The sequence below is a fragment of the Pseudoliparis swirei genome, chromosome 22 (genome assembly GCF_029220125.1).
Source record: "Pseudoliparis swirei isolate HS2019 ecotype Mariana Trench chromosome 22, NWPU_hadal_v1, whole genome shotgun sequence".
In the NCBI taxonomy this organism is placed as follows: Eukaryota; Metazoa; Chordata; class Actinopteri; order Perciformes; family Liparidae; genus Pseudoliparis; species Pseudoliparis swirei.
In genome coordinates, this window is record NC_079409.1 from 1766878 (window position 1) to 1894256 (window position 127379).

At 43.4% G+C, this 127379-nt stretch overlaps 12 protein-coding genes, 1 long non-coding RNA gene and 1 other non-coding gene across 23 annotated transcripts in view; 12 read left to right on the forward strand and 2 right to left on the reverse strand.

Moving 5' to 3' along the window:
* The window catches only part of zgc:113232 (uncharacterized protein LOC541546 homolog), a 13584-nt gene extending 5389 nt beyond the window's left edge, over positions 1-8195 (forward strand). Inside the window, exons 9-24 of the mRNA XM_056444655.1 lie at positions 1-52; positions 433-486; positions 892-945; positions 1297-1341; positions 3233-3286; positions 3373-3426; positions 3625-3678; positions 3927-3998; positions 4090-4125; positions 4599-4643; positions 4731-4763; positions 5340-5486; positions 6067-6243; positions 6336-6426; positions 6728-6805; positions 7371-8195. The exon at positions 1-52 is cut by the window's left edge and continues 2 nt beyond it. Of these exons, the coding sequence (XP_056300630.1) occupies positions 1-52; positions 433-486; positions 892-945; positions 1297-1341; positions 3233-3286; positions 3373-3426; positions 3625-3678; positions 3927-3998; positions 4090-4125; positions 4599-4643; positions 4731-4763; positions 5340-5486; positions 6067-6243; positions 6336-6426; positions 6728-6805; positions 7371-7576 (1252 nt within the window). The 3' untranslated portion in view covers positions 7577-8195. The remainder of the gene's footprint in view (positions 53-432; positions 487-891; positions 946-1296; positions 1342-3232; positions 3287-3372; positions 3427-3624; positions 3679-3926; positions 3999-4089; positions 4126-4598; positions 4644-4730; positions 4764-5339; positions 5487-6066; positions 6244-6335; positions 6427-6727; positions 6806-7370) is intronic.
* Positions 8196-17579: 9384 nt separating this feature from the next.
* On the forward strand, positions 17580-24034 carry cd83 (CD83 molecule). The gene is made up of 5 exons (XM_056405998.1): positions 17580-18213; positions 18407-18531; positions 19736-19958; positions 20235-20338; positions 20856-24034. Exons 1-5 carry the CDS (start codon positions 18174-18176, stop codon positions 20994-20996), a joined length of 633 nt encoding a protein of 210 aa, XP_056261973.1. The 5' UTR covers positions 17580-18173; the 3' UTR covers positions 20997-24034.
* Positions 24035-25394: 1360 nt separating this feature from the next.
* On the forward strand, positions 25395-25476 carry trnas-aga (transfer RNA serine (anticodon AGA)). Its single transcript has one exon. It is a non-coding gene; the product is annotated as a tRNA-Ser (tRNA).
* A 964-nt stretch (positions 25477-26440) lies between these two features.
* On the forward strand, positions 26441-29490 carry cfap418 (cilia and flagella associated protein 418). 2 transcript variants are annotated; one of them, XM_056406003.1, is made up of 6 exons: positions 26441-26562; positions 27409-27505; positions 27669-27727; positions 28053-28118; positions 28183-28278; positions 29222-29490. In XM_056406003.1, exons 1-6 carry the CDS (start codon positions 26441-26443, stop codon positions 29379-29381), a joined length of 600 nt encoding a protein of 199 aa, XP_056261978.1. In that variant the 3' UTR covers positions 29382-29490. The 2 variants fall into 2 exon arrangements, with proteins under 2 accessions (XP_056261978.1, XP_056261980.1); XM_056406005.1 differs by having other exon boundaries at positions 27675-27727.
* A 1486-nt stretch (positions 29491-30976) lies between these two features.
* On the forward strand, positions 30977-34486 carry wdr73 (WD repeat domain 73; the record flags this gene model as incomplete). The annotated part of the gene is made up of 8 exons (XM_056444656.1): positions 30977-31050; positions 31745-31812; positions 31942-32027; positions 32102-32190; positions 32810-32877; positions 33330-33506; positions 33725-34075; positions 34177-34486. Coding segments are annotated over 8 exons (1140 nt in total), but the record flags the coding sequence as incomplete, so codon positions are not given.
* Positions 34487-34858: 372 nt separating this feature from the next.
* plekhf2 (pleckstrin homology domain containing, family F (with FYVE domain) member 2) lies at positions 34859-42574 on the reverse strand. The gene is made up of 2 exons (XM_056405987.1): positions 42415-42574; positions 34859-37671 (listed from the first exon to the last, which is right to left on the reverse strand). The coding sequence occupies exon 2, from the start codon at positions 37663-37665 to the stop codon at positions 36913-36915; it is 753 nt and encodes a 250-aa protein (XP_056261962.1). The 5' UTR covers positions 37666-37671; positions 42415-42574; the 3' UTR covers positions 34859-36912.
* A 2640-nt stretch (positions 42575-45214) lies between these two features.
* ndufaf6 (NADH:ubiquinone oxidoreductase complex assembly factor 6) lies at positions 45215-56293 on the reverse strand. 6 transcript variants are annotated; one of them, XM_056405960.1, is made up of 9 exons: positions 55053-56127; positions 54318-54417; positions 54090-54212; positions 53928-53984; positions 53653-53755; positions 51911-52044; positions 45908-46009; positions 45618-45674; positions 45215-45506 (listed from the first exon to the last, which is right to left on the reverse strand). In XM_056405960.1, the coding sequence occupies exons 1-9, from the start codon at positions 55211-55213 to the stop codon at positions 45378-45380; spliced, it is 966 nt and encodes a 321-aa protein (XP_056261935.1). In that variant the 5' UTR covers positions 55214-56127; the 3' UTR covers positions 45215-45377. The 6 variants fall into 6 exon arrangements, with proteins under 6 accessions (XP_056261935.1, XP_056261940.1, XP_056261937.1 ...); XM_056405965.1 differs by lacking the exon at positions 55053-56127 and adding an exon at positions 56208-56293 and having other exon boundaries at positions 45237-45506; positions 54314-54417; XM_056405962.1 differs by lacking the exon at positions 55053-56127 and adding an exon at positions 56208-56293 and having other exon boundaries at positions 45249-45506.
* Positions 56266-61667, forward strand: LOC130187957 (N-acetylglucosamine-1-phosphodiester alpha-N-acetylglucosaminidase-like). Of its 2 annotated transcripts, XM_056405968.1 has the most exons (6): positions 56266-56454; positions 58941-59143; positions 59214-59481; positions 60449-60585; positions 60776-60884; positions 61355-61667. In XM_056405968.1, the coding sequence occupies exons 1-6, from the start codon at positions 56366-56368 to the stop codon at positions 61485-61487; spliced, it is 939 nt and encodes a 312-aa protein (XP_056261943.1). In that variant the 5' UTR covers positions 56266-56365; the 3' UTR covers positions 61488-61667. The 2 variants fall into 2 exon arrangements, with proteins under 2 accessions (XP_056261943.1, XP_056261942.1); XM_056405967.1 differs by having other exon boundaries at positions 60776-61443.
* LOC130213192 (N-acetylglucosamine-1-phosphodiester alpha-N-acetylglucosaminidase-like) lies at positions 61572-65140 on the forward strand (the record flags this gene model as incomplete). The annotated part of the gene is made up of 4 exons (XM_056444657.1): positions 61572-61857; positions 62579-62774; positions 62919-64167; positions 65050-65140. Coding segments are annotated over 3 exons (663 nt in total), but the record flags the coding sequence as incomplete, so codon positions are not given.
* Positions 64285-73386, forward strand: LOC130187924 (N-acetylglucosamine-1-phosphodiester alpha-N-acetylglucosaminidase-like). 3 transcript variants are annotated; one of them, XM_056405899.1, is made up of 10 exons: positions 64285-65258; positions 65755-66019; positions 67736-67875; positions 67943-68051; positions 69367-69495; positions 69570-69775; positions 70445-70492; positions 70637-70768; positions 71321-71402; positions 72203-73386. In XM_056405899.1, exons 1-10 carry the CDS (start codon positions 64715-64717, stop codon positions 72450-72452), a joined length of 1905 nt encoding a protein of 634 aa, XP_056261874.1. In that variant the 5' UTR covers positions 64285-64714; the 3' UTR covers positions 72453-73386. The 3 variants fall into 3 exon arrangements, with proteins under 3 accessions (XP_056261874.1, XP_056261873.1, XP_056261875.1); XM_056405898.1 differs by having other exon boundaries at positions 64287-65258; positions 67736-68032; XM_056405900.1 differs by lacking the exon at positions 64285-65258 and having other exon boundaries at positions 65707-66019; positions 67736-68032.
* Positions 73387-81571: 8185 nt separating this feature from the next.
* Positions 81572-97220, forward strand: tp53inp1 (tumor protein p53 inducible nuclear protein 1). The gene is given in 5 exon segments (XM_056405973.1): positions 81572-81768; positions 90331-90522; positions 90525-90708; positions 92914-93385; positions 94104-97220. Coding segments are annotated over 4 exon segments (939 nt in total). The 5' UTR covers positions 81572-81768; positions 90331-90465; the 3' UTR covers positions 94330-97220.
* A 4662-nt stretch (positions 97221-101882) lies between these two features.
* On the forward strand, positions 101883-110935 carry ccne2 (cyclin E2). Its single transcript, XM_056405938.1, has 12 exons — positions 101883-102036; positions 103367-103402; positions 103554-103635; positions 103733-103786; positions 104346-104488; positions 105407-105542; positions 105617-105763; positions 105873-105968; positions 106046-106180; positions 106255-106366; positions 108907-109064; positions 109946-110935. The coding sequence occupies exons 2-12, from the start codon at positions 103386-103388 to the stop codon at positions 110054-110056; spliced, it is 1191 nt and encodes a 396-aa protein (XP_056261913.1). The 5' UTR covers positions 101883-102036; positions 103367-103385; the 3' UTR covers positions 110057-110935.
* Positions 110936-112570: 1635 nt separating this feature from the next.
* On the forward strand, positions 112571-113589 carry LOC130187991 (uncharacterized). The gene is made up of 2 exons (XR_008830538.1): positions 112571-112618; positions 113492-113589. It is a non-coding gene; the product is annotated as an uncharacterized LOC130187991 (long non-coding RNA).
* A 12947-nt stretch (positions 113590-126536) lies between these two features.
* The window catches only part of isg20l2 (interferon stimulated exonuclease gene 20-like 2), a 1944-nt gene continuing 1101 nt past the window's right edge, over positions 126537-127379 (forward strand). Inside the window, exon 1 of the mRNA XM_056444658.1 lies at positions 126537-126920. Within this exon, the coding sequence (XP_056300633.1) occupies positions 126537-126920 (384 nt within the window). The remainder of the gene's footprint in view (positions 126921-127379) is intronic.

The window sequence follows — 127379 nt, forward strand, 5'->3', positions numbered from 1 at the left end:
TCCTCGTGGGGACGATGGGCCTCCAGGACCAGCAGGAGGTTCAGGTATCAAGGTAAAGAAGATTATTTTATTTTATAATTTAAACTGCTCGTACAAAAGGAATTATTAATGCTCTTGATTAGATTTTATTTTTCTTAAAAGTGTTAAAGGTATTTAAGTTTTATTTGAAACATATATTTTTTTCTTGATATATTGAAGCATGAAGACTAAATGTATTTTATATATATTAAGTAATATATTTTATTTTACACATATTTGACTCTTTCTTCTTGAAATATTAAAATCTTAAATTTGGCAGAATCATTTTATAATATTATATTTTATTGAGTTGACAGTGAAAATATTATTTAGATTTTTCTTCCTATTTCCAAAAGAGACATTTGTTTGTTTATTTGTTGTGATCGTTCCCTGATTGCCTTGTTTTCTCTTCAGGGGTCCCTGGGGGCCAAAGGTCATGAGGGTCCTCAGGGACGAGATGGCCTGAAGGTACTTTTGCCTTTAAATGTTCGAAAAATAATATAAAAAAATAATTATTTAATTGATTAAATTTGAAAAAATTGTTATTCATCCCAAAAAATATGTTTTAATGTATTTTCTATTTTTTTTAAACATTATTTATTTTCAGATTTATGGATTTATTTCTCCAAAACTTATTTATTCATGTATAATTTGTTGTCATTTAAAGTATGTTTTACCTAATAATTAATTCCAAACTATTGATTTTAATATATTACAGTGAATATTAATTAAATAATAGTGACAACTCTCACTCACAATATTAAATATTGACCTTGAAGACAATGAATCCATTGTTTCTACCGGCTGCACTTCCGGCTGCTCGCCACCAGAGGGCGCTGGAGTTCATAGTGACGTAGAGTGTTTACCCCACAGGGGCAGACCGGCGCTCCGGGGTTTCCCGGTGACCATGGCGACAGCGGATACACCGTAAGTATTCACGGATGACTATAATTATCTTTTATGGAAAATAATAATAATTATACTATAATTATCTTTAAAACCTTCCTACAAAAGTTATTTGTTTTAAAGACTTTTATATTTTAAAGGACAGCAAAACATTTTGAATCAGAAGGTTTTTGTGTTATATTTATTTTATATTATTTGTGTATTATGGGATGTTTTTAAGAGTCGTTGCATGTTACGTTTTTATTCTGCTCGAGAAATTATTATCATCTATTTATTGTTTTTAATAAATCATCATTACTCTATAAGTGACTAATAGTAATAATAATACATTATTATTGTTATTATTTATTTGTTGACATTTGTCGTCCTCAGGGTTACCGTGGGCAACCGGGATCCATGGGCCCGAACGGCCCGAAGGTACCTCACGTTTATTAAACTTTATGAAGTTTATCATTCAATGTCACTGAGAGGGGACTGTGTGTGTGTGTGTGTAGGTGTGTGTGTGTCTAGGTGTGTGTGTGTGTAGGTGTGTGTGTGATGAGCATCATTCTCTGTTTCTCACACTCTTCGTTTCCTTCTGTCCTGTAACAATGAAACTTTGTATCAAAGCGTAACAATGAGCTGAGTTGTTGTCACATGACTCAATGATGACATCATAGTTTCACTGAGGAGCTCAGAATGTAATAATCTGTTTTGAGTAAACAACATTTCAAATGAGATGCGTAGAGTTATGACCCAGAGGGTTGAACCCAACAGGGTGCATGCTGGGTAAAAGAGTGTCTCACTGCGTTGACACATTCCTGCTCATTCCTAAAATAATTAAAAGCAGAAGTGAACATTTTAACTTCAGCTCAGAATAGAATCCCAGCGTCCTGGTTTCACCTCCTCTCATTGGTCGGTGTCGCCTCATTAAAATATAAACAAATAAAAGACTGGAAGCAAAATTGAAGAAAAAGTAAACAAGATGAAAAGTAAAAGTAAAGGTTCCTCATGTGCAGGACACACTGTTAAATATTTATTCGCTTATAAATATATATATGTATATTTATTAGGGCTGTCAGCGTTAACGCGTTAATCTATGCGATTAATTTGGCCGCGTTAACGCACTAAAATATTTTCACGCAATTAACGCAACTTTGTTTACTTCCGGTGTCGTTGAAGTTTTTACACTCAAACCGAGTGTCAAACCGCGGCAGTACGGTTTAACACTGTTTCCGTTTTTAAAACAATTATTTCTCCGCGAAAATAAGGATCATAAATGAGTTTAACTCGTGGATGAATCAGTCGGGTTTCCTCCTGCTCCTCCTTCCTCCCGTCTCCCCCTCTGATACACAGAGGAACGGAGGGGCGACGTGTCGGGTGACGCCGCGCGGAAAGAACGCGACACATGAAACCTTCAACGTGATTGGTCAATCCGTTTGTCTGTCAACATTTTGGGGAAAAAACAACCAATGAACACTCAGTAAATCACAAAGGACCTCCCACCTCACAGGTCAGGCTCATTAGCAGCCTGTCAGTCAGAGAGCAGAGAACACGGCACCAGGACAACTGAGCCTCATTGAATAGAGCTGAGATTGTTCTGGAATGTTTGATGTAGAACACGTGGGGGTGTGTCACATGCAAACGCCTTTAAAAGGTGAATTTAATTTTTTTTGTAAAATGTATAAAATGCCCCCAGCCTCCAGAGGGTGAACAGGACATATGTGAATGTCAGTCGGTTACCAAGGCCACTGGTTCTGCTGCTCAGTGGTAAAGATGACAGGACCAATGGGGTCTCAATATACTTCTTTTTTTTTACTAATCTGATGTTTCACTGAAGAAACAATTCATCATCCACAATATTAAATACCTCGCTGGCACTTTATAGGTAGGAGCCTCTTTGAAAACACAGCTCTGTGTGAAGTTTGGTCTTTAAATAGAATGAACTTTTAACTTTTAATCGCGGTTAATCGCGATTAATTAATCGCAATTTCAAAATGTGCGATTAATTAGTTAATTTTTTTTAATCGATTGACAGCCCTAATATTTATATATAAATATATATTCATATAGATATATACATATTTATATGTATAGTTATTTATATATATATGAATATATGTATATATATAAATATTCATATATATATTTTTATATTTCTATATATAAATAAATATATATTTCTATATATATACACATATATATATATATATATATACAAATATAACTCAATCAAAACCTGTCATCTTATCCACATGTGATTAAATAATAAAATCCAGCCTCCTGATTGGCCCATTTGGACTCAAGTGTTCTTCTTCTTCTTCTTCAGGGCGGTGAAGGTTTCGGCGGCGTGTCGGGAAGCGACGGCGATGCCGGAGAAGACGTGAGTAGAGTCGAGCTCTGTCGGCCATCTTTACCCCCCCCCCCCCCCCCTACCTGAGTTCACTTCCTGGTGCTGGTTCTCCCTAGGGTCCCATGGGAGTCCCGGGTCTGATGGGAGAGCCGGGTCAGTTTGGATTTAAGGTAACGTTATTAAGTTTATTCTGTAGTTATTTAGTTCAAATCATTATTTGCATAGAAACATGAATAAAGTTATTCACATATATTTTTGTTGGTCTTTTTTATTTCCAGTATTCACACGTTTTGAGAAAAGAGCAAAACACGTTAAATATTGACATTAAATGTGTGATTAAACATGAACGATGTAACGTCTCCCCGCAGGGCGGCGAGGGGGACGCAGGCGTGAGGGGCCCCCGAGGCAGAGCGGGGGCCACGGTGAGTCGGCTCTAAGGTCATACATATATATATATATATATATATCTTTATTTATATTTATTTATATATATTTGTATATTTATATATATATATATACATTTATATGTATATATATTTACATAATGTGATCCTGCAGAGAAAGATGAACCATATCAGATCAATTTTATCTCAAAAAGCTCAATAAACGTAATTTGTATTGATCGTATTGACCCCTTTGACTGAGTATTGATCAACAACAACAACAACAGGGCGCCGGAGGGGAGCGAGGAGACGCCGGAGTGCCGGGGATGCTGGGCTCAACGGGCCTGCAAGGTCAAACCGTGGGTTCAAAACACACACTGACATATTGATCTGTTATTGATCTGTTATTGGATATCAGACCGTCTGATAACGCACCTGAATGTCTTCCAGGGGTCCAAAGGTGAGACGGGACCCGACGGAGCCGGGGTGAGTCACAAGCCCAAATGAACCCGTTAGAACCAGACCCAGAACCAGAACCAGAACCAGACCCAAACCCAGAACCAGAATCAGACCCAGACCCAGATCCAGAATCAGAACCAGAATCAGACCCAGACCCAGAATCAGAACCAGAACCAGACCCAGAACCAGAACCAGCTTTATGGGCGTGCAGGATGTCATTTTATTTTATTATTTTAATGGTTTACTTACTTATATAATAATAATAATATAATTTTAGTTTTATTGTAATTTCTAGCCTTGCGTGTTTATTTTATGAAACATTTTTATTTATTTTTATTTTACAGGTTTATTTTAATTTCTTACCCTGCAGATATTTATTTATTTATTATCTGTGTTTGTGTGATAGAGCGTGAAGCTCGTCGTTCATCTAAATCATAATTCCTATAAAACAAAGTTTGACCACGACATGTTGTTGTTTGTTGTTGTTGTTTACTCTGCAGGGTGCAGCGGGAAAGAAGGGCATTAAAGCTGCTAAAGGTCAAAAGGTCAGACGCTGAAACTTGTGATCTCACTTCCTGTTTCCTCACTTCCTGTTTCCCCTCTGATGAGCTTGTTCCTTCTTCTTCTTTCAGGGAAGAGTGGGAGACGGGGGAGATAAAGGACAGGTGTGTACTTCAATTACACACACACACACACACAGAGGAAGAGTTTCCAACACTATGAATAAAATAATCTAGAATACAGAAGAAGACGGCAGGCGGCATGTTTTTTGAACTTTTGCTTAATATATTTAATATATATAAATATATATTTAATATATGTTTAATATATATTTTAAAGGTATTTTTTAATTAATGGAATTTTTGAATTTTTTCCTTTTTGGCAAATGAACCTTTCATATGTAAAATAATACAAACAAATACCCAATGTGATAAAAAATAAAAGTCCCTGGGCTTTAATTAAAGAATATACTTTACGAGAATGATATATTAGTATATTATATAACATTTATAAATGAACGTACAGATGAATAATAGTGACAGAAAACATATATATATATTTATAATAATAATAATAATACATGTCATTAGTACAGCGCTTCAAAGGCACTTTATGTGGTAGAAACAAACAATAGAAGCAACAACAATACAAACAAGAGAGATGACATTATCAAAAAAAGAAACAAAACAATAAACACAACCTAATTAACCTTTGACCTTCTGACCTTCTCTTTCCGGCAGCGTGGACCAAAAGGCGGCGCCGGTGACGGCGGTGTCTCCGGCCCCGTGGGCCCGCCCGGCGTCCCCGGCACCAGAGGGGAGCGCGGCGCCCTCGGTGACCTCGGGGGCAGAGGTCAAGCGGGACCCAAAGGAGTCCCGGGGCCCTCGGTGAGCCACCGTTAAAATATATTAAAATAATACAGATTTCTTTTAATTGAATATTTAGTAATAATAAAAAAAGGTAAAAGCATTAAAAAAAAATGTTTATGTTGTTATCACTTTATATCTGTTCATTAAGTGCAATTAAAATATTGTTGTTGTTGTTGGATTAACAAAGCTCTTTTTCATTTGTCCTGGAGGTTCACATTACGCAATTTAAACATAATTATTTACAAATGTCTAAACATTTATATATATCTATAAATATATTTATTTATATAAATATATATATTTATGAATATTTTTACATTTATATATGTATATTAATATACATATATAAATACCTATATACATTTGTATATTTAAATAAATGAATAAATATACATATTTAAATCTATATTTATATTGGTATATACATTTATATATATATATACTTACCACTTTAAATAATAGAAATAAAGCAGCATGTACAATATGGAATAAAATAAATAATAATGATCTCCCATTTGTTTGCATATTTTGAACTTCCTTTTTAAACCCTGGTCCTGAGCCTGAGGGCCGCTAAGCGAAGTGGTCTCTGTGCCTGCAGGGTCCCGGTCTGACGGACCAGCAGGTCCTGCAGCTCTGCAGGGCCGTGGCCGCGGCCCAGATCTCCCAGTACGCCGCCTCCATCCGGGCCAAGTGCTTCCAGGGGTGCCCCGTCAACAACCGGACCCTCATCGGACCACCGGGGGCGCCGGGGGGGGCGGGCTCGCCGGGGAAGGCCGTGAGTCCCTCCGCTGGTTACGACGTCCAATGATCAAAGTATTTAAGTAACTTTAAGGACTTTAATTGAAGCGTCTCTGCCTCCACCAACAGGGCAAAGCGGGAAAGGCCGGCGTGAGAGGCTCCAGGGGGGCTCAGGGGGACCGAGGCCTGGAGGGGCAGCAAGGGGCGGCGGGCGCCGGCGGTAACGCTCACATTACATCATCACATGTTTAGGCTCAGTCATGCCTTTTAATGCTGAATCGTGGGTTTTCAGATGATGTAAATGACATAATTTACTCCATTTGTTTCTTTGATCTGATCCCGGAACGTTCTGTCTTTAAATACGTCTGTTGGGGCTCGTAAACACAGATCATCGTGATTCAAGTTTGAACAAATAAATCAGGAGTACAACCTCCAGGTTTAGGGAGCAGAAGAAGACATTTGAACACATTCTGTTCAATGGAAAGAAGTTTATTCTGAATGTGGTTCTCTTGGGTCCACAGGTCAAAAGGGACCTAAAGGCGGCTCAGGAGATGCCGGTACAGGTCTGGCGGGACCCGACGGACCACAAGGCCTTACAGGTGTGACGCTCGTTCACCTCCACTCGACCTCTACTCACACTTTAAGAGATCTAGATCACCTTATAATGATTAAAATCTTACATTTACGAGGAAAAGACATGCAAATCATTTATTTGTATTTTTATATTAATTGTTTAATATAAAATCAAACTTTATAATTTTTAGAGATTATACAATAATCTAATTTAGCTTGTTTATCTGTTTTCTAAGATTGATTTAAAAATAAATGATGTTCTTGATGCTCTACGTGTTCTATCACTTTGCATTTTAATGTCCTTCTCAATAAAGGGCCGTCTTTCTACTCGTCGACGTAAAAGGCTTATATACATATTTATGTTTATTTATAATTATATTTATATATGTATTTATATGTATTTATTTATATTTACATATCTGTATCTATTCGTATGTATTTTTATATATATGTATTTTGTTATATTTGTATTTATTTATATATCTTATTTATATTTATATTCATATATATTTTTTCTATTTATATTTCTAAATATTTTTCTATTTCTAAATATTTTTTTCTATTAATATTAATTTATTTTCCTCTCCGCAGGTTTGCCGGGTCACCCAGCAGAACCCCAAAACGGCGTGGAGGGCCCCCGAGGCCCGCGCGGCTTCCCCGGTCCGGTGGGCCAGTCCGGCGCCCTCGGGGTCGCCGGCGTGCCGGGTTTCTGCGAGGCGCGGGACTGCAGCATTCACGCACCGGTGGCCCGCAAAGAGCAGGGCCTGGTGAAAGGACCGGTCAGCGCTAACATCTGACCGGCCGAGACTTCCAGGTTCCTCTCGTTGAGTTCCAGCTGACGTGATTTAGATTTGAGAAACTCATTTGTTTAAAAGAAAGATGTGAAAGATTCAACCCTGCGTTGTAAATGTGAGAGGACCCAGGTTGGAGCCCTGGGGGACTCCTCCGGAACAGAAGGGAACGAGAGGAGACTTTTACAGGTTTGACCGGGAACAATGAAATGTCTAATTATTCCCTCATTGGATCCTTCCTTCAGGTTACCTTTGACTTTCTCTGTTTGCCCAAAAGTCACAAAGTAAGATAAACAAAAACTAAAAAAGTGCGATGTAAATATTTTGTAAAGTATCTCAACATGTTCGGAGCTCTGAAATATGTTTCAGATAAACTGCCTGGAGGTGGTTTTCTTCTTCAGTTTGAAGAGTTTGTGTTTTTAATTCTGAAAAATAATATTCCAGAAAAGTTAAGTCACATAAATATTTCGGTTGCAGACTTCAAAGTAAAGCAGTAATCTGGTTGTTGTGTGTAAGAGTTTCAAAGTGACGGCATCATTCAGACTTCTTAACTATTTGTTTTTTAACTGTTGAAAGTATGAATATTTGTTTTGAGCACCTGAGAAAATAAACTCGTTTAAATTAATTTAACTCAGTTTGTACCCATAACAATACACATTATGCTAATGAGCAACGTTCTGAATTTGAATGAGCAAAGTTCTGAATTTTAATTGTCCTTCACGTCCCACTGAGATCAGATGTTTACAATTTTGAATTCTTTGAGCGATTTGTTCCTCGACTTTTTTTACTGACCTTCAAGTCGCCTTCAACGGACAGCGGAGAGCAAAACCTCCGTCCGACTAAACATACATATATACAGGACTGTCTCAAAAAATTAGAATATTGTGATGAAGTTCTTTATTTTCTGTAATGCAATTAAAAAAACAAAAATGTCATGCATTCTAGATTCATTACAAATCAACTGAAATATTGCAAGCCCTTTATTCTTTTAATATTGCTGATTATGGCTTACAGCTTAAGAAAACTCTAAAATCCTATCTCATAAAATTAGAATATTTCCTCAGACCAAGTAAAAAAAAAAATTTATAACAGCAAAACAAAATCAAACATTTGAAAATGTCCATTAATGCACTCAGTACTTGGTTGGGAATCCTTTTGCACGGATTACTGCACTGGACAGTTGCAGAGTGGTCCAAAGTCCTCTTTTCAGACGAAAGCAAGTGTTGTATTTCATTTGGAAGTCAAGGCGCCAGAGTCTGGAGAAAGGCTGGAGCGCAAAATCCAAGTTGCTTGAAATCCAGTGTGAAGTTCCCACAGTCAGTGATGGTTTGGGAGCCATGTCAGCTGCTGGTGTTGGTCCACTGTGTTTCATCAAGTCCAGAGTAAATGCAGCTGTGTACCAAGAGATTTTAGAGCACTACATGCTTCCGTCTGCTGAAAAGCTCTATGGAGATGAGGATTTCATTTTCCAGCATGATCTGGCACCTGCCCACAGTGCCAAAACCACCAGTAACTGGTGTACTGACCATGGCATTACTGTCCTCGATTGGCCTGCCAATTCCCTGACCTGAACCCCATAGAGAATTTGTGGGGTATTATGAAGAAGAAGCTGAAAGACACCAGACCCAACAATGCAAATGAGCTAAAGGCCGCTATTGAAGCATCCTGGGCATCCATAAACCCTCAGCAATGCCACAGGCTGATTGCCTCCATGCCACGCCGCATTGATGCAGTAATCCATGCAAAAGGATTCCCAACCAAGTACTGAGTGCATTAATGGACATTTTCAAATGTTTGATTTTGTTTTGCTGTTATAATTTTTTTTTTTCACTTGGTCTGAGGAAATATTCTAATTTTATGAGATAGGATTTTAGAGTTTTCTTAAGCTGTAAGCCATAATCAGCAATATTAAAAGAATAAAAGGCTTGCAATATTTCAGTTGATTTGTAATGAATCCAGAATGCATGACATTTTTGTTTTTTTAATTGCATTACAGAAAATAAAGAACTTTATCACAATATTCTAATTTTCTGAGACAGTCCTGTATATATATATAGTACTGTAGGAGCCATTTCTATACGTTATTTTAATGTTTGTATTTATTTATATTTTCTGAGAATTTGTGCCCTCTACAGGTTGAAAGGCCAATAAATAGGAGCGTGACCTGGGGGAGGTGCGGCCGACTGGGAGCACACAGCTGTTGACCTTGCTGTCTGATTATGTTGCTGGAGGAAAGGCCTCCCTGCTGTTTTGTGCTCTAAACCTTTATTTGTTGTTTTATTTTCTACCCACAAGTTGTAACATCCATTTTGGTAATAAACCCACCACTTGGAACTTTACTTGGACCGCTTTGGATTTCCTTTATTTCACAACACAAGCGTCAAAGAACCCCCAGTCCCCGACAACAAACGTGACAAACAAATGGACACTCAGGATAAATGGTCACTATATTAGTCAAAAGCTCGCTATTGGATCTGGATAACCCCGTGGATTACAAGGATTGGAACTCGAAAACCACGCCAGGAACGGCCGTAAAGGAAAAAAGGAAAGCCGACAAACAAAACCCGAAAATGCGGTAGGCCTCTATACTTTAAAAAGTTAAAGTTGTGCTTGGACAAAGAGCTCAAGGAGCCGAAGCTTGTATTTATTCGTTAGATAATATTTTTGTTCAAATTATGGATTGTCTTTGAATCAAGTTTGATCAGACTTTAAGTGGCTAGAAGAAAGTTTAAAAGCTGCTTGTTAGTTGATGCGCACGCGCCTTGCTGGATTAGCTTGACGCCGACGGAGCGTTGATATATTGTGGAAAGGATACTTTGATTTTTGCGAGGATTCTTCCCTTTTTGTTCCACAATGGCTGATGAAAGCAGTAAGCCCGAAGGCACAAATGTGCAAACCGAGTTGGATGAAAATGAAATCGCAAAGGATTTGCGTAAATCCAGGAAGATTAAACTCGGAATGCTTACCCGCAAGATGAATATTATTAAAGAGCTGATGACTGTCCCGTCAAATATAAAACAAGTGATGGAAAGTCTAGCACGATATGATGACTTATTGGGTGAATTTAAATCGAGTCATAAGGAGTATCAGCATGTATTATCGGAAAAGGAACGCGAATCTGATGATGCAGTGTGGTATGAACCTAAAAGAAAGATAAATGAATCGTTCATGTGGGAAGCGAATGCATGGCTAACTGAACACGAAAGGCGTGATGATGGTGATGATGGAGAAGACATAAGTCCAGAGGACAGTGTTTCTGCAACTTATGCAAGGAAAGCAGACGACGGGGGATCAAAGGTCTCTTCAACCTCCTCCACGTGGAGCCGCGCAGCAGCGGAGAAGGCTGCGCTACAAGTTAAACTGGCGGCTCTTAAAGAAAAGCACGCCATAGAAAGTGAGGAAGCAGATTTGGCTCAAAGACAAGCAGAGTTGGCTCAAAGACAAGCAGATGTGGCTCAAATACAAGAAAAGCTGAGAAAACAAAAGGAAACGTTAGCGGTCCAAAGCGAATTAGATGCAGCTAATGCCAAACTCGATATATTAAGTGATAGAAAAAGTGGTGTTTCACAGAGAGATGGAATGAATGAGTATTTTGAGAAAACACTCAAATTACAAGAGACAAAGGAATTTATTGGAAAGGAATATGATGAACCAAAAGTGGAAAGGGGGCATGGCAAAGGAATGCAAGATGTGAGTGTTAGACTTAAATCACATGCCCTCCCCCCTCAACCAATGCAACTTCAGGCCAGTAAAGAGCCGTATTTCCTTCCATCTGCGCAGTCCCCCCTGTGGCCAGATCCATCTCTGTACAGATCCTCTGCCCAGCCAAGTCAGCCACAGCCCCGCAGCCATCCTCAGGAGCCTTCACGCCTTAGTAGGTCCTCTCCTCAAGCACAGCCCTCTCAAACCACTCTGCACCCCCAGGGTCCATCACAGCCCCACTCAGGGCGACGGGCCCAAGGTGAGGCACCTCGGGCCTCTCCTGGAGAACAAGACACTGTTCATCTCTATGACATTCTGCAGAGGCAAAACGACATCACAGCATCTTTGATGAGGCAACAGGACAAATCATCTTTGCCACGAAAGGAGATGAAGGTATTTTCTAATGATCCAATTGATTACAGATCATTTATTAGTTCATTTGAACATATGATAGAGAGCAAAATTGAGCATGCAAAGGACAAATTGTACTATCTGGAGCAATATACATGTGGTCAAGCCAGAGAGCTGGTGAAGACATGTCTCTTCTTAGATGCCGATATAGGCTTTGCAAGGGCCAAAGAATTGCTCAAAGAGCACTTTGGAAATGAGTATCAAGTCTCCAATGCATACATTAAAAAGGCATTAACATGGCCCTCCATTCGATCTGAGGATTCCCAAACCCTGAAATCATATGCTCTGTACCTCAGAGGTTGCTTGAATGGTATGAATGAAATTGCCTACATGGATGAATTAAATCTGGCTTCTAATTTGAAATTATTAGTCAGCAAATTGCCCTACACATTGAGAGGAGGATGGAGAGTGGAAGTATGCAAGTTTCAAGAAACTACAAACCGCAGAGCCACATTCGGAACCTTAGTTGAGTTTATCGAAAGACAAGTCAAAATCTTGACAGACCCTGTCTTTGGTGCTATACAAGATCCCTCACCAAAAGCACAAGGTCTAAGGCCCATACACTCAAGTTCCGTGAAATCCAAATACAGTGACAAGGGCTTCACAACCAACGCAGCAACCATTGATGTTATCCCCACTTATCCCAAACAGAGGAATAGCGCGTCATCACCAGTCCAACATAGACCATTCTGTCTGTTTTGCTCAGGAGAACATCTACTGGCAAGCTGCGCTTGGTTTAAAAAGAAACGTCACATTGACAAGATGACATTATTGAAAGAAAGAGGTATCTGTTTTGCATGTCTCTTAACAGGTCATATGAGCAAGGACTGCAACCAGCGCCGGTCATGCACCATTTGCAAGAGGGCGCATCCTACTGTACTGCACATAGGACAAGTGGAGCAGAACAAAGGAGCAGAACAACAGGAAACAAGTAAGGAGACAGCCAAGGAACCCAAGAGGGTGAAGAACACAGGCCTTGTGTCCCTCCAAACATGCAGCCAAACTGGGGCCGGTGAAGAGTGTCTGATGTCCATCGTACCCGTAAAGGTCAAATCAAACAAGGGCAGCACAGTTATACAAGCTTATGCGTTTCTTGACCCCGGCAGCTCTGCCACCTTTTGTACTGATAGATTAATGCGCCAACTAAATGTACAAGGGAAAAGAACAAGCATCATGCTGCGCACAATGGGCCAGGAGAAAACTATGTCGACTAATGTCATCACTGGACTGGAAGTGAGTGGACTTCATGACAACGGGTTCATAACTCTGCCAGAGACATACACACAAGCAAAGATTCCTCTAACAAAGAGTAACATACCCAACCAGAAGTCTCTATCAAAGTGGCCTTATCTTAAAGATGTCAACATTTACACTATTGATGCAGGCATTGACTTGCTGATAGGCACAAATGCACCCAAAGCAATAGAGCCCTGGCAAGTCATAAACAGTGAAGGAGACGGCCCATATGCAATGAGAACACGTCTTGGATGGGTAGTGAACGGCCCAGTAGGGACAGGATCTAACAATGAAATTCAGTCTCATACAGTTAACCGAATTTCAGTCCATAACCTGCAGGAGATGCTGATTGCTCAGTACAATACTGACTTCAGTGAGAATTTGTGCGAAGAGGAGAAGGAAATGTCCATTGAAGACAAACAGTTTCTTAAAATCGCAGATGAGTCTGCCAAAGTTGTAGATGGACACTACAGCCTCAAGTTACCATTTAGAAAGGAACATGCTACGTTGCCTAATAACCGTAGCCTTGCAGAGCAACGGCTCCAAAGCCTGAAACAGAAATTCAATAGGCACCAGTCGTTCCAAGCAGAATACACCTCATTCATGACTGACACGATCAGCAAAGGATATGCAGAAGTTGTGCCAGAGGGGCAGCTGACTAGAATGGATAGAAAGGTGTGGTACCTGCCCCACCATGGAGTGTACCACCCAAAGAAAGGGAAATTAAGAGTTGTGTTTGATTGTGGAGCATCCTTCTGTGGAAAAGCATTGAATGCAGAATTACTCAAAGGCCCCGACTTAACTAACAGTCTTATAGATGTGCTCAACAGATTCCGTCAGGAGCCAATAGGACTGATGGCGGATATCACTGCCATGTTCCATCAAGTGAAAGTCTCAGACAGTGATGCTGACTTCCTCAGGTTTCTGTGGTGGCCAGACGGAGACGTATCCCAACCTCCTGTGGAACACAGAATGACTGTCCACCTCTTTGGGGCAACATCTTCCCCCAGCTGTGCAAGCTATGCACTCAGGAGAACAGCTAAGGACAACAGAGAGCACTTCAGGCCCGAGGTAACAGATACAGTTCTGCAAAACTTTTATGTTGATGATCTGTTGAAATCAGTGCCCACAGCCTGGGAGGCAATGCAACTCATCACCGACATCACAGCCCTCTGCCGAAGAGGAGGCTTTCACCTTTCGAAGTGGGCTACAAATAACAGGGAGGTGTTGTCTTTAATTCACGTGGAGGATAGGGCCAAAGAGATGATGGATCTCGACCTTGACAACGACAAACTTCCAACTGAAAGGGCCTTAGGTCTGCAATGGTGTATCGAGAGTGACAACTTTACTTTCAACGTTCAGCCAAAACAACAGCCACTCACCAGAAGAGGAATGTTGTCAATGGTCTGTTCAATCTACGACCCCCTTGGCTTCCTAACCCCCTTTACACTAACAGCCGAATTCCTGCTACAGGAGCTCTGTAAGATGAATCTAGGTTGGGATGCAGAAGTACCCCTCGGCATCCGTCAGCAGTGGTCGAAATGGGCAGCCGACGTGACTAGAATGTCAGACTTCAAGGTGCCACGATGCTTTAAACCTGAAGGATTTGGATCAATAAAAAATGCACAGTTACATCACTTTGCAGATGCAAGCGACCAGGGCTATGGAACTGTAAGTTATATAAGGCTTGTGAATGACCATAACATCGTCCATGTCACCTTTGTCATGGGAAAAGGACGCGTTACTCCTCTCAAAGGAATGACGATCCCCAGGTTGGAGCTTGCTGCAGCAGTTTTAGCTGTAAAAGTGGACAGGCTGCTGAGATCTAGTTTGCAGCTGCATCTAGACCATTCCATGTTCTGGACAGACAGCCAATCTGTACTAAAGTACATAGCAAACGAACACTCCAGATACAAAACATTTGTGGCCAATCGAGTTGCAGCAATAAGAGATGCAACAGAGTTATCACAGTGGAAATACATTGAGTCAAAATCCAACCCCGCTGATGATGCAACAAGAGGCCAAAATGCAGATAAACTTACGAACAACAAAAGATGGCTTCATGGTCCAGACATTTTATGGAAAGAGAAACAGGAGCAACAGCATAGGCCTGTCGGCTTCAAAGAGACCAGTTCACTTGCACTGGATGACCCAGAGCTAAAAAGAACACACACAGTGAATGCAATCTGTGCAAAGGAAGAAAATGCAACACAAAGACTGATGACACACTTTTCTGACTGGACAAAACTTCAGCTTGCAGTTGCATGGTATCTGAAGCTAAAGGAAACCTTAAAAGGACTGGTGCAAAAAAGAAAACTGGGTGAGAACAAAGTGATTACCAGGAGTAAGACAAAGGACATGCCTGCTTACCCACTAAGTGGCCAGTGGATGAGTCTTGAGGATTTAAAGAAAGCTGAAATTGCCATTGTTCAATTTACCCAATCTCAGTTCTTTCCAAGGGAAATAGAAATGCTTACCACAAAGACTCCTGAAATAAAGAGGAAAAGTGTACTATACAAACTTGACCCATACGTGAAGGATGGAGTACTAAGAGTGGGAGGCAGGTTGAACAAAATAACCACAGGACAAGAAAGAAACTGTCCTGCCATAATCCCAAAAAACTCACACGTATCCAAACTGATTTTACAGTACATGCATAAGATAACAGGACATGGTGGAAGAAATCATATGCTGTCTGAACTGCGGAGAAAATATTGGATTGTCAATGCAAATTCAGCAGCCAGAAAGATTCTGACTCGGTGCGTGATGTGCAGACGGCACAGAGCTCGAGTTGGAGAACAAAAAATGTCTGACTTGCCAAAGGAAAGACTTCAGCCTGATTTACCTCCGTTTACCAACACCGGAGTGGACTATTTCGGTCCTTTCGAAGTAAAAAGAGGGAGAACACTGGTGAAGAGATATGGGGTGTTATTCACTTGCATGACCAGCAGGGCAGTTCACATTGAAGTGGCCAGCTCCTTAGATACAAATGCCTGTATCAATGCTCTGAGACGTTTCATTTGTAGGAGGGGCCAAGTGAAACGCATACGCTCAGACAATGGAACCAACTTTGTTGGTGCAAAGAAAGAACTGCAGAGAGCATTGACCACAGCAAACCAGGACAAGATACAAAAAACACTCAGAGAGCAAGGCATAGAGTGGACATTCAACCCACCAGGAGCATCCCATCATGGAGGCATATGGGAAAGGCTGATACGATCAATCAGACAAGTCCTCTGTTCTGTTCTTAAACAGCAGAGCATCGATGAGGAGGGACTCCAGACCGTATTGTGTGAAGTGGAAGCAATCTTGAACAGTCGGCCCCTCACAACAGTCACCACTGACACTCAAGACTTGCAGCCCCTCTCACCAAATGATCTCTTACTGCTCAAGGCAGAGCCAACTCTCCCACCAGGTACCTTTGATAAGACTGACCTTTACACCAGACGGCGCTGGAGGCAGATTCAATACTTGGCCAACCTCTTCTGGAGACGTTGGACACTAGAATATTTACCACTACTCCAAGAGCGCCAAAAGTGGAACACCAAAAGAAGGAACTTCCAGTGTGGAGATGTTGCTTTAGTGGTGGATCCAACGGCACCAAGAGGCTCCTGGATTGTAGGAAGAATAATTGAAGTTTTCCCTGACCAGAAAGGACTTGTGCGAACCGTGAGCATCAAGACCCAAAGCAGCATCCTAAAAAGACCCATCACAAAGCTCTGTTTGATTCTAGAGGGTGATGAAGACGAAGCTTGACAACTCAAGAAGACAATGGTCTAGTACACTCTATTTTGTCTTAAATACATTTGGATACATAGAAAAGTAACGATTTCAAGGCTCCCATTTGTATTTAATTTCGTAATTGTTTTGCTTGCCAAATAACAATTAGGGGCCGGTAATGTAGGAGCCATTTCTATACGTTATTTTAATGTTTGTATTTATTTATATTTTCTGAGAATTTGTGCCCTCTACAGGTTGAAAGGCCAATAAATAGGAGCGTGACCTGGGGGAGGTGCGGCCGACTGGGAGCACACAGCTTTTGACCTTGCTGTCTGATTATGTTGCTGGAGGAAAGGCCTCCCTGCTTTTTTGTGCTCTAAACCTTTATTTGTTGTTTTATTTTCTACCCACAAGTTGTAACATCCATTTTGGTAATAAACCCACCACTTGGAACTTTACTTGGACCGCTTTGGATTTCCTTTATTTCACAACACAAGCGTCAAAGAACCCCCAGTCCCCGACAACAAACGTGACAAACAAATGGACACTCAGGATAAATGGTCACTATAAGTACTATACTATAAAATACATTTAAAAAAATAATAATATTATTATTAATAATATATTATTATATTTATATATAATTTATAATTAGAATTTTATATTTAAAAAATAGATTCATATGTATATATATATAAATAGAATAATACATATTTGTAATTATTTATTATTCATATAGTTTTCTTTTATTTATATAATAAATAAAAATATATAATAAATCATTTTTAGATGGTTTTATCTTTTAATTTTCTAATAACTTAAACCCCTCAAATTAATATTCAAAAATAATTATAGTGCACAGAAAAGAGATCTGACATGCCTGACGTATCAAATGTTTCCAGAATGAAACCATTTCCTGGAATCTCCCGGTTTACAGGAAACCACCGGAAGTTCCTCTTTCACTTTCCCTCGAGCTGTGACGTGAAGTGAAACTCATGATGTCTAACTTATGATAACGTTAATTAACATCTATAAGCTTAATGCGAACATGTGGCAGTGACGTCATACACGGGCGACGAGCGTCTCCTTCTGAACAACAGTCTATATATCTATATGATATGATTATATATATATAGATAATCAATAAGCAAACTGAACATGAATACAAACTTTTTTTCTATTTTTACGCTTCAACAACAACAAAAACGAAGTAAAATTCAATAAAAAGAAGTAAATAAATAAACACTTCTTTTTTTTAGCACCACGTGATCACGTCTCCGGAATCATCGCGATAACTTCTGCGACCCGGCTCACTTTAAACTGCATTATGTATTGATCATCATACACAGAGACATAAACTGTTGATCAATAATCACGGGGCTGGAAAGTTCACATTCCACCTCGGGCTGGGGATGGGAGGCGCGTGCTCCTCCTCCTCCTCCTCCTCCTCCTCCTCCTGCTCGATGTATAAAAGCGAGTCTGTGAGAGACGGACTCGTCTCATCCTCCTCCTCCTCCTCTTGCTCATCTTCATCATGCTGTCTCCGCTGACCCTGGCTCTGCTGCTGACCCTCCGTGAGTCGCGTCATCAACATTATTTATGGTTTAATCATTTGCATTCTAATTGTTCTAAACGCTCCTGCACACGTCATGACGTCATGACCGTGTCTGTTCGTCGCGGTGCATTTCAGTCTCAACGTCTTCATGACGGCTCATAGGTTACATGAGGTTATTATGGGATGTTTGATGAGCGCGAGACTCTCCCCAGGTGCGGCTCTGCAGGAGGTCCAGGCTCTGCAGGAGGTCCGGGCCGTGTGCGGGGCGGGCCGGGTCCTCCCGTGCACCGCGGAGGAGAAGCCCGGTGTCCGGTACCGAGCCGTGAGGTGGTACAAGGTAACAACAACAACCCACTTGGCGTGCACGTCATTGTGCGCGCGCACGCGGCTCAAACAGGCCGGTCCGGTCCGGGCTGCTCGAGGCTTCCTCATAGCTCAGCTTGTTGTTCTGTTCACGTCCAGGAAGTTAAAGTTGTTACCGGAAACGCCTCAAAACAGGAATCCAGAACAGGTTCGAGGCTTTTAATCTGCAGCCAAAGTAAAACATATCCACTCCGTTATGTAGATATGAAAGTGTTTATAGCACTAATACTGTGAATGTTCTTCAATGCAAACCGGATTCGAGATACTTTTAAAAATACTTTCAAGTTTTTGTTTTTTCATGAAAGCCCAAAAGTTCCATTCAAAAAGAAAATAATGATCAAAACGAGACTTAAAACCAACGGCACATCTATATTCATGAGCAGCTTTTGAAATATATAAATTAAGTAAATATTATTCAGAGAAGGAAAATTTACAATTTTTTTATACTTTTGATTTTACTTTCATTTTGGACTTTAATTTGTGTTGGAGTATTCTTAGAAGTAGAATATCAGTCGTATTTGGTATATTTTGCTTATTCAGTGCTGAGAAGAAGTATTCAGATAAGAAAATAAATGTAGAAATATCATGAAATAAAAGAAAGAACACTTTATTTACTTATTTGTTCCTCCCAATATTTTCCCATTTTTAGAATATTTTTTTAATCCATCTTTATATTTTCTAATGTTTTTATTTACATATTCAACCTTTTATTTATTCCTCTTTATATAAACAATTGATACATATTTATGTTTTTATTCAATAAAAAAAACGTATTTATTATTTGTTCTCTTTATATTTCCCATTTTTATTTACTTTATTAATTCCTCTAAAGAAATTCTAGGGATATTTTATTAAAAAATATATATTGACCTATTTATTTATTTTCCACATTTATTGTCCAATTATTTTCTTATTTTTTTCCTCTTTATAATTTTTATTTACTTTATTAATTCCTCCATTTATTCACATTTTAAGATATTTTTACATACATATTTATTCTTCTAATTATTTGATAAAACAATTTACTTGTATACTATTTTAATTACTTTCCACATTTATTGTCCCGTTCTTTTTCCAGTGATTTCTGACGTATAGGAGATACATGAAGTACCAGTGAAAGTACTCTGTAGTGTTGGATGTGTTAGTAACCGCGTGATGATGTCATGATGATGTCACAGGAAGGAGCGGCGCCAGCACCCCGCCTCCAAGGCCTCCTGACTAAAGACCTCCCCGACGGCAGGATGCGGCGCTACAGCGGCGCGCGGCACGCGGAGCTGAACGCGTCACGTGACCTCCGGCTGGACAACCTCACGTGTGCCGACTGCGGCGTGTACTCGTGTCAGCTGGCGGCGCCGGTGGGCGAGCAGAACCGGGAGGGCCGGGTGGTCCTCGCCATGAAAGGTGAGCGCCTCTAACCCTGTGCTCTGATTGGCCGATGCACCTGTCACTCACACAGGCATTTCTTTCCATGCGAACGCCACGTTTACGATTTTTTTTTTAATTAACAAATTAATCCTGTCATTTAATCATAACGCGTTATTTTTCACAGCACTAATATATATATATATATAATTTAGAATTATTCTAGTTTTTTCTTTGTTTTTTTCTTTGTTTTTTAATTTTGTTTTCCTTTTTTATGTTTTTAATCCTTCAATAAGTTGTTATTCTTATTTCCAGAGTGTCGAGAGGAACCTCCAAGAAACCATCTGACGGACGCTCAGCTGCTGCTGCTTGCCTCCCTGGTTCTGACCTTCTCCCTGCTGCTCTTCATCACCGCCTACGTGAGTCCTGCAGCTCTACAACATGCTCTACAACATGCTCTACAACATGCTCTACAACATGCTCTACAACATGCTCTACAACATGCTCTACAACACGCTCTACAACACGCTCTACAACACGCTCTACAACATGCTCTACATGCTCTACAACATGCTCTACATGCTCTACAACATGCTCTACAACATGCTCTACAACACGCTCTACAACATGCTCTACAACATGCTCTACAACACGCTCTACAACATGCTCTACAACATGCTCTACAACACGCTCTACAACATGCTCTACATGCTCTACAACATGCTCTACAACACGCTCTACAACACGCTCTACAACACGCTCTACAACATGCTCTACATGCTCTACAACATGCTCTACAACATGCTCTACATGCTCTACAACATGCTCTACAACATGCTCTACAACGTGCTCTACAAGAACGCTCTACTACATGCTCGACAACGTGCTCTACAACATGCTCTACATACTCTAAAGTATTTAGTCCCTCCTCCTCAGGTCAGTCTGATGAAGCTCCTCAGAGACCGGAACCGGGCGCTGACCAAAGCGACGCTGCTGGACGAGAAGCAGCTGCTGTCCGTCTCCACGCCGGGTCCTAGAGCGCCGCACGGCCGCTCCATGAAGCACATCTGCGTCTAGAGCAGGGGTCCCCAAACTTTTTCCTGAGAGGGCCACATCACGGGAAGCGCTTGCAGACAGCATTTAGCGGATCGGAGCAGCGCGTGCGCTCTGATCGCTCTTTTAATGAAGTATCGATACAAAAAAAATGCTAAATCACATCGTTTTTAACGTACGGGTACTTTGTTAGTATCGCTACACCGTGCAGCGTGACAGCAGCAGATGTAGCGGCTAACATTCAAGCTAACCTAACTTCCCAAACGCTGAAGACATCTGGACTCGACACGTCCCATCAAAGATGTTTTATTGCGAAGAGCACCACTTCACATTTTCTCCACGTCTCACTGCAATCTCAATGGCAGCGGGCCAGGTGAAAAAAATTATAAATCGGAACGCGTCTCTGGTATTGTTCAGACCAAATGTGGAGGTGGGCCGGATCCGGCCCACGGGCCGTAGTTTGAAGACCACTGGTCTCGAGGCTTCCTGTCCACGTCGAGCAGCTGGTCGGGTTCAAGTCGCTCGGTCTTGTCAGGGTTGATTTTCAGGTGGTGTGCAGACGTCCACTGAGAGATGTCAGACAGGCAGAGATTCATGCCGCCACCCGTGTTTCAGATCGGGGAAACGAGAGGATCAGTTGGTGTCATCAGCATTGTTATGGTAGGAGAAGCCATGTGAGCGAATGACAGAGCCGAGAGAATTAGTGTCCAGAGAGGAGAGGAGGGCCTTGAGGGACCCCAGTAGTGAGAGGAAGAGGAGGGGACCCAGGACAGAGCCTTGAGGGACCCCAGTAGTGAGAGGAAGAGGAGGGGACCCAGGACAGAGCCTTGAGGGACCCCAGTAGTGAGAGGAAGAGGAGGAGACCCAGTACAGAGCCTTGAGGGACTCCAGTAGCGAGAGGAAGAGGAGGGGACCCAGTACAGAGCCTTGAGGGACTCCAGTAGCGAGAGGAAGAGGAGGGGACCCAGGACGGAGCCTTGAGGGACCCCAGTAGTGAGAGGAAGAGGAGGGGACCCAGGACAGAGCCTTGAGGGACCCCAGTAGTGAGAGAAGAGGAGGGGACCCAGGACAGAGCCTTGAGGGACCCCAGTAGTGAGAGGAAGAGGAGGGGACCCAGGACAGAGCCTTGAGGGACCCCATAGTGAGAGAAGAGGAGGCGACCCAGGACAGAGCCTTGAGGGACTCCAGTAGTGAGAGGAAGAGGAGGGGACCCAGGACGGAGCCTTGAGGGACTCCAGTAGTGAGAGGAAGAGGGGACCCAGGACAGAGCCTTGAGGGACCCCAGTAGTGAGAGGAAGAGGGGACCCAGGACAGAGCCTTGAGGGACCCCAGTAGTGAGAGGAAGAGGGGACCCAGGACAGAGCCTTGAGGGACCCCAGTAGTGAGAGAAGAGGAGGGGACCCAGGACAGAGCCTTGAGGGACTCCAGTAGTGAGAGGAAGAGGGGACCCAGGACAGAGCCTTGAGGGACCCCAGTAGTGAGAGGAAGAGGAGGGGACCCAGGACAGAGCCTTGAGGGACTCCAGTAGTGAGAGGAAGAGGGGACCCAGGACAGAGCCTTGAGGGACCCCAGTAGTGAGAGGAAGAGGAGGGGACCCAGTACAGAGCATTGAGGGACCCCAGTAGTGAGAGGAAGAGGAGGGGACCCAGGACGGAGCCTTGAGGGACTCCAGTAGCGAGAGGAAGAGGAGGGGACCCAGTACAGAGCCTTGAGGGACCCCAGTAGTGAGAGGAAGAGGAGGGGACCCAGGACAGAGCCTTGAGGGACCCCAGTAGTGAGAGGAAGAGGAGGGACCCCAGTAGTGAGAGGAAGAGGAGGGGACCCAGGACAGAGCCTTGAGCGACCCCAGTAGTGAGAGGAAGAGGAGGGGACCCAGTACAGAGCATTGAGGGACTCAAGAAGTGAGAGGAAGAGGAGGGGACCCAGGACTCTAAACGTCGGTTGGCAAACTCGCTGGGGAAATCCTGTCTGCTCGGCGTGCGCCGCCCCTTTAAGAGATCTTTATAACGGATGTTTACATCTCAACAACTGCTTCTGCCGTCCTTTAGGTTCAGTCTGAGGCTCGATGACAGAAGTTTGAACATTAAAATATATATTATTATTATTATAAATATATATTAGGGCTGTCAGCGTTAACGCGTTAATCTATGCGATTAATTTGGCCGCGATTAACGCACTAAAATATTTTAACGCAACTTTGTTCACTACACAGTCCTCTAACGGACAAAGGAGCATCTTCAGTGGCCGACTCCTGTCACTGTCATGCTCATCGGACAGGCTGAGGAAGTCCTTTGTCCCCAGGGCAATACGACTGTACAACGCCACGCAGAGGGGGAGGGGGAGGGGGATGGACTTCTCTGCATGAGTCCACCTCGGTCTCCCCTCCTCTTCTCAGCTCTTAATTTTTCCATCACACTGTCCATCTTTTAATCTTTTTACTGGCTATACTAGCCCATTGCACAGACTGTAATATCTGTATACACCCTGTGAACATGTTCTCCATATGTGTATTGTTTTTTTCTACTGTGTGTATGTATGTTTGTGAGTTAAGTTAAGTGTATAAGCTACTGGATGACCTAAATTTCCCTCTGAATCAATAAAGTATCCATCTATCTATAAGAAAACAGAAAATCACAGCTATGCTGGAAAAAGACTTTGAACAAAGTACAAAACAAAATCACAACTATGTTGGAAAAGCAAACCAGGACAAAAACGATCATGACGAGACAAGAGACAAGACGATCTGACACAAGACACAGGTAGACACCGGCTTAAATACCTGAGGAAACGGGCAACAGGTGGACACAATCAGGGGTGGAGCAGACAATCACACTAACGAGGAAACACCGGGGCAGGAAATAAAGTTTCTGAAACAAGAGAGGACAGTTACTACAAAATAAAAGCGGACATGGAAAACATAACTAAAACTTAACATAAACGACGAGACATTACAATTAAATCCCTCGCTGGCACTTTATAGGTAGGAGCCTCTTTGAAAACACAGCTCTGTGTGAAGTTTTGTCTTGAAAAAATAATACAATTAAACAAGTGTCTAAAATACACGCTGTCTGAAGGGATTACTCGTTCATTTACAAGATTTAGTCTTTAGAAGAAAGAAACAACTTTTAATCGCGATTAATGAATTTCAAAATGTGAGATTAATTAGTTAAATTTTTTTAATCGATTGACAGCCCTAATATATCCACTACCGTTCAAAAGTTTGGTGTCATCCAGACAATTTTGTGTCTTCCATGAAAACTCACTTTTATTTATCAAATGAATTGAACATTTCATAGAACATATAGTCAAGACATTGACAAGGTTAGAAATAATGATTAATATTTGAAGTATTAATTTTGTTCTTCAAACTTCAAGCTCAAAGGAAGGCCAGTTGTATAGTTTATATCACCAGCATAACTGTTTTCAGCTGTGCTAACATAATTGCACAAGGGTTTTCTAATCAGACATTAGTCTTCTAAGGCGATAACACAATGTACCATCAGAACACTGGAGTGATCGTTGATGGAAATGGGCCTCTATACACCTCTGGAGATATTTCATTAGAAACCAGACGTTTCACCTAGAATAGTCATTTACCACATTAACAATGTATAGAGGGTATTTATGATTAATGTTATCTTTATTGAAAAAACAGTGCTTTACTTTGAAGAATAAAGACATTTCTAAGTGACCCCAAACTTTTGAATGGTAGTGTATATATATATATATATATATATATAATATTAAAATTGTTCGAGGGGGGAACTCCATCTGAATTTCAATTTTACAATAATTGAAACGAGAAGTCCGTTTGACTAATAGTTTTGAGTCATAACTTCGAGATACAGAAGTGCTGTGTGCCCGTCATGAGGACGACATGTCTGTTTGTGATTGGTTCATTGAATAAAAACTGTAAATAAAAGGTGTTGACATTCCTGACCATTAGAGCTGTGACTGATGTTTATCTTTTATTTAAGAGGGCAACATTGAAGCAGAAGAGGCAGATTATACCCTCCGTAAACACTGGACACTACATATTCCAGAATGCAACTCGACACCTTGTGTTTCACATGCTACAGCGGTTGACTAAATAAAACATGTGATTGTGCTTAAAAAGTCACAATAATAATAAAAAGAAGAATATTCTCCTCGACTCGCATGTGTCGTTGTTTTCTCTTCTCGGGGAAAATGAAGTTACCCGGATGTTCGGTACCACACAACACGTGACCATTTCTAAATAATCACTTCCTGTAACGTAGAGAACTTTATATGACGACATCTCTGTTTATCTTTCCACTGAATTACGTTTATTGATCGTGATCCAGAGCACCGCGGGCTGGGGGCCGCGGGCTGTAGCCGCTCCCCGGCGGTCGGGCTGTCTCCCGGCGGTCGGGCTGTCTCCCGGCTCCTTTCCGCCAGCTGGTTGTCGTGGCCGAGTGGTTAAGGCGATGGACTAGAAATCCATTGGGGTCTCCCCGCGCAGGTTCAAATCCTGCCGACAACGTGACCTTTTTTTTTTTTCTTCGAAAAAACCCCCACGTATTATTATTGTTATGCTTGGTTAGTTTATTCATTTATTACATGCAGAAAACCAATATATCAGTTATTAATGTTTTCCTGCATCTTGTCCTGATGTCTGAATGTAAACGTTTCAACCCAAGATTAAAAACTCTTATTCTAGAACTTAAAATGTGTTCTGGTTTGAGGTGACGTCACATAAATAAACATATTACATACATATTTGTTTGGCAACACAATGAAGCCAAACAAACAAACAAACAGTATACAACAGCAAACAACATAAACTAAAATAAAACAATAATGAGAATGGTTTAGTTTGCTTTGTTAATTAATTTTATTTAAAATCATTCTCTTTAATTTGTGTGAGATAATGTTCATTTGTTCGTATTATTCTATTATATGTTTTGTATGTAATGTGATTTTTTAATTATTATTCAATTAAAAAAATGTATTGTGCATTTTTCTTCTTATTCTATTCTATTTGCTTTATACATTGTGCTTTTTTCTTATTTTTCTATTCTATTTTCTGTATATATTGAGAATTTTTTCTTATTATATTATATTATTTGTATGTATTGTGCACTTTTTCTTATTACATTATATTTTTTTATGTTGTGTATTTTTCTTATTATTTTCAATTTCTTTATATAAATTGTGCTTTTTTCTTATTAAATTCTATTTGATGTATATATTCTGACTTTTTTCTTATTTTGTATTCTATTTCCTTGCATTGTGCCTGATATATATTGTTGTAGTTGTTTTGCTTATAAACTATCTGTATAAATGATGCCTTATTGCGGGATTAATATCTATCTATCTGAATACTGCGACATTTATTTTGAAGGAGGCGTCGCTCCAATTCCGCTTTTTTCCCTTGTTACTTAGCGACATGGAGCGTGCTCAGACTGCGCGCGCATCCGGTTATTATGTCCCCCCCCACAAACAACATGGAGGACGAGGACCTGGACGAGCTGCTGGACGACGTGGAACGGAGGTTCTGCCGCGGCGGTTCCGACGCGACGTCGACCGGAAGCAGCGCGCGAGGCACCGCGGGACACGTGACACGCAGGTCGATGCATCAGCCGCTCATAACGTTGATTATTGACGTCAATAAAGCGGCAAACTAGTCCTCTAAACTCTTAGTTTAACCCTTTTACATCGTAATTATTATGTTTAATTACTATTTAGAACAGTCTGTGATCTAATTATCACGAGAAGCACTTTAAATATATATATATTTAATAAATATAAATAAACAATGTCTTCTTGTTAAAGGAAACAGATGTATCTGTCCATCATAACACTTATTTAATGATATGTTCTTCAGTCTATGACATAATTATCTATTCTTAAGCCTGCTTGGAGTTTAATCTTATCATTTGTTATTTTTGTTTGTTTGTTTATTTATTTCTGTTTTTGTGTGTGACATTGTTGGCACACTTTGTGTTAATGATGGGGTTAGGAGGATCGTTCCTAATAATGAATTCCCTATATGTTGTTTATTTTTAATATCTTAAGAGACATAGTAAATACAAAATACTCAGTTTGATGCATCTATTCTGTGAGAGGTAATATATTTGTAAAATCAGGAATGAGTTGAAATATTTTCTGAAAGCAAAACGAGTTTAAAGGGATATTTAGTTTGTTATTTTACAAAACCGGACGTTTTACCCACATAACTTACTATGTACACAAATATTTAAACTCAAATACAAAAATATATATAATATTACAAAAGAGAAAGCTCCATATTGAATATATAATTTCTTTTAATTTATTTAATGTATTTCTGAAATACTAAGAAGCAAACACTGTTTATAAATACTGGAAACGGACGATAATAAATATGTTGTGTAAAGTTTAAATGGATGAAACCTTAAATATTAAACATTAAATACCTTGTTTCCTCATTTAGAGCTGTGAAGCCCGAGCAGCCAATCAGCAGCGACCTCGCCGACCTCGACGCTCTGCTGGAAGACTTCCTGGACGAGTCCGGAGGTTCCTCTCTGAAGGTGAACGTGCACTTTAACTAGAAATGAACCCATTTATTATAATATATTAATGAAGGTTGATATTCACGAGTTTGATGATGATTCAAAGCAACAGGAACGTTGAGACAAACACGGTTTAAATTAATGAGATTTTTAAAAAAGAAATTAAATTAAATTATTTCAGACGCAGGCGTTTCCTGAGCGAGGAGAAAAGAAGCCGTCGTCTCAGTCGGGAGGAAGAAAGTAAGTTAAATAAACATAATAACAATAATTACAGCTGCTTATTGGGATATAATTATAATAAACATTCATATTGAATTTTTTATTGACAATTCATTCATTCTTACTAATAATTATTATATTAAAAGTTAGTTATTGTATCAAAAGTCTATGTAAAATAATATAATCAATTATAATGTCATTCATTTTTGCATATTTTTCTGAACAATTTCTAATATTTGTTAATGATAAAAAAAAAATTGTAACCAATGATACTTATACAAAGTAATAAATATCCCGTTATAACGTAAATAATATGAATAATAACATTGATGATGTCATCGTGCAGGTGCTGCCCCGTGTTCGTGGGCGGCAGCTCGGTGCCGAGCGGCGTCGGCACGGCGACGTCCAAGAGGTGAGAACACACGAGTCCACTTCCTGGTTCCTAACGACTCATTAACGATGGTTACCGCCCACAGGTCATGTGACCAGCTGAGGTGCACGTCATGTGACTTCAGGGTGCTGACGTTCGACGACTGCGAGTGGGACGCGTCCTGTGACTACCTGTTCCTCAGGTGAGCCCCCTTCTATACAACCAGAGGAGCCCCCTGGTGGGCAGGAGAGAGAATGCAGCTTTAACACATGAAGCATAGACTTCTATACAACCAGAGGAGTCGCCCCCTGGTGGTCAGGAGAGAGAATGCAGCTTTAACACATGAAGCATAGACTTCTATACAACCAGAGGAGTCGCCCCCTGGTGGTCAGTAGAGAGAATGCAGCTTTAACACATGAAGCATAGACTTCTATACAACCAGAGGAGCCCCCTGGTGGTCAGGAGAGAGAATGCAGCTTTAACACATGAAGCATAGACTTCTATACAACCAGAGGAGCCCCCTGGTGGTCAGGAGAGAGAATGCAGCTTTAACACATGAAGCATAGACTTCTATACAACCAGAGGAGTCGCCCCTTGGTGGTCAGGAGAGAGAATGCAGCTTTAACACATGAAGCATAGACTTCTATACAACCAGAGGAGCCCCCTGGTGGTCAGGAGAGAGAATGCAGCTTTAATACATGAAGCATAGACTTCTATACAACCAGAGGAGTCGCCCCTTGGTGGTCAGGAGAGAGAATGCAGCTTTAACACATGAAGCATAGACTTCTATACAACCAGAGGAGCCCCCTGGTGGTCAGGAGAGAGAATGCAGCTTTAACACATGAAGCATAGACTTCTATACAACTAGAGGAGCCCCCTGGTGGTCAGGAGAGAGAATGCAGCTTTAACACATGAAGCATAGACTTCTATACAACCAGAGGAGTCGCCCCCTGGTGGTCAGGAGAGAGAATGCAGCTTTAACACATGAAGCATAGACTTCTATACAACTAGAGGAGCCCCCTGGTGGTCAGGAGAGAATGCAGCTTTAACACATGAAGCATAGACTTCTATACAACCAGAGGAGTCGCCCCCTGGTGGTCAGGAGAGAGAATGCAGCTTCCGTGTTTCTTCTTCGTGTGTCTCAGGAACAACGTACCGGACCGCCTGAAGCTCGCCGCCCGGCTGAAGAAGAGGAGCGGCTCGCGGGCCTTCGCCTGCCAGTGCAGCTGGTTCACGGCCACCGAGCCGACGGACCTCCGAGGCCGAGCCGGACTCCGCTGGGTCTGCGGGAGACACCGGGACTGAAGAGGACCTGGTTTTATATAGAGACCGTATAAGAGTCAATTCTTTAAATAAGGTGTATTAATAGGTTTTTTACCTTTGACCTGATGTTAAATAAAAATGATGTCATTTTCTTGATGGAGTTTTATGTGAAGGTAAAAATCCTAAAGTTTGAAGAACATTCTGAATTAATCTGGGCAAAAATTACAGAAAGGGATTTATATATAACATCCTCAGAGAGGAGGAGGGAGGAGGAGGAGGAGGAGTCAGTGGCTTGTCGTAGTCACTTTAACCACAAATCACGATGAAACTCACATAGAAAAATCTATAATTCAAGATATCTTGTTCACCTCATTTGAACTCAACATGTTGGACTATTTTTTTACATTTTATCGTAAATTATTCTAAAATATATATTTTTTACATTACTTTTTAATGGTTTGAATTAAGACAAAATACATTATTAAATAATTATTAAATAATAATGTGCATTCACGTGTCAAGAATATTGACAATGTTATTCTACATAATAAATAACCTCGGTACTTGAAGTATATCTGGACTCTTGGTTTTTTAACTCAGTGAATGTTTCTACACTGTGATATTGCTACTTTTAATTATATATATATTAGGGCTGTCAGCGTTAACGCGTTAATCTATGCGATTAATTTGGCCGCGTTAACGCACTAAAATATTTTAACGCAACTTTGTTCACTACACAGTCCTCTAACGGACAGAGGAGCATCTTTTTTTTTTTTTAACCGCGGCAGTACGGTTTGACACTGTTTCCGTTTTTAAAACAATTATTTCTCCGCGAAAATAAGGATCATAAATGAGTTTAACTCGTGGATGAATCAGTCGGGTTTCCTCCTGCTCCTCCTTCCTCCCGTCACGCGGCGCGGAAAGAACTCGACACACGAAACCTTCAACGTGATTTGTCAATCCGTTTCGGTAAAAACAACCAATGAACACTCAGTAAATCACAAAGGACCTCCCACCTCACAGGTGAGGCTCATTAGCAGCCTGTCAGTCAGAGAACCAGAGAACACGGCGCGAGGACAATGAGCCTCATTTCAGAGCTGAGATTGTTCTGGAATGTTTGATGTAGAACACGTGGGGGTGTGTCACATGCAAAAGACTTTAAAAGGTGAATTTAATTTATTTTGTAAAATGTATAAAATGCCCCCAGCCTCCAGAGGGTTAATGTGACATATGTGAATGTCAGTCAGTTACCAAGGCCACTGGTTCTGCTGTTCAGTGGTAAAGATGACAGGACCAATGGGGTCTCAATATACTTTAAAAAGAAGGAAAACACTTTTAAGCGCGATTAATCGCGATTAATTGCGATTAATCGCAATTTCAAAATGTGCGATTAATTAGTTAATTTTTTTTAATCGATTGACAGCCCTAATATATATATATATAAATGTATATTTATTTGTGTTTCCTGTCCTCTATATTATAGTTCAATTTGTCTGTAGAATATTGTGAGTATAAAACAAGGTCCAAATTGCCTCTTAAATAAATCTGTAACTCCGGTCCAGCAGGGGGCGCTGTGTCCTTTACTCTCGGGAGACGAACCGGAAGTAAACAACTGACTCAAACATGAACGGTCACGTGGTGCGACGGCCGAGATGGAGGAAGCAGACTTTCACGATGTTTTGGACGACTGGTTCCTCGAGTCCCTGAAGACGTGAGGAGTGTTTATATGTTATATGTTTAACGTTCGTGCTTCAAGAAGCTTTAATTACATTCATTTTAATTCATAATAAAACCGAACTGCGCTTAAAAACCTTTGAAGTTTAGTTTCCTCTCGCTCTCCCGTCGGTTATCAATAATAATATGAATAATTATATTAATAATAAGACGATTCCTGCGTCTAATTCTGACATGTTTTGATTCATTTAGCTTTAACTAAACTTTGCAGTCACATATTTGACTAAAGTCAAAGTTCAGTTGTGAAAAAAACAACTTTAATCTGTTTGTGAAACTTATTTATAAGTGGACTAAGTTAATTATAGAAATGCAGAATTAAAGAGTTCATTCCATGAATTAGGAAAAATAAAACTTATTTTAAAGATGAATTTGTGCTCAGCCCTGAAATGTGAAAGTATAGATTTTACATTGTTCTCAAGTAAATTGATTGTTCAAAATTGTTCAAAAGTGAAATTACTGCACGTTTAAAAAGTGGTAATATATATGAAAACATTATTTAATGTAGGAATGTTATTTAAATTGAAATTATAGAGTGAAAAAAGCATATTTATTTAGTTCTGAATCCATTCATAGAACTTCTTTTCTGCAGCTCCTTTGCTGTTTATAGCTTATAAATAAAATAATAAAAATAATATTAATACATAGTTCGTCTTCACTTCCTGTTGCTGCAGGTACAAAGACCTCCACGTGTACCAGCTGGAGCATCCCACCCAGGTCCTGGAGTGGACGTCAGCGAAGAGTGAGCTCACGGCTCACTTCCACTACACTCATTATCATCTGGAATTATTCCATTCACATATTACGTTTTTACTTGTGCACAAATTAATAATGATAAAGTCAAATTAGATGTTTGTCTTGGTGTTTGCAGCCGTGTGTGTGGCCGGACACGCTTCTTCTAAAAATGAAATCCTGGAGCTGCTTTTACCGCTGAAGCTTTTCGCCGATGAGAATAAAGTGAGACTCAGTCTGAACTTTAGTTTTTATATATTTAAATCTGGATTCTTTATTTATATGTGTGTTGTGTTCAGGGTCTCTGTGCAGAACGGGACTTCAAAGTGGTCCACGGTGGGTTCACGGAGGGTCCGGTCCGCTGCCTCACACACGTCCCGGGCTCACGGTGCGTTTGAGGCACGTCGACGTGCGAATGTCGTGTTTATCTTATTTTGCTTCCTGTTGTACTTTGCAAATAATTTTTTGTAAATCTTCATTTTAAATGCAAAATATATTCGAACAAAATATGTGTTAAAGGAAAAGTGTAAAATATGGCTCATATATATATTTATATATTATTTATATATATTATTATATTTAGTTCACATTTAGAATTTATATATTTACATATTATTTATATATATTATAATATTGCATTTAGTTAACATTTAGAATATATATATTATATTTAGTTAACCTTGAATGTATATTTATTTATATATATATATTCAAATTTTATGGGAGTAAAAATATAAATAAAACCTATATTTAAAAAAAGACAATTGTGAAAAGTTTGGAGCAATTAATTAAATATCTGCCTTTCATAAATACCAGAAATAAGGGTTTCTAATACATAAACATTAAAGAAATGTAAGCCGGCAGCAGCTCGTTCTACAAATACATGTTTACTGACTTCATGTAAATCAAACTGAACTCTTATCAATAAGTCAAACTACAGTAAAATAATAAATGTCATGAATAACTCCACTCACCTCCTGTTGTTGTTGTTGTTGTTGTTGTTGCAGGTGTGTCGTCACCAACGACGGGCTGAGCTCTGACCTGCAGGTGTGGAGCGTCGGAGGAGACGACAGCGGTGAGTTCAGGTCGCCTGGAGAAAAGACGACGTTTATCATTTTATTAATGTTTCCAGAACTTTGTGTTTATAAAAGAATGTTTTATAAACGTCGTGTTTTATAAACGTCGTGTTTTATGAACGTGTTTTATAAACGTCGTGTTTTATAAATGTCGTGTTTTATAAACGTTGTGTTTTATAAATGTCGTGTTTTATAAACGTTGTGTTTAATAAATGTTGAGTTTTATAAATGTCGAGTTTTATAAATGTCGTGTTTTATAAACGTCGTGTTTTATAAATGTGTTTTATAAACGTCGTGTTTTATAAATGTCGTGTTTTATAAACGTCGTGTTTTATAAACGTCGTGTTTTATAAATGTTGTGTTTTATAAACGTCGTGTTTTATAAATGTTGTGTTTTATAAACGTCGTGTTTTCTCACGACGCGATTGGTCGTCTCGTCGTCCAATGACAGACGTGATCCGGCTGACGGGCCGCGTGGAGGGGAGGAAGAGGAGGAAGACCACGAAGAGTGTTTCCGGAGGAGGCTCGAGGATCGCAGCTCGAGTCTCGTCTCAAGTCCTTCACGGCGCTCACAGCGGCGACGTGCAGCTGACTCAGCTGACCTCGGGTCAGATCCTGTACGCGCTCGGTGAGTCCGACACGTCCACCAATCAGAGAGAGAGGGCAGAGTGGTGAACGCGATCGAAGTACCTGGAATCAGACGAGCGAATGTTACGATGTTTGTCCATTCAGTTGCATGATGATGCGTTCAGGCTCTGCTCAGTGAACATGAGTACTGGCTGTAGGTAAATGATAACGTTCTCATGGTGCGTTCAGGCTCCAGATGTTTTGGTTCTGTCCCCACAGAGACGACCTCCAACGACCCTCTGAGCTCGCTACAGTTCCTGAGCGACGCCGTTTTCCTCGCCGGCGCCGCCAGCGGGAACGTCTACGTGGCCGACACGCGGACGGCCGCCGCCCCTCAGCTCCACCCGGCGCCGCCGCCGGCTTCTCCGGGCGCCGCCGCCCTCTGGTGGACGGCCGCGTCCCCCCGCGGCGTCCTCAGGCTCTCCTCGTCCGGCCAGGCGGAGGTCTCGGACCTGAGGAGCCCCGGCGCCGCCGTGAGTCGGGCGCAGCTCAACGTCCAATCGGGTCGCAGCGACCCGGCGGTCGGCGTGTCGTGGGCGCCGGCGCTGGACGGCCGTGTGGCGGTGTCGGGTGAGTTCACGGGCTAGTTAGCTTAGCATAGTGACTGGAAACGAGGGGAAAGTGTTAGCCGAGTGGCGTTGCGGGTTATTTACGGTGCTCTCCGTCTGCAGGTTTCGATGGCGGCGTTCAGATCTACGACACGGCGCTCTGGACGGCGGCGCCGCGGGACGTGGAGCCGCTGTTCGAGCACCGCGGCCACGCCGTCTCCTCGCCGCCCGGCGTCTTCGTCGCCGCCCACGCGTGGCACCCCGAGCGGCCTCGGACGCTGCTGTCCGCGGCCTCGGACGGCTCCGTCCACGTGTGGGACTGGGTCGACCAATCGGCTGCCGGCTGCTGACGGGGGGCGGGGCCATGTTGTTGTAATACTGTAAGCGTTATGTAGAACATTTAAATATCATTTTATAAAAACTGTCAGACTTCCTGAAGCCTTCGTCCTCTACGGCAACGTGACGACAATTAAATACAAAATAATCTCATGGTCAGACTCACCAAAATTAATTAAATATAAAATAAACCAAACTATATAAACAATTAAATAAAAATCAAGTGTTCTTGAGAATTGATACAGTATAAAATATATATTTATATAACTATTTATATGAATACATTTTATAAAAATTGTATAAAAATAATTATATACAAATATATTTAAATAAAATATATATACAAAATATGTATTTACATATAAATATAAAAATATTTAAATATATTAATATGTATTTTTATATAATTTATAAATATAAACAAAGACAATAAACCCAAAACTAATTCTGTACAAAAAACGAAGCATAAAAGGATTAAAAGATGAAGCTTTATTTTGAAAGTCGTCATGGATCAGATCAAAAGTCATGTGCTCACATTAATCCAGAGCTGAGCCCTGAGGCCCCTCCCACATCACCATCACCCAGAGTATGAAGAACAGCTGTGATCATGTTTTGCTTTCATCAACATTATTAAATCTGTAAAACTAAAGAATCTTTTTTAATTAATTAAAACAATTCCCTCTTTCTTCAGAGTTCAGACGAGGCGTTCGCTTGCACCTCGGAAAAAATGGACAAACCAAGATCTCCACCAGTTGCTCTTATTCTAGTCTTAGTTTATTTGTTATCATTATTAACTCACTTATTCTCCTCTAGAAACAAAGCACCAGATATTAATTATCAGGAACGAAAGAAGCCTGGAATGGAAACGGATACGTTTTAAAAACGTTAAACAAAACAAACGACATTAAAAAAAGGTCATTTTACCCTAAAATGAACTAAATATTCTCCGTGTGACATAGTTTTCATCGGCGCTCTGGAGGGAAACGCCTTCTCTAGAATATAGAGATATATAATATATAATATAACGGGATGTGGAGCATCAAAGTAAGTATTAAATGCGTTATATTCTACAATATTATTAAATGTAAGAGGAAAACAATGTTGACCGCTGGTTGAAAGAGAAAAATAAAATCATTCAGCGCGAATAAAAAAAAAGAAAACCCGCGAACATCGAGCGTTCCTCCCGGAAACAGGAAGTCAGCGGTAAGGCCCGCCTCCCGCTCGATCTGATTGGCTGACGTGGCCAAAGCTTGACGTTGACGAGCGGCGAGACACCACCAGCTGATACAGTTACACTTTTTAAAAACCGTTTAGCAGGCTACACGTTTTATTCAGTCAATTAGACGTTTTATAATATTTAATTTAATTCTGAATTAATGACAAATAAACACGAGTTTAAAGCGCTGCAAAAAAAAAAAGAAACCCGAGCTTCTCAACAGGAGTAAAAGCCCGCCTCCCGCTCGATTTGATTGGCTGCCTGGGCCAAAGTTTAGGTTGTCGTTTTCTAAAGTCAATTATAAGTTTTATAATATTTAATTTCATGCGGAAGTAATTTTAATGACGATAAACACGAGATTTTAAAGCTGTGCAAAAAAATGAACCAACCCGTTAGTTAAACTAACATTTATTTAGAGAATCTTTTAGGGATTTTGATGCTGAATATATGTTCCAGGAAACTTATCAGCACATTTCTGTTCGAAAAAAGAAAATGTTTGACGTGAAAATATATCAAGAAAGAAATGAAAAAAATAATAATTTCCTTATTAATTTCAAAGATTTGGGCGGAACAAAGGAATGAAGCTCAAGTAGCTCACAGCCCTCCTGACACACACACACACACACACACACACACACACACACACACACACACACACACACACACACACACACACACACACACACACACACACACACACACACACACACACACACACACACACACACACACACACACACACACAGCGTGAAGCAAAGGCAACCGGTAGAGTTAGTTTGGGGGGAACCCCTGAAACAAGCTTCAGCTGATTTGTCTGAAGCAAGAAGAAGAGCTCTGCGTTTAGCATATAATCGACTTTTTGTTTTGATAAAATAAAAATGAACATTTAGCTGCAGACGAATTTACAAAACCGAAGAAAACCACCTGAAGGAGCGAGAAGGTCAAACTTTAAGCTTTTCTCTGCAGAAATAACAAGATATCCCCGTGAGGAGGAAGAGGTGTTTTCTCATTAGCACCGTTATGTCCTGTGGTGACGAATCGCAGCCCAATGGAGTCGAGAAGAAGAACGAGAAGGAGAGGATGAGAAGAAGAAGGAAGATGAGAAGAAGAAGGATGAGGAGGAAGAGAGGATGAGAAGAAGAAGCAGAAGAAAGCTCGTCAGACAGTTATTTCCACATTTCAATCACTGCGTTGAGGAGAATATTGATCTTGATCCCTTTTGGTTTGAAGAGTTAGTGAATGAATCCTCCGTGACTCGACCATCAGGGAGGAGGAAGAGGAGGGCGAGGAGGAAGGAGACGGTCGTCTCAGTCGCTGCTGTCGTCCTCGTCGTCATCGTCCGACAGGTTGTGGAACTTTGACCCCGTCCGGCCGTAGGAGTCCGAGGAGCGCCGCGGCGCCGCCGGCCCGCCGCCGCCCGCCGCCGTCAGCTGCAGGAAGCAGGACTCGCAGACGCGCACGGGCTTGGACGACTGGCTGGGCAGCAGGTGCTTCTTCTCGGAGCACGGCCCGCACACCACGAAGCCGCACTTCCTGCAGTGGTGGCGCCGGCTGACGGGCGTGAACCTCACCTTCTGGCAGCGCATGCACACCGTGGCCTCCGAGTCGGGCACCCACACCGCGGCGTGCTCGCCCGGCGCCGCCTTGCCGCTCTTCTGCAGCAGGTCCTCCACGCACTTCCCGATGTGGTTCATCCACTCGGACTTCTCCGTGGCGGTGGCGGCGTACACGGCGAAGGACTTGGTGGGCGTCTTGATGAGCCAGCCGTTGCGCAGGTCGCCCTCGTCCGGCACCGTGTCGATGGTCACGCCCTCCAGCGGGATGATGTGCTGCTTGTTGTACTTCTTCTTCTGGATCACGATGTTGCCGTACACCAGGATGTCGTTGAAGAGGAAGAACTGCCGCGCTTTGGGCTTCTTGCGGCACAGCTTGGTGAGCACGCCCTCGCCGATCAGCACGCGGCCGGGGATGACGAGCGGCTGGCCGGCGGCGCCGAAGCAGCCCTCCACCACGCCGATGCGCTTGGAGTTGGCCTCGCTGTTCGCGAGCCGGTCCACCATCTTCACCTGGAGGGAACATTGAGAACCAGAGGTCAGACAGAGGTCAACCAGAGGTCAAACTGTTTTACTTTTATAAAAAAGAAAAGCAGGAGAGCGAGTCATGTGATCCGTGTCGTGCCCGTTAGTGTGTCTCACACTCACACACACACACACACACACAGTGTTACTTATGGCATGTATATTCATATCATAATAAAATACTTCATCAGGCACAGAGTCACTCAACTGGTCCTGAGGAGTTGAGTGACTCCTCCAGACTTCCCCTGCAGCTCATTTCCGGAATGTTATGACAGAAGGAAAAGATAAATGTTTTCAGGCTGTAGCGTGTGTGTGTGTATTTCCTCGACCTTGTCTTGCCTAAAAGAACATCTTAGCTTAACCAAATACGTATTTCCCTGAAATTCCCTTCAGATAACAATAGAGTAGATCACACAACTGGCATGAGCTCATTAATATTTTTGCATGTCGAGGTGTCCTTGAGCAAGGCACTGAACCCTCAGTTTCTCATGTAAAAATGATGTAATATGACCAATAAAAGCGCAATGTATTAACAATACAGGAAATCAAAGAATTACCCAGAACCAGCAAAATAAAGCTTCAACCTAATTACTACATTTATTGTTTGATTATTTAGTTACATGTTATTTTATTTAAAACTTTATTATGGTATTAAAATATATATATTTTATTACATTACGATATTTTTATATTTTGTTATGTTGTTTTATTAAATATATATTTTGTTATGTTATTATTAGGGCTGTCAGCGTTAACGCGTTAATCTATGCGATTAATTTGGCCGCGTTAACGCACTAAAATATTTTACCGCAATTAACGCAAGTTTTTTTTTTTTTTTTTTTTAAACCGCGGCAGTACGGTTTGACACTGTTTCCGTTTTTAAAACAATCATTTCTCCGCGAAAATAAGGAGCATAAATGAGTTTAACTGGTGGATGAATCAGTCGGGTTTCCTCCTGCTCCTCCTTCCTCCCGTCTCCCCCTCTGACACACAGAGGAACGGAGGCGCGACGTGTCGGGTGACGCGGCGCGGAAAGAACGCGACACACGAAACCTTCAACGTGATTGGTCAATCCGTTTGTCTGTCAACATTTCGGGGGGAAAAAAACCAATGAACACTCAGTAAATCACAAAGGACCTCCCACCTCACAGGTTAGGCTCATTTAGCAGCCTGTCAGTCAGACAACCAGAGGACACGGCGCGAGGACAATGAGGCTCATTTCAGAGCTGAGATTGTTCTGGAATGTTTGATGTAGAACACGTGGGGGTGTGTCACATGCAAAAGACTTTAAACGGTGAATTTAATTTATTTTGTAAAATGTATAACGTGACATATGTGAATGTCAGTCAGTCACCAAGGCCACTGGTTCTGCTGTTCAGTGTTAAAGATGACAGGACCAATGGGGTCTCAATATACTTCTTTTTTTTTACTAATCTGATGTTTCACTGAAGAAACAATTTATCATCCACGATATTAAATACCTCGCTGGCACTGTATATGTAGGAGCCTCTTTGAAAACACAGCTCTGTGTGAAGTTTTGTCTTTAAAAAGAAGGGAAACACTTTTAACCCTTGTGTTGCCTTCGGGTCATTTTGACCCGATTAAATATTTAACCCTCCTGTTACCTTTATATTTACTAACATATTTTACCCTTTGGGTTCAATTTGACGCCAGCAATTAAAACCTCCAGAAAATTATTAGAATTAATATTGTTTTCCAAGTTTAAGTGTGAGGCACTTTATGTTTGTTTGTTGACTACCGAAAGAACACCGACATTAAACATTGAATGGGGTCAAATTAACCCGAAGGCGGCAGGAGGGTGTAATATTGATTCAGGTCAAAATGACCCGAAGGCAACACAAGGGTTAAACGGTGAATTTTTTTTTTTGTGTAAAATGTATAAAATGAGCCCAGCCTCCAGAGGTTTAACGTGACATATTTGAATGTCAGTCAGTTATCAAGGCCACTGGTTCTGCTGTTCAGTGGTAAAGATGACAGGACCAATGGGGTCTCAATATATATATTTTTTTTACTAATCTGATGTTTCACTGAAGAAACAATTTATCATCCATGATATTAAATACCTCGCTGCACTTTATAGGTAGGAGCCTCTTTGAAAACACAGCTCTGTGTGCAGTTTGGTCTTTAAAAAGAATGAACTTTTAACTTTTAATTGCGATTAATCGCAATTAATCGCGATTAATTAATCGCAATTTCAAAATGTGCGATTAATTAGTTAAATTTTTTTTAATCGATTGACAGCCCTAGTTATTATATTATATATATTTTATTAAGTTACTATATTTTACTATGTTATCAAAATAAATGTATAATGTTATTTCATTAAATTGTTATATTTTATTAAGTTATTATATGTTGATATTTCATAATTATTATATTATTTTAACATGTTATTAAAATAAATCAATGTTATTTTATTAAATCACTATATTTTGATATTTTACTGTTATTAAAATAAATTGTTGTTGTTTTAATAACAGTGAAGTGAAGCTTTCCTCCCTCAGAGAGAAACATAAATACTTTAAAAGGTATTTAAACACAAGTGATCATCAGAGTAATAGCAGCTCAGACGTCACGAGGCACAATAATCCCACTTTGTTCTTCACGAAAGTCGATTAAAAACTACTTATACAAACGTTTAACTTCCATATTCAGGAGACTTTTATTTATGAATAAATGGATATTTTGTGTGTGTTTTTATGCTAAAATCTCACTGTTTTACAGTTTAGTACGCCGATGATTTATCTCTCGCTCAGACCTGAACTCACTTTAGTTTTCATCCTCAGGTTCAAACACATCCGTGAGTCCAGCTAAACGATGAGTCAGCTACACGTTTAAACACGCAGAACAAGAACAAGATTCCCAGATTTAGTCGGTCAACAAATGTGTTGACAGACGCACAATTCAGTCTCACAACCGACTAATATTAGATAATAAAAGTGGTTCTGTTCTGTTCCTCACAGGATGAAGAGGCAGAAAGAAAGAAACCCGACGGAGGCCCTAATCCATAATCAATAAGACACCAATAGCAACCCCTACTCACACACACACACACACACACACCACCTCCAATGCATCGAATCAAGCGCTCCCCGTTTTGTTGGTCTACCTGTGAACGACCTGACAGGAAGTAACCGGTTACTCTGACGCGTCTAATCCAAGTCCAGATTTAAACAGAGACATTTTGGATTATGTGTGTGTGTGTGTGTGTGTGTGTGTGTGTCTTCCCTCGACCTTGACCCATTTAGCCCTGGCTGAACTGGTTCTACGACACAAAGAGAATGAAGACACCTCCTGGAGACGGAGGAATCTGATTGGTCGAGGCGATCAGCTGACCTCCTGGACTCTGTTTAATCTGACCCTGGAGGAAAGTGGCCTTCAGGACCCCGGAGGAGGTTTCTCTGTGTTTACATGCAGGCCGAGTTTCTTTCTGTCCTCTGAGGAGTGTTTCTATTTTTAAGTCCAGTTTATTTTAGCATTAAACATTAGTTTTGTACAAAATAAGACATTCAAAAATACCGTTTCTGTATTTTCTGATGCTTAACGGCTAAAGAACCAATAAATTAGTTGGAATTTTGTTTTAAAGAGACGGATGTTAATCTGAAAACTTTCCTTAAACTTAAAAACGTAAGATAGTGGATGTAAATGGTTACCAGCAGGAAGGACTACACGTGAATGACCTTTGACCTCACTGCCAGTCACGAGAGAAGAAGTCAAGTGAAAAACACAAGAGTGACTCAGACAGACTTCCTTTATTTAAAGGGTGAAGATCACTTCCACCAGAGAGGAGGTCACCTGTGAGGCAGCTGCAGTCAGAAAAGCGTACGCTACTTCCAAAAGTACTTTTGGTGGATAAATATTCCGACCTGAAATGCCATGAATATATATATATATTCTAAATATTTACACAAATAAATATTTATAATATAGAATCATAAAACACGGGACGAGATGTTAAAACTGTCCATTGTGCCAATAGATGGTATGCACTCACATGAGAATATATATATATTATAAATATCAATAATGCATATTTATAACGCATATTTACATGAATAAATATATATAATGTATATATATATTATAACAAATATTTATACAAATAAATATTCATTATATATAAATATAATAAATATGTATAACGCATATTAACACAAATAAATATTAATAGTATAAATATATATATTATAAATATGTATGTGTAAATATATATATATATATATATATAGTATACATATTCATGATATTCATATATAATATAAATATATTATATATATATAATATATATATTATATATTTATTATATACGATATGTACACGTTTGATATACACGTATACGTTATATATACATGTATTAAACATATTTACATGTATATATAGGTATTTAAAGTTTCCATGGTGACTTTCAGACTAGTCGCACTAACTTCAGTTAGCATGTAGCATGTAGCATCTTTAGCTCAGACGATTAGCTCCAGACTAACTCGCTCCCGACTTCCGGTTCCCTTTCGTTACCGACGTCGGCTCACCTGCGCGGGCTCGCGCTACGACGCCGCACACCTGCGCGTGTCTTCGCGTCAAAGTTCACACCTTTTAAACCTTTTTAAAAGAGTGAAAAGTAGAAGAAGCTAGCTAACTAGCCGTTAGCTTTAAGCTGCTTCAGGGACAGAGACAACAACTTTTAAACTAATTTAAAAGTTATAAAGTACGAACCCGGCGGCTCCGCTCGCGCTCCGGTTCGTTAGTTGGCGGCCCGAAGCCCGGTTGTGGTCCAGGTGAGGTCCGTAAAGCGACACCTGCTAGTCCGTGAGTCCGCCGACACGAGACCGAAGCTGGAAACTCCGAGAGACAACAACATGGCAGCGGGACGCCGCATTCAGGGCCCGCTGTGAGAGTTGGGAAACTAGATTACTCGATAGATAGAGAGATAGATAGATAGATAGATAGTTATTGCATTTAAAATGGAATTGAAATTATGAAAACGTTCTTATTATTTCATGACTTTATATTATCTTGTAATTATGACAAATTACAAACGCACCAACCAACATAATGTACTTCTTCACATGTAAACAAACAGATCTGTAATTATATGATATAAATAAATAAAGCTGTGGAGTAAATGATGATCAGCATCTTGTCAGTGACTAATAAAAACAAGAAGAAACTCTCTGGAGCTGTCGGTGGGTTTTCTGGAAAAAACTCATCTTTTGCATTGAGTCCATATTACGACAGAGCTCGTGGGTATTAAATGTGTTACTCACACCAGTGCGCATGTGCAAAGGGCTCAACGTCTTCCTGACGCCCTCAGACGCGTTTCAACAAGTGACCTGAAGTCTCTTGGAGTGGATATTCCCACGTTCAGTGAAGGCAGCACGCTGGGAGGAGACCGTGATCCTGGATCAGTCTCAAACAGGAGCGAACACGCTGGGGGCTTAACACGAACTCAGGTTGTCATGGAAACCAAACACGACTAAACACAAACTCTTGAAGCTTGAAGGAGACTTTTAAAAACTCATCTCCAGGTCCACTTAGTTTAAAAAGTGTTTTTATCTTTCAACCGAATCACAAGTTCATCGGAACTGAGACCGACTGTGACATCAGTGGTTCATCAGTAATCACACACACACACACACACACACAGACACACTCACACACACACACACACACACACACACACACACACACACACACACACACACACACACATTGAATAGTGTTCAATGCAGTGGCTCAGACTTGAGGGTGACTCTCCAAAGAAGCACCGTGACCTTTTAAACATTTATACATATATATTTGTTCACATATACAGGACTGTCTCAGAAAATTAGAATATTGTGATAAAGTTCTTTATTTTCTGTAATGCAATTAAAAAAACAAAAATGTCATGCATTCTGGATTCATTACAAATCAACTGAAATATTGCAAGCCTTTTATTCTTTTAATATTGCTGATTATGGCTTACAGCTTAAGAAAACTCAAATATCCTATCTCTAAATATTAGAATATCATGAAAAAGTATACTAGTAGGGTATTAAACAAATCACTTGAATCGTCTAATTAACTCGAAACACCTGGAAACACATTTTCAAATGTTTGATTTTGTTTTGCTGTTATAAATCTTTTTTTTTACTTGGTCTGAGGAAATATTCAAATTTTATGAGATAGGATTTTAGAGTTTTCTTAAGCTGTAAGCCATAATCAGCAATATTAAAAGAATAAAAGGCTTGCAATATTTCAGTTGATTTGTAATGAATCCAGAATGCATGACATTTTTGTTTTTTTAATTGCATTACAGAAAATAAAGAACTTTATCACAATATTCTAATTTTCTGAGACAGTCCTGTATATATATATATATATTTAAAAAAACATTTATATATATTCTTTTTTAAACCCTAACCCTACATATATATTTTTTAACATTCATACATATATATTTTTTTACATATATATATATATTTTTAAAACATATATATTTAAAAATGTATATTAATAAATATATATTTAAATATATCTATGCACTAACAAATTAAATATATATTTTTGTATACAGATATTTTAGGGGGGCTCATCTTTTAACCGTCTCTCCGGAGAGGAGCAGCGCAGTGGTTTCTATTTATTTATTCTGGTTCGGACTCTTTATTCTACATTTTGAGGACTGCGGGATGTTTTTAACTGGAGGAGCTCAGAGGAGCATCAGAGGAGATCAGAGGAGCATCAGAGGAGATCAGAGGAGCATCAGAGGAGCATCAGAGGAGCATAGAGGAAATCAGAGGAGCATCAGAGGAGCATCAGAGGAGATCAGAGGAGCATCAGAGGAGCTCAGAGGAGATCAGAGGAGCATCAGAGGAGATCAGAGGAGCATCAGAGGAGCATCAGAGGAGCTCAGAGGAGCATCAGAGGAGATCAGAGGAGCATCACAGGAGATCAGAGGAGCATCAGAGGAGCTCAGAGGAGCATCAGAGGAGATCAGAGGAGATCAGAGGAGCATCACAGGAGATCAGAGGAGCATCAGAGGAGATCAGATATGTTGTCTCCAATTTATCCTGTTATTTGTAGATTTGCAAATTACATGTATGTTTAACAAGAGGCCAATAAAACCATGAGGTCAAACACCATGTACATGGCCAATAAAGCGGACTTCTATACAACCAGAGGAGTCGCCCCCTGGTGGTCAGGAGAGAGAATGCAGCTTCAACACATGGAGTACAGACTTCTATACAACCAGAGGAGTCGCCCCCTGGTGGTCAGGAGAGAGAATGCAGCTTCAACACATGGAGCACAGACTTCTATACAACCAAGTTTATTTTGTATAGCACAAAATCACAAATTATCCTCGAAGGGTTTTACAATCTGTACACATATGACACATACATACATATATTTATATGAATAAAATATATATATTTATATATATGAATAATAAATATATATGAATACAAATATATAATTATATATATATATATATATTATTTATGTATATATATTATATATATCAATAATTTATATATATATATTAATATATATATATATATTATTATTTATGTTTTTATATATATATATATATATATATAATATATTTTTAAAATGTCTCTGTGGACCTCCGGAAGTCTCCGGCTTCAGTCCTGCAGATCTGCTGGTACCACTGCAGGAGGAGGAGGAGCAGGCCGATGTCAGTAGGTCTTCCTCCAGGACTGGAGGTACATCTGGAAGGCCACGAGAGGGTTTCTATTCTTCAGACTCGGGTGGAAGACGTCAAAGTCGGCCCTCCTCACCCGCTGCAGGTAGTCCTCCAGCACCACCTGCACACCACCGAAGAAGAAGAGACCGCGTTACCAGCCATTTGGTTAAAACCAGCACATTTAAAATGATAAGATATGAGCCGGCCTCTCTTCATAGACCGGAGGACTCACCGTCTGGAGGAAGGCCACGTTGGCAGCGGCTGGGACGCTGCTGCTGAACGACCGCGCCTGAAGGCCACACACAGATCCACACTGAGCTGCTGCATGTAAACAACATGGACAACAACAAGCAGGAAAACAACAACAACAAGGTGCATCTGAAGGCCTTGTATCTAGAGATCTCAGAAACACTGGAACAGCAGAAGGAAGAAGAAGAAGAAGAAGAACAAGAAGAAGGAGAAGAAGAACAAGAAGGAGGGGAAGAAGAACAAGGAGGAGAACAAGAACAAGAAGATCCGTACGTGGTGCAGGTGGACGTGAGCCTGGCTGGCGATGTCGTACACCACGTCTCTGACCTTCTGCTCACGGCTGCCTCGGATGAAGTCCTCTTGAGAAGCTCCGTGCTGCAGGAGACACACAAAATGCTTCAAACAACAACAACCTCTCCTTTTTACTTTGTGGACACTTTACTGTTCCTGAAAAGCTTCCCCGTCTTGTATTTTAATATATTCTTCAAGCCATCCAGGCCATTTAAAAGGTACGCTGCTGCCTCTGTCCACCAGGGGGCGCCAGAACCAACACAACGAACGACTAATGGAGCTTTAAATCATGCTGGATCTATTTTAAGAGTTCATCTATATTTATGAAAGTAACTGATAAACAATTGTAAACATGGCAAAATTAATCAAATTCATGCGACCATTACTGATTGTATTATCAATATTATTCTGCTATTACTGGTGAGACGGTTGCCATTACAACTCTCATTATATGTATGATAAGCGGGGTGTGAACAGCGCCCCCTTCAGGCAGCGGAGGGGAGGTCGTGCTCAGCCTCCTCATCCTCAGGCTGAAGATCTTAAGAGCAGAGACTTCAACCTAAATACACCTGCACGGAGTCCTGAGAACACAGATGCGTTGTTTGTTTATACCTGTGTGTGTGTGTCCATGTGTGTGTGTGTTTTCATGTGTGTGTGTGTGTGTGTGTGTGTTTGTGTCATCTTTGGGAACGACTGCTGGATGTTTACACTTCTGACTAAACCAGTTATTTAACCCTCACAACAGGAGCTGTTCACATGACACATGAATAATATTGTGTTCATCCCAATTTCACACAGAGAACATATTATATATATATATATGGATATATTATATTTACAATATATATATATATATTATATTTATATGTATAAAATATCCATATATATATAATTTATAATATATATATTTACAATATAAAATATATATAATATGTATATATACACTACCGTTCAAAAGTTTGGGATCACTTAGAAATGTCCTTATTTTTCAAAGAAAAGCATTGTTTTTTTTCAATGAAGATAACATTAAATCAATCATAAATACACTCTACATTGTTAATGTGGTAAATGACTATTCTAGGTGGAAATGTCTGGTTTCTAATGAAATATCTCCAGAGGTGTATAGAGGCCCATTTCCATCAACTATCACTCCAGTGTTCTAATGGTACATTGTGTTTGCTCATCGCCTTAGAAGACTAATGGATGATTAGAAAACCCTTGTGCAATTATGTTAGCACAGCTGAAAACTGTTTTGCTGATGAGAGAATCTATAAAACTGGCCTTCCTTTGAGCTAGTTGATTATCTGGAGCATCACATTTGTGGGTTCGATAAGACTCTCAAAATGGCCAGAAAAAAAGAAGTTTCCTGTGAAACTCGCCAGTCTATTCTTGTTCTTAGAAATGAAGGCTATTCCATGCGAGAAATTGCAAAGAAACTGAAAATGTCCTCCAGCGGTGTGTACTACTCCCTTCAGAGAACAGCACAAACGGGCTCTAACCAGAGCAGAAAGAGAAGTGGGAGGCGCCGGTGCACAACTCAGCAAGAAGACAAGTACATTAGAGTCTCTAGTTTGAGAAATAGACGCCTCACAGGTCCTCAACTGGCAGCTTCTTTAAATGGTACCCAAAACGCCAGTGTCAACGTCGACAGTGAAGAGGCGGCTCCGGGATGCTGGCCTTCTAGGCAGAGTGGCAAAGAAAAGCCATATCTGAGACTGGCCAATGAAAAGAAAAGATTGGTATGGGCAAAAGAACACAGGCATTGGACAGAGGAAGATTGGAAAAAGGTGTTCTGGACAGATGAATCCAAGTTTGAGGTGTTTGGATCACACAGAAGAACATTTGTGACACGCAGAACAGGTGAAAAGATGCTGGAAGAGTGCCTGACACCATCTGTCAAGCATGGTGGAGGTCATGTGATGGTCTGGGGCTGCTTTGGTGCTGGGAAAGTGAGAGATTTGTACCAGGTCAAAGGGATTTTAAATAAGGAAGGCTATCACTCCATTTTGCGACGCCATGCCATACCCTGTGGGCAGCGCTTGATTGGAGCCAATGTCCTCCTCCAACAGGACAATGACCCAAAGCACACCTCCACATTGTGCAAGAACTCTTGAGGGAAGAAGCAGGCAGCTGCTGTCTGTAATGGAGTGGCCAGTCACCAGATCTCAACCATTGAGCTGTTGTGGGAGCAGCTTGACCGTATGGTCCTCAAGAAGTGCCCATCAAGCCAATCCAACTTGTGGCGGTGCTTCAGGAAGCGTGGGGTGACATTTCAACAGATTACCTCAACAAATTAACAGCTAGAATGACAAAGGTCTGCAATGCTGTCATTGCTGCAAAAGGAGCATTCTTTGACGAAAGCAAAGTTTGAAGAAAAAAATTAATACTTCAAATACAAATCATTATTTCTAACCTTGTCAATGTCTTGACTATATTTTCTATACATTTTGCAACTCATTTGATAAATAAAAGTGTGAGTTTTCATGGAAAACACGAAATTGTCTGGGTGATCCCAAACTTTTGAACGGTAGTGTATATAAATAGAAAATATATATAATATGTATATTATATTTATATAATATATATAAATAAATAGAAATTATATTTATATATATATTATATTTCCATCCATCCATTATCAATACCACTTATCCTCATTAGGGTCGCTGGAGCCGATCCCAGCTGACATAGGGCGAAGGCAGGGGACACCCTGGACAGGCCGCCAGTCCATCGAGGTATATTATATTTATATATATAAATTAGGGCTGTGAAACGATTACAATTTTTAATCAGGTTAATCACAGGTTTCTGTGGATTAATCATGATTAATCCCATATATACATTCAGGGTTTTTCTTGGGTCAAAATGGGTCTTCGGTGCTCCCACCGTCTGTTCATTGAGTGAGTGATCAGCAGCTGGCCGCTCACAGTTGCGTATTGATCAGACAAGAAGACACGCTTATCAACTCCAGTGTTTCCCCTCCTATTATAACAGGGGAAATCTCCACCCGTCACCCTGTAATTTTCGTCTACCCCCCCCCCGTCAACAATTCTCGGCTCGCGCGACAGAGCGATGCGCGCGCCGGCATCGAAGCTCTGCAGCGCGAGCCGAGAGAAGAGTTGTTGACGGGGGGTGAGGGGGGTGCAAGTGACTTTTTTTTTTCTCGATGTGCGCGCACACGCCGGCATCCGAGCTCTGCGGCGCACGAGACGGAGATTGGAGTCGTGTTAACGTGACACTAGAGACAGAACGACACGCTGCTGGAGAGACGACCAACAACAGACGGATTGAAGCTCATTCTGCGCATGCGTTAAATGCGTTTAAAAAAAAAAACTAGTTAAACCTGTAATTTAATTAACGCGTTATTTTTCACAGCACTAATATAAATATATATATATAAACTGCATCCTGTCAATCGCCGTGACAAACTTCTTTTAATTCTATCGTTTGCTTCAATTTTTTTTGCAGTGTCATAACAGATTTTATTAATACTAAATAAATCACATCATTGTGTTTTTATATCACCAGCAGAACATGCACGTTGCTTTTTAAGGTTTAATTAAACAGCAAGACGACAAAACCCTTTTTCTATGATTGTGTTTTATTCATAAAAATGTGTTTCAGGGTTGAACTGAAGTAAATTAAATTACACTTTTAATAAGTTGTTGCATGTTCTTCTGTTTATGGACTAAAGCTGGGTGACACGTTTATTATTATTAATTATGCACAGGTCCATGGGCAGGTAGACCTTATGGACTCACCTGCATACACAGGTCCATGGGCAGGTAGACCTTATGGACTCACCTGCATACACAGGTCCATGAGCAGGTAGACCTTATGGACTCACCTGCATACACAGGTCCATGAGCAGGTAGACCTTATGGACTCACCTGCATACACAGGTCCATGGGCAGGTAGACCTTATGGACTCACCTGCATACACAGGTCCATGGCAGGTAGACCTTATGGACTCACCTGCATACACAGGTCCATGAGCAGGTAGACCTTATGGACTCACCTGCATACACAGGTCCATGGGCAGGTAGACCTGATGGACTCACCTGCATACACAGGTCCATGGGCAGATAGACCTTATGGACTCACCTGCATACACAGGTCCATGAGCAGGTAGACCTTATGGACTCACCTGCATACACAGGTCCATGGCAGGTAGACCTTATGGACTCACCTGCATACACAGGTCCATGGCAGGTAGACCTTATGGACTCACCTGCATACACAGGTCCATGAGCAGGTAGACCTTATGGACTCACCTGCATACACAGGTCCATGGGCAGATAGACCTTATGGACTCACCTGCATACACAGGTCCATGGGCAGGTAGACCTTATGGACTCACCTGCATACACAGGTCCATGGCAGGTAGACCTTATGGACTCACCTGCATACACAGGTCCATGGGCAGGTAGACCTTATGGACTCACCTGCATACACAGGTCCATGGGCAGGTAGACCTTATGGACTCACCTGCATACACAGGTCCATGAGCAGGTAGACCTTATGGACTCACCTGCATACACAGGTCCATGAGCAGGTAGACCTTATGGACTCACCTGCATACACAGGTCCATGGGCAGGTAGACCTTATGGACTCACCTGCATACACAGGTCCATGGGCAGGTAGACCTTATGGACTCACCTGCATACACAGGTCCATGGGCAGGTAGACCTTATGGACTCACCTGCATACACAGGTCCATGAGCAGGTAGACCTTATGGACTCACCTGCATACACAGGTCCATGGGCAGGTAGACCTTATGGACTCACCTGCATACACAGGTCCATGGGCAGGTAGACCTTATGGACTCACCTGCATACACAGGTCCATGGGCAGGTAGACCTTATGGACTCACCTGCATACACAGGTCCATGGGCAGGTAGACCTTATGGACTCACCTGCATACACAGGTCCATGGGCAGGTAGACCTTATGGACTCACCTGCATACACAGGTCCATGGGCAGGTAGACCTTATGGACTCACCTGCATACACAGGTCCATGGGCAGGTAGACCTTATGGACTCACCTGCATACACAGGTCCATGGGCAGGTAGACCTTATGGACTCACCTGCATACACAGGTCCATGGAGCAGGTAGACCTTATGGACTCACCTGCATACACAGGTCCATGAGCAGGTAGACCTTATGGACTCACCTGCATACACAGGTCCATGGGCAGGTAGACCTTATGGACTCACCTGCATACACAGGTCCATGGGCAGGTAGACCTTATGGACTCACCTGCATACACAGGTCCATGGCAGGTAGACCTTATGGACTCACCTGCATACACAGGTCCATGGGCAGGTAGACCTTATGGACTCACCTGCATACACAGGTCCATGAGCAGGTAGACCTTATGGACTCACCTGCATACACAGGTCCATGGCAGGTAGACCTTATGGACTCACCTGCATACACAGGTCCATGGCAGGTAGACCTTATGGACTCACCTGCATACACAGGTCCATGGGCAGGTAGACCTGATGGACTCACCTGCATACACAGGTCCATGGCAGGTAGACCTTATGGACTCACCTGCATACACAGGTCCATGAGCAGGTAGACCTTATGGACTCACCTGCATACACAGGTCCATGGGCAGGTAGACCTTATGGACTCACCTGCATACACAGGTCCATGGCAGGTAGACCTTATGGACTCACCTGCATACACAGGTCCATGGCAGGTAGACCTTATGGACTCACCTGCATACACAGGTCCATGGCAGGTAGACCTTATGGACTCACCTGCATACACAGGTCCATGGGCAGGTAGACCTGATGGACTCACCTGCATACACAGGTCCATGGCAGGTAGACCTTATGGACTCACCTGCATACACAGGTCCATGAGCAGGTAGACCTTATGGACTCACCTGCATACACAGGTCCATGGGCAGGTAGACCTTATGGACTCACCTGCATACACAGGTCCATGGCAGGTAGACCTTATGGACTCACCTGCATACACAGGTCCATGGGCAGGTAGACCTTCCTGCGGCCGCTGTGGTACGGCGTGGCCCTCAGACACGTCACGATGCCCTGAGCTTTACCCACGTGGCTCGCTGCGTGGTCGGCGTGGACGTTCCTCACACCTGAAGACAAGAAGACATGTTGGTTCATCTTCTGCTTGGTTTGATATTATTACCATTGACATATAACAACCATTGAAGTGTATATATATATATAATATTCATATATATATTATTATATAAGAGTATATTTATTATTATAATGTATATAATGTAATAATTAGTGCTGTGAAAAATAACGCGTTAACTCAGTTAATTCAATTACAGGTTTAACTAGTTATTTATTTTTAACGCATGCGCAGAATGAGCTTCCAATCCGTCTGTTGTTGGTCGTCGGGACAAAAAAAAAGTCACTTGCAAAATGAGCTTCCAATCCACCACTTCAATCTGAACTCTGTCCGCTCTCATGCAGACGGTCTGTTCATCGGAAATGATCCTTCCGCAGGTTCACCTCCGGAAACCTTGTTACGACTTCTACTTCCTGTAGATCAGGGTCTCAACACGTCGATCGCGACCTGCCAGTCGATCGCGGCGTAGTGTTGGTAGATCGCATGACATTAAAGAGATTGGCCCGCCCCCTGACATGTTCTCTAGAGCACGTCTTTGTTCTTTTATTAAACTAAACATCTGTTGTTGATCGTATCTCCACAGCAGAATGTCATCTCTGTCTCTACGCGTTGCGTTAACACTTATCGATCTCCGTCTGGCGCGCCACAGAGCTCCGTGCGCGCGCATCGGGACCGAGCAAACAAAAGTCACTTGTCAATCTGTCCACCTTTAGATTGTATCATGGTGGAGTTAATGGTTGACAAACAAGAGAAAAATGCTATGTTTAACCCTCCTGTTACCTTTACATTTACGAACATATTTTACCCTCTGGGTCAATTTGACCCCAGCAATTAAAACCTCCAGAAAATTATTAGAATTAATATTGCTTCCCAAGTTTAAGTGTGAGGTACTTTATGTTTGTTTGTTGACTACCTAAATAGCCCTTTGAATAAATAAAAAAGTTGATATTTCTTATATGTTTGACACAGTGAAAAACAGCCTGGGGTCAAATTGACCCCAAAGAACACCGACATTAAACATTGAATGGGGTCAAATTGACCCGAAAGGCAACAGGAGGGTTAAACATTCTGTTTAGGATGAAGATGTATTAATGTTCCATATGGAAGAAAACTGCTAAATAACTGCTGAGTTGCAGCACCATTGTATAGAAGAATGTATAAATGTATATATCCGTCTTTTGTCATAAATCTCTATGTTCTCACAAAATATACCGAGAATATCGGTAATATGTGATTAATCCACAAAAACCTGTGATTAATCCGATTAAAATTTGTAATCGTTTCACAGCCCTAATAATAATATAGATTTGTATTATAATAATATTCATTTATATTATAAAATATATTATTATTATATATATATATTAAAATAAAAAATTTATAATATATATTATAATAATATATATAAATTATTATAATATATATAAATAAATATATAATAATTGCAGTAACTAAAAGTCTACAAAGAAGAATAGATCTTTGCAGGAGACTTGAGAACAAATTAAATGTGTCATTCAATTAAAATGTATTCATTTGAAGTGAGACTGGTTTCCAGCAGCCGGGAGCACCAATCAGGAGGAAGGAGTCGGGACGGAGGACTCACCTAAACACTCCAGCAGCAGGTAGATCAGCGAGGACTGAGTGTTCTCAGAGTATGACTCCAGCTCCTGGAGGTTCCTGTAGGCCCGGTCCTCCAGACCCTTCTCCTGGACACACACACACCACACACCACACACACACAGTCAATCACCTGGAGCCCCGCCCACTCGAGAGAGTGCAGCTTTAACACATGAATCATAGACTTCTATACAACCAGAGGAGTCGCCCCCTGGTGGTCAGGAGAGAGAATGCAGCTTTAACACATGAAGTGCGTCTTACTCTCTCTGTGATGATTCTCAGCAGCCATCTCTTGGTCAGCTGATGTTTCCTCACCGCCTGCAAAACACCAAACAGACTGTTAAAGAGAAGTAACTAAAGTAACTAAAGTAGCCAAACTAACTAAAGTAGCACATCTAATCTCCGGTACCCGTCAGTATTTACCCTCCACAGCTCGGTGCTGACCGGCTGGTTCGGAGGCTCGTCTCTGTAGACCTCCTCGATGGCCGTCTTCCAGAACTGCATCCGCATCAACCCGATGGTCTTCTGGGACACGGAGTCCTTCACCTTGTGGACAAACAACAACAACAAAAAGGAAATAAATTCCTTCGACCAGCTGAGAATAATAACGACCTGGAGGCTCGGGGAGCGTCTCTCCGTGGGACTACCTGCCTGGGCCAGCTCCACGTTGAAGGCCCTCAGAGCCAGAGAGGAGCGCCGGGCCTCCTCTGGGAGGAGGAGGGAGGACACGTAGCCGTCATAGTCTCTGGACCTGTGGAGGAAGAGGAGGAGGAGGAGGAGGAGATGCTATTGATGTCATTCTTTATTTTCAAATAGTTATTAAAACTGTAAAATCTGTAATTACTTTTTAAAAGTCAAAAAGTCAAAAAATAGAATAAGAATGAAATCACAATATTACAAAATAGAATAGAAGAAAAGTCAAAAAATCACAATATATATATATTCTCTAAATAAAATAAAATAAGAGAAAAATCACAATATTTTGTAAAAATAAAATAAGAAAACATCTCAATATTTAAACAAAATAGAATAAAAGAAAAAATCACAATATATATATATATATATATATATTTTAAAGAATAAAATACGATAAATTCACAATACATACAAAAATAGACTAAGAAACATTCACAATAAATTTTAAAAATAGAATAGAATAATAAGAAAAAAATCACAATATATAAAAGAAAATAGATTGAGAAAAAATAACAATATATATATATATATATATAAAGACTATATTAAAATATATATAATAGAATAATATTAAATTAACAAGTAAATACAAACATGAACCCTTTTAAGGATACAAGTACTTCTTGGATCACTGCATGGTCACATAAATCTACAGACACACCGGATGTCCCGATGGAGTCGTGGACCCACCGGACCAGCTCCATGCAGACCTTCTGGTGGTCCGCCGCCGCCGCGTTGCTCGCCGCCCGCCGGAGGCGAACCCCGCCGGATACGAGCTCCCCGAGGAGGACGCGACACAGCGACGTGTTACTGCTCAGAGCTCCACGTTTAGCCCCGAAACTCGCTGCCATGTTCCCCTTAAAATGTTCACCCCTGGTGTCACCATCAAAACATTCCCCCCGAAAACAACCGACAGCGAACGGGATGTGACCTCCGCTTCTCTTTTTTTGTTTAGTCACTACAAATACATACCGGTGAGTTGTGAAGCATTAATTTACATACATGTGATTAAAAAATATTTAACATAGAAGAATAACAACCGTAAATGCGTTGTAATTGTGTTTAGGAAAAACGGGAAGTAGACGGTGTCGGACTTGATCCACATCCGCCACAATACCGGAAGTTGACTATCCTACCGCCAAAATAAGAGGAGCACATATTCTACTCGCGACTTACACGGCTCTGTATCGTTAGAACAATAATTATGAATCGTTTCTTCTGTATTTTCTACTTTATTCCATTCAAATATCTTGTAGAACATGAAGATACGACGGACTAGTTGTCACAGTAACTTAATATCTGGCTTCTGTCTTTATTTTGAAAATACTACTTGAAAGCGCTGCTGTGTTTTAATTTCAAATGTATAACATTTAAAAATCAATCTGCAGTTGAAGTAAGGATGTGTGTGATGACATTTATTCATGTCAGTTTTATTATTTGGGCATGTATTTTGAAGTCTTAACATAAAGAAAATCTGTTATGACGGTATACACCCTGTTTCGATTGTTGTCTATGTTTCACACCAGATCCTCTCTAAGGTGGGTTTGAATGTCAGTAGATAATGTTTTATTTGACTATAATCTAAATATGTGTACATTATGTGTTGTATGTAATATGCCTAAAGGGGCTGCAACTTTCTTTTGCCAAGAAAAAGGTTTTGTTTGCTATTGTGTCTTTAAAATAAATGATAATATAACTGTATATTTGTTTATTTCAGGAGCTACTGAAGCCCATTTCAGTCACTGTGAGAAAACAAATACAAAGAGACATACGTCACCATTAGACCTGCAGGATGCTCATGTGGAGGATCCTGTGGGTCGGACTCGTCAACTTCTCGTCGGATACCTGGGACCTTGTGGGCGTGTCCCGGTTCACCTGGAGGCTCCGCCCAGGAATCCGGATCACAACGACTCGACCGCGGCCCCAACAAGTCCTCCCGACGGGATCCAGGTCACCGGCCCGGAACCAGCAGGGGGGACAGGACGGCCGACGTGTGACCCCGGATGGCGACGTGCGCGGCGGCGCACCAATGCGCGCGACTGGTGCTGCTGGTGTGTCTCAGGATGCTGCTGGTGGGGAGCGAGGGAACGAGGTGAGACACCTTAGGGTGCTTAGGGAACGAGGTGAGACACCTTAGGGTGCTTAAAGGGGACGAGGTGAGACAGCTTAGGGTGCTTAAAGGGGAGGAGGTGAGACACCTTAGGGTGCTTAAAGGGGAGGAGGTGAGACAGCTTCGGGTGCTTAAAGGGGACGAGGTGAGACACCTTAGGGTGCTTAAAGGGGACGAGGTGAGACACCTTAGGGTGCTTAAAGGGGAGGAGGTGAGACAGCTTAGGGTGCTTAAAGGGGAGGAGGTGAGACACCTTAGGGTGCTTAAAGGGGACGAGGTGAGACACCTTAGGGTGCTTAAAGGGGAGGAGGTGAGACAGCTTAGGGTGCTTAAAGGGGACGAGGTGAGACACCTTAGGGTGCTTAAAGGGGAGGAGGTGAGACAGCTTAGGGTGCTTAAAGGGGAGGAGGTGAGACACCTTAGGGTGCTTAAAGGGGAGGAGGTGAGATAGCTTAGGGTGCTTAAAGGGGACGAGGTGAGACACCTTAGGGTGCTTAAAGGGGACGAGGTGAGACACCTTAGGGTGCTTAAAGGGGACGAGGTGAGACACCTTAGGGTGCTTAAAGGGGAGGAGGTGAGACAGCTTAGGGTGCTTAAAGGGGAGGAGGTGAGACACCTTAGGGTGCTTAAAGGGGACGAGGTGAGACACCTTAGGGTGCTTAAAGGGAACGAGGTGAGACACCTTAGGGTGCTTAAAGGGGACGAGGTGAGACACCTTAGGGTGCTTAAAGGGGAGGAGGTGAGACACCTTAGGGTGCTTAGGGAACGAGGTGAGACACCTTAGGGTGCTTAAAGGGGAGGAGGTGAGACACCTTAGGGTGCTTAAAGGGGACGAGGTGAGACACCTTAGGGTGCTTAAAGGGGACGAGGTGAGACACCTTAGGGTGCTTAAAGGGGAGGAGGTGAGACACCTTAGGGTGCTTAAAGGGGACGAGGTGAGACACCTTAGGGTGCTTAGGGAACGAGGTGAGACACCTTAGGGTGCTTAAAGGGGAGGAGGTGAGACAGCTTAGGGTGCTTAAAGGGGAGGAGGTGAGACACCTTAGGGTGCTTAAAGGGGATGAGGTGAGACAGCTTAGGGTGCTTAAAGGGGATGAGGTGAGACAGCTTAGGGTGCTTAAAGGGGACGAGGTGAGACACCTTAGGGTGCTTAAAGGGGACGAGGTGAGACACCTTAGGGTGCTTAAAGGGGACGAGGTGAGACACCTTAGGGTGCTTAAAGGGGATGAGGTGAGACACCTTAGGGTGCTTAAAGGGGATGAGGTGAGACAGCTTAGGGTGCTTAAAGGGGACGAGGTGAGACACCTTAGGGTGCTTAAAGGGAACGAGGTGAGACACCTTAGGGTGCTTAAAGGGGAGGAGGTGAGATAGCTTAGGGTGCTTAAAGGGGACGAGGTGAGACAGCTTAGGGTGCTTAAAGGGGACGAGGTGTGACACCTTAGGGTGCTTAAAGGGGACGAGGTGAGATAGCTTAGGGTGCTTAAAGGGGACGAGGTGAGACAGCTTAGGGTGCTTAAAGGGGACGAGGTGAGACACCTTAGGGTGCTTAAAGGGGATGAGGTGAGACAGCTTAGGGTGCTTAAAGGGGACGAGGTGAGACACCTTAGGGTGCTTAGGGAACGAGGTGAGACTCGAGTTATACAACTTATTTAAGTTTTATTTCATACTTGAGGAAAAAAATGTGAAAGCAGTTGATGTGTTACTATAGTTACGAGGTTATTTATGGCAGCAGCAGTGTGGTGCTGCCAGAAAGGTTCACATGTGTTTCTGCTGGTATTAGCAAATCAAACGAGTTATTATTCATATTTAAGTTAAAGCTGTAACACATTTATTATTATTTACATTAAAAACCCAAAATTAATGTTGGAACTCTATTCTCCTCATCCTGCTCAGTGTATCCTAAACGTCCATAAGGAAAGAGGAGAGAGGAGAGGAGAGAGGAGAGGAGCTCAGTGTATCCTAAACGTCCATAAGGAGAGAGGAGAGAGGAGAGAGGAGCTCAGTGTATCCTAAACGTCCATAAGGAGAGAGGAGAGGAGAGGAGAGAGGAGAGAGGAGAGAGGAGCTCAGTGTATCCTAAACGTCCATAAGGAGAGAGGAGAGAGGAGAGGAGAGAGAGGAGAGAGGAGAGAGAGGAGAGAGGAGAGAGAGGAGAGAGGAGAGGAGAGAGGAGAGAGGAGAGGAGGAGAGGAGAGAGGAGAGAGAGAGGAGAGGAGAGAGGAGAGGAGAGAGAGAGAGGAGAGGAGAGGAGAGGGAGAGGAGAGGAGAGAGGAGGAGGAGAGGAGGAGAGGAGAGGAGGAGGAGAGGAGAGAGGAGAGAGGAGAGGAGAGAGAGGAGAGAGAGGAGAGGAGAGGAGAGAGGAGAGAGGAGAGGAGAGGAGAGAGGAGAGAGGAGAGGAGAGGAGAGAGGAGAGAGGAGAGAGGTGGCAGCATCAGTCGTTGAAGTTGATCTGTGAATAATTCCTGCAGTGTTTCTGAGGATGACGTCATCCCGCCGCTCGCCGAGGGCCGTGGCCCCGCCCACTCCCACCACCAGACCCAGTTGGAGCCCCGCGGCAGCCGGACGTACGAGACGTGGCCCTCCAGCCGGCGCCGGGTGCTCCCCGAGGCCGAGTCCACCGTCTTCATGACGGACACGCCGCTCGACGGCGGCGCGTCCCGCCCGCTCTACGGTCGGTGGCGGCGGGCCGCTCGACGAGCTCTCGAAAACATGGTCTTCATCTTCGTCTTCGTCGCCCGCAGGTCACGTGACGGTGGTCCGAGACCCGCTGAGGACGCTGTCCGTGGTGGAGCCCGGCGGCCCCGGCGGCTGCGAGGCGAGCCCCCGGGTGACGGTGGAGGAGACGGCGTTGAAGGCCGGCTGCCTGTACGCCCAGAACGCCGGCTTCTTCAACACCACCGACGACCGTTGCCTCGGCAACGTGGTGAGCGACGGCCGACTGGTGAGGGACAGCGGGGGGGTCCCGAACGCCCAGTTCGGCATCCGGAGGGACGGCAGCCTGGTGTTCGGGTGAGGAGACACGGGGAGATAGATGAACATTTATGAAATGAAATAAAAAGATACAACAAAATAAAATAAATACAATAAAATAAAATATTTAAATATAATATTAAAATGAAATATTACATGTTAAAATGTAGTGAAATTAAATATTTAAATATTGTATTAAAAATGTAATGTTAAAATATAAAAAAAATGAAACATGAAAATATAATAAATACATATTACATGTTAAAATATAAAAAATATATTAAAATATAGTATTAACATTTTATATTAAATGTTAAAATATATAAAAAAACGAAATATAAAAATATAATGAATAAAATCTGAAAATATAATAAACAAAATATTAAATGTTAAAATATTATTTTAAAAAAATTTAAAATTAAATATTACATTTTAAAATATAATAAAATATTAAAATGTGGGTGAGGAAACACAGTAATAAATATTTAAACCAAATAAATGTTTAAATAAAATAAATGTTTAAATAAAATAAATGTTTAAATTGAATAGTGGGGCTGTAACACCCTGTTCTGTTTCTCCTGTGTTCCGTGTCTCCTGTCTCTCCTCTGTGTCTTCTCTGTCTTAATTGTTTAATTCCCTGCACCTGCCCTCAGCCACTCTTGTCTCGTTACTGTCTGATGTCGTACACCTGTGTTCCCCCCTATATATTGTGTCAGTCTTTCCTTTGTCTCCTGTCGGATTGTCGTCTCTAGTTCCGTGTCCTTTTCCCGTCGTCCTGGCCGTGTTCCTGGTTCTGCCTTTTGACCCTGCATGCCCCTTTTGGACCTTGTTGTTTTGTAAACTGTTTTGCCTCATTAAAGAGTGCTTTTTTGTTATTCATATTGTGTCCAGCCTGTCTCTCTGCGCCTGAGCCTCACCCTGTCACAAGAACTTGACAGGGGCTTCCTGTGAAGGAGCTTTATTCACAGAGGACATGAGCTGTGAGATGGTCCCCTCCCCCCTCCAGATACCTGTCCCAGCAGGATGTCCTGGACCAGTCCAACCCGTTCCTGCAGCTGGTCAGCGGTGTGGTCTGGCTGCTGAGGAACGGAGAGCTCTACATCAACCAGAGCCTGGAGGCCGAGTGCAACATACTGGACAACGGTACACACGGGAACGTGCACGCTGGCTGGAGTTATAAATAAAATGTTATCTATGTATTCCAAAAAGTGAGCGTGCCATGATGAAAATATTAAAACATATTTTAGGAATGTTTGTGGAAAACTTTCTGTTATAGTATTGAACCCTCAGAATAACCATGATGATAATAGTAATAATCTTAATGTTCTCGCAGACGTGTTCCGTGAGTTCGTGGACGTGCTGTCGGCGAGGACGGTGGTGGGTCACGATGCCGAGGGCAACGTAGTCCTGTTCCACGTGGACGGGCAGACCCTGAAGAGAGGGTGGGTCCTCGTTCATGTCCATCCGACTCGTGATCACTTGGTCTACAGATCCGGCGGTTTGGCGGCTTCGTGCCGCGGCCCTCGTCATTCTGCATTCTTTGGTTCTGTTCGCGACGGGGTGCAGCTGTCACCGGCCTTTGAAGCTTAAATCTGAGCCTCGTTAGACGGGTGTGCAGGTTTTACGCAACAAGGCGAAAAACAGGAATTTAATGGGTTTTTTAAACGGCGGCAATAAAACGGTTCTCTTAGTCGTGTGTACGCTAAAAGCTCGTTGAAAGCTCATAAAAACTTTGTGCGTCACCTGTGGGCAGTTTGAGTGTAACGTCTTACTGTGTGTCAGAAGCCAGGAGCATGCTGGGTAGTGGCGTGGCCTCAGGCTGAGCTCAGGCCTCCAGCTCTCAGGTGTGTTCTGCCCTTAGCCAACAGTCATAATTAGATGAGTGTATTCAACGTGTGTGTTCACATGACAGGATGAACCTCTGGGAGGTGGCAGAGTTCCTGAGGAGCCACGGCGTGATCAACGCCATCAACCTGGATGGGGGCGGGTCCTCCAGCTTCGTGGTCAACGGCACGCTGACCAGCTACCCGCCCGACGTCTGGTGAACCGGGGGAAGCTTATTCATCTATAAGTGCAACAGAAGGAATATATTCATTAGGAATCAGCGGCCTGTTCAGTCCGACCTTTGACCTCCGCTCACTGGTCAGATTCCTGCCTTGTGGATTCTTCATTTAAATCGTCATTGTGTTACACCGATCTCTGCCCCCAGTAAACCAGACAGCAGGTGGCGCTGTGCTCGGACCGTCTCCACCGTCTTGTGCGTCCACCCGCGGCGCTGCGAGCCGGCGGATTGCGGCGGCCACGGAGACTGCAAAGATGGCCGCTGCCGGTGCCGGCCGGGCTGGCGGGGCGCCGCCTGCGACGCTGCGGCCTGTCGGCCCGCGGCCTGCGGGCCTTACGGGGTCTGCACCGCCGGTAAGTGTAGGAGGAGGAGCCGATACCTGGACCAACAAAGGGGGCGCCACCTAGTGGCCGAAAGAGAGCACGATGGCCACTGACTGGCCAACTGTGCTGTGACTTAAACTTTAATATCATAATTAATCATTGCATTAAAAAAAGGGGGTAACAAAAAAGAAATATTTATAATAAATACAATTTAAGAAATTATATTTTATGATTAAATGAAAAAAATTGTAATGTCAAATTTAAAAAATACAAATTGCACATGAAATAAAATAAAAAAGACATTAAATAAAAAATGTAATCAAATGTAAAATAATTAAATTGACAAATACATTTAAATAAGAACATATTTTAAAAAAATGTAAACTTAAATTCCATACATTTTAATTTAAATTATAAATTAATATTTATTTCTGCATTTATTTATTTATTTTTAAATGATTTTAATTAATGATTTTATTTTTATTTGAATCGTTTAAAAATATTTGAATTTGTTAAAATTAATTAAATGTTTTTCATTTTGGTTATTTTTTGTGCAAATTTTTTATACATTAATTTTATATTATTATATTAACTTTTTCATTATCATAAAATATAATTTTTATGAATGTTAGTTATTGTAAATATTAATTTTTTAATGGACCCCAAACCTTGTTTCCTTCCTCTGGAGTGAATCTGCTGTCATGTATTTATATTCTTCCTCTCTCTCGGTTGAACTCCTCTTGGTTTGCAGACGGCTGTGTCTGTGCTGCCGGTCGGAGAGGAAAGCTCTGCAGAGAAGGTAAGCAGGAGGAGCTTCACCTTTACATCAATGAACTGAGCATCATCATCTTCCTCCTCTCCTCTACAGCCGGTCTCCGATTGGCCAGGAGGACGTTTACGTTGAGGAGACGCGAGGAGACGTGCTCAGGAAACACGTATCTCACAGAGTAAGGGTCAAAGGTCAAACGTCAGGTCAGAGGACTGCTGGATGACGTCACACATTTATATTTAAGCTGCGTTCATGTGTAATGATGTGGAGTTAGTTCCTGTGCTTTTCAAAATAAAAGAGGTGACCTCCAGTCTCTCCACAGAGGGACGTGGCTGTTGATCTCCGGGGGTCTGGCCTCGCTGCTGCTGCTGCACCAGCTGCAAGTCCTCCTGCGGGCCGGGGGCCGCTGGGTCCGCCTGGATTCCATGTGGACCCGCCTCCCGCTGAGCGGCGTCCGGGACGAGCAGCTTCCCCTTCGCCGGAGGACGACCGCCAGTTGCTGACATTTTACTTTTGGGGGGGGCGGGGACCCCTGAAGATACAGAGACGAGTGGATCTGAGGTCACATGACCTGAAGACGGATTACGAGGCACCAGAACCACCAACAGAGGCCCGAGATGCACATGTTGCTTCACATTCATAAACTCTGGTTGGGATTATTATGAAACAAATGGGATCAGGACTCCTCCCCTTTTCAGGTGAAAGTAAAAAGAAATGCTTTTATTGATCATGTTTTGGGGGATAATAAGTTGAAGATATTGAGGAGCTTTAAACTAAAGATGGCGACGATATGTAACGTAAGTACATTTACTCCAGTACTTCAAACACTGTCATATTAAAATATTGGTATTAATTGTGAGTTTTTATTTCTTTATTTAATATAAACTATTATTTAACCAGGTGAGTCACATTGAGATAAAAAAATCTATTTTTCTAAGTTGAAGAAACTAAAAGTCAAGAGACAGTCAATAATGTGCTGTTGAAGGGGTTGTTGTTGTGACGCGTGTAGTTGATATTATGATGTTATTATTTTAATTTTATAATTGTCTTGTACAAACAAAGGCTGTTCTCTCTGACCCGTATGTTTCCGGAGGCGCGGGACGGCTGACGCGTGTCACGTGGAGATGACGTCACGGCGTGATGGCGGTCAGGTGACCGCGCTGGGTCAAGTTATTTGGTTGAGTCAACAATACCGGAAACGGCTGAATATCACTTTTAAAACAAAAGGCTCAAACTTCTTTAAAAAATGTTTGCCTTTCATTAAAAATGTAAACTGTCAAACTAACATCTATTGACAATAGAAGCTAAAAGAAGTGAAGTGGGCTGACATCACAAACACACACACACACGACGCGCTTCTATTAAAAATACTTTTAGAAAAAAAGTCTATATATATAAAATAAACCGGTCTTTTATTTTGGTCAAACAAACCGGAAGACGTGTGACGTCGTCCCGCTGGGTTAAGTGGGGACCAGCGCGCGGCTCTTCAATTCCCCCCTTATGGCTGCAGCGGCGCTCGCGTGGCTGCTCCTGTGGCTCTGCGTCCGGCGGCTCGAGACCACGAACGACCGGTAAGACTTCCGGTTACCGGTTTATACTTATCCGGATATAAATGTCTTCTTTCCGTCATTAGCAGGTAACGCTCCTAAAACTGACTGTTGTGCAACAGCGTCCAAAGGTGAAGCTCTTACGTTGTTATCGGAGTTGTTGAGCTACTTTACAAAGTTTACTAATTTACCGACCGACCCCGAACGCAACATAACGGTCAGTTCTGGTTTCAAATAAGTTGTAAGTCTGAATAAAGTGAACAAACCTCTGGTTGTGTCACATTAAAAACATTCCGTGCTTTAACATGTGATGTTTAAAGACGGATATTTAATATGTGCAGCAAACTAAATTAAGTCTGTCTGTTTTTAGCAGGTTTTGGTTTAATTCCTTGAGGAAACTGATAGTTTCTCTGTTTCTGTGGCTGCCATTGGACACTTTGGCCACTAGGTGGAGACGCTGAGTCACAGCGGAGGAAACATTTTCATTTATTCAGGAGTTGAGCTTCAGTAGAAAGAGAATAAATACAACTTCAAATAAAACTTTAAATGTATCAGTCAGATGTCGTAACAAATGTACACGCGGACACACACACACACGCTCACACACACACGCTCACACGCACTCACACACACACGCTCACACACACAGAAGCTCTCACATGTTCAACCACGCTCACACGCTCACCCACGCTCTCACACACATGCTCACACACGCTCTCACACACGCACGCGCTCACACACACGCACGCGCTCACACACACACGCTCACACACACACGCGCTCACACACACACAAGCTCACACACACACGCTCTCACACACACACGCTCACACACTCTCACACGCTCTCACACACAGACACACTAGTGTGCGTCCTCCCGTCTTGTTTAATAGAAGTCTCTCGTAGGGTTTCTCTGGGCGACGACGTCCTGCGGCCGTACGCCGTCGGTCATGGCCCCGCCCACTCCCACCGCCACGTCAGGGACTGCCAGCCCGCCGTTCACGGGAACGCCACCCACGAGACCCGGCCCGCCTCCACCGGCGTGGGCGGGGCGCCGCCGATGGAGTCCATGGTGTTCGTGTCTGACGTCCCGGGGAGCTCCAGACAGGTCTACGGTCAGTGAGACGAGCTTTATTGATCCGGTGAACAGATCAACAGCTTGACGGCATCGACACTCTTAAAGTGACACGACACTTTTATTAAAAAAATTCACACTTGTTTTAAAGTTCTGTTATCTGCTTGTAATTTACCATTCTTATATATTTCTGCACAAATGTCATTGTTTTTATTCTATTTGTATTGTTTTAATATTTTTTTATTTGTATTTATTGTTATCTATTTTAATTTTTTCTGTCTGTTTTTATTATATTTGTATATGTTTATTGTATTTTTCTAGGTCTGTTTATGTTTTTTAAATTATATTTGTTTTTTCAAGGTATGTTTATTGTTTTTATTATATTTGTATAGGTATATATTTATTGTTTTTATTCTACCTTTTGTTCTTTGTCTGTGTTTTTATTATATATATATTTTTTTAATTCTGTCTTATTATGCAGCGGTCACCTTTATAACGTGTGTAATGACCCTCCTGGTGTTGCGTCACTCCTCCAGGTCACATGACGGTGGTCCGTGATCCCCTCAGGACGCTGTCGGTGTTGGAGCCCGGCGGCCCCGGTGGCTGCGAGAGGAACCGCGGCGCCACGGTGGAAGAGACGGCGAGCGGCGGATGTCTGTTCGCCCAGAACGCCGGATTCTTCCACCCTGAAAAACACTGTTGCCTTGGCAACGTGGTGAGCGACGGCCGGCTGGTGAGGGACAGCGGGGGGGTCCAGAACGCCCAGTTCGGCATCCGGAGGGACGGCAGCCTGGTGGTCGGGTGAGGAGACAATAATAATACTTATTTATATGATTGAATCATTGCATTCAGAAACACAGACATCAATTTATTATTTTAATTTAAAATTATTTTATTTAATTTTTTAAATATAATTTGTAATTTTTGGATTTAAATTTTTTTATATCATTTTTACTTTTTACATTTTTTATCTCATGTTCATAAACTACTTAATTACCTTTAAACAAACCCTGTAAAGAAATGAACATTTTATAACATTATATATAAAAAATATAATAACATATTATTATAATAATAATAGCTTTCATGAAACCCAAGGACGCAAAACAAAGACGTAAATAAACACAACACAGGTAACAGGAGCTCGGGCCGTGGTCAGAGGGGGGTTTGAGGAGTCTTTTGAAGGTGTCCAGAGATGCTGCGTTGAGCTCTATGTATCTATATACAAATATAATTTAATTAAATGTGTTCTAACTAGGGCTTTCAGCGTTAACGCGTTAATCTATGCGATTAATTTGGCCGCGTTAACGCACAAAAATATTTTAACGCAATTAACGCAACTTTGTTTACTTCCGGTGTTCGTTGAAGTTTTTACACTGTTTCCGTTTTTCAAACAATTATTTCTCCGCGAAAATAAGGAGCATAAATCAGTTTAACTCGTGGATGAATCAGTCGTGTTTCCTCCTGCTCCTCCTTCCTCCCGTCTCCCCCTCTGACACACAGAGGAACGGAGGGGCGACGTGTCGGGGGACGCGGCGCGGAAAGAACTCGTCACACGAAACCTTCACCGTGATTGGTCAATCCGTTTGTCTGTCAACATTTCGGGAAAAAAACAACCAATGAACACTCAGTAAATCACAAAGGACCTCCCACCTCACGGGTGAGGCTCATTTAGCAGCCTGTCAGTCAGAGAGCAGAGAACACGGCACCAGGACAACTGAGCCTCATTGAATAGAGCTGAGATTGTTCTGGAATGTTTGATGTAGAACACGTGGGTATGTGTCATATGAAAACGCCTTTAAAAGGTGAATTTAAATTTTTTTGTAGAATGGAGACATGCCCCCAGCCTCCAGAGGGTTAACGTGACATATGTGAATGTCAGTCAGTTCCCAAGGCCACTGGTTCTGCTGTTCAGTGGTAAAGATGACAGGACCAATGGGGTCTCAATATACTTCTTTTTTTTACTAATCTGATGTTTCACTGAAGAAACAATTTATCATCCACAATATTAAATACCTCGCTGGCACTTTATAGGTAGGAGCCTCTTTGAAAACACAGCTCTGTGTGAAGTTTGGTCTTTAAAAAGAAGGAAAAAACTTTTAATCGCGATTAATGAATTTCAAAATGTGCGATTAATTAGTTACATTTTTTTAATCGATTGACAGCCCTAGTTCTAACACGTGTTTGTTTGTGTTTATTTGATCAGGAGCAACAACCAAACGATTTTCAAATGTGTTTTTATTTCACCGCCTTCAACCAGAAGAGTCAATGATTATTTAACATTTCAGTTTCTTCTCGTGTTTGTGTGTTTGTGTGGTTTGAGTTGACCTTGTAGTTATGAATATAAAATACGCTGCAAATGTATACATAGGGTGAGGTTAATAATGATTTTATATATATATATATATAATAATAATACAAAATAAAAGATGAAATCTGATAATAATGCCCTTTTAAATATATATATATTTTTTACAGCTAGTGGCTATTGTGTAATAATACCCCTCCCCCCTCCAGGTACCTGTCCCAGCAGGACGTCCTGGACCAGTCCAACCCGTTCCTGCAGCTGGTCAGCGGTGTGGTCTGGCTGCTGAGGAACGGAGAGCTCTACATCAACCAGAGCCTGGAGGCCGAGTGTGACGCCACGCAGAGGACTGGTACACACACACACACACACACGACTGGTACACACACACACTGTATAAGGTCTCTGTTGCCCCTCAGGGCGGTTCCTCACCTTTGTGGACGTGGTGTCGGCGAGGACGGCGGTGGGCCACGACGGCGAGGGCAACGTGGTCCTGTTCCACATCGACGGTCAGACCGGAGCGAGGGGGTAACTGGGGGGGGGGGTTGGTGTCTCTTTGTAGTTGTTTGGTGTCTCTTTGTAGTTGTTTACTGTCTCTTTGTAGTTGTTCTGTGTCTCTTTGTAGTTGTGTCTCTTTGTAGTTGTTCTGTCTTTTTGTAGTTGTTTGGTGTCTTTTCGTAGTTGTTTGGTGTCTCTTTGTAGTTCTGAGTTTCTTTGTAGTTGTTCTGTGTCTCTTTGTAGTTGTTCTGTGTCTCTTTGTAGTTGTTTGTTGTCTCTTTGTAGTTGTTCTGAGTCTCTTTGTAGTTGTTTGTTGGCTCTTTGTAGTTGTTTGTTGTTTATTGTCTCTTTGTAGTTGTTCTGAGTCTCTTTGTAGTTTGTTGTCTCTTTGTAGTTGTTTATTGTCTCTTTGTAGTTGTTCTGAGTCTCTTTGTAGTTGTTCTGTGTCTCTTTGTAGTTTTCCTGCGTGTGAGTCTCTTCGTGGCCTTCACGTCTCGCTCGGTGACGTTTTGTCTCCTGCAGAGATCAATGAGTAAATCTATTGAGTCGAGTCCCGAGTGATCTGGTGGTAAACGTGATGAGGCAGTCACACGTCCGTTGACCGCTGACCCCTGACGGGTGATTAGTGAGATGAACTCGTGCACCGATCGATTGTATTGATCTGCTCTCCTGCTGCCCTCTGGACCTCCAGACTCAATGACCCCACACACACATACGCCTCACACACACACTTTAATAACATGTATATGTTATTCAAACCACAGAAACACTTTGAGAAGAACATGTTTTATCTGCTGTACAATTTTAAATAATTCTACTCAACTTTTATTTGTGTAGAATATACAGATAGCAGCTCTTCTAGGTCCTTAGAATAATAAATTCATTATCATTATTATCTATGAACTCAGAACATTGAATGTTTAATAAATATACAAGTGCATATATACAAAAAAATTCTCATTTTTTTGATGATTAAAGTGTTTGTGGGACTAAATGTCCTGATCGATCCACACTGACCTCAGATCAGCGTTATTGACTCGAGTCGTCCTCACTGCCACCAGATGGGTCCAAATAAAGTTTATGTAAACATTTAAAATGTCTAATTTTAATCTCTTTTAATTTGTATTTATTATTAAATATAATTAATATTTTTTATTTTTGTTTATTTATTTATTTGTGTATATATGTGTTTTTTTATTCACAAAAAAATTATTTTAAAAAACATATTATACAACCCAATATCACAAATGTGTTGATGCGAACTTTAAAACATGCAACTCGAGTATCTTCAACCCATCTGACAGAAATCTATTATTAATATCTATATGTTGTTGTTGTTGCCCAGGATGAACCTCTGGGAGGTGGCTGAGTCCCTGAGGGGCTACGGCGTCATCAACGCCATCAACCTGGACGGAGGCGGGTCCTCCACCTACGTGGCCAATGGCTCCCTGGCCAGCTACCCCTCCGACCACTGGTGAGCCGTTAGCCCTCGTCCAATCAAACCACCTCCGCCGCCAGGTGTTACACCGATCTCTGTCCCCCCCCCAGTAAACCAGACAGCAGGTGGCGCTGTGCTCGGACCGTCTCCACCGTCTTGTGCGTCCACCCGCGGCGCTGCGAGCCGGCGGACTGCGGCGGCCACGGAGACTGCGTGGACGGCCGCTGCCGGTGCCGGCCGGGCTGGCGGGGCGCCGCCTGCGACGCTGCGGTCTGTCGGCCCGCCGCCTGCGGGCCTCATGGGGTCTGCACCGCCGGTAAGTGGAGGAGGAGGAGCCGATAACTGGTTAATCTGCTCTCCCCTAGTGGCAGAAAGAGAGCACTACAGGATGGAGAGTTCATTTTATCATATTTATTGTTTGTGCACTGACTTTGGCCAACTATGCTGTGTGTTAATGACTTAAACTTTAATATTATAATTAATAATTGCATTAAAAAAATACATAGTTAAGATTTATTTTCTTTATTTTCTTTATTTTTATTTGTTAATTTTAATTTTAATCGAGCATTTTGTTTATCTGTATTTATTGACTTTACATTTCTCGTGACAAACTGATTTTTTTTTGTCTTATCAATTTAGAGATTGTTGTCCTATTTATAAAAACATTATTCTCAGTATTCTCTGAAACAAATTAACTTTTAAATCTAATGGGTCAACAACAGGAAATAAGACTTTATGTAATGTTCACTCTTATGAATAATACAAAATGATTGGCTCATGTTTTATAAGATAATGCCTCATTTTACATGTTAAATATATCCCAAAAAATGGTTATACTAGTTATAGAAGAAAATAATAAAATATATAAGAAATGATAATAATATATTTAATAATAATAAATTGTCTCAATGTCACTAATGAACCGGAGGAAAAGTCTTGATGACGTCTGTTAGGTAGAGATTTGATCTCCTTGTTTGTGTTGCAGAGGGTTGTGGCTGTGAAGCTGGATGGAGAGGAAAGAACTGCAGCCAAGGTGACACACACACACACACACACACACACACATTAGCCCATAACCTAAACCCAAAGACTCACGCCAGCATTTAAAATATCATTTTTTCCCCCGTCAATTAATTTCAATGGAATTCGCTGAAACGTTGTTTTGTGTGTGTCTCAGTGTGTCCTCTGGGGTTCTTCGGCCCGTCCTGCGCTGAGGAGTGTGTCTGTGAGGACGAGTGTCCATGTGACCCGCAGTCAGGAAGCTGCAACGCCACCCTGCGAGGAGAGGCCAACTACACGTTACACAGAGGTAACACACACACATACACACACACATTCACATCCTTTTGTTTTATAGAGGTAAAGGAAGGAATGACTTAAAACACGTATAAGTTATATAATAACTCGTCTTCATAGCTGTTTTGAAGCTTCAAGTTCTGTTTTTTGGCCGTCGCCATTTTGGATTTTTGCAACCAGTAAACAGGAAGTGACCACATTGGGGCCCGAGGACGCCGTGGCAGAGACGCTGTGTGTAGATAAACGTCTGAACTAAGGTTCATCTCAATCAATCCAATATGTGTGAACCTCAGTCTGAAGCCAACGGGGGAAAAAAGTCTGGTTGCAAAAACACAAAAACAAGATGGCGACGACCAAAACGCTGAATTCTCGGCTTCAAAGTGAGGTCGAACCGACGAGAGGCGTCGGCTCACGGCACGCTCCTTCAGTTAGGCCTAAGAAGTTACAAACGACTTATTATGGAACGTTTGTGAGCATAGGGGCAATTATCATGCTATATTTGGGTTAATAACTGATTAGTTCTTCTTCTCTTTCTTCTTCACTTTCTTCTTCTCTTCCTCCACAGCTGGACGATGTTTGGCCAAACGGATGTTTACACTTTGGAGACGAGACGAAGAAGCTCGGAGAGAACGGCCTCGTCTGACAGAGTAAGAGTCAAAGGTCGAGTCACGTGACCTCCCATGAACCCAGGAGTCGCCCCCTGGTGGTGAGAGAGAATGCAGCTTCAACACATGAAGCATAGACTTCTATACAACCGGAGGAGTCGCCCCCTGGTGGTGAGGAGAGAGAATGCAGCTTCAACACATGAAGCATAGACTTCTATACAACCGGAGGAGTCGCCCCCTGGTGGTGAGGAGAGAGAATGCAGCTTCAACACATGAAGCATAGACTTCTATACAACCGGAGGAGTCGCCCCCTGGTGGTCAGAAGGGAGAATGCAGCTTTAACACATGAAGCATAGAATTCTATACAACCAGAGGAGCCCCCTGGTGGTCAGGAGAGAGAATGCAGCTTCAACACATGAATCATAGACTTCTATACAACCAGAGGAGTCGCCCCCTGGTGGTCAGGAGAGAGAATGCAGCTCTAACACATGAAGCATATACTTCTATACAACCGGAGGAGTCGCCCCCTGGTGGTCAGGAGAGGGAATGCAGCTTTAACACATGAAGCGTAGACTTCTATACAACCAGAGGAGTCGCCCCCTGGTGGTCAGGAGAGAGAATGCAGCTTTAACACATGAAGCATAGACTTCTATACAACCAGAGGAGTCTCCCCCTGGTGGCCAGGAGGGAGAATGCAGCTTTAACACATGAAGCACAGACTAATATAAGATTGATTTAATGATTTATTGATTTCTAAAGTTCACGACATGTTTTTATGGAACATGATATCCTGCTTCACGCCACATGTTGTTGTTGTTTACATTCTGACCGTCTCTCCCTAGGAGCGCCTGGCTGGCCCTCAGCTCCTCTCTGGCCGCTCTGCTGCTCCTCAGTCTGCTGCTTCACCTCCTCCGGGCGTGGCGAGGCTCGGTGGCGCCGTGCGCCGCCCCCGCCATCGAGCGCCCGGAGTACTCCTACGTCCCGCTGAGCCGCGTCAACGGAGCGGCCGGCGCCGGGAAGTCCTGCTCGCTGTTGGAGGACTCGGACTCTCAGGACGAGATCTGGTCCCCGTCGGAGGAGGGGGGGTCGTAGCCCGGTGGGGGGGAGCGGCGCCGAGTGAAGACGCCACGAGAAACGTCTGAAACACTTAAACTTCCAATCCTGCTGGAAGGAAAAGGAAGGAAAGGACCAAAGGAAAGGAAGAGAAGGAAGGAAATGGGGAAGGAAGAGAAAGGAAAGGGAAACTGGAAGGGAAGGAAGGAAAAGAAGAATCGAAGGAAGGAAAGAAAGGGAGGGAAAAGGAAGGGAATGTAGAAGGAATAGCAAGGAGGGAGGGAGGGAGGGAAGGAATGGAAGAATTAGGATGGATGGGGAAGGAAAAGTAAGGCATGGGAAGCAAGGAAGGAAATGGAGAAAGGAAGGGGATGGAAAAGGGAGGAAGGAAAGGGAGGGAGAAGGAAAAGATAGGAAGTAAAGAGAAGGAAGGAAGTAGAAGCTCCAGGACTCCTCTTCCTCCTCGTGGACAGGAAGTAGCGATGAAGACCAACAGCGACATTACAATCAATACTTTGATGTCCAGGATCAGAAAGGTCAAAGGTCGCCACTCGAGCGGCCGGGCTAACGACCTCTGCTGATGTGTTTTGTGACTTTTACAGATATTATAAACGCGTTCAGTCGACTAAATTACAAAAGAAATGTCGACAAAATATCCATGAAAATGAGTATGTTTATTTAATATTCTAAACATGGTGGCGTCTTCTTCTTCAGGGGTCTAAAAACAACTCCTTTTTTATTTAGTTCCTCTTATTTAATTACTGATGACATCACAGTTTAATCTTGTGTTGAATTACAGAAACCAGGATCCTGGGTTGAACTGACGATGACCTTTGACCTCGAAACGTTACTGAGTTTTATTTTAGTTTTCTTATCGACAATTTTATTTAATTTGTTTTTATGTATTTGTCAAACATCCCTGAACTCCTGAATGTAACGACGGCGTTAAAGAATAAATCATCCAGACCGCCAACGTTTCTGCTCCTGTCGTTTTGTAAATGTCCCTCGTGGTGAAGTCAGAGGGCATTCTGGGTACCTAGACCAGGACCAGAGGGTACCTAGACCAGGACCAGAGGGTACCTAGACCAGGACCAGAGGGTACCTAGACCAGGACCAGAGGGTACCTAGACCAGACCAGAGGGTATCTAGACCAGGACCAGAGGACCAGAGTCCTCTTCATGCGGTGTGTATTTATGTGGATCGAGGGTTTTGTGAGTCATCAGGTTTTTGTTTGGACGTTCCAGGTCAGCGGAGGCCGAGGCTTCACCTGCAGGTCACTGCACCCTTTGGGGGGCTTTGAGTTTACGCGACCTCTGACCTCCACGTGACCTCTGACCTCCGCAAGCCAACATGATAACCAGACGTTCTAGTTTCCCGAGTGTCTTCTTCTTGATAAATGATTACTTATATATATTACTTCATTTTCAGTTTGTTTTGCCCCACACACACACACACACACATGAAGAAGACCCGCCCTCCTCTGCCTCTGATTGGTCAAAGCTTGTTGCCTTCTGTTAATTAGATGCAGCTCTGTTGTAGATGTTCCCATGCCGTGTCATAACTCAACTCCACGTTAACCCCAATGTTGATGTGTTTAGTAAAAATGGAATCTAAGAATTTAACCTGCAAAAAATGTGTCGCTAAAAGCATAAAAAGCCTTTTCTCTTAAACTCCTCTTTGAGAAATATAAACTCAATTTATTTTATAGAAAGTCAAACTTCTCCTGAAGACGTTTGAATCAAAGAAGAGTGAACACGCTCCGCCGTGCGCTGAAGTTTGTTTCTCATTTGATAATATGACAACATGTGAATGATGTTGTGTTTAGGAGGTGGATGCAGAGGCTCCTCCCCTCAGGGAGGAGTGAGGAAACACTGTTATTCACGGGGAGGGTGAGAACCAATGGGCTGCCGGCGCTCTGCCCGTTGTCCCGCCTCCTGACTGATGCAACGCAGCAGGAGGATGTCACTCAGGAACGTCTGCTTTCATCAGTTTATGGTAAATTTCTTTGTGGTTGTAGTGTGTCTCTTTGTGGTTGTTTTGTGTCTCTTTGTGGTTGTTTTGTGTCTCTTTGTGGTTGTTTATTGTCTCTTTGTGGTTGTTTTGTGTCTCTTTGTAGTTGTGTGTCTCTTTGTGGTTGTTTTGTGTCTTTGTAGTTGTGTGTCTCTTTGTAGTTGTTTATTGTCTCTGTGGTTGTTGTGTGTCTCTTTGTAGTTGTGTTGTGACTCTTTGTAGTTGTTTATTGTCTCTTTGTGGTTGTTTTGTGTCTCTTTGTAGTTGTTTGTTTATTGGTGGTTGTTTTGAGTGTCTACGTAGTATGACAACTGAAGTCGTGTATTTTGAAGTATATTTTAGAGGAATGCAAACAGCAGCTGAATCAACACTTCAAATAATTGTGAATTCACTTTTAAATCTCTTGTTGTGACCCACACAGTGTACAGTGTGTGTGTGTGTTTTACTCTTAATATCCTGCAGTTTACTTTTATTTTATTAAATGTAACATTCATTTCTATTTATTTATATTATTTTGCGCTGGTGCAAGTATTACTTTATGTTGTTTACATACGTTTCTATCTTTTACTTTTTTAAGTAGTTTTTCCTTTTGATGTAATGTGTTTGTTCTTTGGGATCAATAAAGTTATTTTCTTCTCTTATTCTGAAATCGTGAATACTTCTACTTTGGGCCTTTTAAGTATTTATTGATGCCGGTACTTTTGTACCGCAGGACGCTCTACATGACTCACGAAGGGTTCGTTGGCAACAACACGAGGTCGTTGACCCCGACTGTGCTCACATTGTGCAACACACACACACACATGCACACACACACACAGTAAACATTAGCCAGACTGTAAAGGCGGGAGCAGGCTGTGCATTGTTGTGACGAATGAAAGTGACACGCTACCGTGATCACTTATTATGTCGGCAAACAGGACATTTTGTCCAGGGGACACACACACACACTCACACACACACCCTGAACACCTTGTGTGCTTTTTTTACTCCCATAGTAAAAACGTATTGTTGTTAATTATTTGTGTCTCTTTGTGTTGTGTTGTGTGTCTTTGTGTTGTGTTGATTGTCTACGTAGTTTTTGTGTCTGTTTTGTATCTTTGTGTTTATTTGAAGCCTTGTTGTGGCTCTTCATCTTTGAAGTTCATGTTTCTTTGTCGTCGTTTGAGTCTCTGTGAATCTCTGAGTGACATGTTCCTAGAACACGTACCAGCCGGCTGCCTTATCTTCTCAAAACTAATCAACGAAAAGTGGTAAATCATCCCCGTGACCCGGTAAGTGGTTCTTCCCACGAACCGGAGCACATTGGTCGGGGACTACTTTCAGCGGCGGATGAATCTTCAATTAGCCGACTGAGAAGCAGAGAGCTGGTGTCCAGGGTTGTTTGTGTGGAGTTCCAGGTGAGAGTGATGCAACACGAGGAACAGGAAGTGAGCGTTTCTTATCGGCGTTGTGATGTCGGAGCGGCACACGCGTGACCTTGTTGTGTGGGAATGGAAAATAATGTCGAGCGACATGTTATCCATGTGGGTTTTTCCCCACGTTGAATTTATTTACTTTATTTTTATTTCTGTTTCTGATCTGGAATGATTCACACACACACACACACACACACACACACTCTGCCGGGCTTCTGGGCTCAGTCCCCATCGTTTCCCAGAAGGTGGAGAAGTTAAAACAAACATTAAGAAGCTCAACAGTCACTTTTCTTATAGCATATATTTTATGTCACATTAAAGTTTGAGTTTTGTATTAAAAGCAAAGTCTGTTCATTTATTTGTTTTCCTCTTTTTGCATCATGTCGAATGGTAAATAATATACTTTTTACTGTAATTTAGAGGTACAATGTACTTTTTACTGTACTACAGAGGTACATGTAGCACTGATGATATTCTTCATCACACTAGAGACACTTTTTTCTTTGTATTTCCTCGATTAGTCCATAAAAAGGTCTTTGAACATATTTTTAAACTTGTTTTTATGACCAAGAATGCAGAAAATCGTGTGATTTGTAAACATCGTCACAGGTTTAGGTTTCTGAGGCAGCCTCCATGTTATAGAGGCCCTGTGTGAAGATATCAGCCTTTGAATGGAGGGCAGTGGGGGGTAGCATGAGGCAGTGGGGGTAGCATGAGGCAGAGGGGTAGCATGAGGCAGTGGGGGTGGCATGAGGCAGTGGGGGTAGCATGAGGCAGAGGGGGGTAGCATGAGGCAGTGGGGGGTAGCATGAGGCAGTGGGGGTAGCATGAGGCAGAGGGGTAGCATGAGGCAGAGGGGGTAGCATGAGGCAGTGGGGGTAGCATGAGGCAGAGGGGGGTAGCATGAGGCAGTGGGGTAGCATGAGGCAGAGGGGTAGCATGAGGCAGTGGGGGGTAGCATGAGGCAGTGGGGGTAGCATGAGGCAGAGGGGGTAGCATGAGGCAGTGGGGGTAGCATGAGGCAGTGGGGGTAGCATGAGGCAGTGGGGGTAGCATGAGGCAGTGGGGGGTAGCATGAGGCAGTGGGTGTAGCATGAGGCAGTGGGTAGCATGAGGCAGTGGGGGTAGCATGAGGCAGAGGGGTAGCATGAGGCAGTGGGGTAGCATGAGGCAGTGGTAGCATGGGGGTAAGAGGGGTAGCATGAGGCAGTGGGGGTAGCATGAGGCAGTGGGGGTAGCATGAGGCAGTGGGTGGGTAGCATGAGGCAGTGGGGTAGCATGAGCGGGGGGGTAGCATGAGGCAGTGGGTAGCATGAGGCAGAGTGGGGTAGCATGAGGCAGTGGGGGTAGCATGAGGCAGTGGGGGTAGCATGAGGCAGTGGGGGTAGCATGAGGCAGTCTGTGTTGGGGGGGGTAGCATGAGGCAGTGGGGGGTAGCATGAGTGGGTAGCATGAGGCAGTGGGGGGTAGCATGAGGCAGTGGGGGGTATGAGGCAGTGGGGCAGCATGAGGCAGTGGGGTAGCATGAGGCAGTCGGGGGTAGCATGAGGCAGTGGGGGCAGCATGAGGCAGAGGGGGTAGCATGAGGCAGTGGGGGGTAGCATGAGGCAGTGGGGGTAGCATGAGGCAGTGGGGGGTAGCATGAGGCAGAGGGGTAGCATGAGGCAGTGGGGGGTAGCATGAGGCAGTGGGGGTAGCATGAGGCAGAGGGGGTAGCATGAGGCAGTGGGGGGGAGGATGAGGGAGAGGGGGGAGCATGAGGCAGTGGGGGTAGCATGAGGCAGAGGGGGGTAGCATGAGGCAGTGGGGGGTAGCATGAGGCAGTGGGGGGTAGCATGAGGCAGTGGGGGTAGCATGAGGCAGTGGGGGTAGCATGAGGCAGTGGGGGGTAGCATGAGGCAGGGGGGGTAGCATGAGGCAGTGGGGTAGCATGAGGCAGTGGAGGTAGCATGAGGCAGTGTGGGTAGCATGAGGCAGTGGGGTTAGCATGAGGCAGAGGGGTAGCATGAGGCAGTGGGGGTAGCATGAGGCAGTGGGGGTAGCATGAGGCAGAGGGGGGTAGCATGAGGCAGTGGGGTAGCATGAGGCAGAGGGGGTTGGGGGTAGCATGAGGCAGTGGGGTAGCATGATGCAGAGGGGGTAGCATGAGGCAGAGGGGGTAGCATGAGGCAGTGGGGGTAGCATGAGGCAGTGGGGGTAGCATGAGGCAGTGGGGGTAGCATGAGGCAGTGGGGGTAGCATGAGGCAGAGGGGGGTAGCATGAGGCAGTGGGGGTAGCATGAGGCAGTGGGGGTAGCATGAGGCAGTGGGTGAGGCAGGGGGGCATGAGGCAGTGGGGTAGCATGAGGCAGTGGGGGTAGCATGAGGCAGTGGGGTAGCATGAGGCAGTGGGGGTAGCATGAGGCAGAGGGGGTAGCATGAGGCAGTGGGGGTAGCATGAGGCAGTGGGGGTAGCATGAGGCAGAGGGGTAGCATGAGGCAGTGGGGGTAGCATGAGGCAGTGGGGTAGCATGAGGCAGTGGGGGTAACATGAGGCAGTGGGGATAGAATGAGGCAGTGGGGGTAGCATGAGGCAGTGGGGTGGCATGAGGCAGTGGGGTAGCATGAGGCATGAGGCAGTGGGGGTAGCATGAGGCAGTGGGCGGTAGCATGAGGCAGAGGGGGTAGCATGAGGCAGTGGGGTAGCATGAGGCAGTGGGGTAGCATGAGGCAGTGGGGGTAGCATGAGGCAGTGGGGGTGGCATGAGGGAGTGGGGTAGCATGAGGCAGTGGGGGTAGCATGAGGCAGTGGGGGTAGCATGAGGCAGTGGGGGGTAGCATGAGGCAGTGGGGGTAGCATGAGGCAGTGGGGGTAGCATGAGGCAGTGGGGGCAGCATGAGGCAGGGGGTAGCATGAGGCAGTGGGGGTAGCATGAGGCAGAGGGGTAGCATGAGGCAGTGGGGGTAGCATGAGGCAGGGGGTAGCATGAGGCAGTGGGGGTAGCATGAGGCAGAGGGGGTAGCATGAGGCAGAGGGGTAGCATGAGGCAGTGGGGGTAGCATGAGGCAGAGGGGGTAGCATGAGGCAGAGGGTAGCATGAGGCAGTGGGGGTAGTGAGGCAGGGGTAGCATGAGGCAGAGGGGTAGCATGAGGCAGAGGGGCAGCATGAGGCAGAGGGGTAGCATGAGGCAGTGGGGGGTAGCATGAGGCAGAGGGGTAGCATGAGGCAGTGGGTGTGGGGGTAGCATGAGGCAGGGGGGTAGCATGAGGCAGTGGGGGTAGCATGAGGCAGAGGGGGTAGCATGAGGCAGTGGGGTAGCATGAGGCAGTGGGGTAGCATGAGGCAGTGGGGGTAGCATGAGGCAGTGGGTGTTGGGGGGGGGTAGCATGAGGCAGTGGGGGTAGCATGAGGCAGAGGGGGTAGCATGAGGCAGTGGGCGTAGCATGAGGCAGTGGGGGTAGCATGAGGCAGTGGGGTGGCAGGGGTAGCATGAGGCAGTGGGGGTAGCATGAGGCAGAGGGGTTAGCATGAGGCAGTGGGTGTTGGGGGAGGGGGGTAGCATGAGGCAGAGGGGGTAGCATGAGGCAGTGGGGGTAGCATGAGGCAGTGGGTGTTGGGGGGGGGTAGCATGAGGCAGAGGGGTAGCATGAGGCAGTGGGGGGTAGCATGAGGCAGAGGGGTAGCATGAGGCAGTGGGGGTAGCATGAGGCAGAGTGGGGTAGCATGAGGCAGTGGGTGTTGGGGGGGGTAGCATGAGGCAGTGGGGGTAGCATGAGGCAGAGGGGGTAGCATGAGGCAGTGGGGGTAGCATGAGGCAGTGGGGGTAGCATGAGGCAGAGGGGTAGCATGAGGCAGTGGGGGTAGCATGAGCCAGTGGGGGTAGCATGAGGCAGAGGGGGTAGCATGGGGCAGTGGGGGTAGCATGAGGCAGTGGGGTAGCATGAGGCAGAGGGGTAGGATGAGGCAGTGGGGGTAGCATGAGGCAGAGGGGTAGCATGAGGCAGTGGGGGGAAGCATGAGGCAGAGGGGGGTAGCATGAGGCAGTGGGTGTAGCATGAGGCAGTGGGGTAGCATGAGGCAGTGGGGGTAGCATGAGGCAGTGGGGGTAGCATGAGGCAGAGGGGTAGCATGAGGCAGTGGGGTAGCATGAGGCAGTGGGTGTAGCATGAGGCAGTGGGGTAGCATGAGGCAGAGGGGGTAGCATGAGGCAGAGGGGGTAGCATGAGGCAGTGGGGGTAGCATGAGGCAGTGGGGTAGCATGAGGCAGTGGGTGTAGCATGAGGCAGTGGGGGTAGCATGAGGCAGTGGGGTAGCATGAGGCAGTGGGGTAGCATGAGGCAGTGGGGGTAGCATGAGGCAGTGGGGGGTAGCATGAGGCAGTGGGGTAGCATGAGGCAGTGGGGGGTAGCATGAGGCAGTGGGTGTAGCATGAGGCAGAGGGGTAGCATGAGGCAGAGGGGGTAGCATGAGGCAGTGGGGGTAGCATGAGGCAGTGGGGGTAGCATGAGGCAGAGGGGGGTAGCATGAGGCAGTGGGGGTAGCATGAGGCAGAGGGGGTAGCATGAGGCAGTGGAGGTAGCATGAGGCAGTGGGTGTTGGGGGGGGGTAGCATGAGGCAGTGGGGGTAGCATGAGGCAGTGGGGGTAGCATGAGGCAGTGGGGGGTAGCATGAGGCAGAGGGGGTAGCATGAGGCAGAGGGGGTAGCATGAGGCAGTGGGGGTAGCATGAGGCAGAGGGGGTAGCATGAGGCAGTGGGGTAGCATGACGCACTGGGGGTAGCATGGGGCAGAGGGGGTAGCATGAGGCAGTGGGGTAGCATGAGGCAGTGGGGGTAGCATGAGGCAGTGGGGGTAGCATGAGGCAGTGGGGGTAGCATGAGGCAGAGGGGGGTAGCATGAGGCAGTGGGGGTAGCATGAGGCAGAGGGGTAGCATGAGGCAGAGGGGGTAGCATGAGGCAGTGGGGGGTATCATGAGGCAGTGGGTGTTGGGGGAGGGGGGGTTGAACCACTGACCCCCATTATCTGCTTTTAGCTTCATCCTCCACAAACAGGAAGTTCCTCCACTTTGTGCCCTTTTTTACCTTAAGTGCTTTCATATGGAAAACGATCCAACACACTTATGATGGAGAGAATAATTATTAAAAAACACGAGACTAGATAATACTTATAATAATAATAATACATAACATTTCTATAGCGCTTTTCATCGTACTCAAAGACGCTTATATGTATTATATTTAGGAAACGTTTTGAATGGACTTTAACTGTTTATCTCAAGCTTCGATGACGTCAACACCGTTGCACCATCTTGTCTTTTCTTCACACGGTGTGACGACCCAACGTGTCTGAATGATGAACAGTGGAAAACAACCGGAAGTCTGGACGAAGTTCTTTTTAAAGGCTTGTTTTTTGTCTTTTTTGCTTTATTTTAAAGCTAATTTTTATAAACTGTTTTAGAAAACATGAAACCCGGATGTTCCTCTTCTGTAAAATGTGTTTTTGTATTTTTTCAATGCAGGTAAACCTCAGATATCTTGGATCTGCTCCTCCCAAAGCAGGAGCGGTTTGCCCAGACATGAAAAGTGGGCGGAGCCGGCACGGGGGTCACGTGTGTTGGTGACAGGCCGTTACGCCGCGTGCGATTGGCCGAGCCGCTCCGAGGGCCCGTACCCTCCTCTGATAGGCTGCTGCCGCGGGATGACGTCACGCCGATCAGCTGTTGGAGCTCCACACAACAACAACAAAAGAAAGGGAGCAGTCGGTCGGGAGGAGAACGGGACTGGAACACAAAAGACCTCCCGATGGACGGTCCGTAAAGCAACAGCTTCTTTTGTATCTATATACACTTTATTTCTTCCGCGAAGAAACCTACACATTTTTCTATTTTTCGGAAAGTCAACGCGTCTACCTCAGTTTTACGGATTGTTTCTTCTTCTCCGCTGCAGGTGAGTTCTTTGTGTTCTCCTCGGTGGCCGTTAACAGCCCCGGTTCCTCTTTACCGAGACGTTCATGACCTTTAACCTCCACGCAGCCGCAGATGCACCTCGACGTGGAAGAAACGGACGGATATTAAAAATATACGATGCGTTTTTTTTTTACGTTTAAACGATTTTTTCTCCTTTCTTCCCCCGCTAGTTTAAGCTAGCTAGGCTATTAGCAGGCTCCTCCCCTTTATTCTTTCCGCTGTACCCAGATTGTTGTTGGGCCTCTTCCGGTCCCCGGACTGGGACCCGGACTGGTCCGGGATCTGGATTCTTGATGAAATAAGTGAGCCGATTAGTCCGTGTTGATGGCGGATCGATCCGCTTTTTAATAATCGATCATTTATCCTTTAAAAAAAAATCCAACTCGTTGTTTTGGCTTTTTTTAAAGGGGATGATTCGCTCCTCCTCCAAAAAACACATTTGAAAGACATTTTAAGAGAAACCTTTCGACTCTATGATTATGGTTCACTATCTATATAGTTTAATAACAACTAATAAGGAAATTAAATATAAAACATGAGAATTTGCGGCAATCTTTCTGCAAATTTCTCACTTTGTTTTCACATATTCGAGACTGTACTTGTTGAATGTCGCTGTATGTTTACTGACAATGTATTAACTTTATACATTAATTAAAGAACCGATCGTGCAAATAAGACCAAACTAACCTGTTCACCACAGCCTCTTAATGTTAATAGCTTATGAATAATGACGTAATGGATGCCTTCATTGCCTCAGTGACCCTATTAACGACATTAATCTATTATAAACACGCCCAGAGGAGCTTTCCTCTGTGCGCGGTGATTATTATTATTACGATAATCTGAGTACACATTTAGTGGTTTATTTAACCCGAGGAGGAGGAGCAGATGATCAGCTTCAGTCCTCCTGGTGTTTACAGAGGCCGAGCTTCGGCTTGTCCCTTTCTTTGTTTTGTGCAATGAATGAGAACAGGCGGAGAAATACGAGCTGGCACGCGAGCGTTTGAACGCATCACAGCTCGAGGAATACGCGTTCAGGTGCTGCTGGGAAAAACCTAAACGCAATCTGTGTTTCCCTGTAATTGTTCACTTCAAGCTAGTGACAAAGAAAACTGTTGAAATCGGCTAGTTAACAAATTAAATGTTCAAAAGTCACTGTTTCATCGGTTCACAGGCTTCTGGGGCACATTGAATAAAACACAACGACACAAATACACATTTTAATGTTTGTTTTTTAACAACTTATTTTGATCAAAGTGCATTTCAGTTTCCCCTCCCGTCAGGTTTTGTTATTCAAAGATATTTAAAATACCTTTCAGTAGAATATTACTATGTGTTCTTCCCACCTGTTAATCTTTCAGTCACATGACCGTGTTCCTGCGCGCTGATTGGTGGAGAGCACGTAATAAGACCTATTTAATGTATAACAGGTTATATATTACAAACAACATAAAAGATGAAAGAAAACAATTCGGCAATATGAGAAAAATACACACGAGACAATAAAATGAGAAACTACTAAAATTACAAACTAAATTCTAGATTAATTAAAGTAAATACAATAATAATATGTAAATGTGCCTTGCAGGCAAAACGCAGGGCAGAGCGACCTCACAGGAACACTGGCTGCTTGGCTCCGGGAATCATGAGCCAGAGGAAACAAACACACACACACACACTCTCTCTTATACACACACACTCTCTCTTACACACACACACACACACACACACACACTCTCTCTTATACACACATACACTCCCTCCCCCTTCGTGCAGCAGCTGCGACGCTGATCACTTCTTATTCTGTCCACTAATACTTTCCTCTCCCTGAAACACGCTTTATTAGGGTCCGAGCGACAGACGAAGTCTGACCGAGAGGAACCTATTGAAATTGTTAGAATTCTTATTATTAGGGTCCGAGCGACAGACGAAGTCTGACCGAGAGGAACCTATTGAAATTGTTAGAATTCTTATTATTCTTATTCCACTTTTTTATTTTTGAACATTGGGCGCATATTGGGGGTACGCATCATATCCCAAGACGCACCAAATTTGGCAAGCTTGTCAGGATTGGTGAAACTAGACGATGGACACTGACCTCGAAATTCGGCTTTCAAAAATTGCTCTCTAGCGCCACCTGGAATTTTGACCGGCGACGCCTCACCCAGTATGGTCAAATGACTAGCTTTTATTTTTCCCAAGTCCACTTGGACCTGCTCTACAAAAAAGCCTCTCAGGACCCTAAGCTCCGCCTACTTAAATTTTCCGCCATATTTTTTTTGGTGAAAAACACATCAGAGGCGTTTGCTCGGACAGACGGTGTCCAATTCATACCAAACCTATTGGAGATAATGATCATGGAAGCTATATCATCTAAGATCTATCATCTTTTTTCAAATATATTATTGTGGTAAGCATCTATGGCCGAACGAACATTTTAGGGGCGTGTCCTGTTTTGTAATGCTCATAACTTCAACACTATTGGGTGAAAAAAATAACAGACTATCAGGATATGTGCAGAAGGGAGCCTGAAACATTCACAGCAAATTTCGTGCAATTTGAACTGTAGGGGGCGCTACAATAATTCACCAAAGTTGGCCGTTTTTTGCGTTTTTGGCCGTTTTTCGCTTGATTTGGCCAGTTTCCACTTTTTCCCCTTCGATTATTTCTCCCACAAATCGCCAACAGAATCGGCTAAAAATCAGTTTTATAGAATCTCAAGACTTGAATAATGAACACTGAAAAAAAACGGACTTTTCGTCGGTAGAAAATTTACGTCCTTTTACTGCCAATAATTTTGTACTTTCTGTGATTTCTTTATGTTAAAAACTATTGCTTAATCTCATCCAATACTTCCCCAAAAAATCATGTGTGATGCCAGTCAAGGCCTGAACACATTCAAACGAAGAAACAAGCACATTTCTTGGAGGAACACCTATTGATCACCTATTGATAAGTAAAATAACCACATTTTTCTGCCCAAAATAATGTGAGCTCCTACGGCTGCCTGTAAACCAGCTGGCTCATAGCACACCATCATAAGTGTTTGTCTGGACACCTGGAGATGCGTGTTCGATTCCAAGACAAGGTAGCTTTTTTTCATCACTTTTTTTTTAAATATTGAATTTACATGACGTGATCTCTACTTCACGTAGGGACACACGACGCATGAATATGTTCATGTAGTTAAAGCGCCACCTAGTGGCTCAACTGGACTTCCTTCAGTCCGCCCCAAATTTGTTTGACTAGCCCGTTATTTAGAATGGAATAAGAACTCTCTCTCTCTCTCTCTCTCTCTCTTTTTCTCTCTCCTCTCTCTCTCTTTTTCCTTCTCTTCTCTCTCTTTTTCTCTCTCTCTGTCTCCTCTCTCTTCTCTCTCCTCTCTCCTCTCTCTCCCTCTCTCTACTGCCCTCCTCGCTGGTCTGATACGGATCCGTATTGCCCTCTTACGTCATTTTCAAAATGAGCTATAATGATAGATAGCCAAGAGCAGTGGTCCTCAAACTAAGGCCCGCCTCCACATTTGGCCCGGCCCTCTGAACAATACCAGAGAGGCATTATGATTTTTTTTCAGTCTGGCCACGCAAATCCTAGACAAGCCCGTTATTTAGAATGGAATAAGAACTCTCTCTCTCTCTCTCTTTTTCTCTCTCTCTCTCTCTTCTCTCTCTCTCCTCTCTCTCTCTCTCCTCTCCTCTCTCTCTTCCATGACGTGGTCTATACTTCATAGGGACACATGATGCATGAATATGTTAACGTAGTTAAAGCGCCACCTAGTGGCTGAACTGGACTTTTGTCGAATCCGCCCCAAACTTGTCGCTCGTTACAAGTCACGGCCCGAGTCGAGTCCGACCGGCGCCCGGTCTCGGCGCCGCTCCCCGACCGCGCGGTGAGCGAGGACCGTTCGACGCTGCTTGCAGCTTTAATTATTCCGCTTTTGAACATTTATCCCAAAACTCACCAAATTTGGCAAGCTTGTCAGGCTTGGTGAAAATAGCGGATGACACCGTCTAGCGCCACCTGTAAGTTTGACCGGCGACGCCCCTCACCCAGTATGTTCAAATGACTAGCTTTTATTTTTCCCAAGTCCACTTGGACCTGCTCTACAAAAAAGCCTCTCAGGACCCTAAGCTCCGCCTACTTAAATTATCGGCCATATCTTTTTTGGTGAAAAACACATCAGAGGCGTTTGCTCCGACATATGGGGTCCAATTCAAACCAAACCTATTGGAGATAATGATCATGGAAGCTATATCATCTAAGATCTATCATCCTTTTTCAAATATATTATTGTGGTAAGGATCTATGGCCCAACGAACATTTTAGGGGCGTGTCCTGTTTTGTAATGCTCATAACATCAACACTATTGGTAGAAAAAAATAACAGACTGTCAGGATATGTGCAGAAGGGAGCCTGAAACATTCACAGCAAATTTCGTGCAATTTGAACCGTAGGGGCGCTACAATAATTCACCAAAGTTGGCCGTTTTTGTCGTTTATTGTCGTTTTTCGCTTGATTTGGCCAGTTTCCACCTTTTCCCTTCGATTATTTCTCCGACAACACGCCAACAGAATCGGCTAAAAATCAGTTTTATAGAATCTCAAGACTTGAATAATGAACACTGTGAAAAAAAGCGGACTTTTCGTCGGTAGATAATTTACGTTTTTTTACTGCCAATAATTTTGTACTTTCTGTGATTTCTTTTTGTTAAAAACTATTGCTTAAACTCATCCGATACTTCCCCAAAAAATCATGTGTGATGCCAGTCAAGGCCTGAACACATTCACACGAAGAAACAAGCACATTTCTTGGAGGAACACCTATTGATCACCTATTGAGAAGTAAAATAACCAAATTTTTCTGCCCAAAATAATGTGAGCTCCTACGGCTGCCTGTAAACTAGCTGGCTCATAGCTCACCATGATAAGTGTTGGTCTGGACACCTGGAGATGTGTGTTCGATTCCAAGACAAGGCAGCTTTTTTTCATCACTTTTTTTTTTTACATTGAATTTACATGACGTGATCTCTACTTCACGTAGGGACACACAACGCATGAATATGTTCACGTAGTTAAAGCGCCACCTAGTGGCTCAACGACTTCCTTCAGTCCGCCCCAAATTTGTTTGACTAGCCCGTTATTTAGAATGGAATAAGAACTCTCTCTCTCTCTTTTTCTCTCCTCTCTCTCTCTTCTCTCTCTTTCCTCTCTCTGTCTCCTCTCTTCTCTCTCCTCTCTCTCCCTCTCTCTACTGCCCTCCTCGCTGGTCTGATACGGATCCGTATTGCCCTCTTACGTCATTTTCAAAATGAGCTATATTGATAGACAGCCAAGAGCAGTGGTCCTCAAACAAAGGCCTGCCTCCACATTTGGCCCGGCCCTCTGAACAATACCAGAGAGGCATTATGATTTTTTTTCAGTCTGGCCACGCAAATCCTAGACTAGCCCGTTATTTAGAATGGAATAAGAACTCTCTCTCTCTCTCTCCTCTCTCTCTCTCTCTCCTCTCTCTCTCCTCTCTCTACTCTAACATAACTAACGTCAGTAAACAGCTGGACGAGGCTTTTAAATCACGGATTTCGTGAATTTTTGTTTATAGGGACACATGATGCATGAATATGTTCACGTAGTTAAAGCACCACCTAGTGGCGAAACTGGACTTTGGCGAATCCGCTCCAAACTTGTCGCTCGTTACAAGTCGCGCCCGAGTCGAGTCCGACGCGCCTGTCCTCGGCGGGCGGCATCCCGCGTTCCCCGACCGCGTGGGTGAGCGAGGACCGTTCGACGCTGCTTGCAGCTTTAATTCTTCTTCTGGATTTTATTTTAGAACATTGGGGCATATTGGGGTATGTATCATATCCCAAAACTCACCAAATTTGGCAAGCTTGTCAGGCTTGGTGAAAATAGACGGATGACACCGACTTCGAAATTCGGCTTTCAAAAATTGCTCTCTAGCGCCACCTGGAAGTTTGACCGGCGACGCCCCTCACCCAGTTTGTTCAAATGACGAGATTTTATTTTTCCCAAGTCCACTTGGACCTGCTCTACAAAAAAGCCTCTCAGGACCCTAAGCTCCGCCTACTTAAATTTTCCGCCATATTTTTTTTGGTGAAAAACACATCAGAGGCGTTTGCTCCGACAGACGGTGTCCAATTCATACCAAACCTATTGGAGATAATGATCATGGAAGCTATATCATCTAAGATCTATCATCTTTTTTCAAATATATTATTGTGGTAAGCATCTATGGCCGAACGAACATTTTAGGGGCGTGTCCTGTTTTGTAATGCTCATAACTTCAACACTATTGGGAGAAAAAAATAACAGACTGTCAGGATATGTGCAGAAGGGAGCCTGAAACATTCACAGCAAATTTCGTGCAATTTGAACCGTAGGAGGCGCTACAATAATTCACCAAAGTTGGCCGTTTTTGGCGTTTTTGGCCGTTTTTCGCTTGATTTGGCCAGTTTCCACTTTTTCCCCTTCGATTATTTCTCCCACAAAACGCCAACAGAATCGGCAAAAAATTAGTTTGATAGAATCTCAAGACTTGAATAATGAACATTGTGAAAAAAAACGGACTTTTCGTCGGTAGAAGATTTACGTTTTTTTACTGCCAATAATTTTGTACTTTCTGTGATTTCTTTATGTTAAAAACTATTGCTTAAACTCATCCAATACTTCCCCAAAAAATCATGTGTGATGCCAGTCAAGGCCTGAACACATTCACACGAAGAAACAAGCACATTTCTTGGAGGAACACCTATTGATCACCTATTGAGAAGTAAAATAACCAAATTTTTCTGCCCAAAATAATGTGAGCTCCTACGGCTGCCTGTAAACCAGCTGGCTCATAGCTCACCATGTTAAGTGTTGGTCTGGACACCTGGAGATGTGTGTTCGATTCCAAGACAAGGCAGCTTTTTTTCATCACTTTGAATTTACATGAGGTGATCTATACTTCACGTAGGGACACACGAACACGACGCATGAATATGTTCACGTAGTCAAAGCGCCACCTAGTGGCTCAACTGGACTTCCTTCAGTCCGCCCCAAATTTGTTTGACTAGCCCGTTATTTAGAATGGAATAAGAACTCTCTCTCTCTCTTTTTCTCTCTTCTCTCTCTCTTTTTCTCTCTCTTCTCTCTGTCTCCTCTCTCTGTCTCCTCTCTCTCCCTCTCTCTACTGCCCTCCTCGCTGGTCTGATACGGATCCGTATTGCCCTCTTACGTCATTTTCAAAATGAGCTATATTGATAGACAGCCAAGAGCAGTGGTCCTCAAACTAAGGCCCGCCTCCACATTTGGCCCGGCCCTCTGAACAATACCAGAGAGGCATTATGATTTTTTTTCAGTCTGGCCACGCAAATCCTAGACAAGCCCGTTATTTAGAATGGAATAAGAACTCTCTCTCTCTCTTTCTCTCTTCTCTCTCTCCTCTCTCTCTCTCTCTTTTTCTCTCTCTCTCTCTCTCTCCTCTCTCTCTTTTTCTCTCTCTTCTCTCTGTCTCCTCTCTCTCTCTCCTTTTCTCTCCTCTCTCTTTTCTCTCTCCTCTCTCTCTCTCTCCTCTCTCTCTCTCCTCTCTCTTCTCTCTCTCCTCTCTCTTCCATGACGTGGTCTATACTTCACGTAGGGACACATGACGCATGAATATGTTCACGTAGTTAAAGCGCCACCTAGTGGCTGAACTGGACTTTGTCGAATCCGCCCCAAACTTGTCGCGCTCGTTACAAGTCACGGCCCGAGTCGAGTCCGACCGGCGCGCCCGGGTCCTCGGCGCCGGCTCCCCCGACCGGCGCGGGTGAGCGAGGACCCGTTCGACGCTGCTTGCAGCTTTAATTTATTTAGGCCTTTTAATAGAGGACGACGGTTAAAATAAAGATGTTTGTTTACATCTAAACGACGGTCTGAGTCTGTTTACAGGTATCGCACATTGAGTCTATATTAAGTATTAAATAGTGTTTTTAATGTTACGGTATTACTTATTCAAGTATTTTATGAGGACGTAAAAGCCAGTTGTCTTCTTGTTATCAGACAATGATTTATAAATGTCACATTATTGGATCGTTGGATGGGATAATTAATATATATATATATATAGTATTTATATATTTACACACAAGTACCTTTTCTAGTTCTTTCGTAAGACAACACAACACCGTCAACCACTTCTACTCTTTTTTATTTGTTAACCCTTTACATTCAACCGTCCGACCTATATTGTATTTCAGAGCTTTGAGACTCCGCCCCTAAATAAGGCCGTACCGCGTGTTAGCGGTGTCGGGTCCAGGCGGTTTGAGACCAGCCGGTGGCGGAGGAGACCAAACACGGAGCAGAAAGACACAAACGTCCGTAATGTGCTGCCCCCTAGTGGCCAAATATGTTATTTAGATCCCACACAGTCATGAAGACGAGGACTCGAGGATAAACTAACGTGACGCTCCACTTGGGGATGATGTATTTATTTCTGTGTTTCTGAATGTCAACAGAAAGCTGTCTGCAGAACGCTTCATCATGATTGGTTATTTAACTCTCCCCCCCAGGGCTCGTTTTGTACCTTTGGACTCTCGACCAATCGACGGTGAGCGATGTCCAGTCTGTCGGCCTGCAGCTGATCCTCGACCTTTGATGCACTTTAGCACCTTTCTGGATCCCAGAGCCCAGAAACCCTGCAGCTGATGACCAAAGAGAGCGCCGTCACGCCTCCCCGCCGTCGCCCAGAGCCACGCGCCTCCTCCTCCTCACACAGCACCTCCCTGTGCCTCCTGCCCCCGCAGGACGTCCTGAGATGTTTCAGATGTTCGCCAGCGCTCTGTTCGGGGACGAAGAAGAAGAAGAAGAGCTGAGTCTACGCACCCGGAATGGAGACGGCAAAGAGGAAGAGGACGATGAAGAAGACTGGATCCTGGTCAACTACCTGGGTAAGAAACCACTGCATTCTCTCTCCTGACCACCAGGGGGCGACTCCTCTGGTTGTATAGAAGTATATGCTTCATGTGTTAAAGCTGCATTCTCTCTCCTGACCACCAGGGGGAGACTCCTCTGGTTGTATAGAAGTCTATGCTTCATGTGTTAAAGCTGCATTCTCTCTCCTGACCACCAGGGGGCTCCTCTGGTTGTATAGAAGTATATGCTTCATGTGTTAAAGCTGCATTCTCTCTCCTGACCACCAGGGGGAGACTCCTCTGGTTGTATAGAAGTCTATGCTTCATGTGTTAAAGCTGCATTCTCTCTCCTGACCACCAGGGGGCTCCTCTGGTTGTATAGAAGTCTCTGCTTCATGTATTAGAGCTGCATTCTGTTGTGTTTGAATATGCTAATGAGGTTTAATGTAGCGGTGACAGAAATACAGATGCAGTTTAACTTTAGACACACACAGATTTGTCCTGCCGTTCACCCCCGTGCCGGTCTTGGTCTCACTTGACCCGTCTCCGATTCCACCGGTGTGTGAATACTTCAGGGGGGGGGGGGGTCTGGTTCTTTGGGGGGTTAGCAGATGCCGACTCATCAAACGGAAGCTGGGGGTAAAAATAGCTGCAGGTCCAGAGACTTGTACGGGCACCGAGTCCAGCAGAGTCCAGCTCAGGGTCTAACTAACGGTCTTCGGGCTTGTTGAAGGTTTTTAATAGATCTGAGAAAAACACCCAAACATAAATAACGTTTAATCCTGTTAAATTATGGTAATTTAGAGTTCGAACCATAAAGCAGGGGATGCTTTAGGGGCGGGGCTACAGGGTGATTGACAGGTCGACCCCAGAGACGTATACGTGTCCTCCTCCTCCTCCTCCTCCTCCTCCTCATGCCGACTCAGCACTTGGGTCTTGTTGTGTCAACACGGATGCCTCTGCAGGTCATATGTTGAATGCATCCTGTAAACACCTGAGATGTTGTTATTATTATAATTGTATGACTAAATTATTATTATACTAAGTATTTATCTGGTGGCTGTATTTATGTTTAATGCAGTGATGAACAGATAAGTAATGAATCCGCGGTGTGAAGACCTCTGGCTGCAGCTTTCAGTCGGGTCACGTGACTCTGAGCTGTTTATGTCGCTCGGTGAGGTCACGGTACCCCCTGCCGGCCCCTGTCGGTAGTGCAGCCTCCAGCACAGACTGAATTAAAGTCTTAAAGTTCTCCTACATGATTAAACATATACTATAGCCTCACTATAGATGTATATATTAGAGGCCCGTATTGATCCATATAAAAACATTGTTTTATTGACAGAAATAAAACATTAATTCTATTAAAGTCACTATTACATAATGCATAATTTGCATATTTAAACATAACATTTCATAATAATAATAATAATAATCATTTATTTTATATAGCGCTTCTCAAGGCACCCGAAGTCGCTTTACAGAGTACAGAGTCCAGTAGTCACACACACACACAGTCGTCCCGGTGGTGGTAAGCTACATCAGGAGCCACAGCTGCCCTGGGGCAGACTGACGGAAGCGTGGCAGCCAATCAGCGCCTACGGCCCCTCCCCCAATCAGCGCCTACGGCCCCTCCACCAATCAGCGCCTACGGCCCCTCCGACCACCACCAACATTCATTCACATCCATATGAACCGGGGTGAGGCTGCGGTGCATGTCTTTATGATGGTGGGGGAAACCGGAGTACCCGGAGGAAACCCACGCAGACACGAGGAGAACATGCAAACTCCACACAGAAAGGACCTGGAACGACCGGGATTCGAACCCAGGGCCTTCTTGCTGTGAGGCAACAGTGCTACCCACTGAGCCACCGTGCTGCTCATAAAACTTGTAACACAATAACTCCTCCCCTTAATGTTATATATGTGTATAAATATATTTATATTTAGATATTAAATAAAAAAACAATAATGTAATAAATATATTTATACATATATATGTATAAATAATATATTTATATTGAATTCAAAACAATAATCTAATAAATATAATTAAATAATAAATTAAAAACAATAATATATTTATATTTAATTAAAAAAAATACTATAATATATATATTTATACTTGAATATTGAATTAAAAACAAGAATATGAAATATATATATTTAAAATAAAACCCAAAGACTCCACTTCATGTTTCTGAGTCACATCATCACCTTCAGCTGTTTGTGTCTCTGCAGCTGACGCTCGCTCCGGATCCACAGCTGGTCCTGAGGAGGAGGAAGAGGAGAAGGAGGAGGAAGAGGAGGACCTGGTGATGATCCCCTCCCCCATGGCCAGCCCCCCGATCCGCTACGCCTCCTGCACGTCCCTCAACTCCACGGCCGACGGCGGCGAGGAGGAGGAGGAGGAGGAGGAGGGTGGCTTCCTCCGGCTGGACGCCTGCTCCCTGGAGGAGAGCTGGTTCGTCACGCCGCCGCCGTGCTTCACGGGCCGCGGCGTGCAGCCCGTGCTGCTGGAGGCCGGCCCCCTGGAGAACCTGCTGATCGAGCACCCCAGCATGTCGGTGTACGCCCACCGCAGCCCCCCCAGGACCGGCCTGGACCCCCTGGACCTGGACCTGGGCCGGTTGCCCGGCAACGCGCACGGCGCCCTGACGCCCTCCCCCGGGAAGGAGAAGGGGAGGCGCACGCTGGACGGGCCTCGACACAGGTAGGGGCTTTACCTGGACCAGTGTAGTCCTGGTCCTCTAGAGACGTAGTCCTGGTCCTCTAGAGACCTAGTCTAGTCCTGGTCCTCTATAGACCTAGTGTAGTCCTGGTCCTCTAGAGACCTAGTCCTGGTCCTCTAGAGACCTAGTCTAGTCCTGGTCCTCTAGAGACCTAGTCTAGTCCTGGTCCTCTAGAGACCTAGTCTAGTCCTGGTCCTCTATAGACCTAGTCTAGTCCTGGTCCTCTGTAGACCTAGTCTAGTCCTGGTCCTCTATAGACCTAGTCTAGTCCTGGTCCTCTAGAGACCTAGTCTAGTCCTGGTCCTCTATAGACCTAGTGTAGTCCTGGTCCTCTATAGACCTAGTCTAGTCCTGGTCCTCTGTAGACCTAGTCTAGTCCTGGTCCTCTATAGACCTAGTCTAGTCCTGGTCCTCTATAGACCTAGTCTAGTCCTGGTCCTCTATAGACCTAGTCAAGTCCTGGTCCTCTATAGACCTAGTCTAGTCCTGGTCCTCTATAGACCTAGTCTAGTCCTAGTCTAGTCCTGGTCCTCTGTATGACCAGAACCAGCACTACCTCTTTAGTCCACAGGGAGCAGCAGAACCGCCACATTAAAGTTGCTCATAGTAATTAATTAGCTTTAAATTGTGAATATTAAAGTACCAGAACATTTTCAGTCGGCTCCACCTAACTACCCCCCCCCCCCCACCCCCCTGCAGGCCAGAGGTGGCGTCCGTCCCGCGGCGCTCCTCGCTCCACTCGGCGTGCTACGCCGCGGCGCTCTCCTCCCGCTCCTCCGGCCTCCAGCAGCGTGACGGCAACGCCGGCGGCCATCGCGGCCAACCGCTGAGCCGCAACGCGCTGCGGCGCCTCAACCTGCTGCGGCCGCCCAAGGGAAGCTCCGCCCACCTGCACCAGCCCAGCCAGAGGCACCTCAACTTCTGAGGCTCCTCCTCCTCCTCCTGCCACCTCTGAACTCTACACCAGCAACGTGTCACCAGCCACCAGTTACACCCCGACCTCGAATCTGATTGGACGGTGAATTAGGGAAAGTGGCTTTGTGATGTTTTTATTTTTTATTCTATCAGCTCATGTGGCCGGTGGGGTTCCTCCTCTTCCTCCTCTTCGTACTCCTTCATCCATTCATCTTCATCCTGATGAAAAGAAAAAGGTCATCACGTGTCCCACATCTTCTTCTTCTTCTTCTTCACGGACAACTTAATGAGTAGAATCAATGCTGTAGGTCACTTTACTCGGCGGCAGGTTCATTGAGCGCGGCGGGTCGTGACGATGACGTCATCGCGATGACGTCACAGCTCGCCGGTAGTGACGTCGTGCGACGCAATGAGTCAAAACTTTTAAAGGAAAAATCCCCTCTAATAGTCCTGTCTTTTTTTCTTTTTTTTTACCTACAAGATAGCGAGTTCCTACGTTTCCCAGAAGGCCGCAGTGGAAAACGGTTAATTAAAGGGACGGCGTCAAAGTCGATGTACGACTCGCTCGTCAAGTCCCGTGAGCTCGAAGACGACGTTTATAATGTTTAAGACGTTTAAGACGTCGCTCTACACCAGACTGTTGCATCATGGGAGATGTAGTATCTAGTGTTTTGGGTGTTTAAACCCCTACAGATTGTGACTAAAAAGCGGGATATATCGCCCCTTGGTGCTTCGATATCGGCCGGCCGAGTCCTCCAACTTTATGGATGTTCGTTGCCGTACAAACTTTTTAAATATTAAACGTGAAAACCAGCTGGTACCATCAGTTTGTTTGTTTTATGACACCTGACACTCTTAGAAACAGATTGCTGTGTTCCCACAATGTTGGAGCATCTCGATGGGATGGTTCTGGCCCTTTAAGGATGGTTCTGCCCACATTAAGGGTTGTTCTGGCCCTTTAAGGATAGTTCTGCCCCTTTTTTAGGGTAGTTCTGGCCCTTTAAGGGTTGTTATGCCCCTTAAGTTGGTAAACGACATTCGTCCCGCGCCGCCGGCTGAACCTGCCTCCGACTTCGTAATTCAGTAATTGTCACAAATTTTTTTTTTTAAAGAAAAAAAATAGGAAAACAAATAAATACTGGGTTGAATATCACTAAAGGCCTTGTTTTAACGGTAGCTTTGAGATGAATAGGAATGTTTAAAAAAGAAAACACAAAAACAAATGTATTTAAAAACTTTAAAAACTATTAAAAAAATTCAAAAATATTTTTTGAAAAGAAAAAAACAAATTACATATCAGTATGAAGTCGGTATATATGCGTGTTATCTCTCGTATGTTTGATCATGTTCGTGTGCGATGTGTTGCATGCTTGTAGAGTTGTGTTGGAAAACAAAAGAAAATGAAAAGAGTTTTTATCCTTTATTGTTAAAGAGTCTGCGTCCACTTCTCAGGGTCTCAACCGATCACCTTTACTCTCTAGGAAACAAACAATGCAGATTTATACTTGATAACTGACGTTTCATCGCTTTGGTTCAGCTCCGTCCCAGAGAAAAATGTTTGAGAAATAAATTGTACTTTAAAAAAATGTTGTGTCTTGTTTCGGTCCCACGACTGAAAAAAAAAGAAGTCTGTTTGACTGTTTAAATCCCATCGAGATGGACGGAAACTGTTTTTAATTGACATCAGAAATGCTTTTTAAATGTACTATTATTCTGTTTTTTAACTTAGTTACATTTTTGCTAAACTGTTAAAAATATTTAAACCCAAAAAAAAGTAGCAATGATCTTTTTAATCTTTTCACTAGTTTATAAATTTTTTAATTATTATTTTGTATTCTGTTTAACTCTGAACCGTCCTCGGGGCTCTGGAGAGTCGAGCCGAGGCCGAAGCGCCTCACTGCAGGAGAACTCACGGAATAATGATATTAACGCATGTTGGGGAAGTCAAAATCATTCATAATCTCATAATTGTGACTTTAAAAGATGTTAAATTTGATATTTATCCTCCTAATTCTGGCCTGTGAATTTTTTTACATTTTTAATTTTATTCCTGACTTCATCATTTATCTTCTTTTTTTTTTGTGTGCCAATAATTAAAATAATGATTTAGTATTTTTTTTACAGTGTGGTTTCTGAATCTCCAGCGTTATTAAGAAGCTCTGTAAATAATAACGTTGTTTTCTAAAGAAATGTTTTTTTTAAAGATCAAACTTTCTGACGTGAGCCTTTTGTTTTTTATTCTTAATTCAGTTCGTCTCTCCGTCATCAAGCTAACAGGGATTTGTCATGTTTTTGTTTTTGTTGGTTCAAAGCCTCGTAATCTGTGGATCTCGTGCCTTCCAGGTAGAAATGTAAAGACATCGCAAAGAACTTGAACTCTTTTTTGTTTTGTGTGGACGTCAAGAGTAAAAAAAAAAAAAAGAAACAGAATCCAGCTATGCATATATATATATATATATTCTGAGGAAGCGCCCACCAAGCGTAGTTTTTATTTCATAACAACATGAACCAGAATGATGTAGCAAAACTCTTTTTCTCTGGTTTGTTTTAAGAAAAAAGAAAAGTGTGAAGAATATTTTGTGGCGTTTTATTTGTATTATTTCATCTTTCACCGCGTTTTAAACACTTTTTTTTTTGGTGTAGTTTACTGGAATATTTACAGCACTTTGCCAAAATTAATGGAAAAAAAGGTTTAGGAATTTTAGGGTTAACTTTTTATTTATCAACATAACTGGTCTCCATCTTTGTTTGTTTTTTGGATTTATGATCAATTCACTTGTTCTCATGTAAAAAAAAAAAACTGCATAAAAGCTAATTATCAGTGAGGTCATCTGTTCTCTTATAGTTAATACATGTAATCTCATTAGCCTAATAATAATAATAATAAATGTTTTCACAGCTTATCGTCTCTGTTTGTTTATTGGTCGAGGTCATGTGACAATTACATATATATTGCTAGTTTTATTTGAGGTATTACTGCATTCCACAAAGAAATATTAGCATAAATACTTAACTTTAGTTTGGCAGCTGCAGGTTGATTGATTTGCAAATGTAGAAATATACAAAGTAAGTGGAATTGTTATTTAGTAAATGAAAGAGGTAGAAATGTTTCCCTGGGCGACGGATTCAACATTAAAATGTGGTTTATTGTGCCAAAAGCCAACATTAGCAACTTTGTTCCTTCTTTACTTTATATATATATATTTTTCACTCTTACTGTCGAAATATTTTCAACGCTTTTTACTTCAAATGCAGCTTTTATACATGATAGTAATGAGACTTTCACTTGAGTGAAGGGTAGCTGCCGTAAAACCATTAAAGTTAATTTATTTTATAATATTCGGCCGCAAGCACATTTTCTATTTTCACTCTACAGTGAGTCGTAAAATATATATTATGTAGTAGGCCTAAAGCAGTAGCAAAAATGTTGATTATTGCATCATATTAATATCATAAGAAACTATTCTTTATAAGATGCCCATTTATATCTAAAAATGAACAAGTGAATGTTCTTTTGTTCTTTGTTTTCAGGCTGTAGAAAATTCTCTTAAAATTATATTTAGTACGTTTCAAAATAATAAGTTTTGAAAACGGACACGGAATAAAAATGTTAAAAAGTCACAGGGGAAAGAAACTGGAAATGTTACTTAATAAATACAGGTTTCTGTTTACATATATAGTGACACAATTATCTGTTATTATTTTATTGGTGCAAAGTGGGCAGTAAACAAAACAGTGAAATGCAAAGGAATATAGAAAACAAGAATACTCTCTCTCGCTCTCTGGTACTGACAACCCACCCATATCTACAGACCCTGCACCTGTACGCCGCAACATTCGCACCCTCTGCCCCTCCTCCCTGGCCTCCTCCGTCCTATATGCTCTCCCCTCAACTGACTGCTTCTCACTCATGCAGCCTAACTCTGCCACAGACACTCTCCTCTCTTCCCTGTCTTCATCTCTTGATTCTCTTTGTCCTTTTAAGACACGACCGGTTCGGAAATCCTCTCCGGCTCCGTGGTTGTCGGACTCGGTGCGCCGAGAGAGCCACCCTGCGAGCGACGGAAAGAAAATGGCGCAAATCGAATCAAGCGGAAGACTTGCTCTTCTATCAATCTCTTCTCTCCTCCTTCTCTTCCTCTATCTCTGCAGCCAAAAGCTCGTTCTACCTGACCAAAATTCAGTCTTCCTTCTCTAACCCCAAAAACTCTTCTCTATCTTCTCCAACCTCCTTGATCCCCTGGCCCCTCCTCCTTCCACCCTTTTGCCGAGCCACTTTGTCGACTACTTTACAAACAAGATAGACGACATACGCTCCTCCTTTACTAATCCATCTTCTATCACCTCACCAACACTAACTTCTTCATCCCCCTCTCTTTCCTCTTTCAACCCCTTGTCTCCCAATCAAGTTCTTAGCTTGGTGACCTCCGCCCGACCGACCACCTGCGCCCTTGACCCCGTCCCGTCTCCCATTCTCCAGGCTATTGCTCCTGACCTTCTGACCTTCCTCACCCATCTTATTAACAGCTCCCTCTCAACTGGCTGTTTCCCTAACTCTCTGAAGGAGGCGAGAGTCAACCCTCTCCTGAAGAAACCCACGCTCGACCCGTCTGAAGTCAGCAACTACAGACCGGTCTCTCTTATTCCTTTTTTCTGCAAAACTCTGGAGCGAGCTCTCTGGAGCCAAGTGTCCTCCTGTCTCCACAGTAACAACCTTCTTGACCCTCACCAGTCTGGATTCAAGGAGGCCACTCAACAGAGACTGCCCTCCTTGCTGTCTCTGAGCAGCTTCACACTGCTAGAGCAGCCTCTCTCTCCTCTGTCCTTATCCTTCTCGACCTTTCTGCAGCATTTGACACCGTGAACCACCAGATCCTGATCTCTTCTCTTCAGGACCTGGGGATCTCAGGCACTGCACTCGCTCTTTTCTCTTCCTACCTTAAAGACCGCACCTACCGGGTAACTTGGAGAGGATCTGTGTCTGATCCTCTTCCTCTCACTATGGGGTTCCTCAAGGCTCCGTCCTGGGTCCCCTCCTCTTCCTCTCACTATGGGGTTCCTCAAGGCTCCGTCCTGGGTCCCCTCCTCTTCCTCTCACTATGGGGTTCCTCAAGGCTCCGTCCTGGGTCCCCTCCTCTTCCCCTCACTATGGGGTTCCTCAAGGCTCCGTCCTGGGTCCCCTCCTCTTCCTCTCACTATGGGGTTCCTCAAGGCTCCATCCTGGGTCCCCTCCTCTTCCTCTCACTATGGGGTCCTCAAGGCTCCGTCCTGGGTCCCCTCCTCTTCCTCTCACTATGGGGTTCCTCAAGGCTCCGTCCTGGGTCCCTCCTCTTCTCTCACTATGGGGTCCTCAAGGCTCCGTCCTGGGTCCCCTCCTCTTCCTCTCACTATGGGGTCCTCAAGGCTCCGTCCTGGGTCCCCTCCTCTTCCTCTCACTACTGGGGTCCCTCAAGGCTCCGTCCTGGGTCCCCTCCTCTTCCTCTCACTATGGGGTCCCTCAAGGCTCCGTCCTGGGTCCCCTCCTCTTCCTCTCACTACTGGGGTCCCTCAAGGCTCAGTCCTGGGTCCCCTCCTCTTCCTCTCACTATGGGGTCCCTCAAGGCTCAGTCCTGGGTCCCCTCCTCTTCCTCTCACTATGGGGTTCCTCAAGGCTCCGTCCTGGGTCCCCTCCTCTTCTCTCTGTATACAAATTCTCTCGGCTCTGTCATTCGTTCGCATGGCTTCTCCTACCATCGCTATGCCGATGACACCCAACTGATCTTCTCGTTTCCACCGTCCGAAACACGGGTGGCGGCGCGAATCTCTGCCTGTCTGACTGACATCTCTCAGTGGATGTCTGCTCACCATCTGAAAATCAACCCTGACAAGACCGAGCTACTATTCCTTCCAGGGAAAGGCTCCCCCACCCATGACCTGACTACCACCTTCACCAGCTCTGTGTTGGCCCCGCCCCCGACTGCCAGGAACCTCGGGGTGACACCCGACAGTCAACTCTCCCTGATGGCCAACATCACTGTGACAACGTGTTCCTGTAGGTACATGCTGCACAACATCAGGAGAATACGGCCTCTTCTTACTCAGAAGGCGGCGCAGGTTCTGGTCCAGGCTCTGGTCCAGGTTCTGGTCCAGGCTCTGGTCATTTCACGCCTTGACTACTGCAACTCCCTCCTGGCTGGTCTACCTGCTAAGGCCATCCGACCTCTGCAGCTCATCCAGAATGCAGCAGCTCGACTGGTCTTCAGCCTCCGCTCCTCCCCCCACACCACTCCGCTCCTCCGCTCTCTCCACTGGTTACCGGTGGCTGCTCGCATCCGCTTCAAAACACTGGTTCTTGGTACCGTGCTCTGAACGGATCGGGCCCCGTCTACATCCGGGATATGGTCACACCGTACACCCCGGCACGTTCGCTCCGCTCGGCAACAGCCAATCGACTTGTGCCTCCTGCACCTCGAGCTAATCACTCGAAATCCAGACTGTTTGCTGTCCTGGCTCCTCAGTGGTGGAACGAGCTCCCCACTGACATCAGGACACCAGAAAGTCTCTACATCTTCCGTCGGAGACTGAAAACACACCTTTTCCGACTATATCTGGATTAAAACACAGATTTGCACTTCAGTGGCACTTAAATAGCACTTACTTATGGTACTTTTGTAGTTCGACTATGTTGAGGAAATGTTACTTCCTGTATTCTTGTTGTTCTTAGTTTGTACTCTAGGTTGAAATGCACTTATTGTAAGTCGCTTTGGATAAAAGCGTCTGTTAAATGACATGTAATGTAATGTAATGTAATATAGCAACACAAATAATAATAATATAATAACACCAACAATAATGATAATAATAAACCAAACAGTTGAATGCAAAGGAATATAGATCACAGGACTATAGCAAAATAATAATGAAAAAATAAGCACTTAATAAATATATATAAATATATAACAATATAATAAAAAATATTACTATTAAAAATGCTAACCAATGTTAATAATAAAAACAATAATATAATACAAATAACAGTAATAATATTTATAATGATTATTATAATGATTATAATAATAATCAGCAACAAGTGGGCACCTCCACATATCAGTTAATAATAATAATAATAATAATCATAATCATAATATAACGCCACCGATCGGCTGCAGTATTTCTCTACCGGCTGTTTGACAGCAGCCCCACGTGCTCTCTGTGTTTACATTCTGCGGAGGAAGCACGCGCCGTTCGCATCTCGCCCTCCCATTGGTCCGACGTCAAGGAGGCCCCGCCTTTAAGCGGGACTCTCACCCGGAAGAGGCTCCAATGCCGCCTAAAATAAGGCAAAATAACCCTGTTAAGTGAACGTATTATCGCGCGCCACCGTTGCTAGGCGACCTCTTCGCTCGTATGGAGTCGTCAAAGTTTAACCGGAACGACCGGAAAGTGTCCTTTTACTTAAAAATAAGAAAAACCACCCCGCGACCGTCCGTCACGAATGAACGCAAGTGAAGGGGAGCTACACACCCGGTTAACGGGCTCCGTTTAACGGAGAGGGGTGACGTAATCCCGATACGAACACTTCGGCGTCGCTCGTGCGCGTGAACAAGTCTTCATTTAGCGCGTTTCTTGTGGAAAGCGGGGGGACACACTGCGCGCATGCGCAGTGGGCCGACGCGGATATAAGGATTGGCGCCGGCGCCACCACAGCTGATGCATTCATTCTCTGATCCCCGAGGAGGTAAGACCCCCGAGCCGAGACCTCCGATCACTCATACATGTATTCCTGTCGCACTTTAGTACTTTAATCCTCTCTTCGTGTCTCCATCGTGTTATTTTATATTAAATATCTTCTTCTCTCGACGCGCTCCGGCTCCTAAAACCGGACCAGCGAGGAGGCCATATAAAAAAAAAAACTTGAATGTCTATTTAATCCTTCTTAAAACGCGTTTCCTTCCACTATTACGATCTAGTCCGCATTGTTAGTCTCCTCCGTGTTATTCCGGATATGTGTGTAGTGGAAATATTGTGTTTTTAGTGTAAAACAAGTTGTTTGTTTGCTCCTCTAGCTTTAAAAAAAAGAGTCTTTCTCCCCCTTTCCGCCTCATGGTGGTCTCGCTTTACCCTCCTTAATAAGCTCTTCTAAAGGTTCTCGTTCTGGTCCAGTGTTCCCAAGACTTTAATCCAGTAGTTCGCCGTGTTTAAAGTGGTTTATTCGAGGTTTCCCCCCCAAAAGCCGCCGACTCGGATCCTCCCGCTCCGGAGCTGCGGAAATTGGCGCGTCTTTGAGTTTCGATCCCGCTAAATAAAGTCCATATTTGTGCGTTTTCCCGCATTAAAATCCCACCGATGTTTCCCCCACACGTCCCCTTCGGTACCGGAGGCGATGCTTTTGGGTTTAAACGAAGCAGTTTGGACTTTTGTTTGTTTGCAATCGAGTGAAAGCAGCGGGCCCCCTCCACGGAGAACCCACTAGCTGAAACCCGCGGGCCCTGGTGACACGACTGTTCCACGGTTATAACGATTATATCTATTATAATAACGGGTCATAACATCATGATCACCATCGACCTCCCGCGTGAGCTCCAGCTCGGTAGAACCACCGGTACCGGGCGTGAGGAGCTCCTGGTCTCCTGGCTGCTCACTAGCTACCATGAGCTAACGTTGGATCCCATGTGATGGTTCTGGTCCACAGTGGAGGCCCCTGTGGGCTCCATCATCCACATGTGATGGTTCTGGTCCACAGTGGAGGCCCCTGTGGGCTCCATGATCCACATGTGACGGTTCTGGTCCACTTTAGATGTCCTTCTCAGGTCCAGGATCCACATGGGCTCTTAGTAACTGGTTCTGTCTCATGACCTCACACACACCGGTGACCCCCAACATGTAGGCTGGTGGGTTTATGGGCCCCCCAGTGGCCCCAGGACTGTCCAGAATCCAGCTGGGTCTTCATACCAGTGTTATAGTGTTTATTTAAGCTTCTGAGGTGGTTTTAGGAGATTTTTATGAATATATATATAAGCTGCTCTATAATATCTGATTAGAACTTTTCTTCTATTTCTCTGTTTCAGAGCCATACCTTCACTCGACATGATGTCCAGACGCAGGTGAGCACAAGGAGAAAGCCCCTCTTAGTCGTTTTAATTCGTCACATTGTTTTCTGATACCCGTTGAAGGAGCTTTCCTCGGGCCAACGGCCCGCTCAATTAAATGACTTTCAAATGGCCGTGAAGCTGATGTATTGATCCCACATTGCAGCGGTCGCATCACTTTGCAAACCAGAGATTCCAACGCACTGGAGCCGACGGCCAGAGCCCCGCTGAAGAGGAGGAAACCAGAGGTGTGTGTGGCTTTATTCCAGGTGCTTAATAATAATAATATTCCTATGCATCTGTAAGTCCTGGAATCAACTCACCGGTACGTGTTCCTCCCTCCAGCCCTCAAAGAAGAAGCTGCAACCTGCTGCCAAGAAACAGAGCTACGAAATACAGGTCAGTGAGTGAGTGAGTGTGAGTGATAAGACTGACGTGTGACTCGTGTATTATCTGTGTCCCTCTGTTTAAACTCTACTTTCCTGAGCGTCTGTTGGCTAGTTTCCCCTCTTTTCAATGTTGAGCGTCCATTTTGTTATTCTCCTGATTTACATATAAAATACTTTGTTTGTTTCTTCCGTTTCTTGTTATCTGCGTCCCGTTTTCTCCTCCATGTGAGATCAACAGCTTGACTGAAGCAGCTCAAACTGGCTGCGTGGAGTTTATTGTAATAAATGTAATCTGTGTGATAGTCAGGCGCCTGTAGTGTCTACTTTCCACCACAAGAGGCGCCAGTTAGCCTGTTTTTAAACACGGTTATAAGCAGCAACACTTTGACTTCTCCCTCATTTAATGAACTTTATGTCCTATAAATACATCTAAACGGTAATAAAGACATTCATGGATACAGTGACAACGTGTTGTGATCATTGGTTTTATATTTAGTTACGGTTGCAATAGTTCATGGAGGTTTGTGACTGGTTGAATATTTATTGTGTTTTTTGTGCGTGTTCTCCAGCCGTGTTGGTCGGAGGACGGCGTGAGTCCGTGCGTCCTCATCGAAACGCCCCACAAGGAGCTGGAGCCTGCAGACCCGGCCGGCTTCAAGCAGTACCGGTTCCAGAACCTCTTCATCAAGGTCTCCCCCATCCCCCGCCTCAGGTGTGTGTGTGTGTCTCAGGTCAGTCTAGTGTGTGTGTATCTCAGGTCAGTGTGTGTATATCTAAGGTCAGTGTGTGTGTGTCTCAGGTCAGTGTGTGTGTCTATCTAAGGTCAGTGTGTGTATATCTAAGGTCAGTGTGTGTGTCTATCTAAGGTCAGTGTGTGTGTGTGTCTCAGGTCAGTGTGTGTATATCTAAGGTCAGTGTGTGTGTGTGTGTGTGTCTCAGGTCAGTGTGTGTATATCTAAGGTCAGTGTGTGTGTGTGTGCGTCTCAGGTCAGTGTGTGTATATCTAAGGTCAGTGTGTGTGTGTGTGTGTGTCTCAGGTCAGTGTGTGTGTGTGTGTGTGTCTCAGGTCAGTGTGTGTGTGTGTGTGTGTGTGTCTCAGGTCAGTGTGTGTATATCTAAGGTCAGTGTGTGTGTGTGTGTGTGTGTCTCAGGTCAGTGTGTGTATATCTAAGGTCAGTGTGTGTGTGTGTGTGTCTCAGGTCAGTGTGTGTATATCTAAGGTCAGTGTGTGTGTGTGTCTCAGGTCAGTGTGTGTATATCTAAGGTCAGTGTGTGTGTGTCTCAGGTCAGTGTGTGTATATCTAAGGTCAGTGTGTGTGTCTCAGGTCAGTGTGTGTATATCTAAGGTCAGTGTGTGTGTCTCAGGTCAGTGTGTGTATATCTAAGGTCAGTGGGTGTGTGTCTCAGGTCAGTCTAGTGTGTGTGTCTCGTGTGTGTGTGTCTCAGGTGTGTGTATATCTAAGGTCTGTGTGTGTGTCTCAGGTCAGTGTGTGTTTCTCTGGTCTGTGTGTGATGAATCTAAATATTAAAAATAAACATAAAATGTTCTAGTTTTATTGTAAAAAATGGGTTATATTAGTTGTTGGTCATGTGAAACCAAGATGGCTGCCTCCTAACCCCCCCCCCCCAGCTGGGCGAGCTCTGACGACGTGTGGATCAAGATGCTCAACAAGGAGCTGAAGTACGTCCACGACCAGAGTTACCTGCAGCGCCACCCCAAGCTGCAGCCCAAGATGAGGGCCATCCTGCTGGACTGGCTGCTGGAGGTGAGCCCCGCCCTCTGTGGCCCCGCCCCCTGTAGCCCCGCCCCCTGTGGCCCGTGCTGACCTGTGTGTGTCAGGTGTGCGAGGTGTACTCGCTCCACCGGCAGACGGCCTACCTGGCTCAGGACTTCTTCGACCGCTTCATGCTGACGCAGGAGAACGTCAACAAGGACTACCTGCAGCTCATCGGCATCTCGGCGCTCTTCATTGCCGCTAAGATAGAGGTGAGCCCCCTCCTCTTCCTCTTCTTCTCGCTCATGTGATCTCATGTTCTAATCACACCTCAAGTTCTTCTCCTTCGCCTCCATAACAGTGTTCCTTCTCCTCCTCCAGGAGATCTACCCTCCTAAGATCACAGACTTTGCGTACGTCACAGACGGAGCGTGTGACATCTGGGACATCCAGCGCACCGAGCTCCACATCCTGAAGGTAACAAAACAACAATGATAAACAACACCAGTGTAACGGAGGTATTGATGTGTTGTTGTTGTTGTTGTTGTGGTCAGGCGCTGAACTGGAGCCTCTGCCCCGAGACGGCCATCTCGTGGCTGAAGCTGTACGCCCAGGTGGACGCGCAGACGGACCCCGACAACTTCCTGGTGCCTCAGTTCTCCCAGGAGACGTACATCCAGATCACTCAGGTAGGCTCACCTGAGGGCTAATGGGGGGGGGGCAGAGGGAGACCGTGGTGCTGACCTTTGGCCTCTGTCTGCAGCTGCTGGACCTGTGCATGCTGGACATCAACGCTTTGGACTTCAACTACAGCGTCCTGGCGGCGGCCGCCTTCTGCCACTTCTCCTCCTTCCACGTGGTGCACAAGGTCTCCGGTGAGTCGACACACAAACACACACACACACACATATATATATATATTAGGGCTGTCAATCGACTCAAAAAAAGTAACTAATTAATCGCACATTTTGAAATTCATTAATCGCGATTAAAAGTTTGTTTCTTCTTTTTAAAGACCAAACTTCACACAGAGCTGTGTTTTCAAAGAGGCTCCTACCTATAAAGTGCCAGCTAAATGAGCCTCACCTGGGGTGACCGGGCCTTCTCGGTAGCTGCACCCCCCCCCCCCCCCCCCTCTGGAACGCTCCCCCCATCCACATCCGTCAGGCTCCCACCCTACCATTATTTAAGCAAGCCCTCAAAACACACCTCTTCCAAATTGCTTTCACCTGCTAATCCCTGACCCTGATGCGACTCACACAGCTTCCCCAGTTTGTTTTCCTTTCTTTACGTTACTGTTCCTGTTTGTTCGTCTTGTCTGCTATCTTTTTGTTTGTTCTGTCTGTCTCTTGTTCCCTGTAAAGCGTCTTTGGGTATTCAGAAAAGCACTATAGAAGTCTGAATTATTATTACCTGTGAGGTGGGAGGTCCTTTGTGATTTACTGAGTGTTCATTGGTTGTTTTTTTCGCAAAATGTTGACAGACAAATGGATTGACCAATCACGTTGAAGGTTTCGTGTGTCGAGTTCTTTCCGCGCCGCGTCCCCCGACACGTCGCCCTCCGTTCCTCTGTGTCTCAGAGGGGGAGACGGGAGGAAGGAGGAGCAGGAGGAAACACGACTGATTCATCCACGAGTTAAACTGATTTATGCTCCTTATTTTCGCGGAGAAATAATTGTTTTAAAAACGGAAACAGTGTCAAACCGTACTGCCGCGGTTTGACACTCAGAGGAGTGTAAAAACTTCAACGAACACCGGAAGTAAACAAAGTTGCGGTAAAATATTTTAGTGCGTAAACGCGGCCAAATTAATCGCATAGATTAACGCGTGAGCGCTGACAGCCCTAATATATATATTAGGGCTGGGCAACGATTAAAATTTTTAATCGCGATTAATCGCATGATTTCCCTGATTAATCACGATTAATCGTGATTAATCGCATTTGTATACGCGAAATCCAATAATTCATTCAAAAGTAGTGTATAGCGCACTTCTATTTGAAATGTTCTGCCATATGAATGAAAGTGCCATAACATGTGTTGTCCCTGTTAGAGTGAGACACCAGAAAACACTTTCATTGCAGTTTGTCAATTCCTAGAACTTGACACTTATTTTAAATGTTCTGCCATATGAACTAAAGTGCCATAAAATCTGTCAGGACATTGTCAAATGCACTGTTATGCAGAGACACTGTGACAGAGCGCTGGAGACTGAAGCAGGGTCATGATCAAAGGCAGTCGTCTCGCAGCAGCGATCATCTCTGGTGCTCTATCTGCTCAGTGTGGTGACTTTATCTGACACATTCCACTGCTGTGCAACTTCAGTAAAGTGTCCCGCGCACGTTTCAGCATCATGTGTCTCCTCTGTGTTCATCAGTCAGGGCGTGTGAATGCAGCGCCCACTTCTCATCAATATAATGCACAGTCACTCCGAGGTCATTGTGGTTACAGAGTGATGTCCAGTAGGGTGACCAGATTTGAGTTTGTGAAAAAGAGGACACTTCGTCTCGGGGGGGGGGGTGCTGAGATTAAACATCTCTTATTTCTAGACTGAAATAATATCGGCATTATAATTATTATAACTATGATGATTTTTTAGTTGCCTATTTAGTGGAGCCCCTCAGGACTTGGTGCCCTCCGCACAGCGCGTAGTGCGCTATGGGAGCGGCGGCGCTGGGAGGAGTTTACAGCACAAACAACAATGAACTAGTGGAGGCGGCGAGGTGCTCCGTGTTGCCAGGTTGGAGACGGTGAAGTATCGTACCAAAGGCTCAACATGGTTGTATTTGGAGGATAATTATCGTGTATCTGGCAACCCTGAGATCGGTCGACCAATGACTGTCCTCTATACTGGGAGATACCATTTCCACAACTTATGAAAACCCAGAGAAATACAAATATCCGACGAAGCAAAATCCCGACGTTTTTGGAATCCCTGCTGGACGCATTCTTTAGGGCTCAGAAGCAGGACATGTCCGGGGAAAGAGGACGTCTGGTCCCCCGATGTCCAGTCGTCCCCATGAGAGCAACAGCACGTTGTGAAGCTGTCGCTTTGCAGTCCTCTCCTTTCATCCAGCTCGTGTATTCTCCGTGTGACGCGTGTCTCGAGGGCGTTTCATACCTGCCGTCATTTGTTGAGATTCTCCATGTTTGTTAAACCGCGAATGACTTTCTTTTCGGGTTCCGCAGCAATCAGTAGCAGACTTTTACAAAATAAAAGCCTGTGAGCAACACACTTTTACAATAATAAAATAAATAATAAAACCTGCGTTAACACGCGATAAAATAATTGTCGGCATTAATTCATTGATGCGTTAACGCAAGATTAACGCGTGAGCGCTGACAGCCCTAATATATATATGAACACAGTGATGCATTCAAGGCCCGTCTGACAGCTGCCTCTCTGTCCCCCTCAGGCCTGACGTGGGAGGGCGTGTCCCCGTGCGTCCGCTGGATGAGCCCCTTCATGGAGGAGCTCCGCCTCCACGCCCCCCCGCAGCTCAAGAGCTTCCCCAAAGTGAGAGCCGACGCCCGGCACAACATCCAGACACACGTGTCCTACCTGGAGCTGCTGGTGAGCGAAGCACACGCACCCACAGCCAATGAGAGGAGGCCGTTTCATCCCGTCATGCTCAAACCACTATTTAAACATGACGGCCAGGAATGAAACTTAAACGCGTCTAACGTTCCTTTACAGGGAGGTAAATGTTTAACTGTAAAGGTTTAGATATTATATCACCGAAGAGCAAAATATATATATATAGATATAATTCAGTGTCTAATATGGAGAAAATAATTTGAAAACTGTTTGTAAATGTGTATATATTTTAAATGTAACTCCACATTTAGTGAAAACTGAATTGTCACTAACACAAATATTTATGTTCTCCAGACTAATTTTTCAGGTTTAAAAAAAAAAAAATGGATATATATATATTTTTTTATTTGTTTAAAATAAAATTTCAGTTTCTTGATATGGAGAAAAGAAATTTTAAAAAGTTGGTCCTTTAAAATAAATATTTTATATTATTGTACGTGGCAATTTTCCTCAATTTGGTGAAAACTGAATTTGTCACAAATATTTTTTTGTATAGTATTGACATATTTTAAGCGTCAACTTTGGTTTTCACCACTGAACTAGAGCCTGAACGCATCATGAGAACATTATAATTTTCCTTCAGCCAGTCATGTTCACTGAGCAGAGCCTGAATGCATCATGAGACTGAGATGTTATTATTTACCTTCAGTACTCATGTTCACTGAGCAGAGCCTGAACGCATCATGAGAACATTATCATTTACCTTCAGCCAGTTCTCATGTTCACTGAGCAGAGCCTGAACGCACCCTTGTGTAGCTGAGCCGTTAGCGATGTGGTTAACGTTACGGTCTCTCCTCTTGTTGATCTAACCACTGATTGGTCGGTCTCTGATCATGTGACTTGTTCCCCCCCTTCAGACTAAGTGTCAGGACCGTCAGCTCGACAGCCTCGACCGCCAGCTGTCACCCGTCGCGTTCGGGACCATCCTGACTCCGCCCAGCAGCACGGAGAAACCGGCCAATCACTGAGCGGCTACCTCTCGGACCGCGTCGCCAAATGTCATGTAGCACGTTTTTATTTATTTTTCGGGAAACACTAAATCAGGAACCCGTTCCTGTCGTTTTAATTCTTTTAAAACACATTTACAGACTTGCGTATTTAGATGTTCCTCTTGGCGGCAGCAGAGTCGACCGGTTGTGTTGCTGCTTCTTCTTTCTAATTTAATTCCGTCTTGAGAAGAAGCCGAACATTTCACGCCTTTCTATTTTATAATTTTATTTTAATTTCTCGTCTATCCGATTCTCGGTTTTAATCCACTCAAAGTTTAAACTTCAAGTTTAATTCTCCTCTCGGTTAAATCCCCATTTAAAATGTGTGTGACCAGCAGGTCAGTGTTTGAACATCCAGAAACCTGCAGGAGTGCTTGAACGCACCCCGACCCCCCCCCCCCCCCCTTTTTATTCTTTTATTTTTTTAATCTTTATTGTAGTTGCAACCTTGTTGCACATTGTTGTTACATTCCTGGGAAACTTGACATAAATGTAAGTGCTTGTATTTATTGATAAGCCTTCGTGTGTACAAACTAAACGTGAGTGTGTACACACAAGTCTTCCAGTGATGAATGAGCTCCGTTTGATTGCTGCCGAATGCAAAAGCTATTCATGATTTTTGCTCGTGAATATTCCTTTTGCTCGCGAGGCGTTGAACACGTCCGAGTGCCTTTGAGATTAACTGCTCGGCTCCTCGGCAGTGAACCAACAACCAGATGTCAACGAATGTAAAGTCTTTGTAAATAGAGCGATTCAGAAATGTGTAATTTCTTTTATATTGGAATGTTTTAAATGAAGTCCGATGACACTTTGAGGTGTGAAGATTCCTGTGAGACTGAATAAAGAGGTACAAATACATCACTGGTGCTTTATATGACTATCATGTTTTCATTTAAATTATTCAAACTTTTAATTCAGTTTTTCAGACTTATCACTTCAAACAACATGACTTTAAAAAAAAAAAATTCTTTCTTGAGACTGAACTAACTTAGGTGCTATAATATAATAAACCATTGTGTGTGTATAGCATGTTAAACATAATAAGTGTTCTCTAAAGGACACAGGAGTCAGCAGCTGACTTGATGACATCATTGCCTCATCTGCAGTTGCTCAAGAGTTTACTACAATTATTTGACAAGTATTGTTTACAGTCAAATAAAATGACAACCCTGCTTGTTTTTATTTTCCATTAAAATATACATTTACAATTATTTTTCACTGACATTTAAAAAAAGAAATTAAAATATACAAACCATATATATTTTTTATTTATATAGATATATAATTGCAAACTTCAATCAAAAGTTAAAAGACACTGGTATAGTTCAACATGTAATAATTCTTGTTCTTAGTTTGTACTCTAGGTTGAAATGCGCTATTGTAAGTCGCTTTGGATAAAAGCGTCTGCTAAATGACATGTAATGTAATTAAATAATAAAAAATAGATGTTAAAACATCCTCACATTACATCCCGTGAATCAACTACAGGAGGATTTAGAAAACGTAAACTTTCTGTGAGTTTTTCTCATCCACCATTGTTCCTTGTCGCTGGTGTGCAATGCATTCTGCGACCGGTCTTCCTCTATAAAATGGGAGGAAGCAAGTCTCATCCGGGCATTTGGACATTGGCGACGAGACGAAGACGGAACTGGGCCACAGGGCGCGAGTCGCAGTGACTATAGCGACTACACGGTGGCTGTGTCTACTGCCGGACACTTTACGAAGGACACTGCACTACAGAGCCCAGTGCTCGAAGTGCTCAAGTGTCCGGTAGTAGACACAGTCGGTGTGTTTCATCACCCACGATGCCCACGTGACCCTGTCCGAGAGACTCTGTTGTTCCGCTTCAGTAGAAACGTCCGGATTGTCTCCTCGTGTCCTGCGGAGCTCATGACGTCAGCGAGCCAGCAGGAGCTACGCGGAGCCGAGCGGAGCCGAGCGACACCGAGCGGAGCCGAGTGAGCGGCGCGTGTTTACCGGAGCTGTCTGGAGGAAACGTTTCTGAGCTCGTGAACATGTCTAAAGTCAGGTTTGAACTCTCTGAATAATGATGACGTTCATGTCAGTGATTCAAAATGTAGTTCTGGAGAGAAACTATTAAGCTGCTCTGAATGTGGCAAAAGATGTCCTTGTCAGTCGGCTTTGAAGAGACATGAGAATCCACACAGGAGAGAGACCGTTCAGCTGCTCCGGCTGTCAGAAAGCTTTTACATGGAGAGGTCATTAAAAGAATCACATGTTAATTCACACGGGAGGGAAACCGTTCAGCTGCTCCGAGTGTAACACGTCTTCTAATAGGAGGGGAGCTTTAACCCTGTAAGACCCCTCGTTGTAATATTACAACGTCACTTTTATCTCTCTAAAAAACACATTTGCAAAAACGTTTTTTGGGGAAAGACCATATTTACATCGTCAATGGGTCCTATTTTCTTGCCTTGCAATGCCATTGGATTGTAAATGTGTATATAGGTGTGGCCATAAGGCAAACTTTCCCGGAAGCACATCTCCTTGTTTCATTCAACTGGTTATATCAACATTGAAGTAAGTAAATTCCATGAAATAATTTTTTTGCTGATTGTTAGAATATGTAGTTCATGTAAATACTAAGTTATTGTGGAATTAATGCATCACATTAGATTTTCAGCTTGTTATGTCATTGTTGTAATTTTACAACGTTGGGTGAAAATGGTAGCTAAAATAGCAGGTGCACCTTGCACACTACATGGAGACATTCCACTTCTCGGATGTTCAGATACAGGATAAATATAATGTATTTGATGATTCACACTTTACAAAAGGGTTATTTGTTTTAATTTTAAGGTTAGACCATATTTGAATAATTCTAAATGGGTTAGGGTAACCCAAACCCTATGTTATTTCTATGTTCGCAGTGAGATAGTCAACTGTTTTTTAAATCTGGACTTTGTTGGTTTGCCCAAATATCTCCTTGCCAGATAATGTGTGTAGAATGCTTTGGAGGATGGTTGTTCAGGGACAAGTGTAAATGTTTTGCAATGTGGGAGTTGCATGTATTTTGCATTGTTCAGGGAGAGGTGTAAATGTTCTGGAATATGGTGGTTGCATTTATAATGCATTGTTCAGGGAGAGGTGTAAATGTTTTGGAATGTGGGGGTTGCATTTATAATGCATTGTTCAGGGAGAGGTGTAAATGTTCTGGAATATGGTGGTTGCATTTATAATGCATTGTTCAGGGAGAGGTGTAAATGTTCTGGAATATGGGGATGTAAGAGTTCTGGGGGGGTTGTATTTTCCTTGTGTAAATGTAAGTAGAGAGCACATTAGGCTAGCCAGACAGTATTGTGTGCCATCAGTGGAGTGTATTGCCTGAATAGGATTAATTTGCATTGGAATTAGTTATACTTGAACATTCTCTAACTATTGTTTCCATTTCAGAATGCCACCAGCAAGGAGAGCAAATGCTGAAATTCTGCTACCAACTAGGCCCAACGTTGCAATATTACAACGTTTCCCTAAAAACTTACAAAAACATTTTTTTAAAATGAATCCTTCATTATCTGCATCAGAAGACTCTTACAACATCATCTGACTTTAAAAAAAAATGATTTAGATATTATTTCTATGCTTGGGTCTTACAGGGTTAAAGAGACACATGTTGACTCACACAGGAGAGAAACCCTTCAGCTGCTCGCAGTGTGACACAACTTTTACACAGAGAAACCATTTAAATCAGGAGTACTCAACTTCGGAGGCCAAGAGGGCCACATTTAAACAACAACAGGTGCAAAGGGCCACAAATTATTATTAACATATATTTGTACCATTTTATTCACTGTATTTACTACTGCTGTTTAATATGCTGTCTTGCTAGTCATTTTTAATGCATTCCAAAGCATCATGGAATATTTAACAAATATTCTCAATTTCAGCAACAAATGTAGTGAAGCGACTGCGTTTCCAAGGATGACAAGTGTTGGTCAAGCTGATGTTTTATTAACACTGGAGTGAATAGCTTTGCATTGATGACATTGATAAAGTTTGCAATTGCTACTTTTCCTAGTGAGACCTCTGAGTCTGCATTTCACAAATATTAATAACAATAACAATATAACAAACAACTGTTTACTTATTCCTAGTGAGAGCTCTGAGTCTGCATTCTTTTCACAAGTCCTTTCAGATCTGGTTGTTGCTCAGTTGTAGCTGCTCTGAGATAGTCTGCCAAATGTCTGTCAGTTAGACGGGAACGCTGCTTTGATTTTATTATTCCCATGGCAGAGAAGGAGCTTTCACACACATAAGTAGATCCAAAGCAGGTCAGGATTTTCTGAGCACACAGAATTAATGCAGGATATCCAGAATGTGTCAATGCTCTCCTCCTTGTGTCTTTCTTTGAGGATGTTGTTGTGCTGCAGCTCTATGAGTTGTTCCTCAAACGCAGCCCTTTCGACTCCAAATTGCCCAGATGTGACGGAGACTGAAGTAGCCTGTACGTCACAAGCAAAGGGATTCTCTGTGAATGCCAGCACGGGTTCCAAGGATTTAACGTCCGTGAACCGGGAGGAAAACTCCTCTTTCAATTCCATGAGGTAGGCGCAGTAAGGGGTGGGTGAAAATGAACCTGGTTGTGACACTTGGGCCTGTAGAACAGGAAAGTGTGTGACATTTCCTACCTCAAGCTGCTGCGCAAACAGGCTCAGTTTGGTTTCAAATGCAGCCACATCATTCATCATCATCGGCAGAACCTTTTGTTTTCCTCGAAGCTTAAGATTGAGTGAATTCAAGTGACGCGTTATATCAGTCAGAAAAGCGGTGTTGTGCATGAATGTGTCATCTTCCAGGCGGCCAGTAAATCACGTCGGCCCCTCTCTTCCAAAAATATGCGCACAGCTGGTAGCAGCTCCATGAAGCGATCGAGGACCTCTCCGCGACGAAGCCACCTGACCTCCGCATGCATCGCCAAGTCAGTGTGTGCACTTTCAAACTCTTGGACCGAGGAACGGAACTGTCTGTGTTTCAATGCGTGTGCAAGAATAAAATGGACTGTTGGTGTCACAGAGTCCATTGTCACTTTGAGCTCTCCACCTCTCAGCTTGCTGCACAATTGCTCTTGATGCAAAATGCAGTGATATGAGAAGAAGTCCGGCGTTTCAGGATCTTTTCTGAGCAAAGCAATGAATCCTTTCTCCTTTCCTACCATGGAAGGAGCCCCATCAGTAGTCAGAGAAACCAGCTTTTTTTAAGTTGATGTTTTTGCCTGGTCCGTGAAAAAAGCTCATCATTGCAGAATAAATATCCTCTCCCCGTGTTTGCCCTGTTAGCGGTAGCAAAGCCAGCATTTCCTCGGCAAATGTGTCCCCTTTGAGAAAGCGCACCCAGACTATAAACTGCGCGATGTCTGTGCGGTCGGTGGATTCATCGAATGCTAGACTAAAGTACTCGGCACTTTCAATGTCTTTTAGCAACTTTGATAAAAGATCATCTGAAATGACTTCCACTCTCCTGGTCACGGTAGAATCAGACAACTGCAGCTTTGAGATTTGTCTGATGATGTCATCCTTGTTGTTAAATTCCGAAAACAGTGATTCCGCACAGTCCGCATATGTATTTTTAAGAAATTCTCCCTCTGTAGCTGGCTTCTTGGCTTTCGCAATATTCCAGGCGATGTTGAGCGAGGCCTCTGTAACGTTGTCGCTGCGGAACATGGATTGCTGGGCTTGAAACCCACTGAGCAACGTTTGTATTTTGTTTCTCCTCAGGTCGCTGCCAGGTGGATCGGCATCTTTAAACTCTGGGTGAAGCTGTTCGTGATGGCGTTGTAAATTCGCTCTCTTTGAGACAGAGATTGTTTTTTGACAGAGGAGACACATTGGTTTCCCGTGTATCTCCGCAAATTCACTTTTCCATGCAGAGTTGAAAACCCTGTTTTCATCATCCACTTTCCTTTTCTTTGTCGCCATCATTAATTAAGGTGCAAAATATTTTAACAGATGAGCTGGCGCGATAAAAAGGCGGGAACTTAAATTAAAGGCGCACTACCTAATTTTCACACGATTTTGGTTGGCTAATTATAATTATTATGCATTTATAACCAGGCATGTCGGGGGCCACAAAATAAGCGTTGAGTAAGTCTGATTTAAATAATCACATGGTGACTCACACAGGAGAGAAACCCTTCAGCTGCTCACAGTGTGACGCATCTTTTGCATAGAAGGGAACTTTAAATTGTCACATGACGATGCACACAGGAGAGAAACCCTTCAGCTGCCATGAGTGTAACACATCTTTTACACGGAGATGGCATTTAAAAAGACACATATTTTATAGCTGCAAACCTGTCAATCTTCAGCCAGATTCGCCGTTTTGAAGTTGCGGCCATTTTGTATAAAATGGAAATGTACATATGTTGTTGTTGTTATTGTTAGGGCCCGAGCACCGACGTGGTCGGAGCGGAGGACCTATTCTCAAAATGTGTGTTTACTAAAAGGTAAGGGCTAGGTATGAAACCTCAATCCCGTGCCAGGAAGCTGCCATCCAGGGTATTGACCACTAGGGGGACTTCTAGCGTCTCCACGGGAATCTGGGCTCTGGCTCCAAAGCCAGAGTCCATGAAGTTGTGTTCTGCTCCGGAGTCTCCCAGAGCAGAGAGGGAGGGAAGCAGGCAGCAGCAGTGCTTTGAGGGCTCAGGTCAGCTCACCAGGAAGGAAACCCTTCGCAGATCCTCCACAACGGTCACGTAATCCATGACATCGGGCCGGTCCATAGCCAACGTCTTCGTGGTCCAGTCCAAAGCTCTTCCCCGTAGGAACGAATGGCCTGGTCCCAGGTAACGGTCTGAGGCTGGAGGTGGAACACCTGCATTGGAACAAGAAGCCCCGCCTCCTCCCCAGCGCGCCGTCGCAGGGATCCGGAGGTGAGAAGAGCTGGTCCTGCACGATAACATCTATTGTTCATCTAGTCACATGACATCTATTGTTCATCTAGTCACATGACATCTATTGTTCATCTAGTCACATGACATCTATTGTTCATCTAGTCACATGACATCTATTGTTCATCTAGTCACATGACATCTATTGTTCATCTGGTCACATGACATCTATTGTTCATCTGGTCACATGACATCTATTGTTCATCTAGTCACATGACATCTATTGTTCATCTGGTCACATGACATCTATTGTTCATCTGGTCACATGACATCTATTGTTCATCTGGTCACATGACATCTATTGTTCATCTGGTCACATGACATCTATTGTTCATCTAGTCACATGACATCTATTGTTCATCTGGTCACATGACATCTATTGTTCATCTGGTCACATGACATCTATTGTTCATCTAGTCACATGACATCTATTGTTCATCTAGTCACATGACATCTATTGTTCATCTGGTCACATGACATCTATTGTTCATCTGGTCACATGACATCTATTGTTCATCAGGTCACATGACATCTATTGTTCATCTGGTCACATGACATCTATTGTTCATCTGGTCACATGACATCTATTGTTCATCTGGTCACATGACATCTATTGTTCATCTAGTCACATGACATCTATTGTTCATCTGGTCACATGACATCTATTGTTCATCTGGTCACATGACATCTATTGTTCATCTGGTCACATGACATCTATTGTTCATCTAGTCACATGACATCTATTGTTCATCTGGTCACATGACATCTATTGTTCATCAGGTCACATGACATCTATTGTTCATCAGGTCACATGACATCTATTGTTCATCTGGTCACATGACATCTATTGTTCATCTAGTCACATGACATCTATTGTTCATCTGGTCACATGACATCTATTGTTCATCTGGTCACATGACATCTATTGTTCATCTAGTCACATGACATATATTGTTCATCTGGTCACATGACATCTATTGTTCATCTAGTCACATGACATCTATTGTTCATCTAGTCACATGACATCTACTGTTCATCTGGTCACATGACATCTACTGTTCATCTGGTCACATGACATCTATTGTTCATCTGGTCACATGACATCTATTGTTCATCTGGTCACATGACATCTATTGTTCATCTGGTCACATGACATCTATTGTTCATCTGGTCACATGACATCTATTGTTCATCTGGTCACATGACATCTATTGATCATCTGGTCACATGACATCTATTGTTCATCAGGTCACATGACATCTATTGTTCATCTGGTCACATGACATCTATTGTTCATCTGGTCACATGACATCTATTGTTCATCTGGTCACATGACATCTATTGTTCATCTGGTCTCATGACATCTATTGTTCATCTGGTCACATGACATCTATTGTTCATCTGGTCACATGACATCTATTGTTCATCTGGTCACATGACATCTATTGTTCATCTGGTCACATGACATCTATTGTTCATCTGGTCACATGACATCTATTGTTCATCTGGTCACATGACATCTATTGTTCATCTGGTCACATGACATCTATTGTTCATCTAGTCACATGACATCTATTGTTCATCTAGTCACATGACATCTATTGTTCATCTGGTCACATGACATCTATTGTTCATCTGGTCACATGACATCTATTGTTCATCTAGTCACATGACATCTATTGTTCATCTAGTCACATGACATCTATTGTTCATCTGGTCACATGACATCTATTGTTCATCTGGTCACATGACATCTATTGTTCATCTGGTCACATGACATCTATTGTTCATCAGGTCACATGACATCTATTGTTCATCTGGTCACATGACATCTATTGTTCATCTGGTCACATGACATCTATTGTTCATCTGGTCACATGACATCTATTGTTCATCTGGTCACATGACATCTATTGTTCATCTGGTCACATGACATCTATTGTTCATCTGGTCACATGACATCTATTGTTCATCTAGTCACATGACATCTATTGTTCATCTAGTCACATGACATCTATTGTTCATCTGGTCACATGACATCTATTGTTCATCTGGTCACATGACATCTATTGTTCATCTGGTCACATGACATCTATTGTTCATCTGGTCACATGACATCTATTGTTCATCTGGTCACATGACATCTATTGTTCATCTGGTCACATGACATCTATTGTTCATCTGGTCACATGACATCTATTGTTCATCTAGTCACATGACATCTATTGTTCATCTGGTCACATGACATCTATTGTTCATCTGGTCACATGACATCTATTGTTCATCTGGTCACATGACATCTATTGTTCATCAGGTCACATGACATCTATTGTTCATCAGGTCACATGACATCTATTGTTCATCTGGTCACATGACATCTATTGTTCATCTGGTCACATGACATCTATTGTTCATCTGGTCACATGACATCTATTGTTCATCTGGTCACATGACATCTATTGTTCATCTGGTCACATGACATCTATTGTTCATCTGGTCACATGACATCTATTGTTCATCTGGTCACATGACATCTATTGTTCATCTGGTCACATGACATCTATTGTTCATCTGGTCACATGACATCTATTGTTCATCTGGTCACATGACATCTATTGTTCATCTGGTCACATGACATCTATTGTTCATCTGGTCACATGACATCTATTGTTCATCTGGTCACATGACATCTATTGTTCATCTGGTCACATGACATCTATTGTTCATCTGGTCACATGACATCTATTGTTCATCTGGTCACATGACATCTATTGTTCATCTGGTCACATGACATCTATTGTTCATCTGGGCACATGACATCTATTGTTCATCTGGTCACATGACATCTATTGTTCATCTGGTCACATGACATCTATTGTTCATCTGGTCACATGACATCTATTGTTCATCTGGTCACATGACATCTATTGTTCATCTGGTCACATGACATCTATTGTTCATCTGGTCACATGACATCTATTGTTCATCTGGTCACATGACATCTATTGTTCATCTGGTCACATGACATCTATTGTTCATCTGGTCACATGACATCTATTGTTCATCTGGTCACATGACATCTATTGTTCATCTGGTCACATGACATCTATTGTTCATCTGGTCACATGACATCTATTGTTCATCTGGTCACATGACATCTATTGTTCATCTGGTCACATGACATCTATTGTTCATCAGGTCACATGACATCTATTGTTCATCTGGTCACATGACATCTATTGTTCATCTGGTCACATGACATCTATTGTTCATCTGGTCACATGACATCTATTGTTCATCTGGTCACATGACATCTATTGTTCATCTGGTCACATGACATCTATTGTTCATCTGGTCACATGACATCTATTGTTCATCTGGTCACATGACATCTATTGTTCATCTGGTCACATGACATCTATTGTTCATCTGGTCACATGACATCTATTGTTCATCTGGTCACATGACATCTATTGTTCATCTGGTCACATGACATCTATTGTTCATCTGGTCACATGACATCTATTGTTCATCTGGTCACATGACATCTATTGTTCATCTGGTCACATGACATCTATTGTTCATCTGGTCACATGACATCTATTGTTCATCTGGTCACATGACATCTATTGTTCATCTGGTCACATGACATCTATTGTTCATCTGGTCACATGACATCTATTGTTCATCTGGTCACATGACATCTATTGTTCATCTGGTCACATGACATCTATTGTTCATCTGGTCACATGACATCTATTGTTCATCTGGTCACATGACATCTATTGTTCATCTGGTCACATGACATCTATTGTTCATCTGGTCACATGACATCTATTGTTCATCTGGTCACATGACATCTATTGTTCATCTGGTCACATGACATCTATTGTTCATCTGGTCACATGACATCTATTGTTCATCTGGTCACATGACATCTATTGTTCATCTGGTCACATGACATCTATTGTTCATCTGGTCACATGACATCTATTGTTCATCTGGTCACATGACATCTATTGTTCATCAGGTCACATGACATCTATTGTTCATCAGGTCACATGACATCTATTGTTCATCAGGTCACATGACATCTATTGTTCACCTGGTCACATGACATCTATTGTTCATCTGGTCACATGACATCTATTGTTCATCTGGTCACATGACATCTATTGTTCATCTAGTCACATGACATCTATTGTTCATCTGGTCACATGACATCTATTGTTCATCTAGTCACATGACATCTATTGTTCATCTAGTCACATGACATATATTGTTCATCTGGTCACATGACATCTATTGTTCATCTAGTCACATGACATCTATTGTTCACCTAGTCACATGACATCTATTGTTCATCAGGTCACATGACATCTATTGTTCACCTGGTCACATGACATCTATTGTTCATCTGGTCACATGACATCTATTGTTCATCTAGTCACATGACATCTATTGTTCACCTGGTCACATGACATCTATTGTTCATCTGGTCACATGACATCTATTGATCATCTAGTCACATGACATCTATTGTTCATCTGGTCACATGACATCTATTGTTCATCTGGTCACATGACATCTATTGTTCATCTGGTCACATGACATCTATTGTTCACCTGGTCACATGACATCTATTGTTCATCTAGTCACATGACATCTATTGTTCATCTAGTCACATGACATCTATTGTTCATCTAGTCACATGACATCTATTGTTCATCTGGTCACATGACATCTATTGTTCATCTGGTCACATGACATCTATTGTTCATCTAGTCACATGACATCTATTGTTCATCTAGTCACATGACATCTATTGTTCACCTGGTCACATGACATCTATTGTTCATCTGGTCACATGACATCTATTGTTCATCTAGTCACATGACATCTATTGTTCATCTGGTCACATGACATCTATTGTTCATCAGGTCACATGACATCTATTGTTCACCTGGTCACATGACATCTATTGTTCATCTGGTCACATGACATCTATTGTTCATCTGGTCACATGACGTCTATTGTTCATCTGGTCACATGACATCTATTGTTCATCTGGTCACATGACATCTATTGTTCATCTGGTCACATGACATCTATTGTTCTGTCCATCCTGGAGAGGGGTCCTCCTCTGTTGCACTCCTGAAAGGGTTATCGGAAAAAACAGAAATGTAGACATGTTTGCAAATTTATTAAAAAAGAAAATCTCCTGCAGCGTGAGCCTCCGACCTTGACCTCGACCTGGAGGTCACATACCTGACGGCTTTGCATTAGAGCAGCATGCGACCGTGACGAACACGGTTGGAGTGGAAAGCAGAGCCAGCAGCTTCCTGGAGCTCACAGACTTCATGGTGCTCTTAATCATGTGGGGGGGGGGGGGCTTCAACATTGGGTCTAAATTACACAACAACAAAGGACCACGTTCTTATTTTCATCTGTTACGTTAAATCTTGTTTTTAACCAGACATGTTGAACGATTTCTTTACGCACAACGAAGAACAAATGTTGATTATTGTCTTCCTTTAAAAATAATGAAAGAAAACACAAAAATATCGAAAAGGAACCGAGAAGCAGAACTGAGACCGGAGGGTTCCTTACAGCGTGACCCCGCCACAACTGTTGTTGTTGTTGTCTAAACCTAACTGTTGTTGTTGTCGTCTAAGCCTAACTGTTGTTGGTGTCTAAACCTACCGGTCCTCCTAAACTCTTCACTATCCTCAGATGATTAATTCCAGCGATTTCGGCGATCCATCGAAATCACATTTCTTTTAAAATAAAAAAGAAATAAAATTCTGTTTCATTCTTGAAATCTCAACGAACGTTAAGATCCACAACTCTCTGGGGGGGAAACGTTCACCTGACAGCTTTCACCTGAAGAAGAAGAAATAATACAAAATAAAATAATTCCTCCGAATTTTTTTTTTTTTTTTTAAGGACACAAAGCACGAAAGCTCCAGTCTCTAGACTCACGATCAGCCAATCAGCGGCAGGGGCGGGACCAAGGGCCCTTTTCCCCCTATTGTCCCCCCTAAGGCCTCAAACCCTGAACCCTCAGGGACTTACTGACGTCACTTTGCACAAACAGAACACGTTATGATGGAAGAGAAGAGAAAAACACTCACATACACACAGGTGTGAGTACACGTCACACACACACACACACACACACACGCGTGAGTACAGTACAGAACGCCCATATGAATGGTAGACAAACTCTGTTGTGAAGACTAATAATTGGCGATTACAGTTGCATCCTCTCACCACGTCCAAGACACACTGCTGCATCATTCATGAACAATGCATCATGTTTAGAGCTGCAGTTTGACCTCCGTCCAGCAGAGGGCGACCACGTCCTCCACATGGACTGATCCCTCTGCTTCTCAAAACATCTGACATTCAGATTATTTAAATGTTTGCAGTTCTGATATATATATATATATTTGTGTAGCCTTTTATTATTAGTACACATATATATATATATAATTTTTAAATTAAATTGTGCTTAATGATTGTATATATATATATACAAAATCAAATTATATACATAATTGTACGAACAATAAAAGGCTACACAGATATAATTATAAATATAAACATATATATATATATATTTTGTATGCACTTCTTATTTTTAAAATATTTTATTTTTTAAACTGCATTGAAAATATATATATATATATTTCTTTTACATCCACTTTTTATTTGTAATAAAAATGTAAAAGAAGCGCATGAAAAAAAAAATGAAAAAATAATAATAAATATATATATATTAAAAAAGGGCATGCCATTTTTTTTCATGTACTTTAAAAAAATATTTTTGATATATATATAAAAAATAAATATATTTAAGATTAGGGTTGGATCCCAAAATATGTTAATATGTAATATTATATTAAAGTGAAAAGAAAACAACATTTAAGAGCCTTGTAACAAAGGGTGTTTTTGATAAATGACTCAAACAAACCATCAGCTCTGGTGAACAGGTGGGGAACTGGCCTTCATACCTAAATTATTATAGTTACTATATCTGATTTTAGTGCAATTTTAGTGATGGTGGATTCTTTCCTGTTTTGGATATAATACGTGTGTCGCCCTGTTCTCTAGCTGCAGTACATCCTAATAAAGGATTATCTTATCTTCCATGTAAACATCTCCACTTCCGGTGGGGGCTGCTGGGAGTTCAGCGAGCACGGACGATAGCATATGAGCTAACGTTTGCTGAGCGAACTGAAACGAGGTTTTTAAAAGTATATTATTACTCGTTAACGCCGCGTTATGTTTCTAGATCAGACGAAGTCCGAACAAACACGCACAGATTACACTGATTGTGAGCTGTAGGTTAGCATTAGCTCACGGGTGGAATGCGTTCACGTGCTCCCCGTCAATCCCGTTTCACCAACCGGGGGCAGAAGCTCGGATTTACGTCAGAAATAATTAAGTATGGTTAGAAGAAGCAGAGCTAAATCTGTTCGTGCTTGAGATAAATAAATAATATATATATATATATATATTTTTTTTAAAAGAAATTGAGAATCATTTTTTAACGGAATTGTCTCCATTTGGTATTTTTATTGATTTTATCTGAATTAATGTGGCTTATCGCTTCATGTTTGATGTGTGTTTTATACATAATCGACGGACGAGATATTTACGAAATTAAGTCAATGAATTATAATGGGAGACGTTTATAACGCAATAAATACAAGTTACAACCAGAGCCATGTAGAATAAACTATTACTGCTCATTACAATTACTGGTGCTGTCCCTGAAGGCAGCACGACCCCGGAAATTGACAGTTGGCGAGCAGGAAGTAGCGCGCGCTCCACAATGGCTGCGAGCAGGTCTGTGTTTTTTCTCCCTGTTTCAAAAAGTTAACTCCAGACATGTTCCCCGCAGTGAACCCGACGCCATCGAAGCGGCGCGTGTTCCCAAACGCAGCTTTTTACGTCGAGAAGCGTTCCTTTCCGGCAAACCGCTCGCCATCGAGTTGGCATAGTAACGGCAGACAGCACGCCGCGCGCTAACGCTGAGCAGGAGGTTAACGTAAAGCACCGCTGCTGTCGCGACAGTGTCATTCTTTAAATTTACGAGCCGACTTAAGACTTCACTTGTGGATTTAACTTGTTTGTTGGAGTTGTGCTTCATCAGCTCGTAAATAACGTGAGTATAAATGTGATAATGAAGTTAATGTGTTGTTGTTGTTGTTGTTGTTGATACTCGAGTAGCGTTAGGTTACGACGTGTGAGTAGATATCCGAGGTTGTTCTGCTGCTGTGTACTTTCACATTACATTTCATTACATGTCATTTAGCTGACGCTTTTATCCAAAGCGACTTACATTCATTCACCGTAGAGCAGCTACAGGGAGACACTCAGGGTGAAGTGCCTTGCTCAAGGACACATCGACTAGGGGATTGAACCTCCAACCCCCTGATTGAAAGACGGACCTGCTACCCACTGACCCACAGTCGCTTTCACGTCATCTCAGAGACACATTGCGCTGCTTGTTTTACTGATTTAAAAACACACACGCTACACTTCATATATATAATATATACACTTGTTTTAAAGTAGTTTGTTTAGCTTATTTATCTATTATTGCACTGCATGTTTATCGTTGTGTCCTATGTTTATTATCATGCACCTTTCACCTCGTGTGTGTGTGTGTGTGTGTTTGTGCAACATACAATACAATACTAAACGACCCTGAAAGCAGCAGGAGAATGAACCCATGTCACTGTTTCTGATGAAGAGTTTTTCTTGAAGCCAGAATGTGATAATGACTTCTTTTTCTTCTCCTTCTTCTTCTTCTCCTCCTTGCAGGGCGATACATTTGAGCTGATGTCTGCGGATACAAACGAGACTCCAGAGGGCGAGGATTCTGCCCCGAGAGCAGCCGCGCGGCCCAAGTCCCCCGTGACCATGTCGAACATTTCGATCAACTTGTGCTACAGCAACGAGGCTCCGTGGCGGAGGCCCCCGAGGGGGAACCGGGGGCGGCACGGGGCTTCAGCACAGGGTCCAGCCGTGGCTTCCGGAGGCTTCCCGGGGCCACCACCGGGCACGAGCCTCCTCTGCGGCGGAACGGCGACTTTACGCCTGGCCCGCCCCAACTGCCGCGCTTCGCCCGCCTGCCCCTCCACGCCGGCCGGCCCTCGCCCCGGCCCCAAACCCCCCACCGCCACCCAGGGGCCCTCGCCGCCCGGCCCCAACCCCCCACCGCCGCCCAGGGCCCTCGCCGCCTTGGCCCCAAACCCCCCAACCGCCGCCAGGGCCCTCGCCTTCGCCCGGCCCCAAACCCCCCCCAACCGCCGCCCAGTGGCCCTCGCCTTCGCCCCAAACCCCCAACCGCCGCCCAGTGGCCCTCGCCTTCGCCTGGCCCCAAACCCCCCCCCACTGCCGCCCAGGGGCCCTCGCCTTCGCCCGGCCCCAAACCCCCCCCACCGCCGCCCAGCGACCCTCGCCGCCCGGCCCCAAACCCCCCCCCACCGCCGCCCAGGGGCCCTCGCCTTCGCCCGCCCCCAACCCCCCCACCGCCCCATGGCGCCCTCGCCGTCGCCCGGCCCCAAACCCCCCCCCACCGCCGCCCAGGGGCCCTCGCCTTCGCCCGGCCCCAAACCCCCCCCCACTGCCGCCGCCCGGCAGCCCTCGCCGTCGTGCAGCCACAAACCCGCCGCCGCCCAAACGTCGCCGGCGGGAATCCCCTCCAAGTACCTGGCTCTGGACTGCGAGATGGTGGGCACGGGCCCCAAGGGGAGCATCAGCCACCTGGGCCGCTGCAGCCTGGTGTCCTACGAGGGAGACGTGGTGTACGACAAGTTCATCAAACCCACGGTGCCCGTCACCGACTACCGCACCCGGTGGAGCGGCATCCGGCGCTGCGACCTCGTCAACGCCACGCCGTACGCGGAGGCCCGGAGGGAGGTGAGGGGCTCGTTCTGTTGTGTGCACCGCTGTCGCCTTCAGGGACACACGGAGGCGGAACCAGACAGATATTTATTTATGGCCGGGATTTATTTATGTATTTGACTTTGAACGTTTTATTTAAAATTTCAGAAATGTGTAAAAATAATAATACATACAATACAATTTCCCAAAAGCCCAATAAGATGTTTTCAAACTGCTTGTTTTTCCCAGCTAACTCTTCAAAGCACAAAGATGTATTTTATTTATATTTATTTTATTTAAAAAAAAAAAAAAATATATATATATTTTTTAATATTTATTTTTGTAAAAGCATTTTTATGTGTAATATATATTTTCTAATTGTATTTATTTATTTTATTTAAAAAAAATATATATATATTTAAAAAAAAATATATTTAATATTTATTTTTGTAAAAACATTTTAATGTGTAATATATATTTTCTAATTGTATTTAT

Excerpts from the sequence above, each read along its gene's own strand:
- LOC130187957 (XM_056405967.1), top strand. The coding sequence starts at position 56,366 with ATGGCGACGTGCGCGGCGGCGCACCAATGCGCGCGACTGGTGCTGCTG. Across the intron at positions 59,482-60,448 it reads GACGGCAGCCTGGTGTTCGG|ATACCTGTCCCAGCAGGATG; the intron begins GTGAGGAGACAC and ends TCCCCCCTCCAG. Across the intron at positions 60,586-60,775 it reads GTGCAACATACTGGACAACG|ACGTGTTCCGTGAGTTCGTG; the intron begins GTACACACGGGA and ends ATGTTCTCGCAG.
- plekhf2 (XM_056405987.1), bottom strand. The coding sequence starts at position 37,665 with ATGGTGGACCGGCTCGCGAACAGCGAGGCCAACTCCAAGCGCATCGGC.
- cd83 (XM_056405998.1), top strand. The coding sequence starts at position 18,174 with ATGCTGTCTCCGCTGACCCTGGCTCTGCTGCTGACCCTCC. Across the intron at positions 19,959-20,234 it reads GGTGGTCCTCGCCATGAAAG|AGTGTCGAGAGGAACCTCCA; the intron begins GTGAGCGCCTCT and ends TCTTATTTCCAG. Across the intron at positions 20,339-20,855 it reads TGCTCTTCATCACCGCCTAC|GTCAGTCTGATGAAGCTCCT; the intron begins GTGAGTCCTGCA and ends CCTCCTCCTCAG.
- ccne2 (XM_056405938.1), top strand. Across the intron at positions 103,787-104,345 it reads AACAGAGCTACGAAATACAG|CCGTGTTGGTCGGAGGACGG; the intron begins GTCAGTGAGTGA and ends CGTGTTCTCCAG. Across the intron at positions 104,489-105,406 it reads TCCCCCATCCCCCGCCTCAG|CTGGGCGAGCTCTGACGACG; the intron begins GTGTGTGTGTGT and ends CCCCCCCCCCAG.
- ndufaf6 (XM_056405960.1), bottom strand. The coding sequence starts at position 55,213 with ATGGCAGCGAGTTTCGGGGCTAAACGTGGAGCTCTGAGCAGTAACACG. Across the intron at positions 53,756-53,927 it reads TGAGAATCATCACAGAGAGA|GAGAAGGGTCTGGAGGACCG; the intron begins GTAAGACGCACT and ends GTGTGTGTCCAG. Across the intron at positions 46,010-51,910 it reads CCATGGACCTGTGTATGCAG|CACGGAGCTTCTCAAGAGGA; the intron begins GTGAGTCCATAA and ends TGTCTCCTGCAG.
- cfap418 (XM_056406003.1), top strand. The coding sequence starts at position 26,441 with ATGGAGGACGAGGACCTGGACGAGCTGCTGGACGACGTGGAACGGAGG. Across the intron at positions 27,506-27,668 it reads CCGGAGGTTCCTCTCTGAAG|ACGCAGGCGTTTCCTGAGCG; the intron begins GTGAACGTGCAC and ends AAATTATTTCAG. Across the intron at positions 27,728-28,052 it reads TCTCAGTCGGGAGGAAGAAA|GTGCTGCCCCGTGTTCGTGG; the intron begins GTAAGTTAAATA and ends GTCATCGTGCAG.
- LOC130187924 (XM_056405898.1), top strand. The coding sequence starts at position 64,715 with ATGTACACGCGGACACACACACACACGCTCACACACACACGCTCACAC. Across the intron at positions 66,020-67,735 it reads GACGGCAGCCTGGTGGTCGG|GTACCTGTCCCAGCAGGACG; the intron begins GTGAGGAGACAA and ends TCCCCCCTCCAG. Across the intron at positions 69,776-70,444 it reads TCATGGGGTCTGCACCGCCG|AGGGTTGTGGCTGTGAAGCT; the intron begins GTAAGTGGAGGA and ends TTTGTGTTGCAG.